Raw genomic sequence first — 144,179 nt, forward strand, 5'->3', positions numbered from 1 at the left:
CACAAAAATAAATAACACAGTAAGTGTTAAAACAACTAAAAATTAACAAGCTGTTATATCTTTGTACTATAAAACATTACGCTGATCATCTTAAGAGTGCTATAACAATCCAGTCACAACAAATAATACAGTATATGTTAATATTAAAAATCTCGGTGCTTAACACATGCAGTTCAGTTTCCTGTGCCACAGAACATGGCTTGGATTTGTGAAAATAACTGGCAGTGCTTAAGAAGTATGCAGAAATAATACAATATTCAGTTTTCATAAATGCCATTCCATTGGAAGATTAGCATTAAACAAATGGATTTGGCTGTAATGGCTTTTAACATTAATGTATCATGATTGCAGATACTTCATACCTATTCCCCATGCAAATTGAACAATTTTAGCTGATTGTATCAGGATTGACAGTTAAGAACACAGTTGTGCATAGGAATTCTAAACGTTCAACTCAGGTTGTCTGCAAATTAGAAGTCTGCTGGCTGGTGAGGCCAAGTGCTTGGGCATGTCTAATGCATTTGTCATATACTACTTTGTCCCACATGAAATTCCCTTAGTTATTACAAACTGATGGAGCTGTAAGCCATTTTCTGCTTGAATAGTAAGTTTGGCAAAAATATTTGAGGAAGGGTTAGGCAAATCTACCATCATTAATGATAGAGATATATATATATATATATATATATATATATATATATATATATATATATATATATATATATATATATATATATATATATATATATATATATATATATATATATATATATACATATATATACATATACATATATATACATATACATATACATACATACATATACATATATATATATATATATATATATATATATATATATATTTTTTTTTTTTTTTTCAAAAGGTCTTAAAATTACAATGCAAAATGTAACTCCAACTGGTATTAAGTCATGCTTTTACCCTCAATTGTAAGTACACAATCCTTGTTCTTTTGGCATAGACAATCTTTTCCCTCACACTTGCACTTTGATTTCATACTGAGTGAACAATACGGTTAGTGACAAGGAGAAATTTAGGTAAACTGGAGACTAAAAGAACTCCAAAGAAAAAAAAATGCCTTACTATACAATATTTAACATTAATACATTTTTGATTGGGTTATGCAGTCTGCTGATTCCTTCCAAGGCAACATTCAAAAGGTCAGGATAAAATGTTAAATCAAGCTTTTTTTTCTTTTTTCCTGCAGGTAACATTTTTTGTTGTTTTCCATAATAATCTAATGTAAGGAATAATTTTCTACTTTTCCTCGTGCGTGGCATTAATAATGTGAAATAGTTTCAACTAAAAAGCCTATCGGGATCTTGAACTTGTGTTGGCATTAACAATATATGGCATGAAGTTTTCCAGGTTCCATTTCTTGGTCTATGCTGCCATCTTGTGGACACTGATTAAAGTTCCTCCATTTCCCAATCATTAAACAATGTCTGTATATTAAAGGGTAAAGCTGGAGATGTTTACTAAACCTTGGCATAAGTGCATCATGCGCATGGATAACATGGCTTAGTAATAAAAAGAAAAGCCTAATAATTAAGATTCTATCCAGTCAGTAATTTTCACTCATATGTTTTAAATCATTGAAGTAAACATTCATTTATATTGTTAAAAATATTTAAAAACGTCTGGTAAAAAACAAGAACACATTCCTTGTTTCACCTTTTTGGAATTGATTATCAAATTTGTAAAAGGGAATTGCAGAACTGTTTTTCATTGACATACAAATAATTAAGACTAAAATTGTGTACTTTATGCTACTAATAATTTTGAAAGAGTCTGCAAATGAAATACAAAGAGGATGTTAAAGAAAATAGATGCTACATATACTAACAACATTTCCTCTACTATCTAAATAAATAAGATAAATTTGATCTTCATGACTGTATATACCATTTAGACATCAAATGATAAGTCAGAGTGCTTAAAAGTCTGTGGAATGTTACAGTAGAACTAGCTACCAAATGGCAACATTACTTCTATTTCCTTCCCATTTGTAATAATGCCATTATTAGAGCAGTGGTTACTAGACATATCCCCTGAAGCTGCCAGAGATGAGGGTTGGCTGGAAGCTTTGGTTGGTTGAACAGGAGATGCTGGGGACTGGGCTAGGCCTGGTTTCTTTGGCGGAATTGGTGGAGGGTTTCCTCTTTCCACCCTAGAAATGGTAGGTGATTTTATACCAGGAGATACAGGACTAATGGGACCAGAGACTTTCAGAGGGTTTGGAGAATGGCTACCGTCACTCTTCTGGTTGGAGGCACTGGCAAGGGTTCTGTAATCTGTGCCAAATGGTGAGCTATTGGGAGTTACAGGCTTGCTGGATGTTTGTTGGCTGGTGAAACGAGACAACACCTGAGTGACAGTATTGCGTGCAAGCTGCTTGGCAGCAGAATTATCAGCCAGAGTAGGAGACAAATCCCTAGGAGGAGGACTCTGCAGTCCAGAAACATGTTGATCTTGCTCCGCTTGAGACTGAAATTTGTGACGTGCAGCATGAAATCTCTGGTTGATGCCAACTTGGTATGATGATTGATATCCTGGGCTACCAGCGCTTCCTATGAGACGCCTTGATAGAACAGGCGAAGAGCAGGGGGAAGATGTTAATGAGGAGGCAGCTGTGCTGTTGGGAGAGGAAGAAGCTCCACTGGAAGAAGCAAAACCTATCATATGTAGAGGAGACTCCACTCTGACAGGTGAGCTTCCATTTTCAGATAAATTGTCAGGATTTGACACCTTGTCCTTCATGCTATCCCCCACGTTCAACTTTAAGCTATGTTCACTGTTTTGACTTGTGCTTGAGTGCCCATTTAATTTTGAAAATGGTTGTGGGATTTTACTAGGTGTAGAGATAGAAATATGGGCTTTGGCTGGGCCATCAACATTACATTTTTCATGTTGATTGCTCTCTGTCTGGCATGACACTGATGCAAGCTCTGGTTTCTCTGTAAGTACAGCTGTAGATATGCAGTGAGTGTTGGCTGTGATATCTGACTCTTTGATTTCGTTAGGTGTATTTAGGTCTTTTAAGGTTTTCTTCAATGACTCAAGCTCTTCTTTCAAAGCCTTGGTGCGATTTTCTTCTCTATTCAATTTGGCTCTAAGCTGTTCCCTTTCAATGTCGAACTCTGAAAGCTGTTTTTCCACCTGGGCTTCCATCTGCAGACTTCGTTTCTGCTCTTGGGCAAGCTCTTCTTCAAGCTGAACAACCTTGCTCTTCATTTTTTCCAGCTTTAGATTAACATCTTCAACCTTCTGTCCTTCCTCCACTGCCCTGTTGTTCGCTTTTGTGCATTCTTTCATTAAAACTGAAGACAATTTCTTGTGTCTAGCTTTCTCTTCATCCAGTTGAGCAGAAAGTTTCTTCTGTTCCTTTTCAAGCTTTTTCACTTGTGATTTTTCAAATTCCAACTGAAAAGTATCCATAAACACAAATGAAACAGATTAACAAAATTAATTCTGTCAAAACATCAAGCATTCTTTATTAAACATCCCGATAAAGACCTTTCTCTGCGACAACTTTACAAAAACAGTCAACCTAAGAATATTAAACCCTCTGATGGCAAAGAATATAATATTTTAATCATATTTAAAGGGATTTACCAGGTTAAATTCCAATGACCATGGCAGCCAAGGGTGTGCTTGATCCTCTTTTTGTCACTGAGCACATATGGTGCATGTGGTAGTCTAACAAGGTACAGCTGGGTAAAGGCTTTAGATGTAAAACTTAAGATAATCAGCTTTGTTCACATCTAAAATCAAAATCGCTGATGCCATTTTATGAATGTTTTTTTCCTCTCCCGGCGCTTACCTGCGCGATTCGTTTATTTGTAAAGCGCTTTAGCAGAGCGATTTGTTTTTCCACTTCCTGACACGGTTCAGGAAGTGAACTCTTTGACCCGGAAAAGAATAAATACAATGTATTAATTCTTAAAAGCGCTGGGGAAATAGCTATACCAAGCGCTTTTTCAAGAGTTTTGTGATTTCCATATACCTGCCATTTTATGGAAACCGCCCCAAAAATGGTACAAGCAGCGCTGTGATGAGCGGATCAGAAAAGAACTACTCAGATGTAAACACTCTCATAGGGAATCAGTGGGAATAAGTGCTTTTAGGGTGATTTAGAAAATTGCAGGCGCTTATAAAAACCGTAAAACGCCCTAGGTGTGAACAAGCCCTTATCTACTGCTGTGCACTTGGCCCAGTACAGACTTCAGGTTTGGGTAGAGGGTAAACTGATATGGATGTTGTTTGCTTTAAGGGAATACCATGGCGATCTGTAAAAAAATAAAAATTAAAAACAAAGCCAATCATCTTTTCCCTGAGCTGGGTTGGCTGCGCATCTGACAGAAGCGACAGATTTTGGACTAGTCCATCTCTTCATGGGGGATTTATTTTCAAAAGCACTTAGTGAATGGAAGTTGCTCTGTCCAACTGCCAAAAAAAACTGTGTAGCGAGCAGGTAAGCTAGCCAGCATCATTGTTTAAATCCTTTTTAGGGAATATCTTTTTATAAAGATTAAAAGCCTTGCTGAGAATCCCCTATGAAGAGATAGACTAGTCTAAAACCTGTCGCTTCTGTCAGATTCCTACTACCTACTATAAGTTACAGCAACATATAAGAAAAGTAATGTATGGCTCATTTTACTCTGGAAAAAAACATACTTATTTGTCTAGGTTTGCACAGGTTTTAAATTTAACAATTTTTCGCCATAGTGACCCTTTAAAGTAAATGCCTGGGATCTGCTGAACTAGAAGAACAGAGTGACAAAAATTAACGGTACTTATCCGTTAGCCGGGCGCATCTGGCAGGTGGTGCTAATTACTATTCCCCCTCCAGGCCGACATGGATAGTAGGGAAAGATGCAACTCTGGTGGAGTTTTGTCGCCACCTAGAGGATGCGCCCGGCTAACGGATAAGTACCAAATTAACTACTGAAATCGCTTCAGGAGTTTCATTCAAAATTAAAAAGTAGTTTTTTCTCTATTAAAAACTAAAAAGAAGATTTTTCCTGGAAGCAGGAAATCTGGATCAATCAACTCACTTGTTTAACCCTCCTGGCGGTTTATGAAAATCCGCCAGGGGGCAGCAAAGCAGGTTTTTTTTTTTGGTTTTTTTTTATTTTTTTTATGTAGCGAGACCTTGTCTCGCTACAGGATATGCTCAGCGGCATCCCCCCAGCCCCTCCGATCGCCTCCGGTGATCAGGAGATCCTGTTCAAAGAACGGGATCTCCTGGAGGGCTTCCCCCGTCGTCGACGTCAAAGGGGACCCCGATCCACCCCACAGCGCTGCCTGGCACTGATTGGCCAGGCAACGCACAGGGTCTATGGGGGGGGGGGGGGGGGAGGGGGGGGCTGCGACGTGACGGTTAGCGGTGAATCGGTGGGAATCGGCGGCGATCGGATTGCACACGCAGCTAGCAAAGTGCTAGCTGCGTGTAGCAAAAAAAAAAAAAAAAAAAAAATTATGCAAATCGGCCCAGCGAGGCCTGGGCGGTGCCTTCCGGCGGCATAGCCCGAGCTCAGCTCGGGCTTACCGCCAGGAAGGTTAATACCGTATATACTCGCATATAAGCCGACCCCCAACTTTTACCTAAAAAAACAGGGAAAAATGATTGACCCCCATATAAGCCGGGGGTAGGAAATGCTGGATTGGTGCAGGCCGCGTGATCCCCCCCCCCAGTGTGTCCCAGTATAGCTAGTATAGTGCCCAGTATGGGTAGGTAGTGCCTCAGTATAGCTAGTATAGTGCCCAGTATGGGTAGGTAGTGCCCCAGTATAGTTAGTAAAGTGCCCAGTATAGCTAGTATCGTGCCCAGTCTGGGTAGGTAGTGCACCAGTATAGCTAGTATAGTGCCCCAGTATTGGTAGGTAGTACCCCAGTAGAGCCAGTATAGTGCCCAGCATAGCCAGCATAGTGCCCAGCATAGCCAGCATAGTGCCCAGCATAGCGCCCAGCATAGCCAGCATAGCGCCCAGCATAGCGCCCAGTATAGCTAGTATAGTGCCCAGTATAGCCAGTATAGTGCCCAGTATAGCACCCAGTATAGCTAGTATAGTGCCCAGTATAGCTAGTAAAGTGCCCAGTATAGCTAGTAAAGTGCCCAGTATAGCCAGTAAAGTGCCCAGTATAGTGCCCAGTATAGCGACCCCCCCCCCCCCCCGCTCCCTCTCTGCCGCCGCTACTTCTACCTGTTCAGCCGGCGGCCGCTTCCTCTAATCCGGGTGCCCCTCTCGCTCTGCTCTCCATCATGCGTATCAGTGTATCACAGCAGCGCGCCCGGCGCTGCTGCTGTGATGAGGCAGGAGAGAGCGGTTCCCCTGGTAACGGCGATGCACATCGCCGTTACCAGGGGAACCACTCTCTCCTGCCTCGTCACAGCAGCAGCGCCGGGCGCGCTGCTGTGATGCACTGATAGACATGATGGAGAGCAGAGCAAGAGGGGCACCTGGATTAGAGGAAGCGGCCGCCGGCTGAACAGGTAATAGCAGCGGCGGCCGCGGAGGGAGGGAGCGGGCAGGGGGGTGAAAATCGCTATACTGTGCACTATACTGGCTATACTGGGCACTATACTAGCTATACTGGGCACTATACTATGCGGAGGGAGGGAGCGGAGGGCGGCACCACGGACCACCACCACCCACGACTAGCATACAAGCCGACCCCCCAACTTTTGGCCCCCTTTTTGGGGGTCAAAAATTCGGCTTGTATGCGAGTATATACGGTAAGTTATTAGGTTTCAATAAAATAATTTACAACAGTTTCTGAATATCTACCTGTTGAGCTAGCCTCTCTCGCTCTTTCTCTAACATATATGTTACATCATCCCCATCTGCAGCATCCTGAGCATGTCGCCTCCTCTCTTCTTCCAAATCCAGAATGACCTATACAAGATCAGACATCAATAAAGTTACAGTAGCCAATCAGCATGTCCTGAGTTTTCAGTTTACATATAACATAAAACAAATATTTAAAGTCCCTCTACCACTTAGAAAAGTTTTCCATTTACCTAAGTTTTATCATTGGATAATTTTTTCATATCACCATAAAATACATTCCCAGCTCCAAGCAAGTAACACACTAAAACCCCTCAGTTGTGAAGTGGTTAAAATAAGTTGTCCCTAATTAACGTAAGGCTGAAATGACTTTCCCCATCTACTTTTTACATCTTGACTATGCAAAAGAGTATATTTTAACACTAGATTTGCCTAAGCCTACATTTCTTGCAACTAAACAGTTAATATTTACTTTGTTACTTTAAATTACCCTTTTAACTTATTAAAAGTATAAAGTAAAAATATTAAGTATAAAACTGGGCATTTCTGGTACAGACTTGACCAATGCCATTTCGGATCAGCAAAACTAAAAATAAGACTGAGATGCTATAAATGGTGCACATGAATAACTAGAAAAACAACAAGCCATATAATGTTGTGGTTGTAGTTTTGATTGTAAAAAAATCACCTAGAAAATAAAAGTACTTCCTTCAAACACACGAAGTGAGAAGGATATGGATGCTTCATTATTTATTATTACAATGCAAATTGCCTGGCCATCCTGCTGATCCTCTTCCTCTAATATTTTTAGCCATAGACCCTGAACAAGCGTATGCAGATCAGATGTTTCTGATTGAAGACTGACTGGAATAGTCACAACCCCAAACTAAATAGTGCCAAGAGGGATGACCCTTACCAGAAATGTGCTGAGAAGAGCCACCAGGACCCCCACTGTAACTGGTATGGACAGAGGGGAGCAGATCTAGCAGGGGCTGCTGCATGTGTCAGTGTATCTACTGACCTTTCTGTTCCTCTGGAAGCATGTGGAGTGCAGCAATGATATGACACTGGTGCTGAGCAGGTTTGCAGGGGACAGAGGATCAGATCAGTTCCTGGTGCCTACCCTGAAGTGGATCGGATTGCCGGACGGCAGTTGATCTTGCAGGGGCAGCTGTAAAATGGATGCAGGCCCCTTCCAAGTCGCAACATGATTCCCTGCATGTTGGTTCAGATGGCCAGAAGAAAGTGCATTTGACAGCGGAAGTTCGGATGGCTGGCGGGCTGTGTAGTACACAGCGTGCAACAGTGACGTCAGTGCCCTGTTTATCCATGTGTCATCCCTAGAACGCCCTTTAGCAGCGTAGATGAAAGAGGGCACTGGCATCAACGCTGCACACCTCGCCGGCCACCCGCACTTCCGCCATCAGAAGCGCTCTCCACCGGTCATACGAACCAACATGAAGGAACGCATGTTGCGACAGGGCAGACGCCAGCACCTATTGCAAAGCAGTCCCTGCAAAATCGGCTCACCTCCGGCCATCCGATCCAATTCAGGGCAGGAACCGATCTGATCTTCTATCCCCCGCAAGCCCGCTCAGCATCAGTGTCGTCCGGCACACATCCAGAGGCACAGAACAGGTCAGTAGATACAATGACCCATACACATCAAATTGGTGACTCGCATAGAAGCCGACACCACCACTATAGGGCCACTTTTTTTGGACCCAAAAATTCGGCTTCTATGCGAGTATATATGGTATGTCTTATAGCACTATAGATAATTATGAATGTCATCAGTTTATGTTCACTTCATGTTTGCTTTAAGAAGACGATACAGATTCCAGGAGAATTACAACCTTGTGGAACTTTTACAAAAGAAGATGTTTGCTGTCAAACATTTACCATTACTAATAAAGCTATGCCATCCACTGGGCTGCAATATACAGTACAATGGTCCTCTGGAAAGTAACAGCCATTTTAGTTTAATCACGTAAGGCACAGGTGTCAAACTACAGGCCTGGAGGGCCAGATCTATGCCAGTGTTTAGGATGGAATGAGAAAGAGGAATGTGTTCAACCTGATGGCCCACACCTTTCCTGATCAAGGAAAATTTCAATTAATTTGAGCTGTGTCAGAAATGCGTGAGTATCTCGGCCCTCAAACAACCGGTTTGACATCCCTGAAGGGAACATTCTATTTCAGACACTCTGGACCCAATCCAATTCTCTTTTTTTTCTTAAGTTTGCTCCTAGAACAGTGTTTTTACAACCTGTCCTCGTGACTCCCCAACGGTGAATGTTTTGCAGGAAACCTCACCTTTGCACAGGTCAGATACTTAGTGTCTCAGCTACAAGAATTCACCTAGCAGACACTGTAATTACCCCACCTGTGCATAGGTGAGGTTGCCTGCAAAACATGCAATGCTGGGGAGTCACGAGGAGAGGTTTGAGAAACAGTGGGGGACATTTATCAAGAGTGTCGAAGGCAAAATATTGTTAGGTTTTTAGAAATCAGTAACTGTCTCAGACATCTTAAGAAATCACTAAATAGTGCAGTTTCCTTCTTAAACTGTTAGGAATAGGAGGGGTTAGGAAGGTTTCTCAGACAGTGCAGTGTGTGAGGGAAATTGCTGTTTGAGGTAACCTATACATCTGTTGTATTGCATCAATGCCCAGTACTGGAAGGGTTAACCACAGAACCGCTTCACGGGACACCTGGCAGCAGGGTGAAGGAGCACTTCACAAATCATCCCTAGCCTGCACTGCACAAGCTGTGTAGAAGTGCTATTAAGCACGTCTTAATATGTGGCAGTTTAGGAATAGATTTGCACTTTACTTAACTGTAGTCCAGTTCTAGAAATTCACAATAAATAGCCCTATGAATTAGGAATTAAGAATATTGTTATGCAACAGTCCTCCCGCTGGTTAGAACTGTTTAGAAGAAAAAAAAATCATTACTCTGCAACTGAAAAAGTACCCAAAAGTAGGAGAAAAGTACTGTCAAAATTATTCTGAGTATGTTCTTGCATGCTGATGGCTAAAAGGGCATTTTATTGGTCAGAAGCGCCAACATCCCCTATGTGAAAAATCAAGAGAAAAAGGTGAATGAAATAAGGGTTCCTGTATCTTCTGAATATTTCTCCACACAATCACCTGCTTTGTTTAAAGGGGAACTGAAGTAAGAGGTATACAGAGGCTGCCATATTTATTTCCTTTTAATCAATACCAGTTGCCTGGCAGACCTGCTGGTCTATTTCTTTGCAGTAGTATCTGAATAACACCAGAAACAAGCATGCAGCTAGTCTTTTCAGATCTGACATTGTCAGAAACACCTGATCTGCTGCATGCTTATTCAGGGGCTATGGCTAATAGTATTAGAGGCAGAGGATCAGCAGGAGGGCCTGGCAACTGGCATTGCTTAGATGGAAATAAATATGGCAGCCTCCATATCCCTCTCACTTCAGTTGTCCTTTAAGCATTTATATCGTTTTACAAGGCTTTCAATCTCTTTATTGTAGTAGCATCACACTTCGTACCTATGAGTTGGATACAAAATATATCAACAATGAACACTAGATCACTTAATAGTGACTAATCCACCAATGTGGGGAGTGGACTCCCTAATTGTCACATGCTATATCACTACAAAAAAGTAAGGGAGTCTAGCTCAATGTCACTAGAATCACCATATTTTTCGGCATATAAGACGCTCCGGCATATAAGACGCACCTTGCTTTAGAGGGCAAAAATAAAGAAAATAAATAAACTAAACCTAGGTGCGTCTACACTGCAGGGGCATCTTATGGACCTTTTATCCCCTAAAACTGCCTAGAAGCTACTGTATCTACACTACACTAATCCCGGCTGCCCTAACAACTAAGCTACACAGCAATACAATACACTACTACACTACCACAACACATTAATACACTTCACTGCACTAACACAACACACCACTGCAATACATTTTACTACACTAAACTACAATGCACTGGCAACACACAACTTCACTACACTACACTGTACTATACTAACACTAAGCTGCACTACAATAACATCAATACTACACCAATTCCTGCCGCCACGCTCCTCTTCCCCTCGCTTCAGCCGCGATCCTCTTCACCTCCTCAGGCACATTTCTCGGACGCCACCTCCGCCGGGAGGTCCTCTGCTCCTGTGAAGGGGAAAAAAGAAAAGCATTTGTGGCATTGTCCCCCTCTCCTGCCACGATCCGCTCGGCGCTGCCACTAATGGAAATCCACCGCCGCCCCCTCGGCTGATACACGCCAGGTGTTCATCCTCCTGTCGTCTTACTTCCTGTTTCCATCACGTGCAGCCGCGTCATGGGTAGCCCGAGCGCACTGCGGCTGGGGTTACGCATGATGCGGCTGCAAGTGATGTAAACAGGAAGTAGGAAGACAGGAGGATGAACCCCTGCCGTGTATCAGCAGAGGGGGCGGTGACGGCTTTCCCCGAATGGCAGTGCCGAGCGGATCGCGGCAGGAGAGGGGGACAATGCCACTAATGCTTTTCTTTTTTCCCCTTCACAGGAGCAGAGGACCTCCCGGCGGAGGTGGCATTAGAGAAATGTGCCTGAGGAGGTGAAAAGGAACGCGGCTGAAGCGAGGGGAAGAGGAGCATGGCGGCAAGATGAGTAAGCGCTTCCCTGCGCACTCTGCAACATTCCGTGCATTTGGCATATAAGACGCACCCAATTTCCCCCCACCCCCCTGTTTTGGGGAAGAAAAAGTGCGTCTTATATGGCGAAAAATACTGTAGAATCTTGTTGCCACCGCTGTGATCACCCCTGGAGTCACAGGGAAGTAGTAGATCAGATGAGTGTGTACTGGAGCTGTCTTGAAGAAGGATACCTTATCCGAAATGCCGTGCGCCATGGTGACCCCGCACACACTATTCTTGATGTCTTATAGCTCAATGTCACTTACAAGATTCAGATATTCTTGGTAGTAATAAGGTAACTGCCCTCCAAATACTTATAAGAACAGAACTCCCCCATAAAACAACAAACCCAGCCACAACAACACTTATTTAACACCACAGCTGACTGTGCAGTTACACACCAACCTGCTCAGTCATGCATGGGATCCCCATTCATACTACCAGAGTGCTCAGAAAGGCTAATACCATTTAGCACGAGCAATCTGGGTTGTACGTGTATGGATTCCACAAGGGGTTTAATCAGACTGCAAGGACATAGTAGACTTTTGCCCCCATTTGTAGCAAATAGCCAGTCTATTGTAGGAGCAAAGCAGCAATAGGAAGCTGTTATTATGGCGATATAAGCATAGTCTTAAGCACTGACCCAAAATACATTTAGTCTTCAGCGGTTAGAGTGGCAAACTCAATCACATCTGATTGATTTGATCAAGTTTAATCAACAATGAAGCATTCTCATGGTACATTATATTTGTTACCTGGGGTGAGGTAGGCTCTACTGAGGTCTTTTATAAAGTTTATAGCAAGGTGACATTGAAGGAACATTTCCATTTATTTTTCAGCAACTAAAGTTAGTTGCAACGTCCCTTTAACAATGCACTTTTGGCAGCATCTGTACCTGATGACTGTAATCATTAGACTTTTTTCCGGCCTTTATTTCAAATCCAGTGTCTAAATATTTATGTCCAGCAAAAGCAAGGAAATAAAATGAGACGTGATAACATCTACATTGTTTTGTTCCTATTTCATATACATATAGTACGTATGATTTGTGCAAAACCCCTACTTGCCTAACATCTGACTGTCTTCTGGTTTAGCGTTAATGAGTAAGCAGAGTTAAGAGTTACTTAAAAAGTTGAAGCTCTGGTACAAGAAGAGATACCTAGCTGCAGTAAGGGAAGCCTCAGGATCCTATTGAGGCTTCCCTCTGCTTTCTCCTGTCCCCTTTTGTTGAACGCAAGGGGGCTGGTGTCTGTTGTCAGTATCTTTGTCACCGGACATCTCCAAAAACGTAAAACGTAAACGTCACCGGACATCTCCAAAAATATTGTCCTTTTGAATCCACCAGTTCAATGACTGTTTTACTGTTGTTGGCAAGGATATAGTCTGGTCTAGAGCTGCCTGACTACCTTTCCAATTCTGAAGAAGCCACTGTTGTAGCTGTCTTATATGTTTCAGTGCCCAATATACTGCCGGAGCTGTAGAGGTTAAAAAACCTATTAACCTCATCACTTGTCTGATAGTCATGACTCTCCCTATCTGACATTCCTGCACCATTGTCTGGACCTTTACTATCTTGTCCAGAGGAAGAAACAATCTCTGGGACACAGTCTATTTTGAACCCCAGAAACTGGATCTCCTGTACCGGAACCAGGTATGATTTCTGTAAATTTACTAACCATCCTGTCTGTTCCAGAAGTTGTATCACTGTATTCTTGTGTTCCTCCAATTTTTGGATACTGTCGGCCACCACTAATAAATAGTCTAGATACGGCACTATTAGGATGCCTTCCAGATGAAGAGCACCCACAATCTCTGCCATAACCTTCTTAAAAATTCGGGGTGCCGAAGAGATTCCGAATGGGAGACAGCGGAACTGAAAATGCTCTAGGCCTGAACTTGTCCCTATGCTGAACCGAAGGAAAGCGTGAGATTCTTCCCTTATTGGGATATGCCAGTAGGCATCTGTTAGATCGATATTGATCATAAAACACTCTGGAGAAAGAAGGTTCCGCATTGTAAATACTGTCTCCATTCGGAATCTCTCGTACTTTATGAAGGGATTTAAAGGCTTGAGGTTTAGTATCAATCGATATTTGCCCGTGGGCTTCTTTACCAAAAAGATTCTTGAATAGAATCCTTGGCCTCGTTGGGCTAAAGGAACCTTGCCTACTACATCCCGTATCAGCATATCCTGTACTATCTGCAACATGGCCTCCCTTTCTTCTGGAATTTTTGGGGCCTGTGTTATTATAAATCTTTTGGGAGGAGGTTTTGCAAACTGGATCTTGTATCCATTTTCGATTAAGTCTAGAATAAACTTGTTTTTTGTCATTTTCTTCCAACTTAATAGAAACTGCCTTAGTCTTCCTCCCACTCTGCTGGCGTCATGGTTTGTCTTTATTCTCTGTAGATCTAAACAAGGGATTTCTCTTGGTGAAAACCTTGTTACCTGACCAGGGCTTACGCCTCTGCTGATCTTTTCCCTGAACTTGTCTCCTATGAAAATACGGCTTCTTCCTTGGTTCAAACTTTTTCTTAGGAAAAGTCGTCTTTTTACTTGCTGTCCGCTCCAACACCTCCTGCAGCTGAGGACCAAACAATAAGTCTCCTGAAAAAGGTATATTATAAGCTCTGGTTTTTGACGCCTGACTGCCCTCCCAGGTCTTTAACCACAAATTCCTACGGGCATTATTAATTAAAGCTGTTGATCTTGCCGTTACTCTTAATGACTCTGAAGCAGCATCAATGACAGTCATTTCCTCCCTCAATTACCTCAATCGCCTCTAGGATATCTTTTTTAGGTGCGTCTTCATCAACTAATTTCTTTAACCTCTCCAACCAGACCGACATAGTGCGAGATACACAAGTCGTGGCAGCGGCTGGCTTAAAGTTGGTTGCAGAGGCTGACCAAGCCTTTTTAAGGGCAAACTCAACTTTTTTATCCCCTGGATCCTTAAGCCGACCTAAATCCTCGAACGCTAGTTCGTTGTCTCTATCAACTTGACTGAAGGCCGCATCCAGCTTGGGACATGAGTCCCATAGCCTGGCGTCCTCCTCCGTAAATGGGAATCTCCTTTTAAACCCTTTTGAAACAAATAGTCTCTTATCCGGGTCCTTGCACTGTAAGGTAATCAAATTTTTCATCGTACTATGGAAGGGAAAACAAAGTTGATCTGTGGGTTCCATCCCTGTGTATAACTTATCATGCAAAGATTTTTTTGATGTAGTTTTCTGAGGTATGTCAAGGGTTGAATAGATTGCTTTTAACAACTCCTCTGTTTCTTCTGCAGCAAATTTGAATTTGGAAGATTTACAACTGTCACCTGCTTCTTCCTGCTCTGACAATTCTTCAGAGGACCTAGAGTTTGGTTCCCCCTTGTCAGGCTGACTCTCCAGCTCCTCGTCTGAAGAATAAATAAATCACCGAGGGTGATTTAAAGCCTTTTTAGGTTTAACTGTCTGCACTGGGAGACCCTGTGCCGATGTGGACGGTAAACTTTCTCTGAATGCTTTAAACGTCAATCATCTCTTGACGCATAGTAAACATGAAATCCTTGCATGAAGCTGTGTTATCTTCATTAATAATGCTAGAAATACACTTCTGACAGGATGCTTTTGGCCAGTGTAGTTCTAAAGGTTTGTTACACAGAATGCAACTCCTGGGCCTTTCTGAGCTATCAGACTCCATAGCATCCTAAAAACATACAAAATAAAGCCATCAGCTTATATCTTTGTACATCATTTCAGTATACATAACAGTAGATGAACACACCACAGAATACTGTCCATATATATAACAAAGTATTATTAGCTATGAAAACTAGCATTAACCATCTCCGCTTACCGACGTTCGTAACTATTGAATAGATACCCCAAGCAGAGATTTTAGTTATCTCATCTGTAAAAAAACAGAATACTACACAATTTAACAATAACTGACACCATTTGATATGCTTGATATCAGGAAACATAATGCCACATAACTTTCCTGAATATCCGATATATTTAGCTATAAGTTAGTCTTAATGCCAACTGCAGTCCCATGCAAACAATGACACACATATGCAGACATGCATTTCAGACTGCGGCATGAAAATAATGGTGCCATATCAGACCTCGCAGATCAGACGGGCGCCTGTCCTCCGACCTTGCCCACACTTACCTGATCTGCCGACCTCTGTTTTGCGTCCATCTCCTCCAACGCTGCCGCCACATGTGAGGATGGACGCCGCGGCATCTAAGCAGCCGCCCGACCCGGAACCAGAAGTGATGTCCCCGGACATGACGTCACCGTAAGGGCGGAAGTGCCTCCTCTCCAGCGTTCACGTCCCTTGCCTCCGCCTGGACACACTGCCCTGCACTCCGCTCTCACCCGAGGCCACCATTCCGCCTCCGCTTGGTGCTTACCTCTTCCGTCAGGCGTATGGCCTCCGCTGCCTCCGATGCCCACCTCAGCTACCACAGCACCTGCCCGGACATCACCAAGGACTCCACCGCTGGTGGATGAAAAAGGTAACCCCCACTATCCCGCAGGACAGGGCTACCTACTAGTTCTGGATGGCCTCAGCACTGCCTGGCTGCTGACCACCTTTCCTAGCCGAGAGAGCTAGGTGTTCCCCGGAACAGGAAACACAAAGAACTGGAAGGTAGAGATTAGAGGTGGAACTTATAGAGAGCTAGTTCTTTGTGTTTCCTGTTGGGGGCGGGGCCAGATCTCATATGTAGCACCTGTCCTGGAGGGTTATTTGAAAAAAAAAACACTTTATGCATCACCAATTGAAAAATACAACAAAGGAGACCAAAAACTGTTGAGAAGCTAAAGTACTGTATCATGCCCAATGGAAGAATGGGACAATATATCACTTTTAAAACCACAGGTATCCTCAATTCCCAACTGTTCAGAGAGTCTTAAAAAAGAGAATTTCACAAAATGGCAACCGTCCCATCTTTTTAAAAATATGTTGCTGTAACCAAATGTAAATGTTAGTAGTTGGATTGCAACTTGTTCAAATGTTTTTAGGGGATTCATTAACCTCCTTGTCGGTAATCCCGAGTAAGAGTCGGGGCGGAAAACCGCAGCTAAGAGCGATAATCCCAGCCTACCTCGGGGTAGCCCCCAGACGCGGTGTGCATAGTATAGCGGGCAGCAGGTATTTGTGCATACCTCCCGGGGGATGCCGATGCTGGCCGCCATTCTTCTTCCTCGCCTCCGGGGCTCTGCTTCCTCCAGGTGAGATCGCCGGCTGTCGTCATGATGACAGCTGGCAATTTCACTTTAGCGTTGCAGCGCCACCCGGAGGATGGAGGCATAATAGCAGTGCTGGAGCCAAGGAGGTGAGCGATTGTAGAACTGCTGCAGATCTCCCTGGCAGCATGATTTTTTCCAGGTTTTAGGGTCTAAAAGGGTGCAAAACATTTGCACCGCTTTTAGACCATAAAATCCAGAAAGAATCATAATGCCAAGGGGGTTAAAGTAAAAATGGAGATGTCAGAAAAGTGATGATCAGCATGGCATCCTTTGTAAATAGAGTGTATCTGTATTGGGACTAACCAATTTGGACCTCTTATTTCTTTTATTGGCACTAACAGTCATGGCACCATAGCCTCTACCACAAGTATAATTAGCAACTATGGGCTTGTAGTAACTTATGCACACTCCTTATAACTTACAGGTGCGCCACTAAACCCACCTTGAGCCCCGGCAAGTCCAGTGGCTTTATAGGACATGATTCCCGCACGTTGAGTGGCCCAATCAGCTGCCTGTCAAGCAAAAGCTACTAGACACGCTGGGGCTCAGGGAGCGTTCAATGGAGCGGCCGTTACAAGCAGCGCTTGTAAATTACCAGGGCACACTATGCTGCACTACCGCAGTATAGCGTGCGCTAAGCTTGTGCGCCTCATTAAACTGCGCTGCTTGATCGAGCCCAACAAAAGCATGGCATGCTCATTTTCTTGTTCTACTTATGTGCATTGCTTCTGATAGATATGTCTAAATTATACTGGTAGTGAATGTTATACATAGTACTTGAAGCACCTTAACCACTTAAGTACCAGCGGTCTCAGCCCCCTTAAGGACCAGAAACCGTTGGTACAGGAATGCGGAATCCTGACGAAATACTGGCGAATCGCCGCACATACCCGCCGCAACCGCCACTCGCCAGTGCCCCCAGGACATTTCTATATGAGTGTGAGCCGATCAGGAGCCGCTTTCATTGGCTCCTGACCGTGTCTATCAATGTAAGCCAATGGGAGCGGCTTACATTGATAGACACGGCCAGGAGCCAATGAAACTGCTCCTGACCGGCTCACATGGCTCTGCTGTCATGGACAGGCAGAGCCTGTGAGATGCGGCGAGACTCGTCAGGTTTGAACGGCGGGGAATGGTGGAAACGTGCAGCGGCGGCTAATTGAAATCTACGCCCTGCCACCTAGGCTACCAAAGCAGGGCGTAGATTTCAATTAGCTCGGTCCTTAAATAGTTAAAGGGAACCTAAATTGAGCAGGATATGGATTTTTCCTTTTAAAATAATACCAGTTGCCTGACTCTCCTGTTTATCCTGTGTCTCTAATGCTTTTAGCCACAGCCCCTCACAAGCATGCAGGTCAGGTGCTCTGACTGGAGTCAGACTGGATTAGCTGCATGCTCTTTTCAGGTGTGTGATTCAGCCACTACTACGTCCAAAGAGATCAGCTGGGCTGCCAGGCAACTGGTATTTAAAAGGAAACATCCATACCCCTCTCAGTTAAGGTTCCTTTTAAAGTTAATTTTTGCTCTCAAAGGTTTGTTTTAAACATGTATCAGTGTTTTAAAATGTTTTTGCACTAGTTTACAGAATAGCCAGCATTTGGTATTTGCTCTTCCTGCGGATTTAACTATCAGTACAGAGAAAGAATAGTTTATGCTTCATCCCTATACAAACTGAGTAAGGCCTCATTCAGATGGGAGGCTGTACTCTGCGCTTGTCTGGCAGTTTAGCGTCCCCGCCTGCTGCCAGGCATGATAGCAGTTGTATCACCATGAGTGTCATAGCTTGAGCGGCAGAAAACCGCAACATGTCCAGTCTCATGTGTCTCCATGGAGGTGCCTGTCAACAGCCGGCGCAAGAAAGTAGCTGACAGGCAGTGGGATTTCATATTAAGAAAAAGATGCGCAATGGAATGCAAATAATTCCAGCTTGTGTGCCAATTTAATGAAGCCTGGAATCTGGCAGCATGGTGGCGTAGTGGTTAGCACTCTTGCCTTGCAGCGATGGGTCCGCGGTTTGAATCCAAGCCAGAGAACTATCTGCATGGAGCTTGTATGTTCTCCCCATGTCTGTGTGGGTTTTCCCCCAGACACTCCATTTCCTCCCACATCCCAAAAACATACAGATAAGTTAATTGGATTCTCCCCCCTAAATTATCTCTAGACTATGATACATACACTACACGATACATACATAGACATAGGATTATGGTTGGGATTAGATTGTGAGCCCCTCTGAGGGACAGTTAAGTGAAAGCTCAATATCTACTCTGTACAGTGTTGCAGAAGATGTCAGTGCTATATAAAATACTAAATAAGCATAATACAAATTGGGCCTATCAAATTCACATCTAGACATTTTTGGTCTTGTAACAACTCAGGACAGGAAAAAAAAAATACAAATAAGCACACAAAATTTCAAATAATAAATACGGATTTTAAAAAAATGCAAAATTATGCGATATATGATTATATAAGCTGGCACGCTCCATCCACATCCGGAACCAACGATGCCCTGAGTGCACTTGCTGCCGCGGAAGAGCTTTGCTCAACTGTTTCCCAGTTACCGGTAAGCAGAGCCGGTGTTCATATATTTCCTGATCAATTACCTGCATTCTGTTCTCCACTTTGCTTGAGATGGGCTCGCCTGTTTATTGTGAACATTCTTTCCTTATGATTATACAGCACATTGTTGTTCTATGCCAGTGACATGCTGTTTTTAGGGCAGATGTGTGCTGCTGAGCTTTCAAGCACACCTTGCCATTGTCTCACATTTACAGCATGCCTAGTCATACTGTTTTTTTGTCATCTATAGTTAATGTACCGTATTTTTCAGACCATAAGACACACCTAGGTTTAGAGAACTAGAACCAGGGGGGAAAAAAAATACTGAACCTGGTGCATCCATGGTGCAGGGGTGTCTTGTGGATCTCCCCCACCCCAATTATTATGAGCCTGTATCCCCCCTTGTACCCTTTGCATCCTCATATGTGCCTCCTGTGTCCTCATCGGTGCCCCCCTCCGTTACTTGTCCTCCTCTGTCCCCTGTCCTCCGTCCCTTTGTCCCGATTCCCCATGTCCTCTTGTCCCCTGTCCTATGTACAAAGTCCTTGTGCCTCCTGTCCACAGTCCCTGTGTCCCCTGACCTCTGTCCCCTCCTCTGTCTCTCCAGGTCACCATATAGCATTGGTGGGCATTGTGCAAGCTGTGGCTTACCACTGGATGCCACAGTGCGAAGATGTGAAGTGGAAATCCTCATTAGGAAAGTCGATGGGTGGTCTGTGCTTGCAGCCAAAGTCTCTCTCTCTTCCCTTCCGCATTAGTGATGTATGCAGAAGTGAAGAGAGGCTTTGTTGCAAGCACAGACCACCCAGCGGCTTTCCTTCAACACACTGAACATGACTGAAGACAAGATCAGGAGAAGGAACTTTCAGCCCAAGGGTAGCTAAAAATTTAATCTAAAACATTGATCAGTAGGAAGTAAAAAAACTATATCTGGGAAAATAAATTAGACCTGTATGGATTAGAGTGGCATGTACAAGTACAATATTTTGCAAAATTAGCATTTATAATTATACAAATGCAGGGAATATTCACGAAACTAGCACAGTTCAACTGATATTTTCAAACGGGCCACTATGACAGTAGGAGAAGAAATGTATAACAAAAAGACAACTATTACTTTGTAAACGTGAGTTACAAAAGTTCTCAATGGCTGTGTGAAGACCAGGCAATAAAACTACAAATGATCAGGTGACCGGAACCTGGATCAAAGAAGTCACTTGACTATATGCCCAACAGGTAACCCTATAGGGTTGTGGCAATCAAAACATTTTATTTAAAAATATTGCTTTGTACAGTAATGTCTAAAAAAATGTAATAGTTGTTTGCGGTACAAGTTAATAATTATATAGGTCTATAGCTTTTCTTTCCAGTCACCATTAAACTGCAAAGTGATTACCTAAGCTACATACCTCAGATATAACAAGGCTGAGCAGGTGATATCTTAGAATGCTTGACATTCCTCATGACTGACAAAATTGCTAATAGACAAACTGCCAGACTCTGCATTAATGTTCAGATGGGAATGCAATCTTCTACTAAGGATAAATACGTGAATACATGATTTTAGAAATGCATACATTGTCACTTACTAATACAGACAAGCAGAGTGGATGTTGAAAGATACAAACCTGCAGACGTAAACTGCTGTTACACATAACCCCCAGGTAAGTGAAATTCCAACTTTTTAGTTTAAAGATGTTGAAAGCCCTTTGGCAGCATCAGGATAATCCAAGCAGAAACTTTAGTAAGAAACCACTCATCTAAACTTTACCTTCCTGTGTCTGCTCTCCGCAGCAGCTAGCTGTGCAAGCATTCTTTCTTGCATGGTCTTGCATTGCTTCATCACCTCCTTCAAGATGTATAAGGGGTTAGAACACACTTGGGGCCTCTGTCCATGGTTCTCCTCCTTGACCGTCTCATAATCTCTCTGTAAGGCCAGCAAGGGGTCACTGATATTGAACTTCCCATAGCGTTCTTCAATAAATCTGTCTTTATGTTGTGCCTGAAAAATAGTATCATACAACATAAACAACCTCACACGGCAGAGCGCAGCAATTTTCACCAGGATAAATATTTAAATCACTCTGTACTAGCTATATTTTATTGGCCTATCTTTCAATCAATGCCTGCCTGAAAACTGTTGAGATTTGAACAGAGTACCACATGATGATGCAGCTGGAAGGTATAGTATTCACATGACACAGAAAAAAAAATTTCAAAAGTTAGAGTCCTGCAGTGGAAATGATTGTATCCTGGCTGTTAATTTGTGTGCTTCCTTGCTCATTTTAGTGTGACACCTAAGCCATCGCAGCAATCTAGACTTTGGCACCGGCTGCCACTAGGATACAGTTAGTCTGGACCAATGATCTGTGGTTCTTTTTTTGTATGTTAATTGCCCTAGCATAGATTAATTTTTTTTTTTTTTTATATATCAAATACAGACTCACATAATAGTATATAAATTGATAGGCCAGGAACACCAGCTGGAACTACAAAATAAATGTTCAGTGGGAGAAGGGAAAGAGCAGGATACTGGGACTTCAGTGTGGATCCAGATTGACTGCACAAAACTTTTAAGTAATAATGTACTGCAACTGCTGGAATACAAGACAGCACACCAAAAATGATTTAAATATAATTTATAGTCCGAAAAATGTTCTGGGCATTAGAAAAAAAATCAGTTTGACAATGCAGTTTCACTATGGTAGCAATACATTTTTTTTTTAAACACTTAGGTACTGGTGTCCCAGCTGTAGACTTACGCATTGTAACTGTCTGCATGTCCGGCTCTTGCAGTTGGTCAGCCACAGAATATCCCTTGTCTTTTAGGGTGACTGTCTACACATTCCCCACCCCACTGTACTTCAAGAGAATGAATTTCTATTTGCAAATCTTTTAAACCATGCAATTTGATAGTGAAGAATCTAATAACTGTAATTATAGAGAGGCTTCTGTAAATTGGCCAGCTTTCTATTTGAAATTGACTTCTGTTTTAACCATTCCAACCAGTTCACCCCCGAGGGTTTTTATCCTAACGGACCAGAGGAATTTTCAGTTGTCAGTGCTCCTCCCTTTTATTCCCTAATAACTTTATTACTACTTATCACAAGAAAGTGATCTATACCTCGTTTTTTTCGCCACCAATTAGGCTTTCTTTGGATAGTACATTTTGCTAAGAATTTATTTATTCTAAATGCGTTTTAATGAGAAAAACAGAAAACAAAAAACAAAAAACAAAAAACATAAATTCTCAGTTTTTAGCCATTATAGTTTTAAAATTAAACATTCTCCTGTGGATAAAACAAACACGTTTTATTTGCCCAGTTGTCCCGATTATTAAACCGTTTAAATGATGTCCCTATCACAATGTATGGCGACAGTATATTATTTTGAAATATAAGTGTTATTTTTCTGTTCTGTGGTTTTTTTTTTCTGGCCATAATTACAAGCCCCTATGTAATAAATTAAAATTAATTTTCCCCCATAAAATATAGATTAAAAAAAAAAGGCAACTTTTTTTTTTTAAGCTGTTTTTTTTTTTACACGTTTTTTTTTTTTGGGGGGGGGGGGGGGGGGGGGGGGTTGGAAGTGTAATTTTATTAATAAAGTATATGTACTTGAAAATGTATGTATTTTGTAGGTGTAATATACTTTTTCGCCACAACATGGCGCTAGTGAACACTCATAGGAAGTGTTCACTTTATTTTTTTTTTTTTTTTTTTTTTTTACACACTTTAATTGTTACATTTCCTGTTTTTGTGAATGGACGTAGCCGCTGTTCGCGGTCACGTCCATTCACTCCAGGCCCTGCGATTGGGTAGAGGACCTTTCGGTCCTCTACCCAATCACCCAGCACGGGATCCCGACGGAAACAGCGGCGGAAGCGGCGCACACACAGCGGCAGCAGCGGCGCGAATGCGCGACGTATTAAAACGTCATGTTGCCGTTAATAGCGGTAAGCATGACGTTTTAATACGTTAGGATGTCGGTAAATGATTAATAAAAAAAACAAACAAAACAAAAAAAAAAACAACTGTCTGTAGTCTTTATTTTGACATTCTGGTGCAACACAAACTTGTGTAGAATGTACACAGAATGTACATATGCACTCTAGTTGATAAGGGCAATAAACACATGCCCATTGTTGGTGGCTACCATATGTATCCATTCTACAAAAACTCAGTCTAACTAAGTAAAATTAATGAAGGCCTCTATAAGACTGGTTTTAGGAAAAGACATCTTTCAAAAAATATATGGACCCATAAACAAAACTGGGCCTCTAAATAAATTTACATTAACTGGTGCCTACCGTAAAATGACAAAAAATTGCAGATATTCAGGGATCAAACACAGTGAATCCAGCGCAGGAGACTTGGGCGCACAGGGAGTAACTTCGGCGCCGTCAGAAGACGGAGCTGAAGTTACTGTTAAAACACAATAATTCGACTTCCAGCAATTGCTGGAAGCCAAATTATTTAATTCCCCGCCATCCATGGTGGCCTGGAGGGGGAATATTATTTAACACTGCCGGGACTTTGTGCAGCAGCAGGATCAGCCATATCCCGGCTGTATCCTGCCCCCCAAGACTCACGCGCCGATTCCTCTCGTATGCTTCAGGGATAACTCATAAAAAAAAAAATTCAACACTTCAAAAAAAATAAATAAATAAATAAATAAAATCAACAGTGGCCGTAGGCATTTTTTATCTCGACTATTATGTTGTTTTAATGACATTCTAATGAAAGAGCTTACTTTTACGATTTTTGTGGTGCCAGCCTTTTTGTGGACTTCACTGACGGATCCCATTGGTATTGGGGTCTTATGCTGGGCATACACAGAGCGTTTGCTCCTTTATCAATCGAGCCGCTGATGGCTCGATTGATAATATCCGACAGGTCCGATGACCTGCCGTATAGACTCCCCACTGAATCCCCGCGGACGGACAATAGCGGGGAATCGAGCGGAAGATAAGGAGCGCCCACGGGGAGTGGGGATCGATGCAGGCGCCGGCGGGGACGAGTGGAGATGCACCCGGATCGAGCCAGAGCATAATCTTATCCGTGTATGCCCAGCATAAGGCTTTAAGTAGTAGAGATCAGCAGCACCACGTAGATGTATTTAAGCTCTTTATAAAGATAAAGCCCAGGGACAGCAACAGACGCTGTTTCGGAGGCAAACTCCTTCCTCAAGCTGTATAGGCGCACCAAAAGAGATAACCACAATGGCATTTATATACAGTTTCAATAAGGTCACATGGACCAATCAGATAACATCACAATACAAAAATACATGAATCTCCAATCACAGGGAAAAGCATAATGAGAGGACCTGATGGGGAACAGATATGTAAATCAGCAGCAGTTGCCACAGCATGATTTAAAAAAAAGTGTCATATCCTTAATGGCCAATCAGCACTTACCAAGTCAGGAGGATCTGATGGGAAACCACAGCAGTTATAACGCTCCTCCCAATCTCCCAAAGGGCAATGCAAGAAGCGTACTACTCATGTAAGATGGAGGTGTAGAGGCTCTCAACGTCTAATGTAACCAGCGCGAGATCTGTGCAATCAATCTGAAGTTTGCCCAACTTCTCCAAAAACATAGTGGTGTCTTTTAGATAAGAATCTAAGGATACAACAAGGGGCTGCAGAAGTTAGTCCAAAAACTTAGCTAAAGGGACAAACACCGAACCTACCCCGGCCACAATGGGTCTCCCCGGTGGCCGGAGTAGGTTCTTGTGAATTTTCGGAAGAGTATAGAATTTGGGGGGACCAGGGTGGTCACAGTAGAGGAATTTCCTTAAGTCTTCATCGATGGTACCCCTAATATATGCATCGTCAATAACAAACCTAATGCATGAACAAATCCTCCGGATGGGGTCACCACTTAATTTCTTATAGACTGAGGTATGGTCAAGCTGCGACAAAATCTCCTCTCTGTAATAACTAGTGTCCTTGACCACCACTGCTCCCCCCTTATCTGCTGCCCGAACAGTGATATCAGAGTTTCTCTGTATAGAACCCAGCGCATCCCTTTCAGAACGACAAATTTGATTTGATCTTCAAATGACCATTGTTAAAAGTCCCGCTCCATGGCCTTAATTCCATCCATCAATTTAGAAGCAAAAATATCAATAGCAGGGTGGCTGGGTGGAACAAAGGAACTCTTATTCGTAAGCTGGTAGTCCCTTAGTGAAAAGAGTCCTACCCTTTCAATCCGTTGTCGAGGTAAAAAAAGTGTTAGCGGAGAAGGAGGCCTTCAATTTAACGCTTTGCTGGAAGCGATAGCATTCCTGTTCCATGAGGAAAAAATCTGGAGGGTTGGTGGGGCAGAAACCCAAACCATGATTAAGGGCCTTAGTTTCTTCATTCGAAAGCACATGATGGGAAATATTGACAACTAATTTTTGCGTTGTCGAAGATTCATTTTGTTGGTTTTGGGGACCTCCTTCTTGCCTCCGGCATCTTCGCTTGTACCGTTTGCCCCCTCGTCGTTTTTTGGATGTGTAGTAGGTGAACTCTCACCCCCAGAGGATACTGGGACATCAGATGATGCCTCACTACGAGATGGAGCCGGGCCCGTAGGTTGGCCTGGTTGCCTTGGTCTATGGAAGGGGGGGGGTCTCCTTTTACGAGCATTTGGAGCCTTCTGCCAGGCATATACGAAGCCCGAGGAATAATCCATTGCGTCCCGCTGGAACTTCATACGTTTCTCCTCTTCACCTGTATTCAAGTAAGTGTCCATACGGAGTTGTAGTTGATCCTCATACTGAGTAAGCTCCTCAACAGGCAAAAGTTCCTCAAGGCTAGATTCAATCGTAGAGATCTTAGAATCGATCACTGGAAGCTCCTTACGAATTCTCACCAGTGTGTACCATGGCGTCGAAGGCCGCTTTACTCCAAATATGTTCCCATCCAACACGGAAATCACCATCTCTAGGAAAGAGAAGCAGTAAAGTGTTGTACCGTGTTAGCCATGAGTAAAAGCAAGAAGTTTTGAATCAGGATGATACCATTTATTGGCTAACTTAGAGATGGATAAACAGTGAGCTTTCGACTTATAAAAAGCCTTCGTCGGACTGGTTCCTGACCAAAACTGAAAAACACAGCTTATATACACTGACATACAGAGGAGAAACATTCTTTAGCAAACAAATGTAATTAGATGCCTTAACTGTTACTGAGGAGGCTTTCCCAGGCATTCTATCTAAATTGATAAGATCAATAGAATCCTCAACATGACATAAAGCAGACTCTAGTGATGAAGAGACATCGTAAATTCCGAATTCAAATGGTAACTGGCCTGGTTACATGCACCATTAATTCTAAGCTTAAGAGAATTGTGGCATTTAAAGCCAGCACCTGAAAGCAAATAAAATGAATAGTGACAGTGAATTCCATCTTACACAGCATATGGCACAAAAATGAATGAAAAGATAGAAAAATTTAAATTAAAAGAATTGTGGCATTTAAAACCCATCGTACCAGCACAAGAAGTTAGAGTCCTTGTTTAAACCATCGTCTACAGTTTTGAACCAATGTATAAACTTAGTTTCTTGTGTTAGTCTCATGTTTCCCGATTTGAAGCCACCCATTAATACAGTGACGCGAAAATCGCTTAAACTGTGTCCAGGTAAACAAAAGTGTGTTGGTATTGGGAGATCAGTATATTTTGCAATATCCTTTTTCCTGCTGTTAATAGTGGATCTGTGGTGTGTCATGCGATCACGCAGTGGTTGACTTGTTTCTCCCACATAAATTCCTTTGGGGCATTTTGCACACATGATTGTTATAAACTGTTCTTATCACCTTGCTTCGACACCAGTAACTTCTTACAGTTACGTCTCACAGACTATTGAGATCACTTGACTCTCCACACAGCAAGCAGGAGATAGACTTCCTCAGGCTTCTTCAAGGTTTACGTTATTTATTCAAGTAACAGAAATACAGATAGATACAGTTTATCATCTCCTGGCAAAGCAGACTTCCATGTTGCGTTACAGCGGCGTGAGTATCTTCCTACTGAAAATACCCAGGTCTTCTTGTATCTACTCTATGTTACATCTAGACTACCTATGTACAGCAGACATTATATCAGATTACAGAAAGGAAGAGCATACTTAGAGGTCCCAGTCAGCCTTGCGAGCTAGTGTGAAAGTAAAGAGCAGAATCCCCTCTCCATCTCTCACTCCAGGTTTAATACCGACTAGGAAAGAGTTAAATATGACATCATCTTCGCCACCCCCTAGATCAGATTATTGGTGGACCCACTCGTGGTGTCATCATACCTACCTACTTGATTAATAATGAATGAGGCATTTGACCTAAATGCAGGAATGTGGATGTTTAGTAAATATGGCCGATGTTTACTGTTCCTGTGGTGTACGTGGAGGTCAGAGTAGGCTGATGGCCTTCTTTTAGGAACATGTTCTCAGTATCTGCGTGTATCCTCTGCTACACGCAGACCCTGAGATGCCTCTGCCTGCATCACAAAACCTCTATTGATTTTAAAGGCATACACTGCGGACAAGCCTTTTACACAAAACTCAGGCCAAGTAACTGAGGCCTACTTAAATTATAACAATGATCACGTATACCACATTAGATGAGTCGCAGGAAAAGGTGCCTTGTACTTTGTATTCCTGTTGTGTACCTGGTATTTGTATCCTGTCAGTGGAATGGATGTGTTTACAGGTCCCACACTTTTTCCCTCGGCAGGGGAATGTTCCATTCTGTTCTTGCCTATTTAAAGCACTCCTCACTATCATCTGCTTAAGATTGGGTGGCTGTCGGAACGCTAGGAGGGGAGGTTCAGGGAATATCTTTTTCAGTCTCTGATCCTTGTGTAGAACAGGATGAAGTTCTTTTGCAATCTTTCTTAAGATTTCCAGGCGTGGGTTGTAGGTTACTACCAGTGGGACACGGCTCTCTTCCTGGCTCTGCTTGTACTCCAGGAGCTGAGTCCTAGGGATGTTGTTAGCTTTCTTGATTTGGGTCTCAGTCATTAGAGGATTGTATCCCTGTTTTATGAAATTCTTCTTCAGGTAATCCAGGTGTTTGTCTTTGTCATCCTTGTCAGAACAGATCCGATTGCATCTTATTGCCTGGCTGTAAATTATGGAATTCTTTATATGTTTGGGGTGGAAACTGTCATACCTGAGGTATGTGGGATGATCCGTCGGTTTGCGGTACATGGACGTTTGTAAGCTGTGCTCTCTGATGTATATGGTGGTTTCAAGAAAGTTAATCTTCCTGTGAGAGTAGCTCAATTTCAGTTTGATTGTGGGATGGAAGGCATTGAAGTTTATGTGAAATTGGATAAGATCCTCACTTGCAGACCAGATGATCAAGATGTCGTCGATGAAACGGAAGTAGGCCATGGGTTTTATATGACAAGTATTCAGGTATTCTTCTTCAATCTTTGCCATGAAGAGATTTGCGTACTGCGGTGCAAACCGTGAGCCCATTGCCACTCCCATTTGCTGTAAATAGAGGTCCTCCCCAAAAGTGAAATAATTGTGGGTGAGAACGAATCTCATTAGTCCAGCAATTGAGTTTATAGGTGTGCCCAAACCTTGAAGATATTTGCGACAGGCCGCAATACCATCATTGTGGGGAATGTTGGTGTACAGAGACTCTACATCCATAGTGGCAAGAATGGTGCCTCCAGGCACTGGGCCAATGGCTGCCAGTTGGTTCAGGAGGTGTGTAGTATCCTGTATGTAGCTGGGTCTTTTACAGACTAGAGGCTTCAAAATGTTTTCCAACCACCCTGAGATATTCTCTGTGAGAGTTCCATTCCCTGAGATTATGGGCCTGCCTAGGTTCCCCTCTTTGTGGACTTTGGGAAGCATGTAAAAGCAGGCGGTTCTCGGCTTTTCCGGGATAAGAGTCTGTACATGAAGCCTGGCGTTTACGGGCAATTTCTTTACCATCCTATTGAGTGCCATCCTGTACCTTTTTGTTGGGTCCTCCTGTAATTTGGCATAGTGCATGGTGTTAGACAACTGTCTTTGTGCCTCCTGGATATAGTCACTGGTGTTCATGATGACTATGGCACCCCCTTTATCCGCTGGTTTAATAATAATGTCCTTATTCTCCTTAAGGTATGTGATAGCTTGTTGCTCTTGCAATGTTATGTTATGAGCCAGTGTTTTTCTTTTATTCAGAACCCTGTCAGAGATTTGGCGTCTAAATTTGTTGATGTATTTGTCCAGGGTAGGATTTTTTCCAGCTACAGGGGTCCATCCGCGTTTTTTTGTGGATCTGGTGTGTGTTGGCCACATTTGCTCTCATCTGTCTTAGAATATGTCCACATCTGTGGTACTCTGCCAAAGTTTTGGCGTGCAAGTCGAGGTCAATATGCCAACGCTTCAGCTGTTCCAGTTCCCTTTTCAGAGGCTTAGGCCGTTTTTTGTAAAAAAGAGGTCTCACCAGCCGCCTCTGCCATAATCTGTGCCACCTCTTCAACCGCATAGTTGAATAAGGCATAAGGCTTTAGCACACAGAAGTTCCTCTATTGGATGAGTGCTCCTCCACCTTTCTTTTCAAACACTTCAACAATTGTATTTCTAAATACGGTATATAAATCTTGGCCTTAACGGTCACTACATAGAGTTCCACTTTGACAGACAATTACGAATGTTCGGGTTTTTGTATAAAGCAATATTAGCTCTTTTAAATAACTATCAGTGCAGCCTTCGTTTTGTTAATGGTTGTTTGCTTAGTTATTATTGCTTGTTGCAATGTTGGTTTTCAAGATATTTGTAAACTATATATACTGCAAATTCTATGCATCATTGGGAAAGATGAAACTGGCTACCATGCACCCAGCTTTGAATAGACATTTGTAATTCTCCTCAAATACTTCTTCCTACTGTCTATCTATTTTGTTTATTGGCCAAGTATATGTATGTTTCAATGTATGCTGCATGTTAAATATATAAATCGAAGCTAGCCATCAGAAAGATGCATCTCTCACTCAGATACATTAATAAAATTACTCCTTGAAAATATACAAATGTTATTATGCACCACAGTTTTTTTTTTATTACTGACTATGTAGATCTTCACAAATTAGGAAATAAAATAAATCCCTCTTATTGACAAAGACGCAGAATGACATTTCACCACACCCTTATCTTCTGTACTATGCAAGCACGTCTTTATTGCTAGAAGTAACCGCCCTTCTCAAATGCTTCACATAGAACTTTGGATCTAATCTTAGCAAGTTGGTGGGTGTGTCAAATTATTTCTTTGTATACTGTTGCCGTATAACCTCGGTGTTAATGGGTAGCTTAAACTCCTGTAAAGTTTTCCAACAATTATCTTTCTTTCTCATCACAGTCATAACACTCTAAATTGGATATTTAAAAAAAAATAAAATAGTAAGAAGCAGAGGATATAAACGTTATTACCATTTAAAGTCATTGGGAATAAAAACAAAATAAAAAACACAAAACAGCCCGATATTTACCTAAGAAAAGGGAAGACTCTGGGTCCTACAGAGCCTTCCTGCTGCTCTCCCAGTCCCCTCCGTTAACTGCTGGCTCCACCGCGGGGGACTGCAGAAGTCTTCGGGAACCGAGCCTCCCGTAGGCAGTCGGTTTCATCCTGCGAGTGCGCGAGAGAGGGCTCTTGCAAAGTATGTAGTGGCCCGTCTTCGGGAGCACTCAGACTGCGAAGGATTAGAGCAGTATTTGACCAAATTGCCAGTAAAATATCAAAGCGCTACAGCTAGGCCATTTTAATTTATTTTAATTGGTCTAGCTGAAGCGCTTTGATATTTTACTGATATTTAACGTTGGCTTTTGATAAGCAGCTCAGCAATAGTAACTTGGATGTACGAGTTTATTAGGACTGTAATGGATGTTGGCTAAACTTCGTTGAATACTGCTACCTGGGAACCAGCACTGAAATGGGGGCAGCGAAGAAGAGCAGGAAGGTTCTATAGGATCCCAAAACCTCCCCTCTCCTTAGGCAAGTATCTGGCTATTTTTTTTTTTATTCCCATTGACTTTAAACCACTTAAGCTTGAAGGGCTGTTTATTTTTTGCATCTGAGCAACTTTCACCTCCCTTTCATTTGCCAATAACTTTATCACTACTCATCACAATGAATTGATCTATATCTTGTTTTTTCCGCCACCAATTAGGCTTTCTTTGGGTGATACATTTAAGAATTAATTTATTCTAAATCCATTTTAACAGGAATATTAAGAAAGAAATGGAAAAAAAAATTCTCAGTTTTTGGCCGTTATATAGTTTGAAATTAATACATGCTACTGTAATTAAAACCCATGTATTTTATTTGCCCATTTGTCCCGCTTATTACACCATTTAAATTATGTCCCTATCACAATGTATGGTGCCTATATTTTAGTTGGAAATAAAGGTGCATTTTTTGAATATGCATCCAACACTATTTACAAGCCCATAATCTCAAAAATGATATGAATATACTCCTTGACATGCATAATTAAAAAGTTCAGACCCTTAGGTAACTATTTGTTTTTTAAATGTAATTTTTTTTATTAAAAATTTGATTTGGGTAATTTTTGGTGTGGGAGGTAAACAGCTAATTTTAAATGTAAAATAATGTATTTGTTTAATAAAAAAAAATAGATGTGGTGTAGTTTTACTATTTGGCCACAAGATGGCCAGAGTCAAAAAAGTATTAGGAAGACGGGAAACTTTTTGTAACACAGAAAAACCGCAGCCTCTGACAAGAGGCTTTCGGTTTTTCTGCAGGGGGCTTCGATCAGTAAATGGGATATATATATATATATATATATATATATATATATATATATATATATATATATATATATATATATATATATATATATATATATATATATATATATATATATATATATATATTTATTATCCGTAAAATGAGATGCCCGATACAGCAGGCAAATTCTGATATTTCTTATTGTATTTTACTTGGTATGGGGTCCTAAAACTAGTAATCAAATTAAAAAAAGGTTACTGGGTTGCAGGAACTCACCTATAACTGGGTACAAGATCAGGACCAGTGTTGAGCAGTATGAATTATGTGCTGCCCTCTGTTTAGGGCAAGGGCCACTCTTACAGACCTCTACATCTACACAAACAATAGCCAAGTACAAAAGGCACTGCAGCCTATTTTTTTTTTTAAATGGGTCCTCCATTCTGACAACTCTTTGACAGCAATGAAACCAACTGTTTCCCATGCCTATAGTGAGCATGTGGTTTGAGTCCAGAGAATTATTTATTGTTTGCATATAAACTGACAATTCCTCAGGACCAGTTTTCCCCTAATTTTGGTCCCAGCAGGATGAGTGGTTTTTTTCTGTATATTTGGTTGTAGCCAGTCTACAGATTATCCCGTTGCCCAGTCTGTTGGGCACAGGGTAAGCCAAATTACATGTCACCCTGTGGCCACTGAAATACCTGGCACCGGTTAAATGCTATTCCCCCTCCGAATAGTTGCAACTCAGAAGGAGAAGTAATTTGGGGTCCGGCAATCCCCGACACCCAAATTACATTTGAAATCCCGCTGCACCACTATAGATGTGATAACATTATGTCTATGTCAGAACTCAGGTCAAGTGCAGTGTGGGGTAGAGCATGCGCCAAAATGACCTGCTTCGTTGCAGCCATAGCAGTGTAGGCTGTAGTTTTCTCAATCCTGTGCCAGCACAGCCTATTCATTTCATGGGGTGACTGGTACAGTTTGTCGTCCCATAGAGAAAAAGACTGATTTATGCACAGGAACAGTTGGTGTCAGCAGTTGCTGGGAGGTTCAGGGCTTTTACAGTACAAGCAATTCCGATGCAATTTTAAAAAGTCCTGAATGCGGCATTTTTATTTTTGTGTTGGCTGAATAATGTAATGGTTACAGCACTGCTACTGCCTACTGAGTGTGTCCAGTTGGCAGCTCAAGCGCTTTAAATCCACCAGGAGAAAAGCGCAATATAAATGTTATTTGTCTTGTTAGCATCCAGTGAAATTAAGAATTGCAAATCTAAATCACATTGCAATTTGCAGCGTAAAAGAAGCCTCAAACCTGCAGTATGCAAGGTCTGACATCGTTATTACTCGCTTAGATGTTGGTAAAATGGGCCATACCACCATGACTTCTAAGCGGGCCGTACAAATAAAAGCAGCTGAGAGGCATGTGGTCTTACTCTCCATAAATATGTTGTAGATTGAATAAGATTTGCTTCATTACTTTAGATCATATGCACCAACAGTAAATGTGAAATCATGGGAACTGTCAGCATCATATTTTGCAGTAAGAGGTTAAAATAAGAGCTCTCCAGTGCTTCCTTTTGACATTTTTTCCCTGTCAGATAACCATCAACAAAAGCGGCTGCTCCACATTCTGTAGACAGTCCACGTTTGTCACTGTAGAGCCTATTAGAAGGAATGAATTGCATTCTGTCATCCAATCCTCATTATCTAGCTTACCTGCTGTCACAGAATTCTGACTTGTTCTCAGAGCATGAGCACACACAAAAAATAAAAATCAGGCAACTACAGTATAACCGTGCTGTATATCCCACTAAAATTATTATTTTGTATTTAGATAGCATGGACCATTTCAACAGCACTATAATGAATGTACTGCACATTCATGGTTCTTGTACTGAGAATTTTGGGGCAGAAATCAGACCAGTGGGCTTTGGGGATGTGCAAGACAACTGAGGTGTCTGGTAGAAACCTTTGCATGCATGGGGGGGGGGGGGTAATTGTCATTCTAGTGCACTGGCTGGAATCTGAACCCAGAACTCTGGAGCTGCAAGGCAAGCATACCAGCCATATAAACACTGTGTTGCATAGCTGTAATCATTGGGAACTTGATCATTTACTATCATAATATGATACTACCTGTGCAAAGAAGAAAAATAAAGGACAGTATTACAAACAAAAGTATATACAAGTTACTATGAAGAAAGTTTTGAAAAAGCCAATAAATACATTGGCAATACTGAAATGAAATACGCTGAACAGCATTTGGTGCTCGGAGCACAGTGTTACACTTTACTTTGTCCCACATACAGTAGTCTCCATGGAGATTTATGCACCATCGCCATCTTTACTGTAGTAACATATGTACTGGCTGATAAAATCAATCTTTGGGAGTCCCACGCTCCAAATCTACATGGCCCTGTGTGAAAAAGTGAATGCCCCCCCTTGTTAAATAACTTAACTGTGGTTTATCACACCTGAGTTCAATTTCTGTAGTCACCCCCAGGCCTGATTACTGCCACACCTGTTTCAATCAAGAAATCACTTAAATAGGAGCTATCTGACACAGAGAAGTAGACCAAAAGCACCTCAAAAGCTAGACATCAAGCCAAGATCCAAAGAAATTCAGGAACAAATGAGAACAAAAGTAATTGAGATCTATCAGTCTGGTAAAGGTTATAAAGCCATTTCTAAAGCTTTGGGACTCCAGCGAACCACAGTGAGAGCCATTATCTACAAATGGCAAAAACATGGAACAGTGATTAACCTTCCCAGGAGTGGCTGGCCGACCAAAATTACCCCAAGAGCGCAGAGAAAACTCATCCGAGAGCCCACAAAAGACCCCAGGACAACATTTAAAGAACTGCAGGCCTCACTTTCCTCAATTAAGGTCAGTGTTCACAACTCCACCATAAGAAAGAGACTGGGCAAAAACGGCCTGCATGGCAGATATCCAAGGCGAAAGCCACTTTTAAGCAAAAACAACATTAAGACTCGTCTCAATTTTGCAAAAAAAAAAACCCATCTCAATGATTGCCAAGACTTTTGGGAAAATACCTTGTGGACCGACGAGACAAAAGTTGAACTTTTTGGAAGGTGCGTGTCCCGTTACATCTGGCGTAGAAGTAACACAGCATTTCAGCAAAAGAACATCATACCAACAGTAAAATATGGTGGTGGTAGTGTGATGGTCTGGGGTTGTTTTGCTGCTTCAGGACCTGGAAGGCTTGCTGTGATAGATGGAACCATGAATTCTACTGTCTACCAAAAAATCCTGAAGGAGAATGTCCGGCCATCTGTTAGTTAACTCAAGCTGAAGCGATCTTGGGTGCTGCAGCAGGACAATGACTCAAAACACACTAGCAAATCCACCTCTGAATGGCTGAAGAAAAACAAAATGAAGACTTTGGAGCGGCCTAGTCAAAGTCCTGACCTGAATCCTATTGAGATGTTGTGGCATGACCTTAAAAAGGCGGTTCATACTAGAAAACCCTCAAATAAAGCTGAATTACAACAATTCTGCAAAGATGAGTGAGCCAAAATATCTCCAGAGCGCTGTAAAAGACTCGTTGCAAGTTATCGCAAACGCTTGATTGCAGTTATTGCTTCTAAGCCCAACCAGTTATTAGGTTCAGGGGGCAATTTCTTTTTCACACAGGGCCATGTAGGTTTTGAGGTTTTTTTTCCCACTAAATAATAAAAACCATAATTTAAAACTGCATTTTGTGTTCAATCATGTTATCTTTGACTAATAGTTAACGTTTTTTGATGAGCAGAAACATTTAAGTGCGACAAACATGCAAAATAATAAGAAATCAGGAAGGGGCAAATAGTTTTCACATATACATATATACATATACATATACATACATACATATATATATATATATATATATATATATACATATACATACATACATACATATATATATATATACACATATACACATACATATATATATATACACATATACACATACATATATATATATATATATACACATACATACATACATACATACATACACATATATACACACACACACACACATATACGTACACACACACACACACACACACACACACACACACACACACGTACACACACACACACACACACACACACACACACACACACACACACACACACACACACACACACACACATATATATATCTCTCAGTGGGGACATTAGAGAAAACACTTACCCTGCTCTCTGTTTCATTTTTAACTGTTGAGCTTGCTTCTCATCAGCCATGATAAAATACCCGACTCAGCATTCAGTCTGGCTTTGCTCAGGAATTTTTATAGCCGAGTCTGTGTTCTCTTGTGTCTTTTCAAGCCCAAGCCTGCCCCTTTGTGGCTCTGCTCAGGAATGATTATAGCTAAGTCATTATAGCAAAGCCAGAATGAATGCTCAGTCTGGGATTTTATCAGGGCTAATTAGAAGCAAGCTGAACAGTTAAAAATAAAGGGTAGGTATTTTCTCTATTGTTCCCACTGATATATATGGTCAAATATATGAGAGTGCTTCGTCTCTGGTTTACTTTAAACAGAATCTGTACTCTAAAATTCTTACAATAAAAAGCATACCATTCTATTCATTATGTTCTCCTGGGCCCCTCTGTGCTGTTTCTGCCACTCCCTGCTGCAATCCTGGCTTGTAATTTCCAGTTTTAGGCAGTTTACAAACAAAAGGCATGGCATGTGATAAGCTGAGAGGAGCTCAGTCAGAGCCTGCAGGGGGCCTGGAGAGGGTGTGTATAGCTTCTATCATATCACAAGCAGAGCTGCACATTTCAGCCTGAGTCCTACAAAGCTTTCAGAGGAAAGAAAATTAGATTATATAACAGAGATAAAACAGCCACTGTGCAACTAGGAAAGGCTGCAGTAATCCAGACCACATTAGAACAGGTATAGGAACTTATAGGATAGATGAAATAAGGCTCAAAACTTTGTTACAGAGTCTCTTTAAAGGGAACCTTAACCGAGAGGGATATGGATATTTCCTTTTAAACAATACCAGCTGCTTGGCACTCCTGATGATCTCTTTTGCTGCAATAGTGGGTGAATCACACACCTGGAACAAGCATGCAGCTAATCCAGTCTGACTTCAGTCAGAGCACCTGATCTGCATGCCTGTTCAGGGACTGTGGCTAAAAGTATTAAAGACACAGGATCAGCAGGAGAGTCAGGCAACTGGTATTATTTTTAAAGGAAAAATCCATACACTTCTCAGTTTAGGTTCCCATTAAGATATTCTAGTCATTAGTAATGCAGTTGTTTACCCTCACCCTCAGTTCTCCATCTGCAGCTTGGAGTGACACAAACCGAAGAACAGAGTCCCGAATAAGTGACAGACTTTCCCCATAAATTAGATATCAAATTGCATTTGATCAACCACCCAATGTGAGTAGTTTGTGCATTAACGTACTGCACTCTTGCTTCCCTTGCATATTTTTTCCCTCTCTGAGGTACCTCCATTTTATAATTTAAACATTAACCCCATTCTAGCACTAGTGCCTATTTTGGAATTAGATATGCACTGTGAACAATGCATGTTCAATTCTGCTTTAGTTAAGATTGCTTGTATTATTCTGAGAACTGAACATTAGAGCAAATAATTTTTAATTATGGAATCTTTTGTTTCTATGGTACACCACAATAATAATATAATTGTGGCTACTATTAAAGTCATGTTATTTAATGAAGAAATCACAGGGCATTGCTTATTATGTTATTTACCCTGTGGTATAAATGGAAGATTCCTGCGCCAATACTAGCGTTTCTGTATCATGGGAACTGGCAAGCGTTTTGAGGTCATGCAACTATAGACGAGTTCCAGATGGAGCTTGTTGTTGTTTGAAAAAAATATATAATGCCTTCTCTCCCACATGTAGGATAGCTTTAAGTCGACGGTTTTTGTAGGTCCAAAGCGCAATTTCTTCTAAAGACGCCTACTGCAACTGTGTAATATTATATCATGGTGACAATTCACATTAGAACACAGATTAACTTTTTCTCTTTCTACACCAAGTTAGTGGCAGCACTAATCACAATATTTTTTTTCTTACACAAATACAACATAAAAACACACTTATCTAGAAAGGTCAAATTGGGATACTTCATTGTCTGATCTCAGCAAGTGATTAATTGAAGAATCAGGGTTAGGAATCAATGACAAAGATTTTGGAAGATGGAAGACTGAAAGGATTTTTAGGACAAGGGCCTCCGAGGTGATGTTTTAACAAACACTGCCACAGTGCCACTGGTAAAAATGAAAGGCAGTAGGAGGTTAGGGAGTTACCCAGGTGGCTGAGAAGTTAGTGTAGGAAAAAAGGGTTTTGGTTCTTGGATGAGTATGGGCTCATCAATAAGGACGACATGCACCTAAATGGGGAGGACCCAGCTCTGCCGGAAAGGATAGATGCAAGGCTGGAGAAGACTTTAAAAAGTGTGTGTGTGTGTGTGTGAAAGGGGGGGGGGGGGGGAATGAGAGTATAGAGGGGACATGTGGCAAGAGAGCAGATAGGTATTGAGAGTCTGGTATTATAAGAGCTTGGGGGGGGGGGGGGGGGGTAGTCCGAAAAATACGGTAATTGCGCTTTTAGATGCTTAATCAAGCATTACCACAAAGTGGCAACCTAGATAACATACACTATCAAATGTTTTATTTACATAAAAAATACATTTGGTAAAAACATTGACAAAAAACAAAACAAAAACAAATGAAAATAAAGGACACATCTGATCAATTTTATGATAATATTCATCACAAAAAAGCTGTTCTTTTTTTTAATAAAATGGGTGGGTGTGGCACTCAAGTGACATTTCCTACAGCTTTGTTTTGCAATGAACAATACACAACTACTGCTGGCAACAGTCAGATTGACATTCCATTAAATGTCTGTTATCTAAATCCATATCAGTCCGATAACCACCTATGGCAGACTGTATAGACAAGAAATGTATAGACAAGCTAAAAATGAAGAAGCCTTTTAATCAGAACAAGTTCAGGCCATCAAAATTTGCATCTAAGCTTTGCGGACATGTGCTGCGAAGATACTTTTTTGTTCCATAAATAAGAAAAAGGAAGGAAGCACGGGTCCTGGAAGTGGGAGCAGCACATTTCTGTATTATCAAAGAATGACAGGAAACCACTGCAGAGTGTAGAAGCCACAGTACTTTCCTATGCTACGGGAAGTCTTTGCCAAGGTTTTGCTGACACGATGTCTGTGCAACACTGCTCATTTTGCTTTAGTTGTATATTGTTGCATTTTGGTATGGATCCTGTAAGAATGTATGTGCTCCAAATCCTATACTGGTAAAATAAAAAATAATTTGGGGAGGTGAAAAACCGAAAGTCTGCTGGGAAAATGGTTATTACCATTCATAGGCTTCAAGTACATAATTTAAATGGGCTACTTAGGAAAATTGCACCATACTCACAGGTTGCGACTATACTCTAATCTTTAATTTGCACACCTCTCTGGCGTTTTGTGTTTGATTTTACTTTAGCACTGTCAGGAAAAATGGCATTACTGGTCAAAGTACAGTATACCTGTACAAAGAATATAGAGGGCTCAGTTTTTAATAAATAATATTTTCACTGTTAAACGTTTCAGAGCTAAATATCTAGTTTTTTTGGCATTGCAGGAGAAATGTATAAAATGTGAAAAATACTTGAAACGTCTGTGTTTAACCCTTCCAATGCTGGTCTAGTAAAAAAAAAAAAAGCTTTTTGCATATAATATGCTGTAAATAATGTTTTAGAGCAAAGTTGAAATGCAGGGTTATATTCCGCTTTAAATGGAAGGAACCAGGCATATCTGAATTGATTTAATGTAACCTGCCCACAATTTTACAGAAAGTACAAATTTTGCTATTAGCAAATGTCTTCTTTATTCTTAAAGGACACCCGAGGCAAAACTGAACGAATGAAAAAAACAATTGTATACATCTTCCTTCTCCTAAAAATGACGTTTATATATATTCCAGTTTTATTTGATGTTTAAATCTACTTTTTAAGTTTTAACTGTTTTATTGTTTTTACTCAATGACACATTCATTGAAGTATGCCAGAGCTAAAATCTATGAACTATTGACCTTTCCTGCTCTCAGAAGCCATTTTCTGCTAGGAAAGTGTGTTATAGTGGGAATTTCTTATCAGTGAGGGTCACACTGTAGTCACTTCCTGTCAGGACTGAGACAGCTACTTAAGTACCTTTTTCCGCATTCCCGACTGTAATTAGCGCTATTGCGGGCCGCAACGCGTACAAAAATACGCGTTGCCGCATATCTATGCATAATGCGTGGCCAGTCCTGACGGGCCTGTCGGCAAAAACGAAACTAGCTGGCAGCGGGGGACCAGAGGATTAGTGAGTGGCTGCGAGGGCACAGGACTGCTGCAGGGGGCTGGTAGAAGCCCCAGGTGAGTATAACTTTTTTTTTCTGGCTTAAAGGACTTACGAGGCCAAATTCTGTCCCCAAAACCTAAAAAAAGTTAACTACCTGCATGAGTTTGTATGGCACGGAGGACGCCGTCCGCGCCCTCCGTGCCGTTCCGCCTGGTCCCCTCTGCGCAATAGCCCCCCGAAAGGCTGCGACCCCACGGTCCGAGTCGGGATCTGCAGCCTGCAGAAAGATGGCCGCCGGAGCTGGCCACGGCTGCGCAGTCCGCATAGCCGCTACTGCGGCTGCGCAGCTCTAGGGCCAACCCTCCGATCCACGCTGCCTTTTACGTGGATCGGGCGGCCATCTTTCTGCAGGCCCCGACCCGGACCGTGGGGTCGCAGCCTTTCGGGGGTGCTATTGCGCAGAGGGGACCAGGCGGAATGGCACGGAGGGCGCGGACGGCGTCCTCCGTGCCATACAAACTCATGCAGGTAGTTAACTTTTTTTTAGGTTTTGGGGGCAGAATTTGGCCTCGTAAGTCCTTTAAGTGTCCCTTTAAGGAAATTTACAGTTATAACTACTATACAATTCTAGACTGTGTTAATCCCAAGATTTTATCCGCCATGTGGAGTTGGGAAGGAGTTATTTTTCCATTTTAAAGGGCTGCCATATTTATTTCCTTTAAAGCAATACCAGCTGCCTGGCTAGCCTGCCAGTCCTATTCCTCTAATACTTTTAGCCATATCCCCTTTACAAGCATACAGCAGATCGCGTGCATCAAAAAAAGGGCGCCTGGAAAAAGGGGCGCGGGGTATAGCCGAAATTGTAAGTTTTAATGCAAAACCATATTTTTCGTTTAAGAGGTTGTAAACGAAAATGTAGTGCTAAATAGGTTAAATAAACAGAACTGAAATGGCAAAATATCGACTATAACAAACGAATTCTGAAAAGAAACGTCAAATAGCGTCTATAACAAAAACTATATTTACACTTGTATTAAGCATAGCAATGCAATGGTAGGTTTTACAGATATTTTACTGTAATTATACCTAACTGTAGGCTCACACAGATCTCTCCCTATCCCTAACCCCTAGACCCCCTCTTTGTTTAAATATATATAATTTAATAAATTGTATATATTACATATATTGTGCTGTAACTATACTTAACCTTACTCTCACACAGAGCCCTCCCTGTACCTATCCCTAACCCTAAGACCTCCTCTGGTGGTGCCTAACCACCTCCCTGGTGGTGCCTAACCCTATCCACCCCCCTGGTGGTGCCTAACCCTAACCACCCCCCTGGTGGTGCCTAACCCTAACCACCCCCCTGGTGGTGCCTAACCCTAACCACCCCTCTGGTGGTGCCTAACCCTAACCACCCCCCTGGTGGTCCCTAACCACCCCCCTGGTGGTGCCTAACCCTAACCACCCCCCTGGTGGTGCCTAACCCTGACCACCCCCCTGGTGGTGCCTAACCCTAACCACCCCCCTGGTGGTGCCTAACCCTGACCACCCCCTGGATGCGTATATTATACTGTAACTATACCTAACCCTCCCTGTACCTATCCCTAACCCCCAGACTCCCCTGGTAATGCCTAAACCTAACCATCCCCACCGCACAAAAACCCTAAACACATATAAACAATAATGTATTTAATCCTTAAAATACTTCTCTACAAATAACATGATTATAATTTATATATTTGTAATAGAATAAATAGCCTTAAAATAACGTATACATTAATATTATAAATTTGTTATAAACCTTATTTTGTAAACGAAAACTTTTGTTAACACGATCCCTGTAACCGCTATTTCTCGGGCGCCCTTTTTTCCTGTCGGGTGCCGAATAGCCCTTTTTGTCCACTATCCCTGTGCGCCCTTTTTTACTAGCTCCCAGCAGATCAGGTGTTTGACATTATTGTCAGATCTGACAGATGAGTTGCATGCTGGTTTCTTCTGTTATTCAGACACTTCTGCAGCCAAACAGACCAGCGGGGCTGCCAGGCAAGTGGTATCGTGTAAAAGGAAACAAACATGGCAGCCTCCATACTCTCACTTCAGTGATCCTTTAAGGCTATCATATACTCTAGTATAAACTGAGATGTAAGATTAAAACAGCGTTATCTTGTGTCTAGTGTTCCCCCCTCTCTCCCATTGGGGGGGGGGGGGGGGGGCAAGACCACTAGAAACCAGGGAAAGTTCTATGAGGAAGAGAGGGGGTTACTAGCCCACAAGAGAAGTGATACACGGATGGTTACTAACCTGGGTTTGCACTCAAAACATGGTTCTGGTCTCGGAAGAAAAAAAAAATAAGTAGCTTGGTTTATACTTCAATTTATATCAATAAATCAATTTATATTAGACTATATACAGTAACTGACACAATCCTTGTAACTTATTTTTGGCCTTCCTTTGGCTCCACTGGAATATGTAAGCATGCAGTAAAGCATTGTGCAAATTATATATTTTATTTCTTCTAGTTGAACTTTATGGATGGATGTCTTTTCAAGCAAACTATTAATGGGTAGTACAATGACTAGGTAGTAAGAACGAGTTCTCTGCTCCATGCCTACCACTGATGCCAAGGTCAACATATGCCTGATCTACTATCACTTATTGCAGATGTACATTCATTGCCTTGATAAACATTTTACTGTTTTATACAGGTATGCTTTAATTTATAATATTATAACAATTCAAAGACTGAATCTGTATACTGAAGCATGGCAATATTTTCTCTGGCAACATAAAGCATTTAAGCGAAGTTAAGGCAACTCACATTCAGTTTTATGCTTTGCCCATTAAATTGTATTGTGGTCTGGTCTTAGTAGTACCCATATTTAAGGTACATAAAAACACTTGGCTATGTTATTTAAGTTTAAAAAATCTATGGATAAAGTATTCGGCACAATTTGTGTACATGAGATATCAAACTGTCAAGTAGAACAAAACTGTGCAATTCAGAGCCCTCCGGGACATGTCTAATAGAGTTATCAGCCACTGGGCACTGATAAAATGAGACGGATCATACAGTATTTGAAATGGGCTGAATGCCAGAGCTGTGTGAATGGCTTTCTGTGCCTGAAAATGTCATTGCAGCTAGTATAAGAGAGGCCTTTATGATGCTAGGCATAGTAAACAGGAAAAAGGCAGAAAGGGGCCTGAGAGAATTCAACGAGAGACTTAAACTGAGGGAGTATATTATCGGATTCTGATAATGCTGTTCAGCTAGAAAACACTGATTTTAACACAACACTGCTAGAGGAGTCCAGTAAACCCAATGTACGGAATGCTTTAAGACCAGTTCAATTACAGTAACTAAGTAAAAAATACCCTTTACGGAACTTCATTTTTCTTTTAATTTTAAATAAAATCCTAATTCCAAATTAGGCAATTTTGCAATCACTAAATATAACAAATACCTACTGTGTATAGTGGACTACTATAAAAAAAAAAAAAAAAAAGGATCTTCATTTTAATAATGGAAATAGGAGTTAGCTGATAGCTGACCATCTCCTCCCCCCAATAGGCTAAAACTTTTTTTTTTGCGTTTACAGTTAATTACCCTTGCTGCTGCAAATCTTTCCCCTTTCTTCATGAGACGCTGCAGAGCACTAGAGAGAAGCAATTGATCCATGGATCCTTGCATAGCCATTTTGTTCACTATCCACAGTTACTTCTGGCCACATCAAGTTTTCTTTTCATTCCCTGGCAATGTGACTTTACATGCCTATATCTTGAGCCAGCTACCATATGAAGAGAAGCAATGGAAGAAGTTACACACGATGACCATGTAACTATACATTGTTGAAATATGCTTCCGCTAATTATAGGGGAAAGAAATTAGTTGTCACACGAATAATGCTTTTTACAGGGCTATGGTATGCCTACAGATGTAATTTGGGGTAAGGGAGAGGGAAATTCATTAAAAAAGGGTGTCAGGAAAATTGTGTGGCTGGGCAAAGTCACTAGTAGTATACTGGCAATGCTGCCGATATTCTACTATGACTTCACCCAACCTACCAAACCCCCTCCGTTTATCTACTTCTTACATATTCTCCTCCTATCCTATGCCTAACTGCCCCCTCCTGCACATTACGGCCTTTCAAACTATACACTGGGCACCACCCATAGTACCTACCTTAAAGAGAGCGGGGGGTGTTTGGAAATAGCTACACTTTTAAATCTTTATATAAGCAAAACTTGTTTACACCACATTTTTTAACTTTCCTGTAGAATACATAATCCCATGTTGACAACACTCCAATTATCCCTGCCCCCCAGGCCAACTTCCTCCTGCTCATTCCACCTATAGCCAACACCCATTTGTTTGCATCCATATACAAGCACAGTCGCACTGTGCAGATGCCAGTAGGGTCTGTGCCAGCGGAGTAGCACCGAGCCAGTCATGCATGGAGGAAGAAGGCATGCAAAAGCATGTTTGGAGGGGGGGCGGGAAGGGGTTGTGCAGATGCGAGCAATATTCAACATTAATGTTAAACATTTTTCATAGGCCCAGGTGCAAGAACTGAGGAGTGCAAGAAGATTCAGGAAACATCTGGACTATACAACATTTTTAGTTTTTCCATTTCAGGTACACTCTAATTAGTATAACCATTATTTAAAAACTGCATGTCCTGCTTACTTGGGTCCTGCTTGTCTAATATTTAAATTTGATCTCAGTTACCGTATATTCCACTTTCCAAGTGGTTAAGAAAGTCTGTGCGTCTTATGGACCAAAGAATACATAGCAAAGCCAGCACCATGTCTCCCACCTCCCACCCTGTCTCTATGCCACCACCAAGCTTATGGCAATCCCCTCAGCCCCTGCAGAGTACATCAGCAGTGAGTATATCACCCCTCTGCAGGCAGTGTGCTCCTCTGTCATGCGTCCCAGCGTAATCCTCCCTGGCGCCCTCATACAGTGACCCGGCATGCCAGCTAGAGAGGGCGATATACTCACTGCCATTACAGGTTACATTCACTGATGGATTAAAAGTTCCCTAAAGCAACTCTGCAGCTGTATAGAAAGGAATAGATCTCAGCATAGGGATGCAACATGTTCATTTCAGTTCATCGGCAGTGGAATTGAAGCTTTATATTGTGCAGGAGCCAGAGGGATTGCTATTGGCTTGGGGATGGTGCAGAGGCAGCATGATAAAAAAAAAGAAAGACAGACTGGTGGTGGTACTGGTTGGGAGCTGCCCCTACTGTGCTAGGGCTTCCAGGGGAGCATATTTAGCTTAGGAAGGGAAGACCACTATAAAGATGTGACAGGTATAGGGTGAGTCTTATGATCAGGTACGCCTTATGGTGCAAAAAGTACGTTAAGTAATAAAAATGCAAGCAAGTAAGGAATTGAAAAAGGAAAAATAATTTTTCATAGCACTGTATAGTTTATAAGAAAAACTACATTATTATAACCACTATTAAAAAAAACAAAAAACAAAACAAAAAAAAAACCATTCAAGATCCATCTATCTTTACTATAATGGATCCATATATCAGTTTTCTTTCACCATGACGACTATTCTTTTTCACTATTGTGCAAAAAAACTTAAGCTATGTGAAGAAAAGGGCCATATTCAAATGAACTGCATGGAAAAGTGAGACAAAGGCACCTCAGTTCTGCTGAACTGATGGTTGTGGCTTTTTCTGGCATGATCTCACTTCTGCTACTGGCCACAACTCCAGATGCTGATGAAATCACTGACTAGCACAGTAAATGCTTCCTATTCTGTGGCTGCTGCAGCCTAAACCACACTCTGCCTTAGCCTGTGCAAAGTACAGACAAAATAAGCTACAACATCTGTATTAAATGTCTTCAATTCCTATCTACTGCTGAACTTTTTGTAAAATCGAGGTAGCTGTGTGTGGGGCTAGGTTTAAACTCACAACTTTTAACAAGAGCCAATAATATGTTGGCTACCCCTCGGTTAGATGGCATAAATGAGTGTAACGAAACAGGATGAGAGTTCAGGTGCCGAGTAGTACCAAGTAAGTAGTAAAACTATTTGCTTTAAAAGTCAGATATGACAGATAATAGTTCATAAGTCATGTGATGTAAATTAGAATGGCCTAATGCATGTTTCACGGCTTTTAATCTAGCTGTTTTTTTTTTAGAGATCTAATGTTGCAATTTCACAAGTATTACCAAAGGTCAAAATCAAGTTACATAGAATTATCATCATCAATGCTCCAGGTATCCTTTACGTCTTTTCAGCCAGCGGTCAAGTAATGTGTGCAAACCAGTCAGTCAGTGACGGCAGCTGAATGTGTAGTAGGCCTGAATGATTTTAGAAAAAGTTTGAATTGCACGATTTCTGCCAGAAATTCGATTCATGATTTTCTATCTATCGGCGGTGGGAGGGTGGCACCTACAGGACCGCCTAACGCCTGTAGGCAGAAGTACTGTAAGCGGAGATTAGCGGGGATTGTGCATCCCCGCTGAGTTATGGAGCTCCACTTCGTAAACCGCCTGCCACCTGAAATCTGAGCTGGCAGGCTGAAGATGAAAAAAAAAAATAATGGCTGAAATTACTTGTACAGTGCTGCGATCTAGTGCAGCGCTGTACAGGGGACCGCTCTATCTCTGAGCTGTCCCCAGGAGAGACTCACAATCTGATTCCTCTCAATCTGCTGCCTATGAGAGGTGTTCACAGGGATTAGATATCGGGGGGAGGGAAGGAGCAAAAAAAGAAAATACATATTTTTATTTGGAAATTTTTTTTTTTTTAAATCGCAGCAGCAATCAGATCCCACCAACAGAAATCTCTGTTGGTGGGCAGAAAAGGGGGCAAGATTCATTTGGCTGCCAAGTTGTATGGTTGCGCTATAAACTGTTAAATCTGCAGTGTGCTGAATAAAAAAATTGCCTGGTCAGTAGGGGGTGTAAGCCTGTGGTCATCAAGTGGTTAACATAATTAACCCTACTGGCGGTTTGGCAAAATCCGCCAGGGGGCAGCAAAAACGTTTTTTTATTTATTTATTTATTTTTTTTCATGTAGCGAGACGAGGTCTCGGTACATGATAGCCGCTGTTCAGCGGCATCCCCCCAGCCCCTCCGATCGCCGCCGGCGATCGGAGATCAGGAGATCCCGTTCAAAGAACGGGATCTCCTGGAGGGCTTCCCCCGTCGCCATGGCGACGGGGCGGGATGCCGACGTCATCGACGTCGTGACGTCAAAGGGGACTCCGATCCACCCCACGGCGCTGCCTGGCACTGATTGTCCAGGCAGCGCACGAGGTCTGGGGGGGGGGGGGGGGCGGCTGCGGCGGCGCGTATAGCGGCGGATCGGCGGCGATCGGGCACTGCACGCAGCTAGCAAAGTGCTAGCTGCGTGCAGCAAAAAAAAAAATTATGCAAATCGGCCCAGCGGGGCCTGAGCGGTACCTCCCGGCGGCATAGCCCGTGCTCAGCACGGGCTTACCGCCAGGGAGGTTAAAGAGGAACGCCAGTGCAAAAAATGTAATAAAAAGTGCTTCATTTTTACAATAATTATGTATAAATGATTTATTCAGTGGTTGCTCATTGTAAAATCTTTCCTCTCCCTGATTTACATTCAGACATTTATCACATGGTGACATTTCTTACTGCTGGCAGGTGATGTCACTGTAAGGCGGTGCTGCTTGCTTTTTTTGCAGTTGGAAACCGTTGTTATTTCCCACAATGCAACAAGGCTCCCACTGTGTGATGCCAGGACGTCAGAGAGGAGCTGACATCAGTGTGTGTGTGTGTGTGCGTGCGTGCGTGTGTGCGTGCGTTTGAGTAAAGGAAAAGATTTCTCATTGGAAAGGGGGTATCAGCTACTGATTGGGATGAAGTTCAATTCTTGGTTACAGTTTCTCTTTAACCTTCCTGGCGGAAATGCCGCTCAGGAGGATATCTCTGCCTCTAGTTGGGCGATTCGCCCCATTCAAAGTGCTGTAGGCGCAGCTAGCACTCTGCTAGCTACACGTACAGCTCGATAGCCGCCGCTCTGCGGAGATCTCCCGCACGCAGCGGCGGAAGAGGGCCCCCGCCAGAGCCCTGCGCTGCCCGGACCAATAAGTTCCAGGCAGCGCTATGGGCTGGATCAGAGGCGCCTGACGTCAGGACATGGCGACAGGAGAAGCCAAACAGGGGAACGCGTTATATACGCGTTCCCCTGTTTGCTATTAATGTCGGCGACGATGGCACTAGAGAGACACATGCGCCCTCTAGTGGTGTTTCATGTAGCTACCACTCTGGTAGCTTTACATGAAAAATTTTTTTTTTTTTTTTTTTTAAATGGATTTCTGCCTAATTGGCAAAAAAAAAATTAACCGCCAGGAGGGTGAAGCAGACATTGCTCACATATAACATAATTAGGCATCATAACTTACCAGTGAGAGAATAGACCCCCATAATAGTCGCCCTGTAACAGATAACGACCCTATAAGCAGACCCTCAGTAGTAGACAGCACAGAAAGACACAGTCCCCTGTAACAGATAGCACCACATGACAGCCCCTCGGTGCAGACAACACCCCATAACAGACCACTACAATAAGACATCACTCAATGACAGCCATTGAGTGAAAGAAAAATTGCATAATCGAGAACAAGAAAGCAGCACAGTAATATGCAGCACCCCGTGACAACATCATCGGGAATAACCTAGTAATCATAGCCCTGGATGTGCTTCAATGTAAGAAAAGCATAAAAGCCCTCTTTAAAAGTAGATACATTTGCCATAACTACCTCCTGTGGTAGAACATTCCATAATTTAACCACTCTTACTGTAATTAATACTCATTTAACCTCTTGACGACCAGCTAACGCCGATTGGCGTAAACTGGTCATCTGCGGGTTACCATGGAAACGGCCACTCGATAGAGCGGCCTTTCCATGTCAGTTCACGGAGGGTGTCTCCGTGAACAGCCGGAGAGCCGCCGATCGCGGCAAAATGTAAACAGGCGGGGAAGAAATCCCCGCTGTTTACATCATACGGCGCTGCTGCGCAGCAGCGCCGTAAGGCAGATCGGCGATCCCCGGCCTCTGATTGGCGGGGGATCGCCGGTATATGATAGGCTGAAGCCTATCCTTCAATGCGCAGGACGGAAATCCGTCCTGCGCAGCTCACAGGGGGAGGGAGAGGGAGGGAGCGGCGAGACGGCGGAGAACGCTGCGGAGGGGGGCTTTGAAGAGCCCCCCCCGCTTAGCAAATGCAGCCGGCGGCGATCAGACCCCCCCCAGCAGGACATCCCCCTAGTGGGGAAAAAAGGGGGGTAGTCTGATCGCCCTGCTGCAGTCTTGATCGGTGCTGCGGGCTGTAGAGCCCACGCAGCACCGATCATTGAAAAATCCCCTGGTCGGCAAGTGGTTAAATATGGCAGAAACTTTTTTCCCCATCCATTTGCAGATCATGTACCCTTGTTGAGGGAGTATTTTAGTAATACCTCATTTTATTTCCATTTTTGGCACAAAAGAATTGCATTCGCAAATTTACTGTAGGTAAGTGAATAACTACTAGGGCTGCCCAATAGGTCGATCGCGATCTACCGGTAGATCGCGGCCGCCTTCAGAGTTGTTACATTCTTAAGCTGTGCAGCCGCGGCTGTCACATTTTGCTGCCATCGCAGCATCAGTGGGGAAGGGGCGGCTTAAGGGGAGGCAAGGCTGAAATGGAAAGAGCAGCAAATGAAAAGACAGCATCTCCTCCCCTCTAGGCTGCCTGTGATGAGACGTGTAAAGAGTTTCCTCCCCGCCAGGCTGCCTGTGAGATTTAAGTCTACTCTACTATACAGTACTACCATTTAAATGCGGGAGTAAAGTAACCTGAATTAGAGATATTTCCACATAAAAAATGAAAATATTTAGAGCCCAAGGAGTAAAATAACTCAGCAAGCAACCAACAGCAGCTGTATAAATTGTTCAGGCAAAAACTGACTTAGGGCCACTGTGGCTGGCAGCACAAAATGAAAACAAACTGTTTCTAACAAGTGGATTTAAATATTTACTGCTCAGAGCCCTTATTAAGGCATTTAAATCAGCTCAGAGGTTTAATCTTGGCATACAAGCCCTTCGGCATCCTGCTAAAGAGCTCAGAGCTTGGCAGCAGTTCTACAAATCGCCCATACTGAGAAGTCAAATCCTTGAATGGCGTGCAGAGAACATGTGGATAGGTCAACCTGTATGGGATGTCAACTTATATACATGTATTAATACTTAACGAGATTTGGTTTAAATAAAAATACAATCAGACCAGACCATAATATATGGCTTTCACCGGAAAACCAAAAAAAAAAAAAACAGAAAATAAAATGTATGATAAATGGCCATTACAAGAGGATTTTTAAAATTCCTAGAATAGGAAGCAGTAGTGGAAGAGAATAATTTAGCAACTAAAGTTACAGTAGGGGTCCATTCCAACTAATGCTGAATGTGGCCCGAATCTGCAGCATTTCTCTGCAGGTAAGTCAGGCGGGGAAAACACTGCCTATTCCTGCAATGGGTTGCCATTTGAATAGCGTTACCATTGGATTCATGACAACACGCTGCAGTTTCCTTCAGCACACACCTAAATCGCTATAGCATGACTTTGCAACAGCATGCGTGCGGTTGCCAAGTCAGAAATGGACACAGCACCCAGCGGAAATAGACCCCAAGCGCAATAAGAGATCATTAACCTGCCTGGCGTTCTATTAAGATCGCCAGGGAGGCTGCGGGAGGGTTTTTTTTTAATAAAAAAAAAACTATTTCATGCAGCCAACTGAAAGTTGGCTGCATGAAAGCCCACTAGAGGGCGCTCCGGAGGCGTTCTTCCGATCGCCTCCGGCGCCCAGAATAAACAAGGAAGGCCGCAATGAGCAGCCTTCCTTGTTTTGCTTACATCGTCGCCATAGCGACGAGCGGAGTGACGTCATCGACGTCAGGCGACGTCCTGACGTCAGCCGCCTCCGATCCAGCCCTTAGCGCTGGCCGGAACTTTTTGTTCCGGCTACGCTGGGCTCAGGCGGCTGGGGGGACCCTCTTTCGCCGCTGCTCGTGGCGGATCGCCGCAGAGCGGCGGCGATCAGGCAGCACACGCGGCTGGCAAAGTGCCGGCTGCGTGTGCTGCTTTTTATTTGAGCCAAATCGGCCCAGCAGGGCCTGAGCGGCAGGCTCCGGCGGTACTGGACGAGCTGAGCTCGTCCAGACCGCCCAGCAGGTTAATGCCCAGTTTTGCATGCAGTTACAAATTAGAAATGGCATTAACCACTTCAGCCTGCAGGTGCTTTCACCTTCAGGACAGAAGCAATTTTCCCCTGTCAGCGCTCCTCCCATTGATTTGCCAATAACTTTATCACTACTAATCACACGTAAATGATCTATATCTTGCTTTTTTCGCCACAAATTAAGGTTTTTGTAAGTGATACTTGTTTTCAGTAATTACTTTATTTTCTATGCATTTTGAAGGCAAATACACACACAAAAAAAAAAAGAATACACCATTTCTCCAATTTCACTCCTATAGTTTTAAAATAAGCAATGCTACTATAAATAAAATCCACCTTTTGTATTTGCCCATTAGTCGCGGCTAGCACAACATTTAAATAATGTTCCTAGTACAATGTATGGCGACAATATATTTGGAAATAAAGGTGTATTTTTTCCTGTGGGTTTTGTTTTGTGTTCCATCAATTGTAAGCGCTTATCTACTGAAATGAATATAATGAAATCACTTCCAAAGCCTCCTCCCCCAGTTTCCAAGCAAGCAATTTAAAATATAACCCCCCCCCAAAAAATAAAAATAAATAAAAATCGATTAATAGTTGCCTTGGGGACTTATCTTTTCCTAAAATGTATGTCGTGGGTATTCACCGTTTGTTTTTTTTTTTAATACGAAATCCGTGCAGGGCAATTTCACTTTTCGCCACTGGATGGCGATAAACACTCCTTGGCTTACAAGGCAGTGTTTTAACATTCAGTTAAAAAAACAAAAACGTTACATTCTTATGAATGGACATGGCCTCTGATCGGGGTCATGTCATTTCATCATAGGCATTGCGATTGCTTCAGAGAAGCTTTCTTTCTCTTCCCCAATCGCCGACATGGAAAACAGCCGGGGTGCATGGGCCGTGTGGAATTCTCAGCCAGTTTGCCTTTAGCTGTGCCTATCTGGACAAATATACTCGTCCAGATAGGCTTAAGTGGTTAAATAAGAAAAAAAAATAGCACCACTCCAATCTGTACTGAACTCGGCTGCTTGTCCCATTTATCTTTCTTCTCTCTCTTCCTCTGCAGCTCCTCTCGGTCAAGCTCTTCATTGGCTGCCAATTGGCAAGAGGATCCATTTCAAACCGGAACATACAAAGCTCTCCACAATCTCGCTCCCCTATATATTTCCTAAATAGTTTCCAGATACCGTGTTTCCGAGTGTCTTATATTAATTTTTGCTCCAAAAGATGTGCTAAGGCTTATTTTCAGGGGATGTCTTATATTTCTATCAGGAAGTGTCTCAGCAGAACAATTTCTGTTCCTTTGTACTGTACTGCTCCTGGAATTAAAGGTATGCTGCTGTACTGATCAGGCACCTACCCTGTCATCCCTACACACAGCTGATAACCTTGCTGTATGCTCGGGTGACAGGACTGGTGTCCGATCAGCACTGCACCACTGTGTACCCGCTTGCTGGCCACCTCTTCCTCTTTAACTTCCGCTAGGGCTTATATTTCAAAGCTTCATATTTTAAACGCTACCTCAAATCTCACTTTTTCCGACAAGCATATGATTTAACTTAGACCATGTGCTCCGCCAGATAACCTTAAAACACACTGCCTTTATGAATACTGTATATTACCCCACCTCCCTCCTCCCCCTTTCCTTTAGATTGGAAGCATGCAAAGGTAGGGCTTTCTCATCCTTTTGTGTTTTGGAACCGTTTATTTTGTATCCTGCAAACTGTTATACATTTTTTTTTTCCATCATCTTACATTTGCCACTGTTATTACCAATTCTGTATTTTGCACCAGTGTCTATATTTGGTGTATAACATTGTCTTGTTATGCACCCCATATTTGTTTTTCTATGTAACTGTGCCAGAGAAAATGTTGCCAATGAGCAATGGAATGTGGAGACACGTGTAGTTCAGCGTGTGCTATAAGCAAAGAAGAAAACTACTGTGCAAAAAATGTAAAGAACAGATATAAACTCAAAAATATCCTTTTGAACATATATGCCAGGTATAAGAACTCACTCCCTGTCCATCTACTTCTAGGCTGTCCACAAGTTGGCCTCACAGATGGGGAGGAGCCCCAGCATGAGGACAGGCCAGGGGAAGAGGTCACATGTTGGAGGAATCAGAGCATAGATTTCAAAAACAACCAAGAAAAGTGTGACAACTGCTCCAATTTTAAATACATGATTAACCCTTTCAGGACCGGCCGCCTAACCCCCCTTAAAGGGAACCAGAGATGAACGTTTCACACAAAATAAACATATCAGTTGATAGCTTGTAAAGAATAAATGCTCTACCTGATACTTTTGCCGCTCTGGTGTGCCTTTTTTTTAGTGTTTTTTTATCCATTATTGCTCCAAGAAAAATCAAATATGGCCGCCGGCTCATATCCCTTCTCCTTCCGGGTTATGAGTTGTTATGGATGTGCTGTCTAGGCTATATGAGACTATGCTGCTATCTAGGCTAAATGCAGCTATGTGATATGCATCTATGTGCTTTCATTTTGGTATGATGTACAGCTGCCTGTAGGAAGTGTCTCTCATAGGAATGAAACTGCAGTTATCATCAGTATCTAGTGCACACAGAGCACACAGGGATCATATTGCAGCCACAGAGCTTCTCTCTCAGCAGGAGCAGCTCCTCCCATGTCATCACAGCTTTCAGTATGCAAAGCAGGAAATCTAAGCCAGGAGGGGGAAGGCTTGGGCTTGAAAAGACTCAACAGAAGAGTGACTCAGCTAAAATGATTCCAGGTCAAACCTCGACTGAATAGTCGGTGGATTCTTATCACAGTTGCTAATAGACTAATTAAGCAGATCACAATGAAACTAAAAGCAGGGTAGGTGTTTACTGTCATGTTCCCACTGATAAATGTAATAAAATACATGAGGGTGCTTCGTCTCTGGTTCTCTTTAAGGACCAGGCACTTTTGCATTGGAGGGGGTGGGGGGCACGCATTGGTGGGGTCAGGCAGCCGGATCCTGTTAGGGCTTGCTGGTGTGTGCCCCCCTGTGTGGCCAGGTGTCCCCCTTTCAGCAGCAGCCATCACTCACCTTCCAGTCTCCAGCGATGAGCCGCCGCGGACACCACAGTTGTCTCCAACATCCCCACGCGTTCTGATGCTAAGTCCCGGGTCGCGGCTTGATGACGTCATCAAGCCGCGGCCGGAGACTTACGTCACAACGAGCAGAGATGCCGGCAAGAGCGGTGGGGAGTGCCGATCGTCGCGGGAACGGCAGGGAGGGGAGTCCCCCCCCCCCCCCCCCACTGTCAAAGTGATCACTACGATCCGCTGGCGATCGTAGTGATCACGTGATCAGCAGCCATGCGCGATGGCTGCTGATCACTCAGGGGAGAGGTCAGCTGTCATATGTCAGCTTCCTGTCGCCTGGCGCGCGTAGCTCTTAATCTATGTGCACTAGAAGGACCAGGCAAAACAGCAGCATGTAACTGCGCAGCAGAGGCCGCCGGCTGATACCCGGAGATAGCCGCCATGCCGCTTGGCCATGCGGCGCTATCTCCGCTATCCTTTACAGTAAGCCTGCGTATGACAATGTTGGCATATTCACTTCATGAGTTTTATACCACTTCTAGAACACTTCAAAGGATTTTGTGAAGAAATTATTAAAAATAAAACTCGTTTCTCGTTTAGGAACTGATTTCATTGGCTCCTTAGCTCATTATTAATGTGAGCTGATCACAGAAATCACATGTCTAAACAGGGAAAGGACGGCTCTGGTCCTTAAGGGGCCAGAATAGTATGGTCCTAAAGTTAAGTTAAGCAAGGGAGAGAAATATACATTTTGCCTACTGCATGAAGCAAAACAGCTTCTTGAATATCCAGTCCAGTTTTGTACATCTGTTCACAAAAGGAATATCCTGGAACTGGAAACGTTACAGAGAAGCACCACTAAGCTTATTGGGAGCATGGAAAAAGTTAGTTATATGGAAAGGCTAGCTGAACTAGATTTATTTATATCTCAGAGGAGGAGGTGAGGGGTGACATATTCATCTTAAATTTATAAATAATACATTTTGAAAATCTAGTGCAAAGTTGTTTGCTTTAACTCTTCCAATCCACTATTGAAATTGGTCCAACAGCGAATTGTTCTCCCCAGCTCAAGGAGCACAATGGCTACCGCTGGAGGTGTAGTTGTTGGATATAATTCAATACAGCATCAGTCCCTTTAGATCAAAGTGCCTGACTTCTCCGACCTCTGCTGCGCCGTGTAATATAAATATTACGTGGCTGCATGTGGGCTCTATGCTGCCTGTGCTGCCACTGGATCTAGTCCAGCATTGCAGCAGCCCCCTTTCATCAGATTAAGTCTGTCCCTTTCGTTCCCAATCGACCCGCGGATCGAGCGGGAAAACGCATAGTGTGTACCCAGTATAACAAAAATGTTTTTTTGTTTGAAGATTATTATGCTGTTGTGTATCTTTTAGAGCAGGGAGGACGTTCTGAATTCAGGTCCACTTTAAGGGCGCCCACTGAGGTTAGAGGGAAAAAGGTTTCATCTCGAGCGTTGGAAAGGGGTATTCACAGTGTGAACTGTGAAAAACATTGCATATTCTTGCAGTAGAACCGATTCTAGTGGAGTACCATCAGAAAGTGTGATTTTAGGACATTACAAGTTAAGTTTTGTTTTCATGATATTTTAATGATAGTCATAAAAAATAGAATGTAAAATGTATTAAAGCAGTATTAACCTCTGACATAATGTTCAATAAAAAAATAAATAAAAATGTGTTTTCCTACTTTTTATATCTCATACAGTTATCATATTTGATTTTGTGCATAAGTATTATTATTCATTTAGAAATTACAAGTTCTCAAAGTACAGTTTTATTTGCTGATATCTGCCATTGCATTTTATTCATAACTGCTGTATTTACTGGGTACATTACAATATACAATATTTCTAAGTATGATTTCTAAGTAGTGTATCAGTTCTGGACACAGACAAAGTTTCTGCACAGTCAGAGAATAGGTACATTAAGGTGGCCATACACTTATAGATTTGCAACAGATTCGCCCATCAGATAGATTTCTGTCAGATGCCTGTCAAGTCGAATCTGACAGGAATCTATCTGATGTGTGCCACACACTAGAAACAGATTTTCAATAGACGTCAGAATTAAATCTATTGGAAATCGATCTAAATGCATTATTGGACCATTAGATTCAGTGCAACTATGGGCCATTGATCTGCTGCCAGCAGCAGATCGACCTAGATTTTCCATTTTGTCTGATAGATCAAATCGATCGAAATCGGCTGCAAATCGATCGATTTGATATAATCGATTTCTGATTGATCTATGGAGTCCATAGAATCGGTTGATAGATAAAATCGAGCAGTGTATGGGCCCCTTTACTCTCGGCTACAATTAAGTAAACACAAAATAATGTTATCACCAGTTCAGACGCGGATATCCCTGCAGGGAACTTTCTATTGAAAAAGTAAGTCATGTGTTTTAAACCTTTGAATGCTGTTCTACAAAAAAAAAAAATAATAATAATAACAATGTGATAGTATATTATATGCTGTAAATAATATTTTTAGAGCAAGGAAGAAATGCTGAGTTTAATACCACTTTAATGACCTGTCAAAAAGCAGACAGCAAAAATACATCCATCAATCAATATATCAAATTTAAATTAAGCCTTAAATTGCTCACTGCTTTTTTTCATATTCTTTGCCAATGTATGATTCATGGTTCACAGACTGCTTCACCAAAGGACACAATGTAAACTGTAACACCAGACTCTGTACTGGTAGTTTCCATGTTTCTAGCACCTTGCAGTTATACATTTGGCCCTGGTTATACACCACACCATGGGCACCTGTGCTAGATCAGGCCTCATATGCACAAGATTTATTGCAGGTTGACTAAGTGACCTAGTATTTAAACAAGTGGTCTGTAGACCTCTGAAACAAATATCAGACAATAGATGTTTACGCAGAGTCAACTGTGAAGTTACATTTTTATGTGAATTTGTGCGAATACATCATACACTATTTTTATGAGTATTGTTAAAATTGAAGTTAAAAAGAAAAGAGGAAATGTCTGGCACTGCCGATAAGCTTTACTGAGTGTATCAATACTCTGGTGTAAAATGTAAAGTCATACCTGTAAAATGAATGGGCGGCGGGTGCAGGGCTTATGTCTGATGACAGTCACCCCAGCTAGTAGGGACATTTACAGGCGGATGCGGCCGGCGGATCGCATCCAAATCCACTCGGTGTGCACTGGGCCAAATCTCTGCAATCCGCACCAAAAACCGCTAGCGTTTTGTGGATCTGCTAGCGGTTTTGGTGTGCACTGGGCCTCAATCACTTAAGGACCACAGGCTTTACCCTCACCCCCAGTGACCAGGCTATTTTTCACAAATTAAGCCACTGCAGCTTTAACCACCCTGGCGTTCAGTTTCCCCAGGATTTCCGTGCAAAAAGTGTTTCAATTAATTTCCAATAATTTGCAACCATTTTTTTTTTGCAACCAATTTTTTTTTTGATATTGAATTCAATACAGGTTATTGGATTGAATTTAATTAAAAAAAAAAGTGTTTTCTGCAAGATGTTGATGACGCTGTGTGACCCTGGTGTCATATACGCCGATCAACGGGGGACATGTGATCGCTGAGGGAGAAGCAAAATCCGCCAAGGGACATGGAAGAAGACACTGGGGAAGCTATCAGAGGTACGCGACGAGGGATCAGCATGCCAATGGTGAGTATAAGACCCAGATGTAAAGTTAGCCAGATGTGCAGCCAGGTATAGCCAGTTATAGTTAGCCAGATGTAAAGTTAGCCAGATGTGCAGCCAGGTATAGTTAGCCAGGTGTTTAGCCAGGTATATAGTGAGCCAGGTGTTTAGCCAGATTTATAGGTAGCCAGATGTCCCCCTCCCGGTCCCCCCCCCCCCTCCTAGCACGCTGTGGGTAGCTATCTGTGCTACCCACAGCGTGCAGAACAAGCACACCCTAGGGAATCCCTGGGAAGCCAGCGGGGCAGGGAAAGTGCGGGGTTCCCCCCTGTATGCGGAGGCTATGTGGGCGGGGGGATCCCCCTCTGTGCGGGTGGATCCCCCTTCTATGGTGGCTGTTGTGAGTGGGGATCCCCCTCTGTGCGGGTGGGGGGATCCCCCTTCTAGGGTGGCTGTTGCGGGCGGGGATCCCCCTCTGTGCGGGTGGGGGGATCCCCCTTCTATGGTGGCTGTTGCGGGTGGCCTATTCCCCCATCCCTCCCGATCTCCTCCCCCCCCCCCTTTAAGCCCATGGAGTAAATAGTTGTACTCACCAGAGGGCTTTCTCCAGCGACGCAGCAGCACTTCCTTATCCATCTCCGAAGTCTCGTTCTCTGTATCGTTACATTACGAGGCTTGGTGACGTCACCAAGCCTCATAATGTAACTGTACAGAGACCGGGACTTCGGAGATGGAGGAGGAAGTGCTGCTGCGTCGCTGGAGAAAGCCCTCTGGTGAGTACAACTATTTACTCCACGGGCTTAGATGGGGGGGGGGGGGAGATCGGGAGGGGGGAGATCGGGAGGGGGAATAGGCCACCCGCAACAGCCACCATAGAAGGGGGATCCCCCACCCGCACAGAGGGGGATCCCCGCCCACAACAGCCACCATAGAAAGGGGATCCCCCCACCCGCACAGAGGGGGATCCCCCCGCCCACATAGCCTCCGCATACAGGGGGGAACCCCGCACATTCCCTGCTCCGCTGGCTGCCCAGGGATTCCCTAGGGTGTCTGGATGCTTGTTTTGCACGCTGTGGGTAGCACAGATCGCTACCCACAGAGTGCAGTCAGGCATCCAGCCATCCTGGGGAATCCCTCTGATGAGAAAAAAATGCAGCCGGCAGGGCAGAGAAACAGGAAATCTCCCTGTCGGCATGGACGAGCTCAGCTCGTCATTAACGTTTTTTGCAAGTTTTTGCTGGACGAACTCAGCTCGTCCATACCGCCAGGGAGGCTACGAGCTCGCTGCAGGGCAATACAACTCAGCACCAGGGTTGCTCTCACGAGTAATCCCGAGTGATTACTCGTGATTCAAATGAGGCTTAATTGGTGCAGATGTGCGGCGGGGATACAAGGGGTTATTTACCCATAATTCTGCCATCTGCCCTGCTTTCCGGCATGAAGGAGGAAGTGTGCCGTGGTGAGGCTTGCAACACGACCAATAGGACGCGTGCAAGCTGTTTGGAACGCAGGGAGGACGGTGGAATCATGGGTAAATAACCCCTTGTATCCCCGCCACACACCTGCGCAAATTAAGCCTCATTTGAATCACTGGTAATCACTTGTGAACTCTCGTGAGAGCAGCCCTGCACAGCACACAAGTGATCCCCCCCTCCCCTCCTTTTCTGCCCACCAACAGAGCTTTCTGTTCGTGGGGTCTGATCCCCGATGGCATGTTTATTTTTTGTTTATGATTATTCTCATGCAAAACACGCCCCGAGGACTGCACGCCGATCGGTGTTAGGCGGTCCTGGGGCTGCCGCTGTGTCCACACCATTTGGCGAGTGGGTGTGGACACCCGCTCTAAACGCCACCCATCCACACACCACAAACTGGTTGCCACAGATGTATCTCTTTGCCTTCCAGCAGGAAAAGATGGCAGGCTGACTGCCAGTAGTTGTCTTGTGCTTATTCATTGGAGCAACAAGGTTTACAGTGGATCCGAGATTAACTTTTACTCATTGCATAATTGTGTTCCTTTCCTATAGTTTATAGGGCATTCCTCAAGCCAAATACTTCTTTGTTTTTGTTTTAATGCTCTAATTCCCTATAAACTAAATAAGCCACTCCCACGGGTTTTCAGAGAGCCAAGGCACTTTCAGACAGTAGCAAGGGCTCATGGGAGCTCAGTCTGGGCAGGAGGAGGGGGAGGTATTACTAGCCAGAGATTTCAGAGGCAGAGGGGAGGAGGGAGGAGGAGGGGGGATTAGTTTTCTTTGCTCAAGATGCAGATACGCCTGCCTCTGTGTAATGTTTATAAACAACATGGCTGCTGTCGTATCACAGGAATAAATATTCTTATTCTATTAAAGCTGTTTGCAGCTAGATTTGCTGTGTAAACTGTCTAAACTTTAGATAAGATAGACAAGTTACTTTTTATAGTTAGTTTTTCATCTCGGATCCGCTTTAAATGTTAGGTTAAGTGTAACGTAAACATCGCCTAGAACAGGCTTAAATAAAAAGAAGCGTTGACAGAGTTAAAGTGTCATTAGGTATTGGCTAAAACTGACTAATTGTAGCATTCAATGGTCATGCAGTTGGAGGGGTGGGGGTGGGGCAATGGGAAGTCAATACTTCTTTGTTTATATCACAGATAATCGATAAGATCAAGTTGATCAAGTTAGTTTAAAGCTTCAAAATAAGGGTAACCAAGAAGAAAAAAAAGTGGTGTGCAATGCATAAAAAATATATATGTGTAATAGTATAATGCTACCAGTAGGAGGACGGAGCAGACATGAAGAAGAGTGTGCAGCTCAAGGTGAGAAAGGAGGCAAGGCTCTGAAATTGACATATCCATAGTGGTGATGCGGACAGCTATAAGCTTCAGGTCCGCCCCATACAATTAAGATTCTAAAAAACATGGCAAATAGTTGGGGTCATTAAAACCCATGGGTCCCATGGCCTCACTCCTGATAATGAGCACTGACTCCACTCTTGAGTTACAATTTTGGTCTGTTCCCTCCCATTCTTGGCACTACAACATGACACAACCCACAAAAGCTTATCATGGAAGGGATGGCAAAATGTGCCTTTCCCATGTGTTCATTTAATGTAGTACAACCCTTTCCTTAATCCAGAGAGCGCATGTGTTCCCATATGGTTTACCCAATGTAGTATTGACCGCAGAAGCACTATAGTGCATAGACGACGTAGCACATATGGCAAATGATGAAATTATACACTGCAAGTTTAACGGAGCCCAGACAGTAAATTCTACTCATCCCCATTTGGTTACAAACTGAACAGTGATGCATCCATAGTTCCCCTGCAATCTACACCCTAGCCACCAATTCAGCGACTCTCAATAAGTAAACTCGCTCAAGGTCACCAGATCACCCACACTGGATGCCCTTCTGAAGGTAAGAAGGAGGCTGTCTGAGACAACCTCCTTCAGACCTGGATCCTGTCTCAAGAGATGCCAATTCCTACCTAAAATGTGTTAGATGACGCTAGCCATTGGAGTGTACAAGGTCACACTGTGTTCCTTTTTGGGGGCCCACCCCTTTAGGTGAAAAAGTATTGTCAAAATTATTCTGAGTATTTTCTTGCTTGCTGGTGGTTTAAAAAGCATTTCTTGATAAGTTATGAAAATATCACCTAGGAGAAAAAACTTGAAGAAAAAATGAATTGAATTGGGCATTTTAACATTTGTAATTGATGGTGTGAAGTCTTCTATGGTATTGCTTACTGGATACAGTACTACACAGATGGATTAAAGGATTTTGTAAAAGAATAATGTGGAGTAGGCCATCTACATTTCTAATACATAAGCCAATAATTCTGATTATCATGTAGCGTCAGGAAGGATTTTTTCCCCTTTAAAAAATGGCCCTCACTTAAGGATTTTTGTTACAATTCTTTAAAATGGACCCAAATTAAAAATACAACATTTCAGAAATAAAATCTATTTTCTAAATTATAATAAATAGCATCCTTTTTTCAGCCGCATGAAGACAAATATAAAATATTTTACATTTATTGGAGGAACCCCTCCCTTCCTTTCATATTGCCGGGACAGAATCCGGCAAACTGGTGTTGTAGATAGTGTCCAGCAAAGGAGGAATTGCTAATGGCTGCCACCTGTACAACCCTAGTTATGAAAAGAGAAGGGTGAAAAGTATGCACTGAAATGCTCATAGGCTTGAAGGAGTGTTTATTTATCTTTGTATGTGTCAGAGTGGTGCAACTAAATATTTTGAATTAAAAAAAAAAATTGGTTTGGGTCCGCTTTAAGATCAAAGGATAGTTTTTATTCTTGTTTATATACTGGTTGAACTTGGACATGTATTTTTTTATTCAAATGTATTCACTATGAACTAAAGTAGTGGAACTGGGTGGCCAAGTGGTTTCTGCTTGAATCCTGCCAAGAGGAATCTGCATAGATTACATACAGACTTAATGTTCACATTTTTGTTTTGGTTTTTTTCCTGGGTATTGAGATTTCCTTCCAAATCCAAACAACGGCTTCCCTTAAAAAATGGCTCTGTGGTAGAAACATTAATTTGTGGGCCCCATTGTAAAACACCATGTGATCTAATTAGTTCACTGTCTTTAGTAAAGTGCTTCACAAAATGTGTTCATGCAGCATAAATGTACGATAATAAAGACTGCTACACCTACATTCATTTTTATATTGGTAGACACCACAATTAGTTACTAAGGGCTAATTCACACTATGATCTGCAGTGAGTTTTGACACGCTGCACATAGTGTGCATTAAACATGGTAATGTGAAAGCCCATAGACTTTAATTTTAACATTTCACACTAGAACAGTGAGTTGTTTTGCAGTTCATTTCAACTTGTTGGTAGCGATTAAAACTCATAAAAATGCATCCTATGTGAGTTTCAGCACATGGATTATGCAGATAAGTCCAGCTGAATCAGCTGGTTTCCTTTCTGTCTACATCACTTCACAGTGGTTTGACAATGCAGGAAAACTCATGCACAAAAACTCCCTGACCAGTTCATGAATTTTTGTTCATGCCTTTTAATGCATTTCAAAACACTTACTGAGCCCTAAGTGAAATTATTAGAAATGATTAGTAAAGTGAAACCTACCTTTATTGCTTCAATAACAAGATCTCTTGCTTCTAGTTCCCCTTCTAAGATGCTCAGCAGTGTCAGCAATTCTGGCTTGCTGAGTTTTTCTAGATTCATTGTGTTCCCCTAAACAACCAAAACAGACAACAGTTATCATAACCTGAATGAGTTCAGCTACTACTAAAGATTTAGAAAAACTTGAACCTAAAATTAATCAAACTCTGGTTACCACAATTACAGGAAAAAATAACACTGACCAATTGCATGGGATATTTTATTCAGTACTTATCTTGTTTGCATTTACAGCAGCTCAAATGTTCTTTCATGGGGCTGTAGAGAGGCTTGTAATTGTCAGCAAATACTAGCCTCTCCTACTTAAAGTAAACAGAAATCCCATACTGGTTAGTGAAGCCACCCACCACAATAAAACATTAGCAGGAAGACCTGGAAGCTAAAATGATGTACCCCCTGACACTCTAATGGCCCATACTCACAGGCTACATTTGTGGCCTGTCGCCAGCACACGTGAGCGTGTGCGCGACAGGCCGGCGACAGCTCATCGCCAGGTCCCTCCGCGTACACACGCGGAAGAGGAATCAGCTGTGCGACGGAAGCTGTCGCCGACGTTCCTCCCCTCAGCTGGAAACTCAGTTCTCTGGCTATCAGGTTGCTGTCGCTAGTCCGCATACACACGTGGACTAGCGACAGTTGCGGCGAAGTTGCGGCGGCAACTGTCGCTAGGCGATTGACCACGCCAATCGCCTGGCGACAGCAGTGACGAGAGAGGGTTTGGGGCACGCGCGCCATACTCACGGGCGACCTGTCGCCGCAACACGCGCGCACCACGTGGTTGCAGCGACAATTGTAGCCCGTGAGTATGGGCCATTAAAGGGAACCTAAACTGAGGATATGGATTTTAATAATAATAAATAATTGTAATTATAATAATATATAATTATATATAATACCAGTCGCCTGACTCTCCCGCTGATCCTGTGTCTCTAACACTTTTAGCCACAGCCCCTGAACAGGCATGCAGATCAGGTGCTCTGGCTGAAGTCAGACTGGATTAGCTGCATGCTTGTTTCAGGTGTGTGAATCAGCCACTACTACAGCCACAGAGATCATCAGGACTGCCAAGCAACTGGTATTGTTTAAAAGTAAACATCCATACCCCTCTCAGTTAAGGTTTCCTTTAAATTTGTGGTCCCAGTACAACCTGGACTTATAGCAGAAGAGCCAGGTGGCGGAGGAGGGCAGCGAGGGACTGATTAGCCTGAAGGGAGCTGGAGAAAGCCCCAGGTATGTATAAAACTTTAATTTCAGGTATGTATAAAAATATCCCCTGGTATGTATAAAACTTTAATCTGTCTCAGGTTTACTTTGTTACACAGCAGTACTATACTCTACATATGCACTCCCCCACAGAGCTGCAGGGAATCCACTGAGAATGTTGTGCACATTAAACACAGAGGTGTTGTCTATCACCCATAAACCTGGTTCAGATTGTGCATTAAGAATGTGCAATAGAGGAAGAATCCCCTCATTCCCCTGCAGAGTACCTGCACATCACTCTTACATGTACCCACAGTTACATTGCCTAGGGCCTGATAGATGTTCTTTGTTCCGGTCTGTACCTTTTACAAGTACTCTTACCAAGGACTAGTTTTCGTCTATGACTAAAGGGAATAAATATGCTAGTCTACATATCCTTCTCACTTCAGTTGTCTTTTAAAATTCCTAAACGTTGGCAGTTAGACAAATTTCATGTTACATACTTTCAATCAACAAGATTGTAATATGCAAATTAGAGGAGTCGGTGGAATCCTAAACTGAGGAGTCTGTGTTGGTGGATTTTTGTACAGACTCCACAGCCCTGATGCATACAGACTGTTTCGGATTGACTGACCCTCATCAGTGCATGGCATGGATTAATGTGGCTCTATGGAGTTGGACTTAAAGAGAACCAGAGGTGTGTTTAAAGAATGTTATCTGCATACAGAGGCTGGATCTGCCTATACAGCCCAGCCTCTGTTGCTATCCCAAACCCCACTAAGGTCCCCCTGCACTCTGCAATCCCTCATAAATCACAGCCGTGCTGTGAGGCTGTGTTTACATCTGTAGTGTCAGTCAAAGCTGCTCCCCCGCCTCCTGCATAGCTCCGGTCCCTGCCCCCTCCCTTCCCTACAATCAGCAGGGAGGGAAGGGATGCAGGCGGGGACTGGAGTTCTGCAAGAGGCAGGGAGAGCAGCAGACTGACACTATAGAGATAAACACAGCCAGCTCTGACAAGCTGTTTGTCAGCAGCGTGGCTGTGATTTATGAGGGATTGCCGAGTGCAGGGGGACCTTAGGGGGGTTTGGGATAGCAACAGAGGCTGGGCTGTATAGGCAGATCCAGCCTCTGTATGCAGATAATATTCTTTAAACCCACCTCGGGTCCTCTTTAAAAACACCCAGAGTTACAGAATACCCAGCAAGCTCATAGTGAACCAGAACTCAAACTATATAATACATGTAAATATTATCTTCCCTCAAAAAACAATTTATCCCATTTCTGTCATGTCTACCCCAAATCACGAAATCAATTAATGGACCCTCCTTGTCAGAACTTAAAGATGATGTGCTCCTGGGGAGTATAACAATGTTTAACCAGGCACCTTTAAAACAAAAAAACACAATAACACAAGAAATACAGTCTGCTATCTTCATTCTCTAACGTGGCAGTTGTCTTATTTTTTTGTGCGTATGCCAACATTCACTGGCCCAGAATGAGCATGCAGATGAGATGTTTAGACTTTGGTCTGATTCCATGCTGATTCCAGGCTGCATGCTTGTTGCAGGTGGGCGACTCAAACAACTAAAGCCAAAAGCTTAGTATGACATCCAGGCAACTGGCATAGTTTATAAAGGAACAAATATGGCAACCACCATATTCTTCACACTTCAAGCTCTCTTTAAAAACACAATGCAAAAAATCATATGCCAAGAATACTCAATTTGAATTGAATGCCAGTTTGAAAATGGCCTCCCGTTAGTAAACAAATGTACAACCACAAATTGAAAAATTCCAAAAACTTAGACAAAGAATAATAAGTAAGGAATCACTTTAAAAATGTGTCAGGTGGAGTGAGAAACATAATTGGAATTTGTTAATTTGATGTACCCTGCAAAGTGCCTTTTGTTTGATAAAAGAAGAAATACTCAAGGAAGAGTCATTGGCTGCCTGGTCAGTGTATTTGCCTATTATATGGCCCTGGCCATCTGTCTCTGCATAATTGTCTGCGCAATGTCCAGGGAGTATGGTCCTCTCACAGAGAAGACAGATGATGCCATTAATCTACTGTGTAAGAAGAGTGTTATGGATCCACTAAATATGCAGCAGACCCCAACAGCCCTGTACCAAGCCAAAGCCAAAACTAACATTTTGAAGTGTGAGTGTGTGAGTGTGTGTTAACAACAACAACAGAGATACAGTGGAGGAAATAATTATTTGACCCCTCACTGATTTTGTAAGTTTGTCCAATGACAAAGAAATGAAAAGTCTCAGAACTGTATCATTTCAATGGTAGGTTTATTTTAACAGTGGCAGATAGCACATCAAAAGGAAAATCGAAAAAATAACCTTAAATAAAAGATAGCAACTGATTTGCATTTCATTGAGTGAAATAAGTTTTTGAACCCCTACCAACCATTAAGAGTTCTGGCTTCCACAGAGTGGTTAGACACTTCTACTCAATTAGTCACCCTCATTAAGGACACCTGTCTTAACTAGTCACCTGTATAAAAGACACCTGTCCACAGGATCAATCAATCAAGCAGACTCCAAACTCTCCAACATGGGAAAGACCAAAGAGCTGTCCAAGGATGTCAGAGACAAAATTGTAGACCTGCACAAGGCTGGAATGGGCTACAAAACCATTAGCAAGAAGCTGGGAGAGAAGGTGACAACTGTTGGTGCGATTGTTCGAAAATGGAAGGAGCACAAAATGACCATCAATCGACCTCGCTCTGGGGCTCCACACAAGATCTCACCTCATGGGGTGTCAATGGTTCTGAGAAAGGTGAAAAAGCATCCTAGAACTACACGGGAGGAGTTATTGAATGACCTCAAATTAGCAGGGACCACAGTCACCAAGAAAACCATTGGAAACACATTACACCGCAATGGATTAAAATCCTGCAGGGCTCGCAAGGTCCCCCTGCTCAAGAAGGCACATGTGCAGGCCCGTCTGAAGTTTGCCAATGAACACCTGAATGATTCTGTGAGTGACTGGGAGAAGGTGCTGTGGTCTGATGAGACCAAAATAGAGCTCTTTGGCATTAACTCAACGCGCTGTGTTTGGAGGAAGAAAAATGCTGCCTATGACCCCCAAAACACCGTCTCCACCGTCAAGCATGGGGGTGGAAACATTTTGCTTTGGGGGTGTTTTTCTGCTAAGGGCACAGGACAACTTAATCGCATTAACGGGAAAATGGACGGAGCCATGTATCGTGAAATCCTGAACGACAACCTCCTTCCCTCTGCCAGGAAACTGAAAATGGGTCGTGGATGGGTGTTCCAGCATGACAATGACCCAAAACATACATCAAAGGCAACAAAGGAGTGGCTCAAGAAGAAGCACATTAAAGTCATGGAGTGGCCTAGTCAGTCTCCGGACCTTAATCCAATAGAAAACCTATGGAGGGAGCTCAAGCTCAGAGTTGCACAGAGACAGCCTCGAAACCTTAGGGATTTAGAGATGATCTGCAAAGAGGAGTGGACCAACTTCCTCCTAAAATGTGTGCAAACTTGGTCATCAATTACGAGAAACGTTTGACCTCTGTGCTTGCAAACAAGGGGTTTTCCACTAAGTATTAAGTCTTTTATTGTTAGAGGGTTCAAAAACTTATTTCACTAAATGAAATGCAAATCAGTTGCTATCTTTTATTGAAGGTTATTTTTTCGATTTTCCTTTTGATGTGCTATCTGCCACTGTTAAAGGGAAGGTTCAAGCAAAATAAAAAAATGAGTTTCACTTACCAGGGGCTTCTACCAGCCCCAGGCAGCCATCCTGTGCCCTTGTAGTCAGTCACTGCTGCTCCAGTCCCCCGCTGGCAGCTTGCCGACCTCGGAGGTCGGCGGGCCGCATTGCGTACATTTTTACGCATTCCCGCTAGTGCAGGAACATTAACACATTCATTTTACGCATTACTGGTTCAATGCGTAAATTTTTACGCATTGAACCAGTAATGCGTAAAAATGTATGTGTTAATGTTCCTGCACTAGCGGGAATGCGTAAAAATGTACGCAATGCGGCCCGCCGACCTCCGAGGTCGGCAAGCTGCCAGCGGGGGACTGGAGCAGCAGTGAGTGACTACGAGGGCACAGGATGGCTGCATGGGGCTGGTAGAAGCCCCTGGTAAGTGAAACTCATTTTTTTTATTTTGCTTGAACCTTCCCTTTAAAATAAACCTACCATTTAAATGATACTGTTCTGAGACTTTTCATTTCTTTGTCATTGGACAAACTTACAAAATCAGTGAGGGGTCAAATAATTATTTCCTCCACTGTATGCTAAAACAGTTACAAGAATTTTGTTAATACATGAATGTACCTGAAAATAAGTATGTACTGCCTAAAACAATTTTTTTCCAGTTTCTGTAAGAAGTAAAAATTACAGGCTCATTACTACTGTGCAAAAGGCACATTATGCAAAGAAAGGGTCAACAAAATCTGAAGCAAAAGAGGCACTGTCACCCACAGAAAGCACACTTTTGCTTGAATGTCTTCATACAGGATTAACCAGTTTTTCCATCACACAGCAGTATACATTTTCATAGAGAAAGCATGAGATGGACTCAATGCATTGCATACAAACTATGACGAGAATGTGTGTGTATGATGTGTGTTGTGATGTTTGTGTAAGGAATTATACACCATTCCTTGTTCCTGTATGTCGCCATCTGTCCACATGTATACACAAGGGGAAAGGAAGAGAAGGAAGCATCTGCTTAGTTTCGCCGCAAGGCATTTTTTCAATATTTAGGACTTAATGTTCAGGGTTTCAAGAGCATCCCAAGCACTATACATATAAAGAGACAAAAAGGGAATGGCCAAAAAGAAACCGTAAATCTTTGCCCCAACAAATAATAGACAAGAAATATGAATACAGTATATTAGCAACAATGTTCTGAAAATGTACAAGTACAGCAGCAAATTATGGCAGAAATGACATTTCAAATGAACTTTTATGCCAGGAAACGTTGCCATTTTGGGCTTAAAAATACTGTGTGCGTAAGTTATGCATATTTATAGCTTCCTCAGCGGCACCAAGTTTTGACCACTTATTTCTTCAGACCTGCAGTCCTCTTTATCCCAAACATAACAGTGCTGGAAGCACACAGTATTCAAAACAAGGATATTTTCTGGTAACAGTTTATTGCAGTATGTAAATACCCACCACATTTTTGCCAACATTCCCAAAGAACACTCCAGAATGAGTCTGGCATGGCTTACATGAGAACAGAAGACGCCCATCATGCAGTTTAGACCTCTAGGAAGTAGTGTGGTGTGGATAACATGTATAGTTTAGATAGTCCATTGGTGTCATTCCCATCCTCCGTAAAAGCATATGGAATTGCTGGTCAATGCGTTACAGACAGGCCAGGGCATATGAAGTGGTGGTCTTGGGGATGTAGTGTAAAAGAGCCCTCATACTGCTCTGAGTGTTCTTTGTGAATCCCCTAGCAAAAAGGCTAAAACTCCTAAAAAGGATAACAAAAAAATTGCTTTCTTAAAACAGAAAGTATTTGAAATGACCATACCAACACACCAGTATTATTTAGGCAGCACAGAAATGTGGACAGAGGAGCACATAATCAGTATTACACCTGCATGAACTAGTGAGACCTAGGCTTTCTGTCTATGCTCTTGCATGATTATTGCATGCAAATCTCTGCCTATTGAGCACTCCATTTTTATCTAGCTTAGATGCTGTCTGTGCTTGCTTGCTGAAACATTAAGGCTCCTTTCACATCTAACAACGCGTGCAGGAGCCGTTCTCCTGCACGCGTTGAGTAGCCCAACAATAAAATGCTCCCGGGTGCGTCGTACCGCAATGCATCTAAACACAGCGTCGGGTGTGAAAGGTAAAATGAAAGTCTATTAACTTTCCTTTTACCTTGGTTAACGTTAAAACGCTGAAAAAGGGCTCTGGTGTGAAAGAGCCGAGAAAGATTACTCCCAATTAAAATAAAAGTTTGCCTTCTTCGCACAGAAGGCATTTGCGATAATTCAGGTTGGAGTGGAGCATCCAATGAGTTCTGGTTCGCTATGAGCTTGCTGAGTAGTCTGCTACTCCCAATTATTAACTGAAGTAAGATAAAGTACTATGGTATAGTTTATGCACTTGAATATGGACATTTCTGATCTATTATATTTTTTGAGATAGTAAACTTCTGATATACAGTATTTGATATATTCAACTACAGTACTTGGAGTTGACTATAAAGGGATTCTACTGTAGGAGTAACATTTACTTACAAAGCATAAATAAGGCAAGAGACTTATGCTTGTACCGCAACCATTATGTCCACCAGTACCACATGCTGTGCGTTATGCCAATGAAAAGAGTCATCACAAACGCAGCAGTGTTGAAGCGCCATAGAAATATAGCATAATTGCATTGTGATATGGTTAGATTGTTGATTGCTCCGCAACAATGGACAATGAAGGGGATTCCAATTAACCTCCTGGGCGGTATGCCAGACACTGTCGGGCAAGAAAAATAAGCTTAAAGCGGTATGCAACAGTATCAAGCATGCCGCTCAGAAGGTTTTCTGTTGAATTTTTTTCCAGTTTAGGTTAGCAAGGCATAGGCGATTCCAATAACGGTATCTAGCAATAGATCAGGTAGTATAAGTTGACCCCACCACCTGAAGCGATCCCCATTGCCGTTACTTTACAAACGTCTCTCCCACGATGGTCGCAGCAGCTCTGATCACAGCATCCCCACTGCACACAGCCCTGGTCCTCTGTGCGTAGCATCTGACGTCATGACGTTGATGACTTCATGACGCAGATTCCCGATGCTCTGCATAGAGAAGACCGGGGCTGTGTGCTGCAGGGATGCTGTGATCGGAGTTGCTGCGATTATCACGGGAGAGAGGCTTAGTGAGTAACAGCAAGGAGACTGCTGCAGGGGGAGTTCAGGGGGTGGGGGGCAACTACACTACCTGATCTATAGCTAGATCCCTTTATTGGGATCCCTTATGCCTTGCTATTCTAGGGACAAGGGATAAGGACTGTTTACTCAAGCACCTATACTGGCTACCTATGCTGGAGCACCTATACTGGCTATCTTTACTAAGCGACCTATACCTAGCTACCTATCCCTGCATACTTATATTGGGAGCACACAAAGTTCTCAGAAAAAAGGTTATGGATAATTAATTGGATCACTTTTTGCACAGAGATCCAGCAAAAAGTAACAGAGAAGTTAATGAAGTACGCCAAGTGTTTGTGGTAGAGGCCGTTTTGATTCTAATCGGGTAGCAGGTAGCAGCTTGCAGGTCGGGTCACGGGTAGTGAAAGCAAGCATGAGATTTAGTCAAAAGTTTTGGATTGTGTATAAAAATAGGTTTCACTTACTTTACAGCCTTCCAGTGAGACTTCCAAATGTATATTTTATAATAAAAAGGAAAAAGCGGGTTTGTGACACACACACACACACAATCTTTCTAGGGTCTATCACTATCACACTATCTTTTTAGGTGCAGTTTTCATTCCATATACAGGATCTTCTCAAAAATTAGCATATTGTGATAAAGTTCATTATTTTCTGTAATGTACTGATAAACATTAGACTTTCATACATTTTAGATTCAAATACACACAACTGAAGTAGTTCAAGCCTTTTATTGTTTTAATATTGATGAGTTATTTAGTATATATAAGAGATTCCTGTGTACACATCATATATACTGTACAGTCACAATCAGATATGTATATCTGACTTTAAAAATACGGGGACTGCTTTATTAAAGCAGCACAAGTAACTAATTTTGATTGGTTTATTTCATTTTTGTGGACTGAGCACAGCTATTACTGTATATATACTGTATATATACATTATTTTTAATGACTATTATCTGAGAAATAGAACATTTTATCATATTTTCTAGTTTAATTACAGTTACAAATTCATTAGGAGTCGGAGTTGGTGCATTTTTTCCCGACTCCAGGCACCCAAAATTGCTCCGACTCCACAGCCCTGGAACCTTGTCCCAAACTGTCCTTTCTGAAGTCTTTGCTGGAGAGGATAGGATGGACCCAACATTGCCAGACAAAAGCCTCCATACTCCTCCAGATCCCCGTAAATCAAAATTATTTAAGTGGTAGGAAACTCAGCATTTCTTTTTTGCTCTAAAAGATCATTTACAGCATAAAATCTACTGCCACAAAAAAAAAAAAAAAAAAAAAAAAGGAGGACATTGCAAGATCCTCTGAAGAAGCGGTACTTACCGTGAAACTGCTCTTAGGCCGCAGTGTTCCCTCTACCGCCCACTGCACTGTATGTCTGCTATGTGTTTAACCCATTGAGGACAAAGCTGTGAAGATCCTTTTCAGAATCTGGTGCCCAGCTTCTCTTTACTGGATCGATTGGATACTAAGCCTCACCGACAGCACACGTCTGTTGATCTTAAAGTGAACCTCCAGACTAAAAATCGACTCAGCAGCACTGAAAAGGCTTGGTGTTTCTTTAACAGTTTCACAGCATCAGAACTTTGTTTCTCTTATACAAGCCTCATTTTTAGCTGCACAGAAGAAAACTGCCCGGGCACTGATGCTGTGCAAAGCATGATGGGATTTCTGATGTTGTGGCTCTCGTTCTGCTGTTTTGGTGCAAATTTTTTTTTCTTACATTTTGAATTTGACATTTAAAGCCTAGGGTGCGCAGCTGGGAGGGGTGATCAGGACACAGGACAGTTGGAACTGTGTCTCATGCTCCCTGTCACCTCCTTTCAACCAAAAAGATGGCTGCCCCCATGAAATCACAAACATTTGACTGTTCTTTTAAAACAGGGTGGGTAAGAGATTAGATTACCTATCTATTCTAATTAACATAACTAATGTAACTTGATGACAGTATGTTTGTTTAAGCTGAAGTTCCCCTTTAAGCTTTTTATGTGCACTGCCTATCATTGAGTGCCAGCTTTGCTGTTTTCTACTGCATCTAAGTATACTTTATAATGTGCAGAATATGCAAGTATTCTAACAGTTATAGGCATAGCTATCATTTTATTTTACATTTCAGCAAGTAACTGATATTAAATGGGAACTTCAGCCTAAACAAACATACTGTCATTAAGTTGCATTAGTTATGTTAATTAGAATAGATAGGTAATATAATCTCTTACCCACCCTGTTTTAAAAGTACAGGCAAATGTTTGTGATTCATGGGGGCTGCCATCTTTGTCATGGGGGCAGCCATCTTTTTGGTTCAGAGGTGACAGGGAGCAGGAGACACAGTTCCAACTGTCCTGTGTCCTGATCACCCCTCCCAGCTGCACACCCTAGGCTTCAAATGTCAAATTCAAAATGTTAAAAAAAAAAAAAAATTGCACCAAAACAGCAGAACGAGAACAACAACATCAGAAATCCCATCATGCTTTGCACAGCATCAGGGGAAAAATGCCCGGGCAGTTTTCTTCTGTGCAGCTACAAATGAGGCTTGTATAAGAGAAACAAAGTTCTGATGCTGTGAAACTGTTAAAGAAACACCAGGCCTTTTCAGTGCTGCTGAGTCGATTTTTAGTCTGGGGTGTGTCCTGGCATTCTGGGGGGTGCCTAATTGTAAGCACCCCTGTAAAGCCTAAAGATGCTCATTGGACTTTGGGCCCTTTAGCGCAGTTAGGCTGCAAAAAAGTGCCACACATGTGGTATTGCCATACTCAGGAGAAGTAGTATAATGTGTTTTGGGGTGTATTTTTACACATACCCATGCTGGGTGGGAGAAATATCTCCGTAAATGACAATTTTGTGTGTAAAAAAATAAATTAAAAAAAAATTGTCATTTACGGAGATATTTCTCCCACCCAGCATGGGTATGTGTAAAAAATACACCCCAAAACACATTATACTACTTCTCCTGAGTACGGCGATACCACATGTGTGGCACTTTTTTGCACCCTAGAAAGAAGACACCCCAAGGTATTCCGTTAGGAGTATGGTGAGTTCATAGAAGATTTTTTTTTTTTGTCACAAGTTAGTGGAAATTGATTTTAAATTGTGTTTTTTCACAAAGTGTCATTTTCCGCTAACTTGTGACAAAAAATAAAATCTTCTATGAACTCACCATACTCCTAATGGAATACCTTTGGGTGTCTTCTTTCTAGAATGGGGTCATTTGTGGGGTTCCTATACTGCCCTGGCATTTTAGGGGCCCTAAACCGTGAGGAGTAGTCTAGAATCCAAATGCCTCAAAATGACCTGTGAATAGGACGTTAGGCCCCTTAGTGCACCTAGGTTGCAAAAAAGTGTCACACATGTGGTATCGCCGTACTTAGGAGAAGTAGTATAATGTGTTTTGGGGTGTATTTTTATACATACCCATGCTGGGTGGGAGAAATCTCTCTGTAAATGGACAATTGTGTGTAAAAAAAAACAAAACAAACAATTGTCATTTACAGAGCTATTTCTCCCACCCAGCATCTGTATGTGTAAAAATACACCCCAAAACACATTATACTACTTCTCCTGAGTACGGCGATAACACGTGTGGCACTTTTTTGCAACCTAGGTGCACTAAGGGGCCTAACGTCCTATTCACAGGTCATTTTGAGGCATTTGGATTCTAGACTACTCACGGTTTAGGGCCCCTAAAATGCCAGGGCAGTATAGGAACCCTACAAGTGACCCCATTTTAGAAAGAAGATACCCCAAGGTATTCTGTTCGGAGTATGGTGAGTTCATAGAATTTTTTTTTTTTGTCACAAGTTAGCGGAAAATAACACTTTGTGAAAAAAAAAAACAATACAAATCAATTTCCGCTAACTTGTGACAAAAAATAAAATCTTCTATTAACTCGTCATACACCTAACAGAAAACCTTGGGGTGTCTTTTTTAAAATGGGGTCACTTGTGGGGTTCCTATACTGCCCTGGTATTTTACGGGCCCAAAACCGTGAGTAGTCTGGAAACCAAATTTCTCAAAATGACTGTTCAGGGGTATATGCATCTGCAGATTTTGATGTCAGGTGGTCTATGAGGGGGCAAATTTTGTGGAACCGGTCATAAGCAGGGTGGCCTCTTAGATGACAGGTTGTATTGGGCCTGATCTGATGGATAGGAGTACTAGGGGGGCGACAGGAGGTGATTGATGGGTGTCTCAGGGGGTGGTTAGAGGGGAAAATAGATGCAATCAATGCACTGGGGAGGTGATCGGAAGGGGGTCTGAGAGTTTGGCCGAGTGATCAAGAGCCCACACGGGGCAAATTAGGGCCTGATCTGATGGGTAGGTGTGCTAGATGCAAGCAATGCACTGGCGAGGTGATCAGGGCTGGGGTCTGAGGGCGTTCTGAGGGTGTGGGCGGGTGATTGGGTGCCCTAGGGGCAGATAGGGGTCTAATATGATGGGTAGCAGTGACAGGGGCTGATTGATGGGTGATCAGTGGGTGATTAGATGGCAGAACAGATGTAAACGATGCACTTTGGAGGTGATCTGAGGGTAGGTCTGGGGCAATCTGATGGTGTGAGTGGGTGATCAGATTGCCCTCAAGGGGCAGGTTATAGGCTGATTGATGGGTGGCAGTGACAGGGGGTGATTGATGGGTGGCAGTGACAGGGGGTGATTGATAGGTGATTGACAGGTGATCAGTGGGTTATTACAGGGAAGAACAGATGTAAATATTGCACTGGCGAATTGATAAGGGGGGGTCTGAGGGCAATCTGAGCGTGTGGGGCAGGTGATTGGGTGCCCGCAAGGGGCAGATTAGGGTCCATTCTGATGGGTAACAGTGACAGGTGGTGATAGGGGGTGATTGATGGGTAATTAGTGGGTGTTTAGAGGAGAGAACAGATGTAAACACTGCACTTGGGAGGTGATCTGATGTCGGATCTGCGGGCGATCTATTGGTGTGGGTGGGTGATCAGATTGCCCGCAAGGGGCAGGTTAGGGGCTGATTGATGGGTGGCAGTGACAGGGGGTGATTGACAGGTGATTGGCAGGTGATCAGGGGGGATAGATGCATACAGTACATGGGGGGGGGGTCTGGGGAGAATCTGAGGGGTGGGGGGGGTGATCAGGGGGCAGTTTAGGGTTAAAAAAAAGCATTGACAAAGTGACAGGGAGTGATTGATGGGTGATTAGGGGGGTGATTGGGTGCTAACAGTGGTCGGGGGGGGTATGAGGGGTGCTGTGGGCGATCAGGGGGCAGGGGGGGGGAAATCAGTGTGCTTGGGTGCAGACTAGGGTGGCTGCAGCCTGCCCTGGTGGTCCCTCGGACACTGGGACCACCAGGGTAGGAGGCCGCCAGTATAATAGGCTTTGTATACATTACAAAGCCTATTATACACTGTACGTGCGGCGATCCGGGTGCTAGTAACCCGCCGGCGCTTCCGAACGGCGGGTTACAGCGCGACAGGGGCGGAGCCAGTCGCCGGCGGCTGATCGCATCACGAATGACGAAATCGCCGCATAACCACGCATGCCGCCGCCTCCGCCGATGGGCGTATTGCGGTCGTTTAGGCTCAGTCTTTGCCGCCGCCCATCGGCTGGGGGCAGTCGGCAAGTGGTTAAAGAGAACCTACAGTGAAGTGTGAAATACAGTAACTGGTCCCACTTGGTTCGGATTACTCAAAACCCAGCCTGATCAGTTTCTGTCATTTCATCCACATTCTGCTTTTAGTTCATCAAATCAGAGCAGGTAAAACTACGGGAAAATAAGCTAATCTGAAAGTTCTAATGCTGTGAAAATCTGTAAGGAAAAAGCTATATCCAAAGTTTCCCTTGGATAACGGTCAATGAATTGTGCATATTTCAAAAATGATACTCAGCACAGTTTAGTGCAGCTCAAAGGGTAGAATATAGGCGGTTACTCCTAGTCAAACAGCACATTCAAAAGTATGCAGGTCTTGTATGTCTAATGTCCATCTAGCCATAACTATAATTGTCAAATAATAGATTGTATAATTACCTGCATATAGCCATTTATACTGGACACAAAGTTACTATCAAAACAGAATATGGAAAACCATGTTAATGTTCAGTTGGCAACAGAATATAAGCTTGCATATTTTCACCATACTTGTTTAACCTGTATGCTAAGTACATATGAATAAGACTGGATTTCAAATGCTAAGTGCCAAATAAAAATTTGAGACAGAAACAACAACAAAACCTCCCAGGTGCTAATAACATTGCTAGCAGGCAGCAGGAAAGCATAAAAACACTGCAAACTAGTCATTAAATCATGTAAAAATGTGAAACGAAAACTAAACAAAAAGGGATGTTGAACTGTGCAACTACCAGAGATACGCATGCGTACATTGTCAGTGTCATTAAAGAGTAAAACTGTTAGGCAGAAAATACACAATAAGTTCTCTACTGCAGGCTAATAGAGCAGTAGATAGGATGCTAACCAGGCAATGTAAAAGTTTAAAATCATTCTTACTTTTGTAGATTTCTCTCCTCATGCCCCAGGCTCTAAAAAAAGTGTATGCAAGGCCGCAGAGAGAAGTGACAGGCATGCTGAATCAGCCTGATTGGCTGATGCCTCTGTCACTCATCTCTCTGCACTGCGATTGGCCGCCTGGTCACCCCTTGTCTGCCTGGTCGTTGCTGCTGTTAGAGCGCACGGAGGGGGGCCAGAGGCTATCTCCTGTCACTGTCCTCTGCCCCCCTCCTTCAGTGGCATGTACGTGATCGCCCCCACAACCCCCCTCCCCCAGCGCGCATCCTTTTTCCCCGCACTGAGCTAGCTTTGGGGAAGGATAAAGGTGGCGTACACACACAGACTCCCGGAATAATGGTTCTAGGCGCTGCAGTATCCTTCTACACTCTCTGCACTAGTGCAGAGAATAGATGGCAACGACAGCGCTTGGATCCATTATTAGGTGAGTCTGTGGCTGCTGCATTTATTCCTCCCCGCTGTGCTCAGAGTCAGTGCGGGGAAGAGGGGGATGCGGGGGGGGGGGGGGGGGGGATGAAGATCTAGCCGGACACAAGATGGCCCCTGCCAACAACAGGAGCCTTGTAATATATAAACATGAAAATAACAGAAATCAAAACTTGGACACTACGATACACATGTTATGTAAGTAGAGCATGTATTTATCTACTTACATATGTGTTTTTTTGAGGGGGCATTTTAGAGCTAACAGTTGCTCTTTAAGGGAGATAGTGTTTTCCATCCCCATTTAGGAAGAAGGTTTAGGATTAGGGGACAGTTTGACTGTAATTCACGTTATGTTATATATGCGCTCAAATGTCTGTGTGGTCTACTCTATATAGGACAGACCACACAACCTATGAAAGTCAGATTGTCATCACATAAGAGCACGATTAGAAATAATGCTACTGAGTTGGCGGTCCCCTCACATTTTGCTAATGCTAATCATACCATGAGTTAACTGCGTTTCCAAATTTTAGAGCAGATATCACCCCTTAGACGTGGGGGAGATAGGGTTAAGAGATTGTTATATAGAGAGGCTATCTGGATACGTAGGTTAGATACGTTACAGCCGAGGGGCATGAATAGGGAGTATGATATGTTGTCACTGATCTGACTATATAATAGTGTTTCCATTGCTGCGTATGATGCCTCATATGTATGGTTACTATTAGTTTTTCTTTTTCTCCTTTCTCTGCTGCAGGTTCCTGTATTTGCACTGTATATGCGGCGCCACACGCGCTGGACGCAGGCATCCTGTCCATTGCCTAGCGACGGTGGATGGGGCATGCCATGACGTGGTCTGCCTCCTCCCTAACTGTCAGATGACGCTGTCAATAGGCGGAGTTGTTCCGCCTAACAGGGTGCAATCTCCCATCCGGTCCGCTCCATACTGGGGCGTGACCTGACGTGAGATCATCAGGAGGCTGCCTCCCAATTGGTCAGCGTCGCTGCGGGTAACGTTGCGGGATCCGCCTCCTTGCAGCGTGTGGTAAGCCGCTCCCCATTGCTCTCCGATTGGAGCGGCAGCTTTCTGCATAGTAAGTAGTAGTTCCCCATTAGGTCCGCGCGCCGGACGGAAGGGGATTGGTCACTATAATGAGACACTGCGGAGCTGATTGGCTATGATGTAATGCATGTTCTATATAAGCAATAACATGCTGAATATGTTTGTAGATGCTGACTGGACTTGATAAAAAGGAGGTTAGTCCTCCAAAACATTGTTGTATAACATGTGAGTTATGCTTCAATAAAATAAAAGAGCATATCATTGGATGGTGCCGGACTGATCTTTATTTACTACGGATTGGAACAGTTAGCTGTCAGTTCCTGGATCCAGGCACATCCTAATCTTGTCTGATGCTGGTAGTGCGAACAATATCTACTTTAAATGTAGAATTATGGAATACCCAAATAGCTTGTGGGAGACCCAGAATCATTGAGAGTACAAGGGGCTCAAAGAGAAATACATATACATCACTGCACAGAAGTAATAATAATAATAATAATAATAATAATAATAATAATAATTATTATTATTATTATTATACAGTAAGTCTAACCTGACCAAATTCTCACTTGAACCCTCCCTTTATTGATGCCCAACCCTAACTGACCCCCCGAAACTGATACTTAACCCTGACAGCCCAAACCAATGCCTAACCCTAATTGAGCCACCCAACCCAACTGATGCCCAAACATATTCATTACCACTAATCTCCTCCTCCCCCCCCCCCCCCCCCCCGACTGCAATCCCTGCCGATATCCATGTCAACCTGCACGAAGAGGTAAGAGCGACTTATGTTGTACAAACACCATTGCATTAGGTATGGTCAAGATTTACACTCTTGGAAGCTCATTGCAATAGGTGTTAGAACAAACACAAGGAAACGTTAAAGGAATACATTAGTCCTACCACAAACGGCAGTCTCCAAGCTTACAAACGCTGCCAGCTTAGCGCAAAATTACATTTATATTCAAGAAAGGAAAAAAAAAATAAATGCATTTTCCTGGATTTCCTTTTTAAACTAAAAATAAATCATGTGCTCTGAAAAGAATCACAAAAGATGTGTTTCAAAAAACTACTGGATAATTCAACAAACAGAGCAAGTCTCAAAGAAAAGCGCAGCAATCCTTTGGAACCTGATTTCCCTTGCCTCAAGCTCAGTCTTCTTATCCAGTTTACTGAATATGCTGCAAGTTGAGAATATTAGTTTTTCAGCTTTGCTAAAGGAGAGCCTACAGATTAAATAAATGCAATCTGCATATCACACCCCATGTCTCATCGGTGACAACCAGCCTGAACTTGGCTTCAATTCAAAAAACAAAGTTTCGATGGAGCAGCCGAAACAGCCTTGCATCACAACACTCTGCAAGTATGCTAGGACAGCCAGACATCCACACCTCCACCCACACTGCTGTGAATCATGAAGGCAGCATCCACCTGGCATGCTGATACTATACATAGACTTAACTCATGCAGGGTTGGCCATGTGTCACTTTATGCACATTTTGCAAAAATATGTCATCAAAACCTAAAAAGAAAAATTAAATGATAAAATACTGTATCAATAATACACTGCGCTCTCCCAGGACCCTGCAAAAATAGCTTCACATAGCGTAATATGATTTCATCTCTCAAGGCAAATTTCACCAAAACTTCTGTGCATGTGACAAACGGTCCACGGAGCCAGTATGCCTGACGCACGTCACAGAGTGAAGGACCAAGGTGGGTGCACACGGCCGGGAGCGCAGGACGCCGTGGAGACTACGTGGAGTGTTAGACGTCAGGCCTGGGAGACCCACAGCTGTTACATACCATCTATCTTTTAAAGCTTGTAAGTTGCTGGAGTGCGTGAGAAGCGCAGTTGAGATATTAGAACTGTATGGATATACTGAGCAATTAAAGTTTTTAATTGGTTTTAAAAAAAAAGGCCTATTTTACAAGTTGATGCTGAGTATGGATCACTGATGAGCGGGGTGAAACATACGATTTGAGCGCGATTGCCACCTGCAGATAGGTGGTTTGGATGTGGTGAGCCTCTTGGTCTGTGGGAACACAGCATTGCACCGTTTGTCACCTGCACGGAAGTTTTGGGATGAGATTGCTCGCAGGATATTTTGCTAGACAGAGAAGGGTGTGTTTTCTAATGTTTGCTAGAGACATCTTTGACCATTTTTTACTGTGAATTTTATTCATTTAATTGATTTTATTCTAATAAAGCGAAGATTTCTCTTTGCATAGTGCGCAGGAGTCCATGTATTTATATATACTGTACAGTCACAATCAGATATGTATATCTGACTTAAAAAAAATACAGGGACTGCTTTATTGAAGCAGCACAAGTAACTATTTTTTATTGGTTTATTTCATTTTTGTGGACTAAGCAGAGCCATTACTGTATATAAAAAGTATTTATGATGACTATTATCTGAGAAATAGAACATTTTATCATATTTTCTATTTCAATCACAGTTCAAATTCATTAGGAGTCGGTGCATTTTCTCTGAGTACCCAAAAATTCCCCCGACTCCACAGCCCTGACCAGATGTACCCCTGTATTAGGCAGCCCCTCCATAGCCTGATGCGTCCTCTGTATTAGGCAGCCCCCCCCATCACCAGTTAGTCAGGATGTGCCCCCTTTATCCCCCTTATTAGGCAGCCAGGTGCTGTAGATGCTCTCCACACCACCCCCATACTTGCAGAGTGGAGCAGAGCAAGCAGGAGTGGCTTATCTATCAGCAACTGGGACGATTGCCGCCTGCATAAAGTATGCTGCCGGGACCTCCATCTTAAAAGGAGGTGTCTCTGTCCCAGCCAATGGGTCCGTGCACGCAGGAATGCCACCGGCCACTAGTTCAGGATCACAGCGGTGACATCAGCGCTGGGGTTTCTTATTCAGCCGGTGTGACGCTCACGCTGTGTCCCAAGATGCCACTTGAGGGCGTCATAAAGATGAGACAGCGTCACACAGGCTGAATAGGAAACCCCGGCACTGACGTCAACATTGCAATCCTGAACAAGTGGCCGAGGGCATTCCTGAAGGCACGGGCATTGATAGCAGTGATACGGTGGAACAATGACGAAGGGAGGAGCGTGTGCTGATTTCAATGTTGGAGCACTCATCCTGCACTCTCTCCTCTACGCTCCTCTGATCCGATTCACCCTGGCCACCCACATGCAGGAAAAAAGGGACCCGCAAGACTGATCATCTTCATAAGCGTGCCAAAGCTGATTCTGCAGGCAACAAATGCAGGCTGGTCGCTCGGAGGCATAAAACAGGTGAGCCTGGACATAAACAGCCATTCGGGGTGGTGGGGGGGAGGGTATAAAAACAGGGGAGCCTGAACTCAGATATTGGTGACTCACATAGAGAGGGGACTTTTGAGCACATTTTTGTGCTCAAAAGTCCCCCTCTATGTGAGTCACCAATATCTGAGTTCAGGCTCCCCTGTTTTTATACCCTCCCCCCACCATCCCCCGAGTGGCTGTTTATGTCCAGGCTCACCTGTTTTATGCCTCCGAGCGACCAGCCTGCATTTGTTGCCTGCAGAATCAGCTTTGGCACGCTTATGAAGATGAATGTGGCTTATATGTAAATCTATATCTATCTAAGGGTTAGGCTTACCACACACACCATACAATAATGGTTGCTCAATCTTACCACTTTTCATGTAGTATGCGAGCCTATCGAAACAATCCTTTCAAAATATTTTCAATCTGTTGGCCCTTACACTACATAGGATTTGGTAAATCTGTACAACCAAGATCGTATGGTGTGTGTTGAGCCCTACAGAGATAGGTACTAGATATCTCATCTAGTTTACTTTAATTATATTTGGAACAGTTTCTTATTAAGCAAACGTTATTTGCTTACTATTTGTAGTTAAAAACCTGAATAAAAATTGTAAATCGAGAAAGGAAAAAAATTACAACATGGAGAAGACACTGTACAAACTATACGCTCTCATTTTGTCAATGTAACTGATAAGGATTACTAAGAAGTCAATTTATGGTGACCAAATGACTGTTGCAACCGCAAACTCTCTTCAAATAACCTGAACTCTGGACTTCATGCCAAAGACTAGGTGGACCTTTTTATCCAACTGTGATTTGATACATACCATTTTTCTGTAAATACACTCACCTAAAAGGATTATTAGAAACACCATACTAATACTGTGTTTGACTCCCTTTCGCCTTCAGAACTGCCTTAATTCTATGTGGCATTGATTCAACAAGGTGCTAAAAGCATTCTTTAGAAATGTTGGCCCATATTGATAGGATAGCATCTTGCAGTTGAGGGAGATTTGTGGGATGCACATCCAGGGCACGAAACTCCCTTTCCATCACTTCCCAAAGATGCTCTATTGGGTTGAGATCTGGTGACTGTGGGTGCCATTTTAGTACAGTGAACTCATTGTCATGTTCAAGAAACCAATTTGAAATGATTCAAGCTTTGTGACATGGTGCATTATCCTGCTGGAAGTAGCCATCAGAGGATGGGTACATGGTGGTCAAGAAGGGATGGACATGGTCAGAAATAATGCTCAGGTAGCCTGTGGCATTTAATCGATGCCCATTTGGTACTAAGGGGCCTAAAGTGAGCAAAGAAAACATCCCCACACCATTTTCGCCCACAGAACTGCTGCATACTGGATGTTTTTCCCTTTTTACACCATTCTTTGTAAACCCTAGAAATAATTGTGCGTGAAAATCCCAGTAACTGACTCAGACCGGCCTTTTGGCACCAACAACCATGTCACACTCAAAGCTGCTTAAATCACCTTTCATTCCCATTCTGACATTCAGTTTGGAGTTCAGGAGATTGTCTTGACCAGGACCACACCCCTAACTGCATTGAAGCAACTGCCATGTGATTGGTTGATTACATAATTGCATTAATGAGAAATGCAACAGGTGTTCCTATTAATCCTTTAGGTGAGTGTATTTCTTAAAGGGAACCAGAGACGAAGCACCCTCATGCATTTCACCATATATATCAGTGGGAACATTAGAGAAAACACCTACCTTGCTTTCTGTTTCATTCTGCACTGCATAGTCTGCTTCTAATCAGCCCTGATAAAATCCCGACTGAGCAATCAGTCTGGCTTTGCTCAGGAATATTTATAGCTCAGTCTGTGTTCTCTCATGTCTTTTCAAGTCCAAGCCTGCCCCCTGCTGGCTCTGCTCAGGAATCATTATAGCTGAGTCATTATAGCAAAGCCAGACTGAATGTTCAGTCGGGGATTTTATCAGGTCTGATAAGAAACAAGCTGTGCAGTGCAGAATGAAACAGAAAGCATGGTAGGTGTTTTCTCTAATGTTCCCACTGATTTATATGGTAAAATACATGAGGGTGCTTCGTCTCTGGTTCACTTTAAGCCATTTGCCTTTTCTTTACATAAATTATATTTATAAATCAAAAGCTAACTATCTGAAATGCCCTAACTAGTACATTGGGCACCGGTGTAGCGCACAATTTAACATTGCTGGCCATTACAAAGCCGCCGAACCTGGGACCCAATTTACCTGGATCACCATTTTTCACCAAGGTGGACCCCTGATAATAATAATAATAATAATAGCTGAGCAGGTTTTACTTTGGTTTTCGCTTTTAGTTATTACTTGCCAAACCGCTAGTACGACAGCTATTCTTTACACTTCAGCAGCCAGGGAAGGTGTGAGGAGAGAGGATTTAGTGTTAGGCATCATGAAGAGGGTTAGTCTGAGAATAGGGGACTGGGTAGATTGATGGGAAAATATCAGTAATACTATATTAACACTATTTTAACTATCAACATGAAAATGGCCCCCAAGTTACCAGGTGAAGCCGCAATACCTCCTGTTAAGAAAAAAAACAAAAAAAAAAAAACACACACACATACACAGTTCAACCATACTGTGAGAAAGCAAACTGCAACAATGTGTAGAAGATCATGTTAGAAATGTCAATTTGATCTAGAAAGCTTACTGTAGAAATCCCAAAGGGTTACTTCTTCCCAACAAAAAAAAGTAACAAAACGCTGTCCTGGACCTATAAAAGAGGAATGCTCAACATTTTTCAGATAACTTGGAGCATCTTAGGGGACCACTATCACAAAAATCGTAACATTTAAAATACATGAAAACCCATACAAAATGAGTTACATTTCTTCCAGAGTAAAATGAGCTATAATTTACTGTTCTCCTACGTTGCTGTCACTTACACTAGGTAGTAGAAATCTGACAGAACTGACAGGTTTTGGACTAGCCCATTTCCTCATAGAGGATTCTCAGGGTTTTGTTTAATTTCAAAAGCACTTAGGCCTAGTGCACACCGGAACGTTTCCGCTGCGGTTTGCGATCTGCTTGCGGGTGCGGATCCGCTAGGGTAATGTATTTCAATGGGCTGGTGCACACCAGAGCGGGAGGCGTTTTGCAGAAACGCATACTCCCGGGCTGCTGCAGATTTTGGATTGCGGATGCGTTTCTGCCTCAATGTTAAGTATAGGAAAACCGCAAACCGCTCTGAAAAATGGCACTTCAGAGCGGTTTGCCAGGCGTTTTTTGTTACAGTAGCTGTTCAGAAACAGCTTTACTGCAACAATACATGAAATCTACTACACCAAAACCGCTAGACAAAACCGCAAAACGCTAGCTGAAACGCTGCAGAAAGAAGAAAAAGCGTTTCAAAATCTGCTAGCATTTTGCGGATCTGCTAGCGTTTTTTGGTGTGCACTAGGCCTATCTGAATGGCAATTGCTCTGTCCAACTGCCAAAAAAAGTGTGCAGTGGGCAGGGAGGCTGGCCAGCATCATTGTATATTATATCCTTTTCGTGGAATGTCTTTATAAAGAATGAAAGCCTTGCTGAGAATCCCCCATGAAGAGATGGGACCAGTTGAAAACCTGTCGGCACTGCTAAATTTCTACTAACTACTGTAAGTGACAGCAACATAGAAGAAAAGTAATTTATGGCTCATTTCACTCTGGAAGAAACATACTTCTTATTTGTATATGTTTACATGTATTTTAAATGGCACAATTTTTCACAATAGTGGACCTTTAAGTTTCTTCAGAGCTACAAAGCTCTTCATAAATTCTGCACCTTTATAAGTACTATACATAAGGGGTCACCAAAACATGTTGGCGTTTTCCTGGTTGAACGTTTAAATTTTTTAACCTTTTAGTAGCCAAATAAAGAATATTTTTACATGGCTGCAGGGCCGAATGTTTCCTGCCACTGGGGAAGTGTTATAAAACCGTACATTTAATCTATTAAAATATTGCATAGTGTAGAGCTAGTTTAACATTGTGTAATGCTTCTATAGTTAGGCATTAGAAACATCTAGGTATCTAGGAATCTGTGTGGCCTTTGGATAGGGCTCCTTTGGTGAGACTGTGCATATGAAAAATGATAAACACTGCCTGGAAAATGAAAAACAGAACTACAGGCAATCTGATTTTCCAACATCAGTGTTGAATACATTTCTAGCTCGCACTTGAATATTCACTCTATAAAGGCCAAATATGCAATATTTTTTATTTAATTCTTACAACTATCAAGCAAAATTATTTTAAATTGGACCACAGTGCTTCAACATGTTTGTGTTTCACAGATAATGTTAGAAGGTAATATAGTGCACTCACTATCTGATATGATACATAAGACAGACATGTAAGGGATTGCAGTGAAGCCTAGACAGGTTTTATTTATAATTATGCGGATATACACCTTTCCTCAGTGCCATGGCATTCACAATATTCATGACCTACCCACAAAGGATTTACAGTTATGTGAAATCTAACTCCATTGATGATACCTAAGAATTTCTATGACATGCTGAAGTGAGGCTCTGAAGTACAAACAGTTTAAAGAAAGTGTCAAGCCTCCTGGAGAGAGTACTTAATGCCTTGGCACCAAAAGTGGTTAGCGACTTAACACTCTGCCCCTCGCATATCACATACCTGGAGGATGGGAAAAACTACGCTAAAATGAAGGGGAAAACAAAAAGTCACCACAGTTAGCTAATGTTACTGCAGCTCTTACATGAACCTTATACACAGAGAACATGCAGTCTTGGCTCTTCCTAGGTTGTAAAAAACAGCCCTAATAAACCTAAGTGCATACTTATAAATCCTTCACATTCGTATCCTCACGCATGCAGTTCCGATGCATACCACACATGTTGGCATGTGTCAAAACAAACAGAAAACAGCATGCTGCAAATTGTTTCCAAACAAAAACACCACAGTTGTGAATGAGCCCATCTGCAGGAAAAACAGAAAAAAAAAAAAAATCTTGCACCATGGAAATGATTCCCTAAGCTGGTCATACACTGTAGTTTTATTGCTCAATTAGACAAAACATAATTTATGGTAAATATAAGTGGATTTAAACATATTGGATCAATATTAAAAAGTGAACCTCCAGACTAAAAATTGACTCAGCAGCACTGAAAAGGCTTGGTGTTTCTTTAACGGTTTCACAGCATCAGAACTTTTTTTCTCTTATACAAGCCTCATTTTTAGCTGCACAGAAAAAAACTGCCCGGGCATTTTTCCCCTAATGCTGTGCAAAGCATGATAGGATTTCTGATGTTGTTGTTCTCGTTCTGCTGTTTTGGTGCATTTTTATTTTTTTTTACATTTTGAATTTGACATTTGAAGCCTAGTGTGTGCAGCTGGGAGGGGTGATCAGGACACAGGACAGTTGGAACTGTGTCTCCTGCTCCCTGTCACCTCCTTTCAACCAAAAAGATGGCTGCCCCCATGACAAAGATGGCAGCCCCCATGAATCACAAACATTTGCCTGTTCATTTAAAAAGGGGTGGGTAAGAGATTATATTACCTATGTATTCTAATTAACATAACTAATGTAACAAAGTAAACCTAAAGCCGATCAAAAAAAATGAGACGAACTCACCTGGGGCTTCCCTCAGCCCCCTGCAGCCGATCGGTGCCCTTGTAGCTCCGGTCCGATGCTTCTGGACCCGCCGGCGACGACTTCCGGTTTCGCCGTCACCGGCCGACAGGCATGGGAACGCGAGTGATTGTTCGCGTTCCCAGCCTGTATATCACCCCCTATGCTGCTATTGCGGCCTGGAGGTCGCAATAGCAGCATAGGGGGCGATATACAGGCTGGGAACGCGAACAATCACTCGCGTTCCCATGCCTGTCGGCCGGTGACGGCGAAACCGGAAGTCGGCGCCGGCGGGTCCTGGAGCGTCAGAGCGGGGCTGGGAGGGCACCGATCGGCTGCAGGGGGCTGAGGGAAGCCCCAGGTGAGTTCATCTCATTTTTTTTGATCGGCTGTAGGTTCACTTTAATGACAGTATGTTTGTTTAGGCTGAAGTTCCCCTTTAAGGGCTAAAAATTGATCTAAAGACAGATCCACAGTGTTGGTCTTTACTCAATCATAAAGAAATGAATCATTATATCGATTGCAATATTGAAAACATCATTCCCCACCATCCACGTAGACCTGGAGGGGGAATAGTAATTAGCGCCACTGGGACTTGTGCAGCAGCAGGATAAGCCGTATATCGTCTGCATCCTGCACCCAAGTCTCCCTGCGGCAATTTCCTTCGTACGCCTGAAGTGTTCTTGCTCTTTCTTTCTACAACCATCCAGGGAACCACAAATTCAGTAAAGGCAACCGAAACGGTTAAAGAAGAATGAAATGAGGATTAAGTATGAAAGATGCATTGATAACCACGTTCGTACCAGCGGTCTCTGCCCCGTTAAAGGATACCCGCAGTGACATATGACATGATGAGATAGACATGGGTATGTACAGTGCCTAGCACACAATTAACTATGCTGTGTTCCCTTTTTTCTTTCTCTGCCTGAAAGAGTTTAATATCAGGTATGTAAGTGGCTGACTCAGACAGGAAGTGACTACAGTGTGACCCTCACTGATAAGAAATTCCCCTTTTATCTGTGTCTTGCTCTCAGAAGCCATTTTCTGCTAGGAAAGTGTTATAGTTAGAATTTCTTATCAGTGAGGGTCCCACTGTAGTCACTTCCTGTCAGGACTGAGTCAGCCACTTACATACCTGATATTAAACTCCTTCAGGCAGAGAAAGAAAAAAGGAACACAGCATAGTTATGTGGGTGCTAGGCACTGTACACACCCATGTCTATCTCATGTCACCTTAGGTATCCTTTAAGGACCAGAGACCGCTGGTACAAGAAACGGCGGAATAAAGACGAATACCGATGGATCGCCGCACATACCTTCCGCAATCTCCGTCCACACCGCACACCAGGATCCTCAGCCACCCACTCTGTCATCTCTATGACGGCAAAGTTCCTGTGAGCCGGTCAGGAGCTGCATTCATTGGCTCCTGACCCTGCCTATCAATGTAAGCCAATAGGAGATGCTTATGTTGACAGGGTCAGGAGCCAATGAAATCAGCTACTGACCCGCTCACATGGCTCTGCCATCAAAGAGACGGCAGAGCAAGTGAGCTGCTGCGGGGAGACAGCAGCAATATCATTGGAAGCGGCGAGAACGCGCAGTGTCGGTTTATTAAAAACTTCACCCTGGCAGCCAGATAGCCATTAAAACAGGGTGTAGATTTCCCAGCAGCGGGGAAGGAGTGATCGGAGGAGGACGGCGCGGGCCATTACAGCTACAGGGGGCTGATAGAAGACCCAGGTAAGTGTCTGATTATGTTCATTACAAGACTCCACAGAACACACACACACACACAAACACACCTGAATTGGTACATTGTAGGGGTTACTTCTTGCTTATGGCAATATGGATACATACAAACATCATAGTTTCTATTTTAAGACAAATTATAATTTCCCTGAACTGAGAATAACACAAACCTAACACAGGCCTGACAGTGCTGCGATGCTAAGAAAGTTTTTTTTTCTACCTTTATAACAAATTTTAGCTCTGTGACTTTGAGACAATGAGGAATTTAAAAGAAAACAAACTGCAGAGCTCATTTTGACTTAATATAGCAGAGCACCATACGGTTTCAGTCAACTGTCTAATTGCTTTCAAATTATCTGTACTTAAATTAATTTTAAACGGACAATGGTAATGCTGTAAGTGTAGGGGTTAGAGATGGGCATAAAGAGGCAATTGTGTTACTAAAATTAGGTGCGGTAAACATAGTGACTTGATTTTTCTTCAATTTCAACAGAAACCTATAGCAATATAAAGACAACATGCCTGCATAACAGCGAATAAGAGGTACCAAAAGAGGTTTATGTATCTTTATTACCCTGAAAAAAAAAACCTTACAAATCTCCTCCAGGCCAGTTCACACCTTTTTTATGCATTTGAACTTGGAGGCCTGGAAATCTCTATTTTAGTTGCGCAAGTTCCAAAAGTATTAAGCATAAAACTTTTAATATGACCCTATAAAAGGAAAAGGTACATACAAAACAGCGATACACGTCACGGCCCGAAGTGCATTTCATGAACATACAGTAGACGGTCACTTCTTCAGAGGCATATAGTATAGATAAATATCTCCATGATGTAGAATCCCTTCACTGGATTAAATGACAATCATGTTAAGGCCTGGAACCCACTTGCAGCATTTTTGCATTTTGCAAAACGCTCTCATTCACTTGAATGAGAATTGTGGGAACAATACAGCAAACAATTTTGCTGCGATTTTGAAAAGAACATTTTTCACAATGCAAACATCGCAAGTGGGCTCCGGGCCACATTGGGCTGTCACAAACAGACAACTCCATAAGGAGAGTATGTAATTATTTATAGAATGGGGGAGAACGTAGTGGGGCGAAACTGCCAGGCACAGATCTACTGTGGCTACAATCCAATGGCCTCAGTTTGAGCATTCTTAGCATTGGCCAGTGACAAGGAGTGGAGTGGAGTGTGGCATGGTTACACTGTCACTTTTATCTGACATATAAAAAAAGGTAAGGTTTGAACTTGAACAACTAAAACCCTTGTTCATTTTTTCATATCAATGTTCTTTGAACTTGGTTTTGAGAGGGTATTATACTATCATTATATATATTTACTGTGTATAAAATTTCCCTGACACGGCTGAGAATTGAGTATGGTCAACGATATCCAAATAAATCAATCAGATTTTATACAAATGTACGTAGCTTGAAAATGGACCTATGGAATAAAGTCACTGCAGCATTCAGTTGGTCAAACAAACAAACAAACACAGAACATTTATATTGCGCTTTTCTTCTGGCGGACTCAAAGCGCCAGAGCTGCAGCCACTAGGACGCGCTCTATAGGCAGTAGCAGTGTTAGGGAGACTTACCCAAGGTCTCCTACTGAATAGGTGCTGGCTTACTGAACAGGCAGAGCCAAGATTCGAACTCAGGTCGCCTGTGTCAGAGGCAGAGCCCTTAACCACTACACCATCCAGCCACCACTGGTCCATTTTCAAGCTGCAAATATTTACATAAACATTTGCATAAAATATTCATACACTGAATTATTTTCATCTCACTGACCATCCCCTTTGAGTACTTGGTTTATAACTTGCTACATTTTGCTATTAAGGAGCAGTTTGTTTTCCACCCAATGCTATGGGCAATAAACAGAGCAGTTAGGATGCAATTACACCTTTATAGGGTATACAAAATATCCTTTTGTTTAAGATCTAAATGTTAAAAGGATTTACAGCAAAGATTTCAGCTTTTGTACAATTTTATTGTGTGTGCATATAAAACAGACATACCAATAATGTTCAAAGGTGGCTGTCAGACAGTAGCGTCAACGCCTGTTTTCCTGTCGCTGGATTAGTTTGGGTGTTTGAAATAAGGAAAGCAAAGAAGATGCTAATAATTCTGAATCAATGCAAAAATTGTATGTAGATTTACTGCGAATGTATGCATCTGGGATCTGGGAAATAGCCCAATAAAATGCAGTCATTACTGAATCTGATTAGTCTATTTCCCATCTACACAAAAAAAAAAAAAAAAAAAAAAAAAAAAAAGGTAAAAATTACTAAAAAATGTGCATCAACACAGAATGAGTAGCATCTCATTGACATTCCTAGTTGGAAATAAGTAACCAGCATTCCCATTGTGTTCAGTAAGACACAAATTTCCTAATCCGGGCAAGTGTCCTGCTAAAGTGCACTTGTACTTACACTCCACTCAGGAAATCCTAAGCAGGTTACTAAGTGAAATGAAAGATAATTTTAATAACACAAAATTACAACGACTTGCACAGCATTAACATGTCCATAGCAGTTGTATTTTATAAGGATTACATTTTGCAAAGTGTGCATGGTTTGCTTGCTACAAGAAGACCCTTATTTTGCAGAGAAAGCAATTCTTCCCAGAAAATAGGAGGGATAGATAAAAGTTACAAGAAAGTATCATAGAAGTACACGTATCTTGTTACAATGGCCAAATTCATTAGGCTAGGTAAAATGGATTAGGTAGAAGCAGTGCTTTTTATCTCTGCCCCCAAAATCATTAGTGCCGATACCCAGTAAATGGATGAAAGTCATGTCCTTTTCTGTTTGTGTAGACATCTCATTTCCTAACCTGCATTATCATTTCTCTGCACTTAAGTATGCTTAAAAACTAATTTTAGAGCTATAACAAAGCAAGCCTGCTTTACTTAAGCTATGGAGTGCATTTTATATGTTTACAGTATTTCCTCATTTCCTTTAGTGGCAGAAAGCCATATAGGACATCAGGAGGCAGTTAGAAATATTCAACCAGCAAAACAGTGCAGTTCTGTTTTTTTCTATGTGTCATTAAAATTTCTAACAGTTTTCTGTATTCAGTCTGCTAAAAATAGCCTGTGAATGGAAATATACTGCTCCTGACAGTACAAAGCAAAATCATCTCTCCAAAAAACAGCAAAAAAAGGGACAGAATAAGGACAAGGAGATGATAATTTTTACTGCAGGCAAAGGATCATAGGAGCCAATATTGTAAAAAGAGAACAGGTTATATATAACTTGAATTCATTTAAAATAAAGTCCAACCTGTTTATAAAAACCATTACCATGAGCACAGGCCGGTCTTTTTGAAGCAGCCAGAGAAATAGGCACGGCCACATGTGCTCATGGTAAATCACAAAATTACTGGCTATAGCTGGTAATTTGGGCACTTAAGAGACTCTGAAGTCTCTCAAATTTCCTCTTTTTATTTCAGATTCCTCTTGAGCACTAATAGCACAGATGAATCGGCGCGGCCGTAGGAGGACTTTATCCCCCCAAATCCCGGGGCAAAACCCTACGACTTTCAGATTTTGATGCCCGGGGAGGCAGCTTTGGGCTGTAGCTCTGCCTCCAGTTCATTCAATCACCGGCTCTCAGTCTTCTTTCAGAGGGGAGGGGAGAGGCGGCGCTCTGCTGTGATTAAATGGACTGGAGGCAGAGCTACAGCGAAAAGCTCTGCCTCCTCCAGGAAATACCGGAGGGATTTGCAACAGGGATCTCGGGGGAGATAAAGACCTCCTACGGCCGGGGGGATGCGGAAATTCATCTGTGCCATTAGTGCTCAAGAGGAATCTGAAATAAAAAAGAGGCAATTTGGGAGACTTCAGAGGTCTCTTTAACCCCCCTGGCGGTATAAAAAAATCTGCCAGGAGGGAGCGCTGCAGTTTTATTTTTTTTTTAAATTTTCCTATATCATGTAGCGAGTCCAGGGCTCGCTACATGATAGCCGCTGCTCAGCGGCATCCCCCTGCCCTCTTCGATCAGGAAATCCCATTCAAGGAACGGGATTTCCTGGAGGGCTTCCCCCGTCGCCATGGCGACGGGGCGGGATGACGTCACTGACGTCGGGACGTCATTGGGAGTCCCGAACCACCCCTCAGCGCTGCCTGGCACTGATTGGCCAGGCAGCGCACGGGGTCTGGGGGGGGCCTGCAGCGCGAAGGATAGCGGCGATCGAGCGCGGGGCGGCGATCGGTGTGCTGACGCAGCTAGCAAAGTGCAGCTAAAAAAAAAAAAAAATTAAACAAATCGGCCCAGCAGGGCCGGAGAAAACCTCCTGCGCGGCTTACCCCGGGGTTACCGCCAAGGAGGTTAAAGGACAACTGTAATGAGAGGGCTATGGAGTTGCCTGGCAGCCCTGCTTCTCTATTTGGTGGCAGTAGTTTCTGAATAACACCAGAAACAAGCATGCAGCTAATCTTGTCAGATCTGACAAGGTCAGAAAGAACTGATCTGCTGAATGCTTGTTCAGGGTCTATGGCTAAAAGTATTAGAGGCAGATGATCAGCAGGATAGCCAGGCAACTGGTATTGGTTTAAAAAGAAAATAAATATGGCAGTGTCACAATCTGGTAAATTCCTGCGTGAACTACCTTTGCTTCACCAGCAGATGTCACTAGCCTCCTCCATGAATTTGCAACCTGAACTTTCCTCTGCCCACCAGCAGAGGGCGGACTTTCTAGGGATCTCTCCACAAACAGGGAGGAGGCCTGGACTGTCACATGGTCTCTGCATGGCATTTAAGCCACACCTGAAAACTCACTCGTTTTTGGGAGACTTTGTTCCTGGTTCTAGCCATCCTGCCCTGAGTTACCTGTTCCCGGTATATTATATTTCCTAGTTCCTTGATTCCCTGCTGTATTGATCTCCCGTGTTGACCTTGTGCTTTGTATTACCGACTATTCTTTGCCTAGAGATTACTGTACTGTTTGACCTCCTGCTTATGACCTATGCTTGCTGACCATCCGTATGTCTCCTCCTTGGGTGTGCATCTTGTACTTGCATATATTTCTGTGTATATTGTGGATAATATTCTGGTTCCAGGGTCAGTGTGCACACAGTTATACACACTGGACCTGCTCTTCATAAATTGTCTTATGCAGAGAGGTCCTTGTGTATATACCCTGATTCTCATACATTTGTATGCTTATGGTATACATCCGCCGGTCTCATCGTTGCTGTGTATATATGTTTATATGAATATATCTGCCTGTGTTATTGCTGTTGTATCCTTTGCCTGCAAGTCTATGCTCATAGTTTCTGTGCATGAGGTTAATGCACAGCATTACTTTATTTTCATTTATTAATAAATCATTAATTTAGTCCTGGTTTGTCAGTCCTTTCCGAACAGTGACACTTCTGCCTGGTTGCGGGTTTGTGCGTTTGTTTCTGTTTTGCTCCAGGTGCAGCGCACAAACTCCATGCAAAATATAACAGGCAGCCTCCATATTCCTCTTACCTCAGTTGTCCTTGCAGTCACTTTGAAGAAATGGCAGCAGGACAGTTCTACTACTTTGGCCTTGATTCATAAAGCAATACCACATGCGGTAATGCTGAAAACAACTGACTTTACCTAACACTAAGGGCCTGTTTCCACTACACGCAGATTGGATGCAGAAAAAAAACTGACTCCAATGAATGTCTATGAGCTTGTTTCCACTAAACGCAATTTTCCTGATGCAGATTTTCCCATAGGCATTCATTGGAGTCAGTTTTTCTGCATCCATTCTGCATCTAATCTGCATGTAGTGGAAACATGCCCTTAGAAAAATGTCAATTCATAAAAGCTGTTACCACATGACAAGCTGACATTCCCGGGCAGGGAGGTAAATTACAACCTTGTGCGGTGAACACCTCCAGCACGTCAGTAAATGTCAATTCATAAAGATTAGAGCAGGTGGTATTGGGACGGAGAATATCGCTTACTTTGAAGAGATAAGGGTGCGGATAAGAGCAAAGTTAATGGAGACAGATCTCCCAGGCAGAAGCTGTGAGAGCAGAACAAACAAGGCTTCCCAGAATACCCCAGGCTGTGTTTAACCTCTTGGGTACCTGTTTTCATGTGTTTTTTTTACATCAGAAAGCCTGCATTTGTAACATTTCTTGAAATTCTTCTAAGCTGTGGCAATAAAATATCGACTAATAGACTAATAAACAGATTTCAGGGCAAACAGAAGCAGTATAACAAAAACACAAACAAAAAAAACAACAAAAAAAACAAACGCACATTTACAGGGAAGTTGGGGATGCCCCTTTTATTGCAACGCCGTCTCTGCACGGAGAACTCAGGCAGCTTCTCATGTTACCGCCAGCTTAGTTCGGGATATACCCGAACTTCTACCGCAACTGTAAACATTTTTATGAATTAGCATTATAACAGTAGTGGAGTCTGACTACACACCTAGCCGAACTTCGCAGTTGCGAAGATAGCAATGATAGCAGAGGCAGGGACTAGCTGGTGGCATGACAGCAGTGGCATTAGAGCTAAGTGTAGCCAGGAGGTACATTAGTGTATGCAGGGAAGGTAAGTGTGAGAATAGGTTAACTACTTTCGGACCGAGCGAGTACGAATCTACGTCGGGCAGGAGGCGCTGCGGTCCTGACCGGACGTAAACTCTACGTCCCATTGACAGAGCGCCCCAGCCCGTCCGCGTCGCTCGGTCCACTCTGCCCCCGCCACAATGTGATGCCCTGCCGCCTCTATGACGGCAGAGCACTGTGAGCCGGGCAGGAGCCGTTTTCATTGGCTCCTGGCCCTGTCATTCATGTAAGCCTTTCCCATTGGCTTACATGGAGTGACAGGGTCAGGAGCCAATGAAAGCGGCTCCTGACCGGCGCACAGCGCTCTGCCGTCATAGCGACGGCAGAGAGAGCAGCCTGCGGCGGGGACAGAGCGGCGTGTCCGGCGGGAGCGACGGTAACTTGCGGCAATTTGTCGGGAAGCGGCAGAATTCAACTTTTGAGTGCAAGTATAGATAGAAAAAATGTCAATAGTTCATGCATTTTCACTATGGGACACTTAATAGGCTGCCACTGAGCAGAGACAAAACATTCAATCTACATATATATATATATATATATATATATATATATATATATATATATATATATATATATATATATATATATATATATATATATATATATATATATATATATATATATATATATATATATATATATATATATATATATATATATATATATATATATACATATATATATATATATATATACATATACATATATATACATATATACATATACATATACATATATATACATATATACATATATACATATATACATATATATATATATATATAAATAATAAAATCATGGGATATTTTTAAAAGTAATTTGTAGGAGTAGGAGGATACCATGTTATACTTACCCGGGGCTTCCACCAGCCCCTTGCAGCCGACATGTCCCACGCAGCATCTCCGCTTGCAGCCGCTGGCCCAGGGTCCCCTCCGGTGCAGAGGGTGACCTCCACGTCATCCTCTACTGTGCCGCAATCAAGTCAGCTCGCACAGTAGAGGACAGCTTCGAGGTCGCACTATGCACCGACGGGGACCCCGGGCCAGCTGTTGCAAGCGGAGCTACGGCTGCAATGGGCTGGAGGAGGCCCTGGGTAAGGAAATCATGGGGAGGCACGATTTAATTGAGGTTTCCTTTAAGGCCCCTTTCACACCTGCACACTGCATCGCACCACGTTACGGTTCCCTGACGGTTTCCTGCTGAAAAGACTATGAAACTCTATGTAGACTTGCACATTTCAAGTGATGCGATGTGCCGGAAGTATCCCTATCGCCACAATACCAGTGCAAAGGCTGCAGCGCATTACCGCATGATCCAGCCCTACCCCACATACTGTAGTATGCAGCAATGCAGGCAGTGTGCACAATAGGAGCGCGGTGCGATGCAGTGCACATAATGACGGGAATCCCAGTGACATACTTTCTTCCTAGCTGGACTATGCATATAATCCTGGCACATCACCATGGCACAGAGTCATATGAATGCCGATTTCTGCTGTGTGATGCGGTGCGGCGCATTGCACCACTATTTTCAGGTGGGCAAGTGGCCTAAATACTGCATTTCTTTGCTGCACTTTCAGGAAGTAGAAAAGCATGCATGTACCACCATATTATAATATAATTTTACCCTAAAAGACCCTCCCATACTTACTTCCAGCTTTGAATTGTAAAATGCAGGTCTCCCCATCCTTGCCCTGAGAACCAGTGTCATACAAAATGCAGTCTTCTCTCCAGGCTCTTTTAGCCGCGTGCTCCACCCGGCTAGTTTTGGTGAGCACCCGACACCTGACAATACTGATTGGCCCAATTCAAACCTGCCTATTTGCATAAAATCCATGCAAGCCAAAAATATTTGCACCTCATTGACCAGATCTACTCCAGGCTCTAAAAAACAACTTGGGCGTGAACGCGGTGGCTCCCCAGGACCGCCTAACAACGACTGGCGTCAAGTCCTGGGGAAGTGGGGGGCGTGTCCGGCGCGCACTGATGGTGGACGCCTGAAACCGGAGCTCCGCATTGCAGCAACTAACAAGCGGCTCAAAGCATGCCTAACAGCAGTGAAAATCCTCCATTCACGGTGGAGGAGGAGGAGATGGAAACGGAGGCCACAAATAAGCAGAAGAAAAATCCGCCCAGACCGCAAAAAATACCCGACATGTTCATGCAGAGGCAAAGAAAGTCCCAGACTACAGGCCAAGATGGCGCCGGCGGCCCGCGGACAGCAGCGCTCGCAAATCCAGAGCTAATTCCACCAGCTCCACACAGATTCTCCACACAAGCCTATGACACGGAGGACTCAGGGCAGGAAACCCCATCTCCCACCTGCAGAAGCCCAGTGAAATCCAGGGCCAGATTGAGCGACACTCAGACGTCTGACAAGGTAGGACAGGCTGACAAGCCTGCACACGCTGACACAGAGGCGGGCCCTGACTTTTCCACCTTTCCAGCCTCAGAACAGAACGTCTCTCAGGCCTATTTGAAAGAAATGCTCCTATCTTTCAAATCATCCCTAGCCAAAAACTTTCTGGACACCACAAACACTATACAGCAATCCATCAGCACACTAGGAGACAGAGTAGGTGAAAACGAGACACAAATATCTAAACTAATCTCAGAACATAACAAAACAGTGGAAGTCATAGACTATAATCTGAGAATGAGAAAATGAAAATGAAGATGGCAGATCTAGAAGACCGTAACCGCAGGTGCAATGTCAAGTTCAGAGGCATTAGCGAAACAATAGATAACAACCAGCTGAAAGACTATCTTATAAAAATGGTTAAGTCAGCGCTGCCACACTTCTCAGATGTGGAATATACCATTGAAAGAGCCCATAGGCTCCCCAAACCACCTTATTTACAGGAAAAAATCCCACGAGATGCAATTGCATGCTTCCAATTCTTCCATGTAAAGGAAGCCCTGATGGCATACACAAAACACCACAAGCACCTGCCAGACCCTTTTAAGGACATTCAGCTCTACTCTGATCTATCCCAGTTCACTCTGATGAAAAAAAGATCACTAACTCCCTTAACAAGATTTATGAGGGAAAACCAGCTACTTTATAAATGGGGATTCCCCACAAAAATAATTCTATCCAGAAACGGGAAGACCCATATCATCACTACTTTGGGACAAGGCTCATCCTTACTCAAATTCGGGGGCCTCCAGATCCCGGCAAACTATCTCACTGACTCACTAAAAAAAAAAAAAAAAAAACCTCCCGCCAAAATCCCTAAAGCTTGGCACAATAAAACCTGAGCTGCGGCAGTGGACACTATACCTTGATCTCGATCACCACGGGTTACAATCTAGTAACTTGTGGATTTGGTCCCCCACCCAAATTGAGGTTGTACCTTGATTACAAAACTGAACAACATCCTATATCTCTTCTACCAAATAGATAGTTAATGTTACTTGTCGTTTGCACCTGTTTTTGTTGCACACCCCTGTGTCGTTTACTCACCAATTTTAATGCTTACAGTATTCACCATTTTGCAAGATGCCTCCCTTCCCCTACTTTCCTGTTACCCAAAGAGGAGATTTTTACTCCCTACATCAGATGGTCAACACAACTACTTATGAGGATGGACACTGATACTCTATACCCACAATGTCTCTGAAAATCTTATCTATAAATGCCAAGGGGCTCAACTCGCTTATAAAAAGGAGCAACTTATGGAAAGACTCATTAAGACAACAAGCTGACATTCTTCTAGTACAAGAGACTCACTTTAAAACAGACAACACCCCAAAATGCTCTCATCCTTCATACCCGACAATCTTTCAAAGCACTTTCATCAAGAAGAAGAGGGGAGTCATGATAGCAGTACACTCTAATCTTTCATTTGTCTGGCACAACTCGATCATAGATACCCAGGGTAGATATAGAATTATCCACCGCTCTATAAAAGCTACCAAACTCACCTTAGTGAACGTTTACACCCCTAACACAGGCCAAAAAAATTCATAGGTAAAATCATCAAGAAAGCAAAGATCCTCTCTCCAGCAAGATTGATTATAGGCGGTGACCTAAACGTTTGCCTCAACCCAGCATTAGACTCTACACAAAGTCAATACCACCAAATCCCCAGTCCTTTCTCTTCTACATCAAGAGGACTTATATGATGCCTGGAGAGCCTTAAACAGTGAGGAAAGAGACTTTTCATATTACTCCCCGGTACACAAGACGTACTCAAGAATCGATCTCTTCTTAACGGACAGAAATACGCTCCAAATGGTATCAAAGTCAGACATTGGCTCGATTACATGGTCTGACCATGCCCCAATCTCCATCACCCTCAAGTGGTCCAACATCACTAAACCTTCTTCCCCTTGGAAACTCAATAATAGATTACTATTAAAAGAAGCCAACAAAAACAAATTAGCAGACAGCTTACGAGAATATTTTAAATTAAAAGATACAGGTCACGTTGGAGGCACGACTGTGTGGCTAGCACATAAATCAGTTCTAAGAGGACTACTCATCCAAATAGGTGCCAGGAAAAAAAAAGCCAAAACCCAAAAAATTGATTCTATATTAACCAAGATTCATGAACAAGAACAAACACATAAGATCAACCCTTCCCAAGATCTTTACAAATCACTATTTTTATTAAGACAGGAGCTACGTCTCCAACTTTTGGAAGAGCACGAATTCCTACTAAGTCCTGGGGGAGTGTGTTAGCGGGGGATCGCGCACGCCGATGCGTGAGCATCCCTGGCAGTCTGCACCGCTCCCGTTCATCCACCCACCAGCCAATTAGCAGCGCTGATGGGCTGTATTAATACGATCTGGCCAATAGAATGAGTAGAATACACATCGTTTAGTAAACAACATGTATTATACTGGCTGCCTCCACCTCTGGTGCTCTCCTTGCTCGATCGACCACCAGAGAGGACGGCAGCCCTGTGAGTAACACTGCACACACACTATTAGGTACTCTGACCCCTGATCGCCCTCTGACCGTTAGCGATGACAACGAGGTTGGGGTCCTTGCTAGCGCCAGGCGTACCTGACTCCATGTCACTGGACTGCAGGTGGCGCAGGATAAGCCTCAAGGGCAGCAGAGTGGTGCTAGTGCTGATCTAGGATTTCATGGTGAGGCATACACTAGCAGCACATCCTGGACTAAGTACCAGTACTGCCGTATACCCTGTTGAAGTGGCGAGCACCAGCATGGCAGTTGAAACTGTTTCGGTGGCACTTGCAGTAAGACCCCTGCCGCAGCCACCAGCAACACGGGCCCGTAGTACCCCTACAATCCCAGAGGTGCACACACACACACAGATCGGAAGTCCCCCGATTCCCCCGCACCTGTAGTGCCCCCTTTCACCGCCCAGCCTGGAGTCCAGGTGGAGACAGATAGTCTAGGATCGGCCCTAGACTTTTTTCATCTGTTCATCACCAAGGATCTCTATGACTTAGTCGTGGCAGAGACCAACCACTACGCCACACAGTTCTTAACTGCCAATCCGGATTGCTACTATGCTCAGCCTTTCCGGTGGAAACAGGTCACAGTTTCCGAATTTAAATTTTGGAGGGGCCTTCTCCTCAACATGGGTCTAACTAAAAAGAATGTATTGCGGTCCTATTGGTCTACGCACCCAATACATCACATGCCCATGTACTCTGCTGCCATGTCCAGGGCACGTTGAGATCATCCTGCGCTTCCTGCACTCCAATTCGGCCCCTCAGAGCATTTGTCATCCAGATTTGCAGATGTGTACACCCCCGAACAGAACATCTGCATAGACAAGTCCCTCGTATATTTTACTGGGTACCTTGGCATCAAACACTACATCCCAAGCAAGCGCGCCCGGTATGGGGTCAAGCTGTATACGCTCTGTTAAAGGGTCACAGGATATACATATTGCTTTAGGGTCTTTGAGGGAAAAGATTCAAAATTGGAGCCTGTAGGATGCCCCGACTACCTGGGGTGCAGTGGCAAGATTGTGTGGGACCCTTATTCCAGAAGGGGTACCTTTTATATGTGGACAACTACTACACAAGTGTGGTCCTCTATCAGCATTTACAGATAGTCGGAATTTGCTGCTGTGGCACCAAGCAACCTAGTCTCCGGGGCTTCCCCCAATGGCTCAGTGATGTGACGGATATTGCGAAAGTCGTGCGCGTAAACGCCAACGATTTTCGCAATAGTCGTGCGCAGTCCCTGTCAGTCTTGGGTAAATGCACAATAGATGTCAATTTCCCTCTCTCTTACTGAGAACAGTAACCTTCCCCCCACATCCTGTTCAGGTCAGGAAAGAATTCACACGTGGCCAGACCACCTGGACAGCAGACATTTGGTCACATAGCTCATGTTCCACCAAACCAGCTCAAACTGGTTGAGACTCACATTTCCCTCCAAGCTCATAGCTTCACACAATGAGAACCTTTACTTTATTAATAATTCAAGATGGGTTTGGCACAGAAAGACAACAAACACATTTCCTGATACCCAGAAATCAGTTCTATCACTCACATGATTTATAATTTTCTGGCTATCAGGAATCAATAGAGAGACCCCTTTATCCAGCATGCGTAGAGCAAATTCATTAGACTAGACGTGTATAGTCTCATTTAATACAGAGTCGCATGCTGCTTATGAATATGGTCTCGGATTTGCGTTGCACCCATCTGGGGCGGAATTACACAAATTATTAATAATTGGTACATTCCTTGCTCCAAGTCTGGGGGTGGTAACCTGACTGCCAGGAGGTAACCCTGCCTCAAACACACCTATTTTCCAGGTAGTGACCGCCCCAAAACTCTGGTCAGTAAAAAGCGTTTGCAAGGAACTCCACCCAGTTCTTCAATTGACATCGACTAGGGAAGTCCAGACATGTGCTCACGGAAGAACCGGGCGCATGTTGTGTACAAAGGACTTTTAAGCTGAATGCCTACGTTTAAACTGGACTATTTTCTTCATGCTTCAAATGGACTGCTCAGCTAACTAAGTAAGAACTTTCTGTTTTATTCCTTTTATTTTTAAGCTCTGTGTTTTATATGTTAATAGGTGTATATAACTGTATGTAATGCATTTGTGTTATTAAACGTTTAAAAATCGTTTAGCGGTTATGACCTGTTGCTGAACATACACAATCGTACCTATTCTCCTGAACTCGCTACCCTGTGTTTAATAGAAGTATACATTTATAACCCGTATGCGAGAACCCGGCCCAGACATAACGATCTGGCCCAGATTCTTACATACTGCTAGGGGTTACTAAAGTGTTCTCGAAGTCCTAGTAAAATTACAGTAGCGGGCTGTGTAACTCGCTTGGTGGCAGATCTTTGAATTGTATAGGTGTGTGGAGTGATTCGGTTGGTATCAGAACGCTCCCTTCGCGAGTCAGTTCATCAAATTGCGAATGCGGGTTACCCTTCGTGATGAACAAATGACCGTGTAAGAGGATTTCTGACGCTGATCGATTTACCCCACCCGCAGACCGGCTCGCGGTCTGTGACATTTGTTTGGCAGCTTTTTGGGATTTGTGTATGTTCAGAACATCAACGGCAACGTTATTTGATTAACCTGCCAGAACAGATCAAAATCTGTGGTTGATAACCGGTGCATTACCATTTATATAGACTAAACGTGTAGCACAGAGTTCCCCCCCAATCTCTTTTCCTATCCTATCTTTTATTTGGCAAAAATGGCTGCAGCAAGATACAAGAAAATGGCAGTGGCAGACCTAGTGAACTTGTGTGAAGAAAAAGGCATTGTGACTTATAGAAAAAAGAAAGCGCAATTGATTGAGGACTTGTTGCGACTGAATACCCAGCCGGAGCAGATGCTGGGAGAGCACACTCCTGGTTCAGACGGTGCTGTAACTGGGGCAGAGGAAAGTGAGCGGTTGGAGCAAAGCAACCCACTTCCAGACCCAGAGGAAAATGGTACCGCGTCTGAACCGGTCGCTGTAACTGCTGAGGAGCATGGTGGCCGGCAGGAGCCCGCCCATGCAAACCCTTTCTGTGTTCCTGATGCTGGAATGCAACCTGGATTACAAAGGCTGTTGGAGACAAATCCTGAGCTGTACATGCAGATTGTCAGAGAAAATGCTGACCGTGCAGAATGCCAGCGCCAGGCGGAAATGGAAGCCTCAGAACGCCGGGAGCAGGCAGAACGGGAAGCCTCCGAGCGCCGGTGGTTTGCTGAGAGAGAAGCGGAAAGAGAGGAGAGAGCAGCCGCACGCAGACATGACCTTGAAATGGCCAACCTGCGAACGCAAGGCCAAAATCCCTCACAAAGTGCTCCGGAACTCCGGCCCACAGCAGGCCCGTTTGGGACTCCAAAGTTTAAATTCCCAGAAATGGAGAAGGGAACCGACCCGGACACTTATTTACACTCATTTGAAAAGACTTGTCGTTAGCATCATCTGCCCCAGGAGCAGTGGGCGAGATATCTAACACCCAACTTGCGGGACAAAGCGCTTGAGGCGTTTGTGGACTTACCCGCTGAGAAAGACAATGACTATGAGGCGATAAAAGCTGCAATTATCGCCAAATACCAGTTGACCCCAGAGGTCTATCGCAAAAAGTTTCGCTCCCTGCAGAAAGGCCCCACCGACTCTTACACCGACCTGGAGAGTCGCCTGCTGACTGTGTTCAGGCAGTGGTCACGGGGCCTCAAAAAAAGACTCTCACCAAGGTCTGGAGGACCTCATCGTGCAGGAGCAGTTGCTGAACTGCTGCACTCCAGATGTCCGGCAGTTTGTCTTGGAGCGGAAGCCTGAATCCGCCAAAGCTGCCGCAGAACTTGCAGACACTTTTGTGGCCACCCGTGTGCCGGACAGCCGCAAACCTCCAGCCCAGAGCTGGAGAGGGGGGAGACCTATACAACCCAGCTCTCCTCCCCCTGCTAACCGTGGGAATCGGGTCCCACAGCCACAGAGGCCGGATGCTGCACCTGCTACTCATCCGCCTGATGCCACATATGTTCCGAAGTGTTACCACTGTGGACAGCGAGGACACCTCAAGTCTGCCTGCCCCGAGGTGAGGACGCCGTCTCCAGAGCCTAGCGCAGAAGTGGCTAGCGCATCCTCTACTGCACACGCCTACCTCGTCATGGGAGCAGCAAATCCTCGACTTTCCGGAAATCATCAAGTCGTGGAAGTTAACGACCAGATCGCTGTTGGTTTCCGCGACACAGGCGCAGAGCTTACCTTGGTACGCTCTCATCTTGTAGCCAGGGAGAATTTCCTGCCTAATGAGCGTGTCACACTTTTGGGAGTTGGTGGCACACACGCACGCATCGCCAAAGCTCGTGTTGTTCTCGATTGGGGAAGGGGCCGTCAGTCAAAAGTTGTGGGGGTGACAGATGACATCCCAGTGCCTGTGCTGTTGGGCACCGATCTTGGCACCCTACGATCCTTTTATGAACCTGTGATCAACACCCCGGATTGCCAGTCTGGACCCACTCAGGTACTGTACAAGCTTGGGGTGGGACAGAGGGAGGCAGCAAGGGTAATGGTACCTAGCCCTCCTAGGGAAGGAGGCCAGGAAGCGGTACCTGCTTCTAATGGACAGCTGTCTAATCACGGTTTGTCTGATTCTAAACCTGTCACTGTTGTTCCAGATACCTGTGTACATGATGTGAAAAATGAACGTAACTGTGATGTTAATGTTGTACCAGATGTTGCTAATAGATTTCATGCCGAATCTCCTATTACTAAAAATGATTTATGTTTAAGTGTGATTGCCTCTAACCTAAGAGGTAACAGTCTTGTGTTGCCTGGGTCATATCCGTGCTTGGCAGTGGAAGCAGGCCAGGTGTCAGAGCAGGCAGCAGGGGGCCTAGACCTCCCCTCCTGCTATGACAGCCAGAGTGCTCCACCATTGCCTGCTGTTAACAAACAGCTGGTGGAGACAGGCCATGCCTTCCCTGTCTCACCCTTGCATGTTTTCCCCTTGCAGAAGCAACCCAGTGCAAAACTGCCCAGAGGTCCACCCTCTATCCTTCCTGGAGAAGGGGCAAGCCTCACCACCCCGGGAAAGGCTGATTCGTTTTTTAAAATGTGCTCTAATGTCCACCTAGGTTGTGCTGACCAAAATGTTGTGCCAAGGTGTAGTCAGTTAGAGCAGGGGTATGCCACGCTGCTTCCAGATTCGCAGGCTGACACCCGAGAGTCAGGAAGTGACCCGGATGTCAGCCAACGACTCTCTCCCTTACAGGAAGCGCTATGCAAACCCAGCCAGGCCTTTAGAGGTAAGCCTGTTGGTGTGCCTCGCACCGTCCGCAAAGCGGACACTGGGACACACCGGACCATGAGGCCTTACGCTTCTGGTGAGTTGTCTAACGGGCAGTCAGATAAGAAGTCGAGAACCCGTTCAGTAGCTAAGCGCCGCGTAGAGCGGGTCATGCAGACCCACTCTGTGCGTCCGTCTGGTAGGGGAGAGATGTGACGGATATTGCGAAAGTCGTGCGCGTAAACGCCAACGATTTTCGCAATAGTCGTGCGCAGTCCCTGTCAGTCTTGGGTAAATGCACAATAGATGTCAATTTCCCTCTCTCTTACTGAGAACAGTAACCTTCCCCCCACATCCTGTTCAGGTCAGGAAAGAATTCACACGTGGCCAGACCACCTGGACAGCAGACATTTGGTCACATAGCTCATGTTCCACCAAACCAGCTCAAACTGGTTGAGACTCACATTTCCCTCCAAGCTCATAGCTTCACACAATGAGAACCTTTACTTTATTAATAATTCAAGATGGGTTTGGCACAGAAAGACAACAAACACATTTCCTGATACCCAGAAATCAGTTCTATCACTCACATGATTTATAATTTTCTGGCTATCAGGAATCAATAGAGAGACCCCTTTATCCGGCATGCGTAGAGCAAATTCATTAGACTAGACGTGTATAGTCTCATTTAATACAGAGTCGCATGCTGCTTATGAATATGGTCTCGGATTTGCGTTGCACCCATCTGGGGCGGAATTACACAAATTATTAATAATTGGTACATTCCTTGCTCCAAGTCTGGGGGTGGTAACCTGACTGCCAGGAGGTAACCCTGCCTCAAACACACCTATTTTCCAGGTAGTGACCGCCCCAAAACTCTGGTCAGTAAAAAGCGTTTGCAAGGAACTCCACCCAGTTCTTCAATTGACATCGACTAGGGAAGTCCAGACATGTGCTCACGGAAGAACCGGGCGCATGTTGTGTACAAAGGACTTTTAAGCTGAATGCCTACGTTTAAACTGGACTATTTTCTTCATGCTTCAAATGGACTGCTCAGCTAACTAAGTAAGAACTTTCTGTTTTATTCCTTTTATTTTTAAGCTCTGTGTTTTATATGTTAATAGGTGTATATAACTGTATGTAATGCATTTGTGTTATTAAACGTTTAAAAATCGTTTAGCGGTTATGACCTGTTGCTGAACATACACAATCGTACCTATTCTCCTGAACTCGCTACCCTGTGTTTAATAGAAGTATACATTTATAACCCGTATGCGAGAACCCGGCCCAGACATAACGATCTGGCCCAGATTCTTACATACTGCTAGGGGTTACTAAAGTGTTCTCGAAGTCCTAGTAAAATTACAGTAGCGGGCTGTGTAACTCGCTTGGTGGCAGATCTTTGAATTGTATATGTGTGTGGAGTGATTCGGTTGGTATCAGAACGCTCCCTTCGCGAGTCAGTTCATCAAATTGCGAATGCGGGTTACCCTTCGTGATGAACAAATGACCGTGTAAGAGGATTTCTGACGCTGATCGATTTACCCCACCCGCAGACCGGCTCGCGGTCTGTGACAAGTACTACCTGACATGCACCTGGGGGGGGGGGGGGGGGCGGTTAGATGGCTGCCTTGTGTAATGAAGACCTGCTCCCGGTGGAATAGAGGGACAAGACGTACGTTTACCTTCTGTCCACCATTCACGCAGACACGACAGTCCAATTTGAACGGGCAACTGAGGTCGTTGAAAAACCCCTCGCCGTCCATGACTATAACCTTAACATGGGAGAGGTGGACTTCAATGACCAGATGTTGGCTACTTATTTAGTTTCTAGCAGAACCAGACGCTGGTAAAAGAAAGTCTTTTTTGTTATTCAATTGGCTCTTTACGTTAGTTTTGTTCTCTACAGTAAGGCTGGGAGAACAGGATCCATCCTTCAATTTCAGGAAGAGATCATTTCGGAACTCCTGTATCCAGGAGGGGTCGTGCCCCAACAAATTATTGTTTTCCACTTGTGACCAAAAAAAAAAAAAAAAAATCACCATACCCCTCATGGAATACCTTGGGGTGTCTTCTTACCAAAATGGGGTCACTTGTGGGGTTCTTATACTGCCCCTGGCATTTTAGAGGCCCTAAACCATGAGAAGTAGTCTGGAAACCAAATGCGTAAAAATGACCTGTGAAATCCTAAAGGTACTCATATTGCACAATCGTGCTTCGTCTGAGCCGACGAAGCACGTGATCGTGAGATATGCGTGAGCCAGGATGCGGCGGTGGGCGTTCGGATTATAGTTCAGACCCTGGGTTTGTTGCATACTGCTTGACTGCAGCTCTGTCTATCAGATATCATACATTGAGCTTTATCATTTCGTATTGCAGCCAGCGGTTTCTACATTGTATTTGGACTTTATGCCTGTTTTTGTTTGGCCTGACCCTGTGTATATGATATTATATGGTGATTTTTGATTATTGCATTTAACTTTTGTACCATGATCGCTCACTGCACCCTCGCAGCGGTTTTAATTGTTTTTAAAGTGATACATGCCCAATACATTTGCATACTTGGTGTTTATACGTTTATATGCTCACTATGGATGTCTTTGCTTTTGAATTGCAAAAGTAGTGTCACACGTGTTATCGTCGTACTCAAGAGAAGTAGTAGAATGTGTTTTGGGGTTTATTTTTTACACATACTCATGCTGGGTGGGAGAAATTTCTCTGAGAATGGACATTTTATCGTATAAAAAATAAAAATCGAAAAAGTTGTCCTTTACAGAGATTTGTCTCCCACCCAGCAAAGTTAAAGGCCCATACACACGTCGGACTTTTGCGAACTACGGGTGGTTTGAACGTCCCGTCGTTCAGTCGTCCGCACGCTAAATCGGGCGTGTGTACAGACTGTCGTTCGGGTGATAAGACTGGTCTTGTGCGATCCGCCGGGCAGAGCTCTGTGTGTGACAGAGAAGAGAGCTCCCAACAGCTGCAGCTCCTGTGTCCTGTGTTTCTGACTGACGTGTCTGAAGAGAGCAGAGGAAATGTAAGTAATTCTCACAGCATTTCATACTGTTTTTGCTTTCAGAGTTTGATATGTTTGATATTTGCTTTCTGTGGTCTGATATGCAACTCTGGCTGTGCATTGAAGCAGACACCCCTTCTGCAATTGGATTTGTCCCAATATAGCTAAATCCTACCCTCAATAAATTACAGCCTTTGCCTCTGATATTTAACATGAAAAAGTAGGAAAATGTTTACACAGCTACTTAGACATTATTTGCACACTGTCATTTTAGAACACTTGGGTATCGATAGTATTCCTTTAAAGCTGTGCAGTGCTGAATTGTAAAAAATTAACTGGTCACTAGGGGGTTTAAGCCCGTGGTCCTTAAGTGGTTAAACTAATTTTGTCTTAGGCCCGGTTGCTTTTTTTTTTTTTTTTTTTTTTTGCGGAACCGGCCATACAGATCCGGCCATCTGGATCTGAGAAAACAGTCCGTTTTTACAGCCAGTGTGCTGTAAAACTTCCGTTTTCCATAGGTACCTATTATGCTTCAAAAGCTTCCGTTTCTATTTCTCTGAGCGAAATGGTCCATAAAATTGGGTCCCGTTGCATAACAGACCACGGAACCGTACGGCCGATTCCGCTGGCAAAACCTAATGTGAACCGAGCCTTAGCTGGTTGTTCAACATGGCCAACAGGTTTTTGAATAGCTTTTGTAGGTATTTAGGGATTTTTTGTAGGTTGCCCCCTCCCCCAAAAAAAAAAAAAAACGAAACAAAGCCTCTAATGCGGTACCTAAAAATATCCATGTGAGTAAGCCCTTATCCTACCCAAGCTGTATACAGGTCTTGTGCATGCTGCCATCGCACAATATTATGTCATTTCTACAATTATTTTCCCAAAAGGCCTACAGATACACTTCTGAGATATCAAACAACCTTATGCTTTCTTACAATCTAGGAACATAAGGTGGCGCTGTTATGAGCATATATTTTTATATGACCATTTATCTACAGAAGCCCACTGGGGTTTTCACTACTGTATGCTGCTACAATTTCGCTTTAATAAAAGGACAGTGTATGTAAACTATTCTTAATAACACTTATCTCATTTAACATTTACTGTTAATTTACTCATACCTCATTTGTAGTATTCACACCTGAATTTATTTTATTGTGTCTAGGAGTATGTACTGACCCTACTATTAAATTAAATAAAACTTTAAAAATTTCACCCTATATTACTTGAATTTTAGAAACTTGAGTCTTACAATCTGAGATCACAGCTTTATCAAAATTACTTTGAGCCAGAGGAGTCCAATAATACATTGCTTTGAAAGGGGTATCAAGTTAAAAAAAAAGTGCCCAATTTGGGTAATTACCTCAGTAGAGAGAAGCCCCCTGGATAATCCAGAGGCTTTACCTATGCCCCTGAATCTTGCGGTTACTGCACTGGGATAACTTGTGAAACTTATCATCAAGCCTTTGGCATTGCATTTTCCGCAGGATAAAAAATGCTGGTGTGTATACTTTTCTTTCGCAACGGACATACAATTCGCGTGCATCAGTGTAAATAAATGTAGGCGTAGAAAAATTGCATTCGGTATGGTAAAACTTGCCTGGAAATCTAAGGAAGAGCAGTGTCATCCCCAGAATTTTTTTTCAGCCGGGTGGCGTGAAAAAAGTAGCCGGGTGGGGTGCGAGGGGGGGGGGGGGGGGAGGCAGGGCTGATGCAACTCTGCTTCCAGCATAGGAGGATGAGGAAGTGAGCCGATGACAGCCGGGTGCTCACCAAAAATAACCTGGCTAAAAGAGCCTGGTGAGAACACTGAAGAGTGAAGGCTGCCTTCTGTTGTGTGAAAGGGGCTTACCCATTCACACAATAGAATTTCTGTGTGTTTCGTGTTTTTGCACATTTGCATTCATCGCAGATCTAAAGTAAGTCAATTGCACTGGATTTCAATGCTGAGTGATTTTTCAGATCTGAATTTTCTCCAGAAAAATTATGTTGGCGTGTATGTTTTTACAGAACGGACATGCAATTCAAGTATCAATGTAAAAGTCAATATATATCTGGCAATGTGAAAAATTGCATACAAAATGCGCGCGCGCACACAAAAAAAAAAATGGGAAAAAGAGGAAAAAAAAAAAAAAAAAAAAACAGTGAAACCTGCATACTCAGTAAATCCAAATGTCCATGTTTCTTCACCGCCCTACAGATTCAGACAACCAACTGAGGCCCTTTTACAGTTGCATTGCAAATGTGCGTTGTTTTACCTGTTTTACTGCAGGGTAATGCAAAGGCAATGCAAGTCAATGGGGCCTTTTACACTTACCGCTACACATTTGGCTGGAAATGTTCACCCCCTGGGCAGCCTGCAGCACATTACCGCAAGCACCACGCTTAACACAAGATGCTTGCGGTAATGGAAGGCAATTGGTGGCGCAGTGTGAACGATGGAGCATGGTGTGTTGCGCATGTGTGAACTGACAGGAATTCCGGTGACATACTTCCTGTCTAGCAGAGAGTACCTAACTGAGTGGGGTGCGGCTCTATGTATATGACCCTGTCGGTGCACTCTGACAAAGGGTTGTTTGTCAGACCATCACAACCTACAGCTAAAAACTGGAGAATGCATTGCCACAGGAAGGGACCTGTCCACAATCAAACTATGCACCAAAATCAGCAATAAACTGAGGTTGACACTTGACTTTAGACTAGTAGCCCCAGTATGGGACACTGACGACAGGACTCCTGTGTGTGTCAGTAGTATAGAAAAAAGGTCTGACTTGATTGTGCCCCTAGGTCAACTTCCTTGTTGCTCCCCTTTCATGTGCAGCAGCACCCCTCCCATTCCACGTGAACCGCAGCTCCTCTCTTTAATGTGCAGCTACCTTAGGCAGCAGCTCCCCTCTTCCAAGCTCCCCATTTGCGGTTTCCTTTTACTATATGCATCAACCCTTTTTCCAAGCCCAGCCATCCCCTTGGGCTGCAGGTTTCCAAGACCTAGGCCTTTGTGATAGTTACAGAAATATGTACAAGTTCATATAAATTTCTCAGCTTACAGATTTGTTTTATTTATATAGCCTGGGCGCCTTATTTAACTTCTTTATAACAAAAAAAAAAAAAAAAAAAAAAAAATCATTTATGTAACACCATTTTGTTATAACACTCCAACTAGCTCAAAATGTAACACTGTCAGGGACAAGGTTATGAGACCCTCTCCTAGAGCAGGGAAAGTTGCCATTAACAGTACCCTAGGAAAACTCAGGATAATGACAGCTCAAAAATAAATTGGTTTAATTTTTCATTAGGATTGGTACTTCACGGACAACTTTGAGATTGCACAAACAGACAATGCACATATAGAAACTGCTGGTCTTCACTATTTGCATTGGGAGCCCGTCTGATCAAACGCAGTCTTGATGGCAACTTGCTCAGAGTATGACACAGGGCTGTGAACGATCACTACAAACCTGGGAAATGTCTGACGATTGGTAAATTTCAGAGGATCCTGCAGCAGTGTGCATAAAAAATGGACACGGGAACATTTGGGAGCCAGGTGAAGCCAGTACTAGAATATCGGCAATGCTGCAGATATTCTACTACTATCGAGCGCTGGATATTTGATAGAAAGACCAGTAATTTTATTCTACTATCACTTAAACTTTCTCTTGCACTAATCATCCCTCTATTTACACCTAACATTAACCTACCACTATCTAAGCCTAACACTAAGCCCCCACCCACCTACAGCTTATCAAAAATCTACTCTACATCTACACATACGGTAATTTATCCTGTGGCCGCTATCTCTGACGCTCCTGTTACTTCTGCTAGATCTGGTGCCCAAATTGACCACTAGGCACCGCTATAGCCACAATAAGTATTGTGGTCTATGCAGTGCTCAAGATTACAAGAGGCCGCAGGTACCCAAATTTCCTCTACCGCCTGAAGCATCCATGAGCACTGGTACACACATCCAATATTGATTGGCCAATCAATGGCCAATTTTGCTACCTTATGTAGTAAGATGACCAACAGATTTTGAATATTATGAACACATTATGTAGATGAGCTTTCAGACTACATGGAAAAGGTAAGATTGGCCAATCGAAATTGGATGTGAGTACCAGGCTTAAGAATCTATCTAGTCTGGCACCAGATCATGACACTGGTAGTGCTAGAATAATTTATGGTTTTCAAGCAGACCTAAAGGAGTCTGGAAAAAAATTAAAAACGCAAGGCATTAGCAGCAACAGCCGCCTTAATAGCCACTCAATACTAGCTGCTTTCTAAAATAAACTGGCTTTCCCTCCCAACAGGTTCCCAAGATCTGGCAGGGTAGTCAGAGGGTTTGGCCACCGTTGCTCTGCTCCCTCACACAATTTGCCCATTTCAACATCTGCATTGTGATGGTAACAGAATGGCACGAGACCTTGTTTATATTGTCCGTGCGATAGGAACACAACACGCACAAACACATGCTATATGTGCCGCTGATCACATTCACCACAGTGAATGGGTCAGCAATGTGCCGGAAAAAAAAATGTGTGCAGCAGTGTCAAACCGCATTGCACTGCTGCACAGCACATGTAGTCTAAACATTAGTGCAATCTATGCTCTTCTGATGTTCTTCCTGATCACACCATAAACATTGCTAAAATGTGCACAGCAACACATCTAGCGTGAACAAGGCCCCACTAGTTCACAGTGCTAGAGTCAGATGCGTGGCAGAATAATGTATGTCAACTCACTGGCCAAATAAATTTTATGGGCAATATTACTGCGTTGTAACCAGGGCTGTGGAGTCGGTAAAAAAAAAAGAAAAAAGAAAAAGAAAAAAAAAAAAAATCTTCTCCAACTCCTTAGTTTATGAAACCAACGACTACGACTCCAACTCTGACTCCGGTTACCCAAAATGGCTCGGACTCCTCGACTCCTTAGTCTAATACTTACCAGGGCTGTGGATTTTATACAAAATCATCCGACTCAGACTCCTTAGTTTATGAAATCACCGACTCCAAGTACCCAAAATTGCTCCGACTCCTCGACTCCAACTCCGACTCCACAGCCCTGGTTGTAACTGATCATGTTATTCTAACTCGCTGCATGCAGGCATTGTATTAAAAAGTACCTGAGATATATTAATTTAAAGATGTTATGCTCACCCGGGGCTTCCTCCAGTCCCATGAACACAGTTGCGTCCCTTTCCGTCCTCCCCTGTTCAGCCACAATCAGTCCCGGTAATCCTGCCCAACTCCAGTCCGTTATTCTGCGCATGCACAGCCCCTCTGTGCATGCTCAGAAGAGCGGACTTGCACGACTGAGCAGAATTACCGGGACCAACACATTAACGGAGGCACTCGGGAAGACGTCAAGGGATGCATCCATGCTCATGGGGCTGGAGGAAGCCCCAGGTGAGTATAACATTTATAATGGGACACCTCAGGTTCATTTTAAAAGTCTATGTCCTGTTTCCATCGCAGTTCACACTCATGTGTGTGTTACGCAACTGACCACTGTGAACCTAGCCTTAGGGCTTGTTCACATTACGTGTGATTAAAAAAAAAATATATATATATATATATATAATCACTGGGAAAAAAAATAAAAAAATAAAATAAAAAAAAACAATCGCCTTAGAAGCGCTTGTGTAGTGTTCGCTTATGTAAGTATTATAAGCAACAAGCTTTCTATCCAATCGCAAACGCAGCTCCTGCACCATTTTCAGAGCATTTGCGATTCAATAGAAGGGATAGGGAAATTGCTGAGCACTTGAAAAAGTGATTTGAAAAGCAGTGTCCCAAGCATGACATTGCTGTCCCCCTGGGGCACAAAAGAGCGATCGGCAGTGATAGGCTGGCTGGGGAGTGAGCATAAACTTTTTTTTTTTATAAAAAGGACTATAACTATTTATAATAATAAAAAAAAAAAAAACTGGGGGGGGGGGGGGGGGGTGTGATCAGACCCCATCAACAGAAAGCTCTGTTGATGGGGAGAAAGGGGGGGGGGAAATCACTTGTGTGCTGAGTTGTACGACCCTGCAGCTATGCCTTAAAGCTGCAGTGGTCAATTATTTAAAAATTGCCCTGGTCTTTAGGGGGATTTAACACTGCAGTCCTCAAGAGGTTAATGAATACATACATTGTATTTATTCATTTCTGGGGCAAAGAGTTCACTTCCTGACTCCAGGAAGTGAAAATAATAATAACTACACAAAAGAGCTTAGAAAAGCGCTTTCAAAATAGCTCAATAAAGCGTTCAGCGCTTGCGCTGTAGATTTATAATGTGAACAAGGCCCAAAGGTGTATGCACACTTGAAGTTGCTGTCACCTACAGGAAACAGGACTCAATCCCTTGGGTGACAGGTCAGAGAGGAGTGCTGTAAGGACATTTTTCGAGCCTGTTCCTATGGAAAGGGGGAGGGATAGAGGCATGGAGCATGACGGAGTGACTTCAAAAGGGCTGGGTGGGTAGAAGAACAATGGGCTCTGCTCTGCCCAGGGCTGTGGAGTCGGAGCAATTTTGAGTACCTGGAGTCAGTGGTTTCATAAGCTGAGAAGTTGGAGTATTTTTGTACCATATCCACAGCCCTGGTAAATATTAGAGTAAGGAGTCGGAGTAATTATGGGTTCCTGGAGTCAAAGTTGGTGGTTTCATATACTGAGGACTCGGAGTTAGAGTCAGATGATTTTTGTACCGACTCCACAGCCCTGGCTCTGCCTACACTCTGCTGGGATGATCAAGCACTCCAAATCTTAGTGACATATCAGGGCTACCATATTCACTCTTGATTCTTGGCAGAGACTTCCTATCTTAGTCGAGAACCATCTAGCTTGTGTGCAATCTGATACGCAAGTGTGCTGGCAACAATTTGATCCACTGAAGCTTACCATAAAAATGGCCACATATCCGCTGACCTGCATTTTATAGCAACAAACAAAAACGGACATGCATAAAGTCTCCATTCCTTGCTTCCCTTTCGTACATTCCCTGTGGTCCACTATTGACATTTTTGATTGGTATTATTATTTAGTATTTATATAGCGGCGACATCTTCCTCTGTGATGTACAGAGTATACTGTATTGTCACAACGTTTTCAAACAGAGGATTTTGTTCATCAGAAGGCTACAGAACTTGGAGTGTTATTATTGTGTTAAGTGGGCAGATATTTTACTATTTAGAAAAGGGCATGATTCACAAAGCTTTTTTTTCACATTATCAATGCTTCCAAAGAGCAAAAAATATAATATAATTAGGGTAAGAAAAGTAATATTGAAATGAAATCAGGAACAGCTTACTTTGAGTGATTATTTTGCTTGTAAATGTGCTGAAAGGTTATTTTCAGGGCTGTGGAGTCAAAGCAATTTTGGGTACCTGGAGTCAGAGGTTTCATAAACTGAGGAGTTGGGAGTCGGATGATTTTTGTACCAACTCCACAGTCCTGGTTATTTTTATAGTGATAAATAAGTCATTTGTGAGAAGTTTTGTGAATAGAGCCCATTGTGTGAACCCAGTAATGCAACTCTTGCGCCCTGTTTACACTATCCCCCCCTTCCTTTCCTTACTATGCATACACAGCAGATGTAAGATGGAAAAATCAACCACATTCAGTGCTACTCAAATCATTCTTCTGTTACGAGATGCATAAATATTTAAAACTTGACAAAGTATTGACCAATACCAACTTAAAGGGATACTGTAGGGGGGGGGGGGGGGGGGGGGGGGGTCGGGGGAAAATGAGTTGAACTTACCCAGGATTTCTAATGGTCCCCCGCAGACATCCTGTGCCCGCACAGCCACTCACCGATGCTTCGGCCCCGCCTCCAGTTCACTTCTGGAATTTCAGACTTTAAAGTCTGAAAACCACTGCGCCTGCGTTGCCGTGTCCTCGCTTCTGCTGATGTCACCAGGAGCGTACTGCGCAGGCACAGACCATACTCGGCCTGCGCAGTGCTCTCCTGGTGACATCAGCGGAGGCGTGGATCTGGCAATGCAGGCGCAGTGGTTTTCAGACTTCTGAAATTCCAGAAGTGAACTGGAGGCGGGCCAGAACATCGGTGAGTGGCTGCGCGGGTACAGGATGTCTGCGGGGGACCATTAGAAGCCCCGGGTGAGTTCAAATCATTTTCCCCCGACCCCCCTACAGTATCCCTTTCAGAACAAAAATGGATCAAAGGCAATTTTCAAACACTTTTCTCTTTGCACATATGCGCAAGGCAATGAAACCAGAGCACCCACATACATGAGACTGTCACTCGATGCAACCTAAATTAGCTCCTCTTGCATAGGCATATCATTTTTAATTCTAGAACCTGCCCCAAGTCTACTTAAAAGAAGCTTGGTGTGGCGAAAGTTACTTAAAAGAACACATACCAGTAACTCTTTATTACTCATCCAAAGTAACTTCCAGTTACACACAGGTAGTCCAATCACTATTCACCTACAACAAACCATGAAATAGCACTCATTTCTGCCAGAGTGTATACCCAACAAATAATTCCAAGAGTACATATTAATTTACATACGGATTATAAAAGTAATAATACGAGTCTAAATATAGGCAGCAAAAATACAGAATTCCCCACAAATCACTTTCACCCCCAGCACAAGTTAAATTATAAACCACATCAATCTGGACAGCACTCAAGTGCTGCAGCGAGTGGCACTGCACACCATGTATCAGTTACAATGTAAGCTCAGTGCGGAGGAAGGAGAACGGTCACAGCATCCAGCCCCTGTAGTACCGGAATACAAGCCCTGAGCAGCCTCCTGGCCAGGCCTGCCGGGAAGATCGGCCGCATGCCAGCCCGCTCCTGTACAGCCTGCTGCCGCCCCAAGCCCGGACACAATATTCCGCTACAAGTAAACTCAAATTTCTTACGTCCGCTTCTCCTCCTTTGTTGCTGATCAGGACACAAGCAGGCACTACGGCTCCCAGTGACTGAGCTTTCCTCGCAGCCCTGGTCAATCAGGACTGCCCTCTGCCGTATGGAACGCAATGTAAGCAGGTCGTGGATTGGCTCTGCTCAGCCAGCGAACCTGATTGGGCCGTTTACACAGGGCTGGGATTATACACTGCAGAGTTAGGAGCCCTGTCTCTGTCATCCTGTGGGCTGGAGGCAGCTGACAGGGGAAAGGAAACAATGGAAGTAGTTTGCTTATAATTTATACTCTCCTTCCCCCTACTTCACTGACTATCACACGGAGAACGCAGGCGGTGGTACATAGATGCATCTAGCAGACCACTCTCCAGGCAAACATTTTATGGAAGTTATTGCCTTACCTTCTCCCATCTGCCTATTAACAGGAAATGAACATGTTGAAATTAATATTGATTAATAATTTCTAGCGGAATATAACCCTGCATTTCAACTTTGCTCTGAAACATTATTTACAGCATATTATATGCAACCAGTATTTTTTTTTTTACTAGACCAGCATTGGAAGGGTTACACACAGAGCTTTAAAGTTCGTGGAGAGAACTGCTCCCCGCAGCTGAAGTTTAGATAGAAACATTTAAGTAAACAAAATGTAGCAAGTGAAGAATGTTACACACTCTTTGGCTGTCCTCCAGCTCCTGCACAGTCAGAGAGAGAGAGTCACATTCCACAGTTGTTACATTTTGTTTTGCTTAACCAGCCTGGCGTTCTATTAAGATCGCCAGGCTGGCGACCGGATGTTTTTTTTTAATTAAAAAAAAAAAAATATTGCATGAAGCCAACTGAAAGTTGGCTGCATGAAAGCCCACTAGAGGGCGCTCCTGATGCGTACTTCTGATCGCCTCCGGCGATCAGAAGTAACAAGAAAGGCCGCGATGAGCGGCCCTTCTTGTTTTGCTTTCCTCGTCGCCATGGCGACGAGCGGAGTGACGTCATGGACGTCCTGACGTCAGCCGCCTCCGATCCAGCCCTTAGCGCTGGCCGGAACTGTTTGGTCCGGCTGCGCTGGGCTCGGGCAGCTGGGGAGACCCTCTTTCGCCACTGCACGCGGGGCATCGCCGCGCTGCGGCGGCGATCAGGTAGCACACGCGGCTGGCAAAGTGCCGGCTGCGTGTGCACCTTTTTATTTGATTAAAATCGGCCCAGCATGGCCTGAGCGGCAGCCTCCGGCGGTGATGGCCGAGCTGAGCTCGTCCATACCGCCAGGCTGTTTAAGGCTGCTTACACACCAAGACGTTACAGGCGCACGTTAGTGCGCCTTTAACGCTCCCCCAACGCACAGCAATGTAACACAAGTGGGCTGTTCACACAGCCCACGTTGCGTTACATGTAACGCTGCACGTTCTGTGCATAGTGCAGCATGCTACGGCGTTGGAGCGGCTATAGCCGCGTTAGACTGTTTGCACATGCGCAGTGGGGGGCGGAGAGGAGGCGGGGAGAGCCAGCTACAGTAGCCGCGCACATGGCTACTTAATATTCACTGCACTGGCGGGCGCTGATTGGCCGGCGGGTCCACGTGATGCGGAGTGTCTCGCTCCGCATCATGTGGTCCCGCTGGCCAATCAGCGCCACTCTGGGAGACATTATAGGACTCGAGCCGCCTAACGCGGCTCACTCTACCGTCGGCTCTTGCAGCACCATACGTTGTGTCAGGTGCACGTTATGCGACCTTAACGTGCCACCTAATGCAACGTCTTGGTGTGCAAGAAGCCTAAATGTATCTATCTAAACTTCGGATGCGGCAGCAGTTCTCTCCAGGAACTTTAAAGCTGTGTGTGTAACCCTTCCAATGCTGGTCTAGTAAAAAAAAATGCTGGTTGCATATAATATGCTGTAAATAATGTTTTAGAGCAAAGTTGAAATGCAGGGTTATATTCCCATATTGAATACAATTTGTTCCATACAGTTTAGAATTGCAGCAATCCGAATTGGCAGCAAATATACTTGATTATGACAATTCTATGCTGTGTGTAATTTGCAACACCATTTGCCTCAGTCTGTTAAATTAGCATGTCATTGCTTATCTCTAGTTAAAATAATTTCTGTATACAGCTTATTGACAAAAGTATTCGGGAAACCTTAATGCATTGAATTTGGCTGTTCCAATGACTTCAGTAGCCACAGGAGTAAAAAAAAAATAAAAAAAATGAGCACCTAGGCATGCAGACTACTTGAGAAAGAATGGGTTGCTCTCACGCAATAGCCATAATAGGATGCCTATTAAAGACGAATGCAGATATATTGTAGTTGCAGTCTGGCTACATACCCCAAAAAAGGATATGGGGGAGGGCTAAACCCCTATTTACGCATAGACACAATAAAAATAATTTGAATGGGGTCACACAAACCTTCTAAAGTATACCAAAATTCATCTTTATTATTTGCATAACTACAAAAAAAAACCATAAATACCCATGATATCAACAAATAAATCCCAAACAATTCAAAAACACCAATTGCGTAGCATTCACAGCTATATGCATGTAAACTCTATATAGTGATGCTCTTATATTAGGTATAGCTTATCCTGGCCAGGAAATAAACTACGCCACCATCACATTCATCCGTGCATACTCCCTCCTTCCACACTTGTGCCAGAGCTTTGAATAAGTTTGATGCGCTTTGAGTCCTATGGGAGAAAAGCGCTTTACAAATGTTATTGTATTGTATTGTATTAAGTTTTGGCCTATTCTGACCTCAGATAGAGATGTGGCAGGAATTGTAGGGCCAAGACCACTCCTAACAGCAAGGCGGGCACCGAACCTGAGGGACCGCCTGGTACATAGTGAGCTACAGAGTAATCCCACTACATGGCTTGATCAGAGAAAACCTACAGGGATGTTTAAATGCTCTAAATGCAAAATGTGTCCTTATGTGGACCGTACCAATGTATTTTTTGACTGCAGGGGTGAGAAGGAATATACTATCAGATCTTTTATAAACTGTGATACAAAAAAAGTAGTGTATATGATACAATGCCCATGTGGCTTAAAATACATTGGCAAAACAAAAAGAGCATTAAAAGAGAGAGTATTGGAGCATTTTTGCAAGATTACAGGTGTAAAGGCAACAGGTATAATTTATGATCACTATAGGGATCATCATCAGAACAGCCTGAAGGGGACCTCAGTTAGGGGAATCTACAATTTGAAAATTTCTGGGAGAAGGGGTGAGTTTGATGAGGTCCTCTACTGCAAAGAAGCTATGTGGATCTTTAAACTTGGGAGTGTAACTCCGGGTGGACTTGATGCGGAATTGGACCTATCCCCCTTCCTTAGGATTAACAGATTGATACCTCCCCTGACTGGGATCCTAGGAGCTCTGATGAATCTGAATCCCAGGAGTAGATATATGTCTAATATATGGGCAAAGCAGGAGTTGTGCGTGGATCCGCAGTGCATGAACTGTGCCATAAATATGGACTGTGCCTTTAATTGTGCATCGCTTATAAGTAAAAATAGATTAATCACAATTTCATGTTTCTGCATGCTATTGAAAAACAACAGAAAAACAAAGGAACTGTTCAAATGTATTTGAGCTACAAGTGGAGGAGGATGTGATTGAATATATAAGGAACGTGAATAGCAGGGATACTGCTTAATTTAAATACTGCTACTGTTTTTATCCGTGACCTGGAGTTGTCTGAAAAGGAACAAGTAAATAAGACTAAATCTGCCTTAAGAGGAACTCCGGTGAAAATAATGTAATAAAAAAAGTGCTTCATTTTTACAATAATTATGTATAAATGATGTAGTCAGTGTTTGCTCATTGTAAAATCTTTCCTCTCCCTGATTAACATTCTGACATTTATTACATGGTGACATTTTTACTGTGGGCAGGTTATGTAGCTGCTGCTAGCTGTTTTGGCTGTTAGAGACAGCTGTAAACAGCTAATTCCTGTCTGTGAACCTTGTTACATTGTAACAAACTGCCAAAAGTACCGCGGTCCCAGAGCTTCTTGTGGGAGGGGTTTCAGCACAAAATCAGTCATACAGCGCCCCCTGATGGTCTGTTTGTGAAAAGCAATATATTTCTCATGTAAAAGGTGGTATCAGCTACTGATTGGGATAAAGTTCAATTCTTGGTTGAAGTTTCTCTTTAAGCCCGACTCTGCCTGTGCAAATCATACCATTGTATGTCTAAAGTACGTGAATGGAAAGCCATTGCATAACAATGCCCATGAAGTAGTTGATATCTACATAAAGCCCACCCCAGGAAGAGTCTCCGTATAGATTAATGTGAATGGCATGACAACAGAGATAGGGGGCGGGACTAAGGAGGATACAAAGGACGGGACAGGAATAGGCATAGACACACCCTGATGAAACGTCCAATAAGGACGTGAAACGCGTCGGTGGGAGAAGCCATCCCTCTCACACGTGACCAATGGGAACCCGGGCTGGGGTCTTGTATGTCGCCGGAACATAGCGCTGTGAGGAGGTTGTTTGCTGACCCCAGCGCAAGTCGAGCAGGACTGAGTGGCCACTTAACTAGGACCCGGGATATACTGAGGACAAGTAGCAGACGACAGGAGGGGTGAGACCAACCAATGCTGCCAGGCTATATCCGGCGGCAGATGAACTGTGCATAATGAATGGAACTTTAATAGCCTAAATACCTAATATAAGAGCATCACTATATAGAGTTTACATGCATATAGCTGTGAATGCTCCGCAATTGGTGTTTTTAAATTGTTTGGGATTTATTCATAATAGGATGCCACAAGTGCAATGTGTCTGTTCATGTAAGTTCCTTGCTCCTAAATAGTCCATGGTCAACTGAAAGCGGAAGAACAAAACTTAGCAATTGGAAACAACAGCAACTTATAGGCATGAAGTGGTAGCCCACGTACAATTACAGAGTAGGTTCCCAATGTGTAGACATTGTAGAGTTAATAGCTACAGACCCCCAAACGTTATATAGCTTTCAGGTTAGCTTAAAAACAGTGCATAGGGTTCTTCACGGAATGGGTTTTCTAACCTTAATACACCTGTTCTCTGCCTGGTAGATGCTAGCAGAACAGTACTTCCCTGACTGCATTGTGCCAAGTGAACATTTTGGTGGAGGGGTTATTATGACGTTGGGTTGTTTTTCAAACAGCTTGCCTTGGCCCCTAGTTCCACTGAAAGGAACTCTGAATCCTCCAGGATACCAAAGCATTCTGAAAAAATAATGCTACTGACTTTGTGGGGAGAGTTTAGATACGGCCTCTTCTGTTACAATGCACCAGTGCACAAAGCAGGGTCCATAAAGACATATATGAGCGAGTTTGGCACAGAGAAATTATATATTTATAAATATATATAATGATCTAAGATGGCGCCGTGAGGCTGCCTCGGATCACAGGGCTCCTGGAACTTTTTGTTTTTTGCTCCTTTTTCCTTCTTTTTTTCCTTCACTGCTTCCACCTAGTATTTCTGTGAGCTCAGCTGTGGACCTTGCTTGTGGAGGTTCGTCAGTCGGCCCGGCTCCACGTGGCCCCAGTCACCCGACCACCGGCCCGGCTCCACGTGGTCCCAGCACCCGACCACCCAGCCGCCCGTCTGCCCGCACCGGTGTCCCCCTCTCCATCGGCTCACCCTGCTCTGCCGTCGCCGCTCGCCCTCTGCTGTAGCGGATGCCACTGCCTGCATACGGGAGGGCTGTCCCGGCTCACGCCATTGGCAGGCGGGAGGAAATGCCTGCCTTTCCTGCCGCACGGAACTCCGCCAGGACCAGCCGCACGGAACTCTTGCCGCACGGAACTCCACCAGGACCAGCACAGCTGAGCAGCCGACACCTCCGGGGCAGCACTGCCTCCTGCCACGCTGCTCCCTCTGCAACACCGCCGGGCGACCTGCCTCTATCACCGGCTGCCTGTGGCCTCTGCATGCGGCCACAGAAGTAAGGTGGACGCGGAACTCCGCCAGGACCAGCCAGCACAGCTAAGCAGCCGACACCTCCGGGGCAGCACGGCCTCCTGCCGCGCTGCTCCCTCTGCAGTATCGCCGGGCGACCTCGCTCCTCTACCACCGGCTGTGGCCTCTGCATGCGGCCGCAGAAGTAAGGTGGACGCCTGCCCCTCCGCTGCTAGCAGAGCCTCTGCTCCATCACAGCCAACGTGCCTGGTCAGGCTGCACCGCTACAGCACACGTCCCCTGGCCTCCTCTCTAGGCAGGGAGTCTCCGCTCCAGCCACCCCACCACTGCTGCCAGGACGCTGCAGCCAACCACCAGACGAGAGCTCTGCTCGCTGGGCCCATATTCCATGCGATGATGTTGTAGTGGACAGCTAATGGATGGGACTGTATTGTTTGCACTGCCACTGGGTTAGGCTGTATTGCACTCCACACATGATGATGATGGTCTATATTGCACTGCGCACTTGATGGACTGTATTGCACTGCACTGCTCATGAAATGGTCCGTATTGCACTGCTCATGTGATGACCTGTATTGCACTGCACTGGTGATGGACTGTATTGCACTGCACTGGTGGTGGACTGTATTGCACTGCACTGGTGATGGACTGTATTGCACTGCAATGGTGATGGACTGTATTGCACTGCAATGGTGTTGGACTGTATTGCACTGGTGATGGACTGTATTGCACTGCACTGGGGATGGACCGTATTGCACCGCACTGGTGATGGACCGTATTGCACCGCACTAGTGATGGACCGTATTGGCACCGCACTAGTGATAGACCGTATTGCACTGCACTAGTGATTTACTGTATTGCACTGCATTTGTGTGGGACCATATTGCACTGCCATGTGATGGACTGTATTGCACTGCCATGTGACGGACTGTATTGCACTGCCATGTGACGGACTGTATTGCACTGCTCATGCGATGGTTTGTATGGCATCACACAAGGGATGGCTGTTTTTGTGCGGCTCACAGGAGGGACTGTAGTGCACGACTACTGGCTGAACAATTATCGATTGGGACCGCAGCGACCGCGAGTCGACTCTACACCCATGCCTCCCATGCCCCCTCAACTCACATGCATCACCTACACCAGACCACAGCTCCCAAAATGGGAGCCTAGCGCAGCCCTGCACCCAGAGGACAGATTCCTGTTTGACTCTGTCTGGAGCCATGTCCAAAAAATCACTGCCCCTGGGTCAGGGCCCCGCTGGGGCCAGCGACGGAGAGGCTGTCGTGCCGGAGCCCATGCGAGACTGAAAAGGAAAGGACTGTGATCAGCCATCCCCGCTGTCCTCCTGGCAAATGTCTGCTCTCTCCCAAACAAGTTGGACGAACTGCGGCTCCTCAGCAACAAGAGGGAACTTCGCAGCAACACCCCAGTCCTCTGCTTCACAGAATCATGGCTGCACGACAACATCCCCAACAGTGCCCTCCATCTCCATGGCTTCAGCATCATCCGGGCAGACCGCGACAGCGCGCTCTCGGGGAAAAGAAAAGGGGGTGGCATCTGCTTCTACATCAGCTCTGCCTGGTGCCCCAACACCTCTGTTCTTGCCAAGAGATGCTCCCCTGATCTGGAACTCCTTCTGGTTAACTGCAGACCCGTATACTCACCCAGGGAATTTTCCTCCTATGTCCTTGTTGGGGTGTACATTCCTCCTGACGCTGATGTCAAAACGGCCCTGAGCGTGCTCAGCGACACCATCACACAGTGGGAGTCGTCCCTTCCGGACTCGTTATTCATTATCTTAGGGGACTTCAACAAGGCCAGCCTATGCCATGAACTTCCGCGCTACCACCAGCACGTCACCTGCCCCACCAGGAACGCCAACACTCTGGACCACTGCTATACGGTCCTGAAAGATGCCTACAAGGCAACCCCGCGAGCTGCACTGGGCTCATCAGTCCACTGCATCATTCACCTGATACCCACCTACAGGAGACGCCTGGAAACCGCAAAACCAGTCCTAAGATCCAGCAAAGTCTGGTCGGAGGAGGCTAAACAACAACTTCAAGCCTGCTTCGACTGCACGAACTGGAAGGCTCTGGAAACACCGAACTTAGATGAGTGGGCAGACGTTGTATCCTCGTACATCAGCTTTTGCGAGGAGCAGTGTGTACCAACAAAAATCCGCAAACACTACCCGAATGACAAACCTTGGTTCTCCAATAAACTTCGGCATCTGCGCAGAAGCAAAGAACTGGCGTTCAAGTCTGGCAACCAGGAGGAGTATAGGAGGGCAAAAAACACCCTAAACAAGGAACTGAGGGCCGCCAAAAAGAACTACGCTGTAAAACTGGAACAGAACCTCTCCTCAAGAGACACATGAACTGTCTGGAAGGGGCTCAAGGCTGCCACGAACTACAAGCCCCCCCCCCCCCCGCAGCATGCAACTCCCAGCACCGAGCTCGCTAAGAACCTCAGCAAGTTCTATTGCAGATTTGAGAATCCAGCAAGGTCCCCAGAGCCTCCGGCCACCTCCTCTGACTTAGAACCCCCACATCCAAGCCCACCCCCCTAGCAGTGTATGAGGATGATGTCAGGAAACACCTGTCAGGGATTAATGCAAGGAAAGCCTCAGGCCCAGATGGAGTGTCACCAGCCTGTCTGAAAACCTGCGCACAGCAGCTTGCTCCCATTCTCTCATCCATCTTCACCAAGTCCATCCAGGAAGGCAGGGTCCCTGCTTGCTTCAAGAGGTCCACAATCATCCCGGTCCCCAAAAAACAGGGTGTCTCAGACCTCAACAATTTCAGGCCGGTGGCTCTCACCTCAGTCATCATGCAAGCCTTTGAAAGCTTGGTTTTGCCTTTCCTCAAGCAATCGACCGAGTCCCTGCTGGACCCGTTTCAGTTTGCATATAGAGCAAACAGGTCTACTGACGATGCCATAAATATCTGCCTGGAGCTTGTAAATGAACACCTGGACAGACCTGACTCATACGCCTGGATCCTTCTACTCGACTTTAGCTCGGCGTTTAACACCATCAGCCCCCTAATACTTCAGGAAAATCTTGCTGCCCTCGGAGTCCACCCCACCCTCCGCCTCTGGATCACGGACTTCCTAAGTAATAGATCCCAGGCCGTCAAGCTGGACACTATCATCTCCCAACCAAGGACCACCAATACAGGGGCCCCCCAAGGTTGCGTACTGTCGCCGTTCCTATTCTCCCTATACACTAACAACTGCAATTGTTAGTGTCAAGTGCAAGTCCACTGCGGACTCCGTCAAAGTCCTCAAGTTCACCGACGACACCACCATCGTTGGCCTCATCTCGGGTAATGATGAGCAGGAGTATCACCACCAGATTGACAGAATTTGCCACTGGTGTAGGGAGAACGGGCTAGTCCTCAACACTACAAAAACGGTTGAGATGATTGTCGATTTTAGGAAACGTGCCACCACCTTACCCCCAATCAGCATTGACGGCACGGTAGTTGAGAACGTCCCCTGTGCACGCCTCCTTGGCACGACAATCTCTAAGGACCTGACATGGAAAGCCAACACTACCTCAACCCAGAAAAAAGCCCAGCAGAGGCTATTTTTCCTACGCCAACTAAAGAAGTTCGGTATGGCCCGCGAGCTTCTGACGAGCTTCTACACTGCCACAATTGAATCTGTCCTCTGCTCCTCCATCCTGGTCTGGTATGCTGGATCCGATGCCAGCGACAGACACAAACTGCAGAGGGTCATCAGATCAGCGGAGAGAATCTTCGGGAAACCACTTCCCTCTCTTGACCATATTTTCAACTCTAGACTGTGCTCCAGAGCTAAAAAAATCGCTAATGACCCGTCCCACCCAGGTTTCCGTTTCTTTAGTAGGCTCCCCCTAGGCCGGAGATTCCGATCCATCTACACCAGGACCACAAGGCACAGGAACAGTTTCTTCCCCTCAGCCGTAAATGATCTAAACTCTTAGAACTCTTAGATCCCTCCTCATCCTACCACGACAAGTGGTGTCTGGTAGCACCCAGCCTGACTGCTCGGGTGCACATTTCATATATACGTGTTCAAATGTGTCCAAATGCTGTAACTGTACCCTTTATATTGTCTGTCTGCTTACATATATGTATCGTTATGTCCTGCTCGTTCTCACACTAGCCCTGTACTTGCCAAACCCAATTCCGGGCATGGCCCAGCCGTGCTTGGCGAAATAAAATAAAAGATTCTGATTCTGATTTATATATATATATATATATCTTTTTTCCAAGTTAAATAAGCCCAGTTTATCTAACCCTTCTTGGTAAGTGAGACCTTCCATCACAATAACCAATTTTGTGGCTCCTCTGCACTTGTTGCTTCAAAGCGTCAATGTAGTCTTGTAATGTGGTGCCCAGAATTGTATTTCATATTCCAGATGTAGCCTTACAAGAGAGGAACTGGCAAAAACATGTTAGCATACAAAATCTTTTTTTAAAAAGGTAATGTTTTTATTTTTCAATTAAAAACAGCTAGCCAATGTACAAACACAGGAAAAAACAGATTGTACAGTCCGTGTCCAGTAAAACAAACATGGTTTGTACCGCACGACTCGCAGAGATAGAGTGTGCTAGGGTTGAAATAGACGTTTTGCAGTTTGGAGAGAAAAGAAACCTTTTTTGAACAGCATCACTCACAAAAATATGAGAAATAACAATGTTTAAGGTAGAAAAACAACCCACAGATAAAGTGCATAGTGTAACAACAATTAGGATACTTAGCCCAGGTTAAGGAGGAATGTCATCAGCATCAGTATGATTGAAGTGAGGAGGAGCCCCCTCACAACGACCCCACTAGTATCGCGGGCGACAGCTCAAATTAATACCACCATCAGCAGACAAAAAGTATTAGGACAATACTTCAGAACTCCCAAACACACACATGCACACTGGATGGCAGTCTGGATGGTAGTAGGCAGTAAAAGCCGGGCAGCAGGAGACTGTAAAGGCTGGAAAGCAGTAGACTGTAGAGGCTAAGAGTCAGGAGACTGTAGAGGATGCATTGCAGGAGATTGTAAAAGCTTACTGTCAGGAAACTTTGGAAGCTGGATGGCAGGAGACTGTACAAGCTGGGCGATAACTGTGAAAGCTGTGCATCTGCAGACTGTGTAGTAACAAACTGTAGATCCTGGGTAGTAGTAAGCTAAAAATTCTGGGTGGCAGTAGACTGTAGAGGATGGGCAGCAACAGACAGTAGAGGCCAGGGAGCAACAGACATTAGAGGCTGGGCTGCAGCAGACTATAGAAGTTGGGATTGGTAAAGCAAGAGTTTGGCAAAACAGGACCAGAGCAGTAAGAGCCTGATAGGACTAAGGGTTGAGATATAGCAGAGTCTAAGTGCTCAAGTAGTGAGGAAGTGGCAGTGTCTTCCTGGGCAGCAGACCGAAGTGCAACTGAATCTGGCTGGACAGCAAGCTGAGGCTCTGCCAGTTGATTGACTCACAGAAGAGAACTCTTTAGATACTGATTGGGGAGCTGGCTGAACACCTGGCTGGACCATTGGCATAAGATAAGGCCAGCTGGAGTTCTGCTGGGCTTGCAATCAGGAAGCTTGCTGGACTGGCTTGACCAGCTAGCGGCACTTCATGTGCTATTCTTAACAGCTGCTTCCTGTACCTGTGGGGAACAATCAACTGTCGGTCTGCCTCCTCCACTTCAGATGGCTCAGAGGGAATAACCTCTCTGTACAGTCTATCATAAAACAGGAACTGCGCCAGCCAAATGTAGAATTATATAAATGAGTATTCGCTACCACAAGTCCTGTATCAAAAGTCCAACGTTGTTGTGACAGCGCTCCTCTGACGACCTAAACAAATAAACACAGTCGCCTATAGTGCATTAATGTAATACAAATCAGCGATATAGCAATACACTCAGCGATATAGCAATACACTCCACCCAACACGTGCATAGGTGACAACAGTGAGTTCCACTCTCAGTGAAATATAGCCCCTTTGGTATAGCAGCTCACCAGATGGACACCACCTCAGATTCCAGGTGGGTCTAATGCGTGGCCTTCAAGCGGCTAACTATAGATCACAGCCTCCACACTCCAATGTAAACAGCCTCCACACTTTGTTTGGTAGTAGAAAAAGGCTCCAGGTTTAATTGCACATATCCACATGTAAAACAATATAAAATACACATAGCGTAATCCAATTTTTAAAAAACAGAAATGGCCCGCGCAATATAGTGCACTCACTCAGGTAGATGTATCATAGGCATCTCGGGCATCAGCCCACCAATAATGCTCTCCTTGTTTACAGCGGCACCGGCGTCCCGACACTCCGCTTTCCTTCAAAGTATGCGTCCGAATTCCCCGCTACCCTAGTGACGTCAGCGCTCCTGGGTCCGCCCTACGCGTTTCGTCCAATGGACTCATCACTGTATTGGCAGTTCATTTTTTCTCCACTAGATGGCTCAAAAGTGGATGTCCCCGTATCAGCTGGGAGGCTTGTGCCCCAGACGTAATTTGATCACGCCAGGGGGGACGCCTAGTGGTGAACGTTTTTCTCGCGGTTTTAACGCGGACAGACTGACGCAAGGACGCGTCTTATCCCCGTAACTAGAGGGGAGGAGCCCGTGCTTTAAAAGACGTCGGCGCCCTTGGTGACGTCAGCCCCTGATGAGTCCATTGGACGAAACGCGTAGGGCGGACCCAGGAGCGCTGACGTCACTAGGGTAGCGGGGAATTCGGACGCATACTTTGAAGGAAAGCGGAGTGTCGGGACGCCGGTGCCGCTGTAAACAAGGAGAGCGTTATTGGTGGGCTGATGCCCGAGATGCCTATGATACATCTACCTGAGTGAGTGCGCTATATTGCGCGGGCCATTTCTGTTTTTTAAAAATTGGATTACGCTATGTGTATTTTATATTGTTTTACATGTGGATATGTGCAATTAAACCTGGAGCCTTTTTCTACTACCAAACAAAGTGTGGAGGCTGTTTACATTGGAGTGTGGAGGCTGTGATCTATAGTTAGCCGCTTGAAGGCCACGCATTAGACCCACCTGGAATCTGAGGTGGTGTCCATCTGGTGAGCTGCTATACCAAAGGGGCTATATTTCACTGAGAGTGGAACTCACTGTTGTCACCTATGCACGTGTTGGGTGGAGTCTCTGTACAGTCTGCCTTGCTCTCAGTACACCCTCACTTTGTCGCCCTCAGCCGGTGCTCTGTCCGCCAGACCCCTGAGTTCCTCCAGGCTGCTGTCAAGTCGTACAGCCTTAGAGAACTCAGTGCTGTCGGCCACAGGCACCAGGGAGGTGGCAAAATGAGAGGCCTCTGGGCCCTCAGAGCCAGGCTCTGAAGTGGAAGATTCTGAACCAGTGACATCAGCCCCTTTAGTGGACAATTCGTCTGCTACAGCCCGGTAAGCACTGCGGGTAACCACTGCAGCGGACGGAGCGTTCACCTTACACATGTCATTTTGCAACACATCACATATTACATACATTATCTGTATTCATGGTATCAACACGCCCCCCTCCAGGCCTGGGCACTGGAGACTCACTAGGGCTGGCTCCTAGTACACAGTCCGTAGCCCCTAGAGGCTCACCAGCACCCCCCACTTGGACAGCGTTATCAAACAGTACCTTGCAAAAGTCCTGAACTTCTGCTGGGGAGGCGGGCTCCACAGGGTTTGGAGTAGGCTCATACTGGGCCACTAACCGTCCCAGGTCAGTACCCAACAAAACGTTCGTGGAGATGGCATCAGTTACCCCCACTTCTCTCATTCCACTGCCGGCACCCCAGTCCAGGTGAATCCATGCAGTGGGTATGGCTGGGCTGACACCCCCAACTCCTTTGACAGCCATAGTCTTGCCCGGAATGTACTCCTCCGGATTCACCAGCTGGGGGTGCACTAGAGTCACCTCTGCTCCAGTGTCTCTCAGGCCGGTGGTAACCGTATCCCCCACCATGACAGGTTGCAGATTTTCTGTATAGCTACCTGCATTCCTGGTGGCACACCAGGCAGCTTGGGCCCCAACAGATTTTGGGGCTTCCTTCTTCTTTTCTGGGCACGTAGCACTGATATGACCCAGTTTGTTACATGCAAAACATTTCCGAGTGTCAACGGTAGCCGTTTTAACTCCAGGAGGCTGCGGTGCTTGGCTTCGCTGGGTGCTCAGAGGAGAAGGTCTCGCGGTCTTTTCTCCCTTCCAGCTGGGCGCCGTAGTCCTCCAAAAATCAGATGCTCAATTGGACATGTAGGAATCAGCGACTTTCGCGGCCTCATCCATGGTCTTCAGCTCTCGGTCCTGTACAAACTGCCGGACCTCAACAGGACAAGTGTGGAGGAACTGGTCTTTTATTATCAGTTCCTGCAGGGCATCAAAGGTTTTAACAGCCAGTCCTTTTAACCACTGCGGAAAGGCAGTGCGCAGGTTGCAAGCATGATCCAGGTAACTGTCATTAGGACCTTGCTGCACTGTCCTGAAACGTTTGCGATACACCTCTGGTGTGAGGTCGTTTCGCGTAATGATGGCTTTCTTAATTGCCTCAAAGTCTGTTTCTTCCTCCTGGGGGAGACTCACAAACGCCTCCAGGGCCTTGCCTCTCAGCCCTGGTGTGAGATACCTTGCCCACTGCTCACGGGGCACCGCATACAGGGAGGGCAGAATTATTAGGCAAATTAGTATTTTGACCACATCATCCTCTTTATGCATGTTGTCTTACTCCAAGCTGTATAGGCTCGAAAGCCTACTACCAATTCAGCATATTAGGTGATGTGCATCTCTGTAATGAGAAGGGGTGTGGTCTAATGACATCAACACCTTATATCAGGTGTGCATAATTATTAGGCAACTTCCTTTCCTTTGGCAAAATGGGTCAAAAGAAGGACTTGACAGGCTCAGAAAAGTCAAAAATAGTGAGATATCTTGCAGAGGGATGCAGCACTCTTAAAATTGCAAAGCTTCTGAAGCGTGATCATCGAACAATCAAGCGTTCATTCAAAATAGTCAACAGGGTCGCAAGAAGCGTGTGGAAACACCACAAGGCGCAAAATAACTGCCCATGAACTGAGAAAAGTCAAGCGTGCAGCTGCCAAGATGCCACTTGCCACCAGTTTGGCCATATTTCAGAGCTGCAAATCACTGGAGTGCCCAAAAGCACAAGGTGTGCAATACTCAGAGACATGACCAAGGTAAGAAAGGCTGAAAGACGACCACCACTGAAGAAGACACACAAGCTGAAACGTCAAGACTGGGCCAAGAAATATCTCAAGACTGATTTTTCTAAGGTTTTATGGACTGATGAAATGAGAGTGAGTCTTGATGGGCCAGATGGATGGGCCTGTGGTTGGATTAGTAAAGGGCAGAGAGCTCCAGTCTGACTCAGACGCCAGCAAGGTGGAGGTGGAGTACTGGTTTGGGCTGGTATCATCAAAGATGAGCTTGTGGGGCCTTTTCGGGTTGAGGATGGAGTCAAGCTCAACTCCCAGTCCTACTGCCAGTTTCTGGAAGACACCTTCTTTATGCAGTGGTACAGGAAGAAGTCTGCATCTTTCAAGAAAAACATGATTTTCATGCAGGACAATGCTCCATCACACGTGTCCAAGTACTCCACAGCGTGGCTGGCAAGAAAGGGTATAAAAGAAGAAAAACTAATGACATGGCCTCCTTGTTCACCTGATCTGAACCCCATTGAGAACCTGTGGTCCATCATAAAATGTGAGATTTACAAGGAGGGAAAACAGTACACCTCTCTGAACAGTGTCTGGGAGGCTGTGGTTGCTGCTGCACGCAATGTTGATGGTGAACAGATCAAAACACTGACAGAATCCATGGATGGCAGGCTTTTGAGTGTCCTTGCAAAGAAAGGTGGCTATATTGGTCACTGATTTGTTTTTGAATGTCAGAAATGTATATTTGTGAATGTTTAGATGTTATATTGGTTTCACTGGTAAAATTAAATAATTCAAATGGGTATATATTTGTTTTTTGTTAAGTTGCCTAATAATTATGCACAGTAATAGTCACCTGCACACACAGATACCCCCTAAAATAGATAAAACTAAAAACAAACTAAAAACTACTTTCAAAAATATTCAGCTTTGATATTAATGAGTTTTTTTGGGTTCATTGAGAACATGGTTGTTGTTTAATAATAAAATTATTCCTCAAAAATACAACTTGCCTAATAATTCTGCACTCCCTGTACTGATGACAAGTCCTTTCAAACCCCTGTAAGAAAGTGTCTATGTCAGAGTCCTTGTCCATAGCGGGGAACTTATCCAGGAGAATTCTGTGGACTCACTCACCTTTGCGTTCTGCGGGTCCAGCAGACCGGTTCTGCTGCTGAAGTTTAGCCAGCTCCAGCTGGTGTTGACGCTCAGCACTTTCCCTCTCGGCCTGGTGTCGCTGTGCAGTTGTTTCCTCTCGGCCTGGTGTCGCCGCTTAGCTTGTTCCCTCACGGCCTGGCGTTGATGTTCAGCACCATCCTTCTCTGCCTGTCGATCTAGTAGGATCAGCTTTAGGCGCAGTTCTGGATTAGCCAAACCAAGTAGCTGTAGGTCAGCTTCCAGAGATGCCATCTCCATGTTTGGTGGATCATCCAGGACATCGGCTCCACTCACATTCTGTGGTGGGAGCGATTCCTCCTCTGGTGTGTCGTGAGCTGCATGGCGTTGGAGCACGGGCTTGCTCTGCCTCATCATACTCCTCGAGGGCGCGAACTAACTGCTCCTTAGTCTGGCCGCTTGCCGTCTCGATGCCTCTGTGCTCACAGAGGTTGAGTAGCATCTCTTTGCTTTGCCTTGCATAGCTGGATGCCTTCTGAGCCATCGTATTGCCAAGTAAAAAGAAAAAAGGGGGAGGGGAAGCAAAAGACCAAGTGTGTACCTTTGTGAAAAAAAAAAGTATATAGATTCTGCACTGAAAAGACTTCTGTAGGCTAGTCGCTTCTAGCAAGCTTCCAGCCTTTAGTACTCAAAATAGCGAGCTAAACTGCGTACTAATGTACTAAACGTTCCCACCACTGCCAGCCAATTATGTCAGGAACCGGCCCCGCGGCAAGCCTGCAGATACGGTTCCCGGCTGCAGGTTTGACCAGATCGAGAGGGGAGCAGCCTTAGTCAAGTTACAACAAGGCTGTCGCCCTCAAACACTTCTCACTGCCACCACTAGCTGCCGCTAGACAGTTCCACTCTGCTGTTGAGTGATCGGCACACAATCCGTGTTTTCGTATTCGGGTCAGCTTTGCGCTTTAGGCCGAATAAGAGAACGCCCCCCACACACACACACACACAGTACAATCGTACAGTAGCACGGCACAATCATGCACTGACTTGTAATGCAAACTACACTGCAGTCTCTCCTTCTAGGCTATGAGCGTTAGTTTAGTACAGCAGAAGTCAAACTTATTAAATTTAAAACGATTTAATATTCCAGGAAAAAGTGGAACAATGCAGAAAATAATATATACAAGAGATTTACAAAAACACAGTAAAAAGTTACAAAATAAAAGTTACAAGGATACACACAAGGATATTTGCTTACCAAAATAAACAGGAATCAAGATAGAAGAACCTTGGACTTGGTTTTGTGGACGGGCACAGTTCTGGTTGGACCAGGAGTCCACCTAGCTTCAGCTACCTTCAGGAGCGGACTGATTTTAGGTATCTGCCCCTGCCTTTTATGCTGGGAGATTTGCCTTGAGGTTGCAAGCCTGTTCGGAAGGGGGGAACTAGTTTTAATTAAATTTCCAGACATAATTTAATCCCCAGTTTGTTCTACTTTTGATCTGTCAGAGATTTTCCCTCTCCAGGTGACGGGTGACAACTTGCCAGGCATCCTGGCTTTTCAACATTCCAACAGGCTGTCATATGTAAATTCCAGAGTTTCCTGAAAGCCTTTGAAGTCCCCAGAATACTGGGGGCACCTATACCTGGCTACCTATCTATACTGAGTCTGAGGGCATTTTGGAGGGGGGGGGGGGGGGCGCACTGCAGCTATAATGCGTGGTGCACGTTTGTCAATGCTGTGCTATCATTCTAAATGGGGGAGGAGGCGGCTAACTGTCCCACTGATTGTTTTTATTAATATTCCTGAAAGGTTCTAGCCTTCATTTTTAAGTGTATTCATGATAATGCACTCTTTCCATCCATTCGTGGTTATTAATAGTATTTTCTATTATACATACGTGACGTGTCACGGAAAGCTGAGCATTTGGCATGATGTGTCACGACATCAAAAAGGTTGGGAACCGCTGTTCTAGGAGATATCTCAGGAGAAAAGGGGAATTGCATATGGGCCTGCGTGTGTGTGTGTGTGTGTGTGTGTGTGTGTGTGTGTGTGTGTGTGTGTGTGTGTGTGTGTGTGTGTGTATATGCACGTGGTAAAAGGATGAAAGGGGGGGGCACACAAATCAGGTTTCGCTCAGGGCGCTGTGAAACCTAAGGCCGGCCCTGTGTGTGTAGGCTTGGTTGAAACAACTGAAGTCTGAATAAACTGCACCAGGGTGAATGGTGTCAGGCTGCAGCAGAATGGAGTCTGACTGAAATAGTGTTGGCTGGGGCAAGACTAGTTGTGGCTGGAGTGGGATGCAGTTTGGCTGAAGTGGAATTAGCCATGGCCAGAGAGGAATTGGTTGTGGCTGGAATGGAATGCAGTCTGGCTAAAGCAGAGTTGGCTGTGGTTGGAGTGGAGAAGATTGTGATTTGAACAGAATATGGTTGGATGAAGGATGGAGCAGAGCATACCTGAATGCGGGCTGAAATGGAATATAACAGAAACCAAGCGGAATGTGGATAGTTTGCAGACTGCAGCTGATGGGAGTCTTTCTGAGCTGTAATGGGCTGGAGTTGAGTGTACCTGGGTACAGACTGTAACGGAGTGCAAACGGCTGGATTAGAACTCACTTGTAGTGGTAAATAATGCATAGATTTGTAGTTTTCATACATGTTCTGTTTTAGCTACAGAGTGTCCTGACTGAGTTCTGAGAAATGTAAACTTTTCTCTGACTGTGCAGACACTCATGAACACAGACAGACACTCAAAAAGCATTTCTGGGGACATTACAAGATGAATAAACCAGTTGTGAATAAAATGCAAAGCCAGCTCTCAAAGCAAAAAAAAAATGTATGTTGGGAACTTCTAAATAAATAATAATACTTATGCACAAAAGCAAATATGATAACCATATGGCATATAAAAAGTAGGAAAACATGTTTTTATTGAATATTACGTCAGAGTTTTATACTGCTTTAAAGTGTACCAGAGCTGAGTAAAAATAAAAGTGTTATCCATACCTGGGGTTTACTCCAGCCTCATCCTAATGGATCGATCCAACGCCGCTGTCCTCAGCCTTCTCCTGTGCCGGGACCGGGTCCCGTAACTTCCTCAAGTCGCAGCCAGTCTGACGCAAGAGAAGTGCGCTATTTACGTTTCTCTCCAGCAGCCACCCGAGAGATACGTAGAGGGCGCACTTCTCTTGCACAGACTGGCCGCGACTGGAGGAAGTTACGGGACCCGGTACTGGCATAGGAGAAGGCTGAGGATGGTGGCGTGGGAGCAATATGAGGAGATGGGGCTGAAGAAAGCCATGGTATGTATAACACTTTTATTTTTACTCAGCTCTGGTTTCCTTTAAAGTGGATCTGAACTCTTGCACAGGACAGAAGGAAAACATAGAAACATCCACCCTATACGTATTTAGAGAGTTTACTCTGTCTAATTCCTTCTCATCTGTGACTAATCACCACTGTAATTTGATCTCTCAGCTGAGTCAGATGGCTGCCTCAGCAGAGCAGCTAATTTGTAAGCACAGGATGTTAACCCTATGGGATTGATTCACTAAACCGTGATAACTCAAATATTACACCTTATCAAAGATCACACCTTATGAAAAGATATCAAACCTTATGGAAATATATCACACCTTATGGAAAGATATCACACCTTATCAAAGTTATCATGCCTTATCAGAGTACCATTGCAAGCGCCACAAACTTATGCCTCCTAATTGGCAATGGCACTCGTCCTGCCCTGAGCCCCTGCGGGTTCGTAGCACTAGCTATGCTACTCTGATAAGGCGTGTTAACTTTGATAAGGTGTGATAACTTTGATAAGGTGTGATAACTTTGATAAGGTGTGATATCTTTCCATAAGGTGTGATATCTTTCCGTAAGGTGTGATAACTTTGATAAGGTGTGATATCTTTTCATAAGGTGTGATATCTTTTCATAAGGTGTGATATTTGAGTTATCACGGTTTAGTGAATCAAGTCCAATGTCTGCTTCCATGAAAGAAGGAAGTAGACAAACTGCAGATTTATTGCAGGATTTGTATCAGCTGTACTATAGAAATGTTTTTCTTTAAAGGTTATTATGCTGTTGCTTATCTTTTAGAGCAGAGAAGAAGTTCTAAGTTCAGGTCTGCTTTAACTGATGCATGAAAACATGTTATCCATATATTCTCCTTAGCACAATATGCAAGAAAATAATCCCTGACCAGGATGTTTAATCTTATGTTGGTTAAACTGTGGAAGGTAATTGTCACCTGGAGCAGTGAGGTTGTTCCATAATATTCACAAGAGAGCAAGGAGAGTAAGGAGTGCTGTTCTCTACCTAAAAGTGCAGCGTAACCTTACTTTCTTGTTTTCAAAACAAATCATTGTGAGAAAACTGGTATTCAGAAGTGCAGAGCATTATCCATTTATTTTATAACCACACATTGCAATATTAACTAAGTACTTCAATTATAATCCAAGTAGCATTAGCCTATATATCATGTGTGGCTACAAGTGCCATTACTAAAGAATATATAAATAAGCAAGTCATGAGTAGCCACTGTAAAATTAACAAAACAAGAGAAAAGAACATTCCATATATAAGAAAAAGAAGAAGAACGTGACTATGTACTCACACTATGCCAAACGTATCAAGCTTATACAAGATAAAATCGGTTTGTTATGATATATCTTTTGCCATTACCTTTATTTCAATACTACCAAGTGTTCTAATTCGTATGATACTAAAGCACGTAGTAACCCTACGTTCGGGATTCCTTGGTAATCGCTATGCCAAATCTTATACATTTGCATTAAAAATAACAACTAACAGTAGAAAACATAGAGTATTTATACTTAGAAATAATGTCACTGCTGTAACTTAGGACAAGCCCTGAGCTGGGGTTACACAAGCGCCAATAGGTAGCTTGGAACACCAGCGCCTTTATGCAGGTGGTAACATACAATCACATAACCTTGGGGACTTGAAGGACAAAGGTTTGTGAGCCTAGGTAAAGTTCAGAGTGGAGGAGTATCACTATTTTTATTTGATTGGAAACGGAAGACAGTAGTAGGTTTCACATATCTACTTCTGCTGATATCGTAAGACAGATTGTTGAGGAATAAAAGGGTCTTGCGCTATCTAGCTCCATTTGGATGCTGTTCTCCAGTCACTCTGAGAGGTTTACCATGGATTTCAGCATAGTAGAGCTGTAAGATAATATCTCTGGGAAAATCTTAATTCTTAGGTTGTGACATACAGTACGTGGGGAGACCAGTGACCATTTCTAGGACTGATCTTCTGGACCTGGTTTCAAGCAAAGCAGGTAAATTGTCTGTCGGCACAGGCCTGTTAGTTTGGGCACCAGCACCCCACTTCGGCTCCTGGAACCTTCACCAGTGGGTTATGCTGATGTGGTGCTGACTTTGCTGTGGCGCCAGAAATTAAATTGTGATGGCCCCCTGAGCTTCGGCTGAGGGATATATTATAGCTGAGATCCAAAAGGTTACTTTTGCCACCGCCGATTTAACTGCAGCAGGAGCCAGGGATCGCCTGTGGCGCTGGGCGCTTGGCTATTCCTTAGCCAAGCGACATTGGATTAGCTTTGGTGCCAAAGGTATAGCAGTGGCGGGTGCTAAGTGGATAGGCTGTGGCGCTTGGAAATACCATAGTCAAGTGTTGGGGTTTGGTTTGCGATGAGCATCCAGCTCTGGTGCTCAGCTATAGTATAACGGTGATCAAATAACAGAATTCTTGACACCCAAATTAACAGATGCCTCTTTTCAATGTACTTGGTTTCATAGTTTTCCAGTTTGGTTTAAACCATTCGGTTATCCGTGGTTTTTCTTAATTCAGATTTAGTTCCTTCATGCTTTAGGCCATTAAATGCATTTCTTTCACACATAATCCAATCCAAGACATTTTTATTTGTAGCGGCATTTTTATACCTTGAAAATGTTGGTTTTCTTAGGAGATATACATACTACAATGCTGTTCTTATTGTCTGTTTACAAGTTTTCTATTTGCTTTCTGTGATACCACCCTATTGTTTGGGAAATACTAGCTTCCTATTACTTTAGTATAAATAGTGGATTGAGGACCCATTTTATTTTCAGTTTTAAATGTTTTACTAGCTTCACTGCATGGCTTCTACAATAGTCAAAACATGGTGAAATATGAGAATTATCTCATACCTGCATACTGTTTTTTCTTTATCATGCAGACATCAAGAATGATGAATTTAAAAAATGTTATTTACATTTAGTGCTATGGTTATTATATTTTGTGTATGACTGCTTAAACTCCAGTTACATTGCAACTGTCTGAATGCCAAAAGTCAGTTTTATATGTGTATTATTAGGTCTAGAGGGGGTGGGCTTAGGTAATCCGTGAAACGAGGCACAATACCAAGAGCCAATAGTACAATTGTAATGAATAGGAATGTGTCAACTGCGGTGGGTGGCAGTACCACCGCAGCTGCTCTGGATCCCCTGCCTGCCAGTCTCCCAGTGCCTCGGGCGTCTAGCACGCCGAGGCTGGGTGTAAGGAATCATCGCATGGCGGCGGCGGTGGATGCCGGGTCCACCGCGGCCATTACTGGGTCCCTGCCTACCGGGTTCTCCACGTCCCAGGCGTCTAGTACGCCAGGGACGCGTGTCTCTGCTTGACTCAGAGGGTCTCGCCGCCGGGATCTTTATGCGGGGAGGAGGCGCGTCAGCTGACCGGCTGGTCGGCTGATGTCAGAGGAGACTCACGGCGGCCCTGATTGGCTGATTGGAGTGGGCGCGGCTCTGGGGTCTCCTCTGCTTCTTAAGCCTCCGAGAATGGTTTGCAAACTGTCTGCTGTTGCGAATACTACGTGTTAGTACTCAGACCTAGAGAGGTTCCTGTGGATGATAGATGTATATGCAGTGTTTGCTGTATACATCTATCTATAGTTAGCTATTACTTATATTGTATTTTCTGTGTATGACTCTGGCTAGTTCTGAATTCTGACCTATCTTACTCTTAGAGATTCTGTACCTTTGCCTATCTGATCCTGTTGCCAACCCTGCCTGAAATACTAGAGAAGAAGGATCCGCAGACCAGACTTGGCTCAGTGAAAAAATGTCCGTTCTTTTATTAGAAAAATCCACATGACAAGAAATGGTGCAATAAAATCACAGGGTCGACTAACGCGTGTCGGGCTTACAATCTGCCCTTAGTCATAGTCAAAGTGAACCTCTTAAGGAAGCGGTTTCTACACGCACTTTTCGCAAAGCTACAGCAGGTAATTCAATATTACTCGCTAATTCATGTCATCCCAAGCATACCATTAATGCTATCCCTACGGGTGAGTTCATTAGAGCAGCCCGCAATTGTTCCGACCCACAAGATTTACAATCTGAATTTAACCAAGTGGAAGACAGACTCAGACAGAGGGGGTACACAAATAGACAGTTGGAGTTAGGACGCATAAAGGGAACTAAAAGAACACGTTTGGATCTATTGGGGACTGCGAGACAGGATGGAGCCAGGACTGACAAGGTGACTTTTGTCACAGAATACAGCTTGGAATTTACAAAAATCACCAATATTGTGAGAAAATATCTCCCAGTTCTGTATTCAGATCCAAAACTTAAAAAAGTTCTCGATGGCGGATGGCGTTTTTCTGCCAGAAAGGCTAGGACTCTAGGCTCCATCCTCTCGCCCAGTCTCTTTAGGTCCCCTTCTTCATTACATACCCCCACATGGTTTGGCCACGGTGGGTTCATACCCCTGTGGCTTCCGAACCTGCAAGTATTGTCACTGTCACAAGCGAGGGACCGCAGTGCCTTCCTATTCATTTAACACCAGTTTTCCTATCAAACAATATATTAATTGTGACACGAAATATATTATTTATGTTATATCTTGCTCAGAGTGCAAGCTTCAATATGTGGGTTGCACGACTCGCAACCTAAAAGCACGAATAGCTGAACACTATTGTGGCACACATTGGAACACTTTCCAAAAGTCAGCCGTTTCTAAACATTTTGAAACAGTACATAAAGGTAATTTGAAATCATTCAGTTTTCAGGGAGTGGAACGAGTCACCTGTCCTATTAGAGGTGGAGATATACAGAGACTCCTACTAAAACAAGAGGCCTATTGGATCTATAGGTTAGGCACTCGTACACCTCTTGGTTTAAATAAACGTTGGGACTTAAATCTAGTATATGATTACTGATTAGTGTAACATTTTCCTGTTTTTTTTTACCCACCTCTTCTTCTTTTGATGCTTTCTTGTAATAATATTGTTGCTCCAGTGGTTATCTCTTTTTTACATTACTTTTACCTTTTTATACATTGTTGTAATGTTTTGTATATTGCAAAATTGTTTTTATTGCTTGTATGTAATGTTTCCCTTTAAGGACCTGGCTGTTGGCTTGATAGGGGTGGAGTCATCCCTTATAGCCATTTATAAGCCGCTTCCTTAACAGGTTCACTTTGACTATGACTAAGGGCAGATTGTAAGCCCGACACGCGTTAGTCGACCCTGTGATTTTATTGCACCATTTCTTGTCATGTGGATTTTTCTAATAAAAGAACGGACATTTTTTCACTGAGCCAAGTCTGGTCTGCGGATCCTTCTTCCTGAGTGTGTGTTCAAGGATTGGCTCTCTAGATCCTGCACCGACTGGTATGTGTTACAATGGGGGTAGAGCGTTCATGAACTTGTTTCCTGCCTGAAATATGTTCTGTCTCTGCCTTCTGATTTAGTACCTCTGCCCATCTGAATCCTGTTGCTGACTCTGCCTGAAATACGTTTTGTCTCTGTCTTCACGATTCTGTACTTGCTCAGTCTGTCTGTTGCTGAACCGATTTGTCTGACCTCTCTACACTCACCAGGGAGCCCTTGTCCCTGGTGAGGAGTGCTGTACTGATAGTGCCCACCAGCTCCTCTGGTGAGGTATAGTTAACTCCATCAGTAGATACTGTTGCACCAATCACTACACTTGGGCATTAAAGTGGTATACTCACCAGTTACACTACAGTGTTTATATACCCGTATTATTGGTGATTCTGCAGATCACCATATAATCCGGTATATATCTGATTATAGGTGATACTGCAGATCACTTGATAATCAGAAGTCTGTTCTGGCTAACACCAATCGCTACAACAATA

General features: G+C 43.8%; 1 protein-coding gene across 4 annotated transcripts; it reads right to left on the reverse strand.

The window, feature by feature from the left end:
- Positions 1-1,784: 1,784 nt before the first annotated feature.
- On the reverse strand, positions 1,785-118,935 carry CTTNBP2NL (CTTNBP2 N-terminal like). 4 transcript variants are annotated; one of them, XM_068265578.1, is made up of 5 exons: positions 118,851-118,935; positions 63,421-63,528; positions 21,073-21,303; positions 6,813-6,920; positions 1,785-3,444 (listed from the first exon to the last, which is right to left on the reverse strand). In XM_068265578.1, the coding sequence occupies exons 2-5, from the start codon at positions 63,517-63,519 to the stop codon at positions 1,987-1,989; spliced, it is 1,896 nt and encodes a 631-aa protein (XP_068121679.1). In that variant the 5' UTR covers positions 63,520-63,528; positions 118,851-118,935; the 3' UTR covers positions 1,785-1,986. The 4 variants fall into 4 exon arrangements, with proteins under 4 accessions (XP_068121679.1, XP_068121680.1, XP_068121681.1 ...); XM_068265579.1 differs by lacking the exon at positions 118,851-118,935 and adding an exon at positions 118,714-118,727; XM_068265580.1 differs by lacking the exons at positions 63,421-63,528; positions 118,851-118,935 and adding an exon at positions 57,031-57,089.
- Between the last annotated feature and the right edge of the window lie 25,244 nt (positions 118,936-144,179).

The sequence above is a fragment of the Hyperolius riggenbachi genome, chromosome 2 (assembly GCF_040937935.1).
Source record: "Hyperolius riggenbachi isolate aHypRig1 chromosome 2, aHypRig1.pri, whole genome shotgun sequence".
Lineage (NCBI taxonomy): Eukaryota > Metazoa > Chordata > Amphibia > Anura > Hyperoliidae > Hyperolius > Hyperolius riggenbachi.

What these genes read in the sequence shown, in the direction of transcription:
- CTTNBP2NL (XM_068265578.1), bottom strand. Translation starts at nt 63,519, where the DNA reads ATGAATCTAGAAAAACTCAGCAAGCCAGAATTGCTGACACTGCTGAGC. An exon ending in CGGAGAGCAGACACAGGAAG is followed by an intron (nt 6,921 to 21,072) that starts GTAAAGTTTAGA and finishes GATCTTGTATAG; the next exon opens with GTCATTCTGGATTTGGAAGA. An exon ending in GAGAGAGGCTAGCTCAACAG is followed by an intron (nt 3,445 to 6,812) that starts GTAGATATTCAG and finishes GATACTTTTCAG; the next exon opens with TTGGAATTTGAAAAATCACA.